The following is a 142447-nucleotide window of genomic DNA, read 5'->3' as shown; positions in this document are numbered from 1 at the left end:
AAACATGATTGCAGTCTGAATTATACCCGCAGGAGAACTCACTGCACAGGGACGGAGGTTTGGGTGGACGGTGGACAAAATATGGGACGTTCACAATTTAAATGTCTGGTGGGCGGGACTTGGGTCAAACTAAAACACTAAAATACACATCAAATAATTTTTTCAAGGATGGTTTCTGTCATTTTAGATGATTTTCCAGGCTAGGAGGCAGCTACAATAACATTTTTAGTGAATTAGCATTAACTTAGCAGCAACATTTAACGTATTGTTTTTAACTTTTCTTCCATATCACACTAATCCACTCACTGACTCTTGTCTATATACACATGGTTACAATGAGGAGATGCTAGATGCTAATTCATCTGCTTTTAATTGCACTAATGTGATACCATTCGTACGTTTCATGCTTGTAATATCTTGGGAACACCTGGAGCAACTTCCTTCAAATTTGGCAAGAATGTTGACTTGGACTTAAGGTTCAACTGATGAGAAACTGGGGGTGAAAGGTCATTGTGACCAAATAAATCTCACCAACAGATCATTTGAGTATTTACGTTTTTACACTCATACTCTTGTGGATCCGATATCTCAGGAAGGCCTTCAGCAAATTACTTAAGATTTGGCAGAAATGTTCATTTGGACTCGAGGATGAATTGATAAGAAATTGGAGGTCAAGGGTCACTGAATAAGCATCACACAAGTACGTGAACAAACTGGATGAAATGTTATGTCCAAATCTTTATTATAATCCTTTACTATTCACTACGGGGTTGAGTCTAGACAGACCTGGATGGAAACAAAACTTAGAAACCTTTAGAAATAATGATAATAATGAAACTAAAGGATAGATTCTGCATCTACGCCAGCACATTAACATCACATCATCAGCGAAGGAAGCCGTCAGTGTTGACTTTCAGAGCCACAGCTGGTCAGAGGAAGAATCAAGGATTAAGTTGTGGTGTAAAATATCATCAGACAATCTTATTTCATCTCTCGTCTCCTCTAACGAGCCATGATGTCAGCCACGATTAACCTTGTGATCAGCTTTAATCGGATTTTGGGGCTCGCAGGACATCTGGAGCAGATAATGAATGCTTGGAAACCAGAATAGACCAGGAGGACTGGAAACGCTTTAAACTACAGCAGTGGCAATGAGCTGCGTTTGTAATGACATTTCAAAAGCTGAAATGAAAATGAAATGGAAAGTCTTTGTTTATTGTTATTAAGGTGGTTTTATAGTCAAAATTCAAGTAAAGTTTGTTCTCTTCTTCACACCTTCCATTAACATCCATCCTGGTCAATCTGGTCTCACCTGTCCATCCACCTGGTCTTAATCTAAATGTGTCTCCACATGCGTCCCCAGCCAGCACTTGAGATCTGATCTCAGTTTGTGTGTCTGTAAATCAGCAGCGCCATCATGTGGTCAGTAGAATATTGTAGCAGCTGCTGTCTCTAATGGATCTCTACCTACCGCTGGATCAGAACCATCAACAGCTGCTGGTTGACTTGGAGACATGATCCAGATGTTGGAACAAGATGGAAAGACTCTCACATGTTAAGATCTGATTTATTTATGATGGTAGTTATTTTAGAGAAGGAAAGAAGGAAGGAAGGAAGGAAGGAAGGAAGGAAGGTGTTATGTACGTCTGCATTAACTGCTTATATTGAAGTAAACTCTACATATCTACCATATATACATCTACTATATACTTGTATATATATATCTACCATGACCTGTATAACTGTTCACAGACGTAGTTGACTCTGAATGTTTTACCTCATCCTAAAGGAGGACAGATTATTATCCACTGGCGCCAGACTCTCATCATTACAACAAATCATTTTATTTTATTATTATTATTTCAGATTGAATTCACCCACAGTGTTTTCTCCTCAGTAACGCTGGAATAGACCAGCTGGTGGAACAGCTGCCCTCCGTCACTGAGATGTGCGACAACATTTTCATCAGCCCGTCGGTGTTAATCACCTTCATGAAATAAAAAATAAAAAAACACACAAAGATGATTTTTAACCGTTACACGACGGGAGCTGTTGACTCACAAACAATGGAGCGTCCTCCCACTCTCCATCTCTGCAGACCCATCTGCTCACTTTAAGGCATCTTTGAGGAAGACGAGGAAGACGCTCTTCATCCCCTCACAGATGATTCTCCAGGGCTGGATGTTGTGTAAGGACATGAGTCACTTTCCTGATAATACCGTGGAGGACACTTTATGTCTCTGTACGACAGGAAGCAGGAAGCTGGTGGTGACGTGTTGGACAGGTGAGTTCAGAGGTGTACTTTAAACCGTTGTGTAATGTCTCCAATGAGTCTGGAGCAGAACTTTAATGTCTTCACCAACTGGCGCCTTCAAATAGAAGACGTTTTTCGTTAAATCAGAATTCTTGATGAATTAAGCTGCATTTATATGATATTAACGTGTTTTCTAAGTCAAAACTTCACATTTTAGAAGGAAGGAAGGAAGAAAGAACAAAAAAGTAAATAAAGATGAAAGGAAGGAAAGATCCTCCTTCCATCTTTAAGTAAGATAAGACAAAGAGTAAGAGATGGAAGGAAAGAATGAGAGGAGGAAGGCAGGAAGGAAGGAACCAGTTCTGGTCTCAAGAGATAATTTCTCTGCTCATGATGAATGTTTCTAGAACTCACCTGATTAAATCAGATCAAGGATTAAAGATCGGATGAGTTAAAGAGGCGTGGCCTCCTTGATTGACAGGTGGGTGTCCTCTCAGGTAGCAAGCTGTCTTTAGCTCCACCTCTTTGACCAGTGTTGAATCAGCTGGGAGTTAGGAGGAGTTAGACAAGGATGGAGACGGACAGAGACGCCACGCTGAGCTTCAGACTATGACCAGCACCACCTTAGCAACTATGCTAAGTGTTGCTAGCAGTGGATTATAACACATCTGGATATGAATATTGCATCAAAGCGACTTCTGGAAGTTCAGACGCACAAATAATGTTCTCCATCTCTTTAACCAGCGTTGAATTAGCTGGTAGCTAGGTGGAGTTAAGATGGAGAGGACTGGAGACGCCACGCTGAGCCTCAGAACCACTCTTCATATGAAGGGTTCAGACATTATTATAACAGTATTAGACGGTAGATCTCCACCCAGGATACTCTCTGAGTTTGAGGGTTTTGTTTGACTTCCTGAAAGTAGAATCACTAGAGACACAATAGACACATTAACTGGAGACACCACAGGTTAAAACGAACTGGACTGATCCTTTAAAGCAGGGACGATGTTCTCAGGAATGGTTTGAGCAGAACTGGTTGAACTTAGTCGCGGTCTAAGCCTTGATATCTTTATCTGATAGCCTCCAAGTAGCTCCTGTAGAATCTAAGGCCTCCACATATTACAGTCATTTAGCAGTGAGATGAACCAGACATCATTAATTCATGGTTCTGTGGGACAGGAGCTTCACTGTTCCCCTCCTGAGAATAAGTGCAGGAGGATTTTTCATCGTATTAAACGCTGATATGACACAAACACACATGAATTCAGACGAGCGCTCACATTCTGTCACTTGAAGTCCCATTAGCAGCTAATTAAGACGTGAATGATGTCCTTGGGGAGGAGGGGGGGTGTTCTACTTAACAGCTCCTTGTCTCACATTAGTCTCTCTGTCTCTGGGGGGACATGGACATCGATCTGCCTCCACCATGACATCAGCCTCACTTAGAAGAGATTAACGAGATTAAAGAGCTGAGCGTCATACCCAGGAGGAGAGGTGATGGTGAAGTTCAAAATGAAAACAGACTTTTCATTTCTCATTGTATAATTCAAACAGAAGCAGAAGCTCTAACTCTGACAGAGGGACGCTTGCACCTTTGACCCACGGTCCTGGGAACTGTCCTGGGACATATCAGGTAATGATGTGACTCTGATTGCAGTTCATTCCCCGTTCATCTTTACCGTACGCATTAAACTCTGCTCAGACCGAACTGAAATGGATCGTATTGGTGTTTGCTCATTTGTCACGCAAACAGAGCCCCGTGCTTTTAGTCGGCCCTGATAAGAGGCGCATGTTAACGTCCAGGGCAACAAACAGCTCCGCCGTAGAACACTGGAACAGAGCGTCCCGACTGTGTGTGGGCGTCACAGAGCAGAGACATCAATATTAAACAGAGATTATTAAATTCTGCTGCAACGTCTCAGAGGCAGAATTTCTCCATCTCGACACTCTCGTTGTCCTCTTGTCTTGTTCCAGGTCTTCATGAGATGAGGTCAACGAGGGGAAGAGATGTTTAAAGAGATTTAAAGCTCAACAAAAGCTCTGCCACAGTTTAAACTCATGATGGGGGGCACTTAGGGAGGTCTTTTGTTGTCACTGAAACTATGCCACTGCTGTAGTTTGAAGTTTATTATGTGAGGTGGGGGCCCCTACCGTAATTGAAAACTTCACACTTTAAAAAGTTTGTCAGGTGGAGGCCCCTAAGGAGCTCCCCTATGGTTATTGAAAACCTAGCACATTGCCACTGCTCTAGTTGAAAGTTTGTCAGGTGGAGGCCAGTTAAGGAGGCCCCCCTACTTTAATTGAAAACTATACCACTATCCCACTGCGGTAGTTTAAAGTTTGTTATGTGAGGTGGGGGTCCCCTACTGTCATTGAAAACTTAGCACATTGCCACTACTGTAGTTTAAAGTCATGTCATATGGGGGGCCACTTAGGGAGGTCTCTTGTTGTCATTGAAACTATGCCGCTGCTGTAGTTTAAAGTTTGTTGCATGAGATGGGGGCCCATACTGTAACTGAAAACTTAACACTTTAAAAAGTTTGTCAGGTGCAGGCCCCTTAAGGAGCTCCCCTACGGTTATTGAAAACCTAGCACATTGCCACTGCTCTAGTTGAAAGTCATGTCATATGGGGGGCCACTTAGGCAGGTCTCTTGTTGTAATTGAAAGTATGCCACTGCTGTAGTTTAAAGTTTGTCAGGTGGAGGCCCCTTAGGTGTCATTGAAAATTTAACACATTGCCGCTGCTGTAGTTTAAGGTTTGTTATGTGAGGTGGGGGGCCCCTGCTGTCATTATAAACTTAGAACATTGCCACTGCTGTAGTGCAATGTTTGTTGCGTCAGGTGGGGGCCCCTAAGGAGGTCTCTTACTGTTACTGCAAACTTAGCACATTGCCACTGCTGTACGGTGTAACTGTCTGTGCTGAGGATGCTTTGTTTTCTTTGTACAGATGTAGATTTTCCCGTAGATGAATCCTAATGTGAATAAATGAGGACATGTACATACAGTATTTAAAAGGTTCAGCGACTGCAGTCACACTAGAGGGAACTTGTCGCTTCAAACTCCAACTGCACCTCAGCATTAATGATTCAGGTCACCGGGGGCGGGGGGCTGGGGATGTGATCTGTATTCTATCTGCTGCACCTTAAAACCTCTGCAACGAGATGTTAATGGGAAATATTTAATGATGAACTTTTTGTTCCTCCCTCCAGGGGCAGTTTGGTTCACTCAGGACGTTTAATGCAGTGATGGTGGTAATCAGCAGGGTGCAGGGGCCGGCAGAGTGGCCCCCGAGCCTCCGAGCTATGGTGGGACGGGGGAGTCCAGCATATTCATCAGTAACTAATCTACTGACCTCAGACTCAGAGGGTTTTAAACGCTGAAGTCTTTCAGGTTCATTTACACTTCTGTCAGTTGGTTTGAAGTCCTCTGCAAAGATTTTAGATCCACCAACATATTAGAACATTACCACTGCTGTAGTTTAAAGTCCTTTGTGTCAAGTAGAGGCCCCTATTGTAACCGAAAAGTCACCACATTGTTGTATCAAGTAGAAGAACCATAAGGAGGGCTCCTACTGTTACTGGAAACTAGAGCACATTGCCACTTCTGTAGTTTAGACATTGTTGTGTGAGGTGGGGCTCCTACTGTAATAGAAACTTAGCGCAATGCCACTGCTCTAGTTGAAAATCTGTCAGGTGGGGGCCACTTAAGGGGTCCCTACTGTCATTGAAATCTATAGCATATTGCCACTGTAGTTCAAAGTTGTGTCAGCTGGGGGCCACTTAAGGAGGCCTCCTACTGTTACTGGAAACTTCACCACCTTGCCACTATTGTAGTTCAAAGTTGGTTTGAAGTCCTCTGCAAAGATTTTAGCCTCTTTAGATCCACCAACACATTGGCACATTGCCACTGCTGTAGTTTAAAGTTTGTCGTTTCAGATCTTTGAGCAGAATCAGTTCTCAGCAACTCCACAACAACTTTCCACCATAAATCATAAATTGTGGCCTTCGGGGCCCCCACCCTGTGACCCTCTCCTCTCCTCTGTTCCTTCATCATCTCCAGCCTTTACATCTTATTCTACTACAAGACATCTGCCACAAGTTTACGACACATCTGACCCCAAAACGTCCCACCCCTGTTTACATCTGGAGCCTCTGGACATTCATGATTCGTTAGAGAACCATTGGTCATCAACAGAGTCTGGTCATGTGACCTTCAGGTGATAAAAACCTAAAGTCGTTTAGAGTCGTCTTTGTTTCCGCTTGTTCTCTAATTTAAACCAGGACCTGAACGACAAAAAGAAATGTTTGGCAAAATGAATGTGGATGTTGTGTTTTATTAGAATAAAATAAGAATAATACGATGGACAGTGTTGAACACCCACCAACGCTCTGTCTTTGTAAACATCTCGAGGGGAGGACACATGTGTCCTATTTCTATTTCCAGTTTCTGGAGCACAACAATGATTCTGTGTTGATGTAAAACGAGGCTTGACACGCCGTTGTGTCTGGGGTCCAAAGAGAAGTCATGAATAAATGGAGGAGGTGTATAATGTATGTGTTCCAGCAGGAAAAAATAAATAAGTGATGGTCGCCACGATTCCCCCGGACAACATCTGTAATGTGTTTGATGGCGTGACAGGTTTGCCTTTTCACTGGTTTCCATCGTTTACAGACGATGATAATAGTCAGGACTCGTGCAAACAGGAAGCGGCTGCAGAATATAAAACATATAAGTCCTTCCTGTTTTGTTTTTTCCCACAGCTTTGTCTGTCAGGCACCGATCAGATGTTTGTTCCTGAGCAGATCTTTGTAAAAACCTTTTCACGGCCTGCACTCAGTCTGCATTAAATAACCTCTTTCACTCCAATTCAATCGCTGCAACGAAAATAATGGAATGATTTATTTGACAAGGTGAGAACAATGAGGAGGAGGAGGAGGGGGAGGAGGAGGAGGAGGTATGGGAGGAGTGGTTTGGCCTCGTCGGTTTAAGAGGTAGTTAGGGCTGATGGAGTGAGCAGGAGGAGATCAGGATCGATGTGATGGCTGATGAGCTCAGTGAAAGGACCTGTGGAGGAAAGTCGCATTTATCTGAACCGATAGAAACTGTGATCGACTCAGAGACGGAGGTGGTGGGAAATCTGGTTGATTGGTAATAAATAATAAAAACCTTCCTTTGGTAGTTTGAACACTGATCTGGTCTCTAGTGTCCAGGTTAAACAGGTCCAGGTGTGAACACTGATCTGGTCTCTAGTGTCCAGGTTAAACAGGTCCAGGTGTGAACACTAATCTGGTCTCTAGAGTCCAGGTTAAACAGGTCCAGGTGTGAACACTGATCTGGTCTCTAGTGTCCAGGTTAAACAGGTCCAGGTGTGAACACTGATCTGGTCTCTAGAGTCCAGGTTAAACAGGTCCAGGTGTGAACACTGATCTGGTCTCTAGTGTCCAGGTTAAACAGGTCCAGGTGTGAACACTGATCTGGTCTCTAGAGTCCAGGTTAAACAGGTCCAGGTGTGAACACTGATCTGGTCTCTAGTGTCCAGGTTAAACAGGTCCAGGTGTGAACACTGATCTGGTCTCTAGAGTCCAGGTTAAACAGGTCCAGGTGTGAACACTGATCTGGTCTCTAGTGTCCAGGTTAAACAGGTCCAGGTGTGAACACTGATCTGGTCTCTAGAGTCCAGGTTAAACAGGTCCAGGTGTGAACACTGATCTGGTCTCTAGTGTCCAGGTTAAACAGGTCCAGGTGTGAACACTGATCTGGTCTCTAGAGTCCAGGTTAAACAGGTCCAGGAGTGAACACTGATCTGGTCTCTAGTGTCCAGGTTAAACAGGTCCAGGTGTGAACACTGATCTGGTCTCTAGAGTCCAGGTTAAACAGGTCCAGGTGTGAACACTGATCTGGTCTCTAGAGTCCAGGTTAAACAGGTCCAGGTGTGAACACTGATCTGGTCTCTAGAGTCCAGGTTAAACAGGTCCAGGTGTGAACACTGATCTGGTCTCTAGTGTCCAGGTTAAACAGGTCCAGGTGTGAACACTGATCTGGTCTCTGGAGTCCAGGTTAAACAGGTCCAGGTGTGAACACTGATCTGGTCTCTAGAGTCCAGGTTAAACAGGTCCAGGTGTGAACACTGATCTGGTCTCTAGAGTCCAGGTTAAACAGGTCCAGGTGTGAACACTGATCTGGTCTCTAGAGTCCAGGTTAAACAGGTCCAGGTGTGAACACTGATCTGGTCTCTAGAGTCCAAGTCAGAGTCCAGGTGTGAACACTGATCTGGTGTCAGTCCACATGTGGAGGTGGTCTGGGACACATGTGACCTCCTTCCTTTGGTAGTGTGAACGCACAATGAGTCCTGGGTCACATTAAAGACCACCTACTCTACAGGGCTGATCTGAGGAAGAGGAGTTTAACTCATTCATTCAACCACTAGTAGAGATGATCACATGAATAAGACCAAAGCAGTGGAAATTATGGCTTCTTTCTCAAGTGCTGGCTGGGGACGCATGTGGAGACACATTTATATTAAGACCAGGTGTGAACAGAGCTACTTAAAGCTGGATGGATGTTTAATGGAAGGTCTGATCGAGGCCTTCGTTGACAGAACCACCAGCTCCTCACAGTGATGAGTGTTCACACTGACCCACAGCACCGGTAAACATTTGTCGGACTTCACACACAGCGGTCGGCGGCCCTGGCGACGACGGCGGGTCGGTGGAAACCTCTCATCAGTCTCACCTTTTGGACACAGAAAAGCCGGCGCACAATGAAAGGTGTCATTATGAATGCAGCGTCGCGGCTCTCCAGTCTGCTCACTGTGCTCTTTGAAAGTCGCTGAAATGCCAGCGTGTACCCTTCACTCAAAAGCCAAAGCAATTAAATGGAAATCATCAACAATGCATCACGTCTCCCACCATCTTCCTGCACACATCCCTGATGGAGCAGAGGCAAACAGAAAGGCTTCATGTTGGACATAAATAAAAGAAATTGGGGGATTTAGAACTGATTATTAAAAACCATAAAATCCTGCAGAGCTAAATCATAAAGTACAGCTCAGTGACGCCGTGATGAGAGTTGATTAGCCCGTCTGGGGAGAAACAGTGGAGCTCTAAGCTGAGGGGAAACATTATATTACAATACCTTATCAATGACTCATGACAGAATGATCGCTGTGATGAGAGAGAGGGTAACGGAAGCAGTGGGAGAGGAATAGATGAGAAAAGATAAAGTCAGAGGGCTGAGGACAGATAAAGAGAGATTGAATCTATTCCTCAGTGATTTTCTTCGCTGTGTGCCTCCTCTAGCTGGGTCAGCAGTCCCGGTAATGAATGAGTGTTTCTGATCATTTTTCTCGTCGCTTCCTTTTGCACATTTCACCCGCTATCGGCTGCAGGAGGAATATTAGCCTCAGCTCTGGATGGTGTAAGTGGTGATGTGGTTTATTGTTCGGCGTATTCAACCTTTGACCGAGTGGCTGAGACACGGCTCCATAAAGAGTCTGTGTACAGCTGAACTTTAACCCTCGTCATCATTCAGAGGCTCCTCAAGGCTCCTACTAGTCTCTGAGACGGCGGCAGGTTTGGTGGCGCCTCTGTTATACACTACCTGGTCAAAAATAAAAGGTCACACACTCTAATATTTAGTTGGACCTCCTTTATCTTTGATTCCAGCTCATTCTCCGTATCATTGTTTCTATAATCTTCTCCAATGTCACCAGATTTATCTCCATCCAGTGTTTCATTCATTTTCCACCAAGATCTTGTATTGATGATGGAGAGTCTGACCACTGCACAAAGCCTTCTCCAGCACATCCCAAAGATTCTCAATGGGGTTCAGGTCTGGACTCTGTGGTGGCCAATCCATGTGTGAACATGATGTCTCATGCTCCCTGAACCACTCTTTCACAATCTGAGCCCCATGAATCCTGGCATTGTCATCTTGGAATATGATCCATTGATGGAATAACCTGGTCATTCAGTATATTCAGGTAGTCAGCTGACCTCATTCTTTGGACACATAATGTTGCTGAACATAGACCTGAGCAACTGCAGCAACCCCAGATCATAGCACTGCCCTCACAGCAGGGCCGGAGTGGGACTAATTTTCAGCCCTGGAGTTTCATGCCTCAGACCGGCCCACTTTAGATCACCACCTATTACATTAAAATAATGTAATTGGTTCAGTCAAAACTTTTGACTGAACCAATTACGATGTTGTTCAATGGCACAATGGCAGGCTTATTCCGTATTACTTTACTATTACTAATGATAAAATAATATTAACTAACGGGCCACTACTATCATTTGGGCATAGAAAGTGGTTTTATTGGAACTGATGCTTGCTTGTTCACACACTAGCTTACCTGTTTCTGGCTCTGCCTCTGACACTAAATCATAAAAATGGTCATAAATCTCAACACAAATCTCCTCTTTTTCAAGTTAAAATTCAAGTCAGTTTCATTATTGTAGTTCTGAATCATCTATCATCAATTATCTCAGGGCATTTATCATATAGAGCAGGTCTTACATCATACTCTTCATTATATTAATTCTAATAATATTCACTTAATGAGCAATCCTACCTGCACACTCTGGACCTGTGGGCTCATGGCTGGTGCTTGGTGATGCATCTTGCATCTAAGGGGCTACAAGACAACGTTTGTGGCCAGTTATGTGGCGTCGCATCATACTATTATTTAGCCTAAATTATGTAACGTTAGGTTAGAAAGGCTATATGTTACAACACCACGCAAACTTGATAGGCTAATTAATAAACTTGAACGGTGCAGGTAAAGTTGCATTTTGTTCAACATCTTGTCTTACCCGTTTCATCATCTTCATTGGTCGTTTCAGACCGCGAGCACGTTTTATTGAAAAAGCTGCCGATTTTTGCACATTTGGCTGCATCTGTCTCCAGAGCTTTTCTCTTTTTAATTCTCGCTTTTTCTGCGCCACCCTTGCTATTTTATTTTCCATTTTGCAAACACCCTTGCATTTCTGGGGCTGGAGCCAGGCTCCAAACACCACTGACAGTGTGCGGTGTGCACGGACGTGTTACGTCAGGCTGCATCTGCAAAAAAAGAAAAAGAAAAGAGCTGCAAGTGGAGACGGCCCAGCGACAGCGGTAACAGCATACACGTGATACCCACTCAGTGCCATGACTGAACACCAGCCCAAAATAAATAAACAAATAATTGAACACCGGCCCTCGCGGCCCGAAAGTCAGACCGGCCCACCGGGAATTGTCCCGGTCCTCCCGATTAGCCACTCCGGGCCTGCCCCACAGGCTTGTACAGTAGACACTAGGCATGATGGGTGCATCACTTCATCTGCCTCTCTTCTTACCCTGATGCTTCTCCACTATCCTTCCAGTTTTTAATAATGCGTTGGACAGTTCTTAACCCAGTTTTAGTAGTTTCTACAATCTCCTTAGATGTTTTCTCTGCTTGATGCATGCCAATGATTTGACCCTTCTCAAACAGACGACCACAGGATGTGTCTTTAGACATGGTTGTTGAAGAAATGAGAAGCTACTCATTGCATCGGTTGGGCTTAAATAACTTGTTGTCAGCTGAAAGATAATCACCCATGCAGAAAGTGTGGCTCAATAAGATGAGATGAAGAAGGTGCAGAGCATGAGCATTTATGGAAGAAAACATGAACATGCAAGCTAATAATTTGGTAGCTACGCTTCTAATCGATGGCGGTAGGAAAAGCGGCAGGACAGCCCGGAGGCGAGACACTGTTTGAGGGGGTTAGGTGGTTCCTCGTTACAGGAACCTAGTCTTCTGTCCTGGGTTCCTCCATCTGAAGACCATCTCCAGTCTTTGCATCTCAAGTTTGTAGGCAGGTTAAGTTCATCTAGGTTCTTCTATAGTTAGCGACAAACTGATATTTCTGCTTTGAGAGCACTTTTTCTTTCACTCTCTTTCACTGACACGTTTATGTTTAAGGATGTAGACGGTAAACGGAGGCGACACGTCACCTTGGAGCATTTCAGCTGATTTCCCTCTTCACACGACGTTGTTTAATGAACCACAGATGAACGAATGTGCTGCTCTGGTGTTACACTTACACAACTCTCTTTCTCTCTTTCTCCCACTCTCATGATTTGCCGGCTGCACTTTAGAGCCTTTCTGGAACTAAATAAATAAATAAATAAAAACACAGCAATCACAGGTCAAAGGAAACAATTCACGCCTGACGTTTCTTCCCTCTGTGAAGTGTGAGTGCTTTTAACCAGAAAAAACTTCTCTCTAACCACTATCATCTGTTCTTTAGTGTCCCTGCCTTCACACCGACCCGTATGTTAATGCAGCAGCAGCAGAAGCTAAACACTTTATATTTACTTATACAGATATATGTATGACCGCATCTAATGTTAATCAGTGGTGTAGCTTTTTGTTTTAAAGACACAACCAGTGATATATTTAAACAATACACAAGCTTTTTCATTCACAGCTCCGGCGACACATACAGCACTCTATCTGAAAGCTTGATATCGATGTTTCCTCCACAAAATAATGGAAAATTAGTGTTAGATGCAGAGCCAGCATGTCGTTTAGCTCCTCGTGTGAGTCAGCACAGCCTCGAGTTAAATCCACACATTATATTTATATTTCTATCCAATCTGCAGATCCAAACACAAAGAGCGGCTCATGCATGAAATGTAACTTTAATGAAGCCTCCAGCTCTCGTGAACGGGCCGAGAGAATCACCGAGCCGATTCTAACGTTTTATAAATAAGTGAGAACGAATCGAAGTCACGAATAAATAAATTAGTAAACAAGCTGCAGGATTGGCAGTTTAACGCTCGGTCTTGTCTGCAGCGGCAGCATCGGACCAATTTATTGGATCATGGTCCTGATGTAGATGTTTACACGGATCACTGCAAACGGTCAAAAATATGCAGAAGTGAAGTTGATACACGTCTGTTTGTGAAACGAGTGCAGCTGTTAAGGCTGTGACACTCAGCGAGAAGCAAGAAATTTGTTCTCGATCCTCGGGCTGCAAGAACAAAACGACATCATTTTGTTGTCGCAGCTTGTTCTCCACTGGGCAGAACTTTTTTCTCGCATGGTGTCTGGCAACTGGTGACTGTTCAGAAATTATGGGTGTGGTAAATGCAGAAAAGCGTAAAAGCTGCTAATACAAATTAACGGCATGATCCGATGGACACAGCCGTCACAACGACGGGTCGACATCCAAAAATAATAAGCAAAGTGTCTCTCATCGTCCGTCTCCCGTATCTCCCACAATGCTTAGCGAGTGTGATGTATGCTGCAGTGGGAGGGGCCTATGAGGACTTGCCCGTAGTTTGGCATTTGAGTTTCTCGTGAAGGATAAATGACCTGGCCAGAACAAACTTTTCTCTTGTTCTTGCAGCCCTGGGAGCGAGAACAAATTTCTCACTTCTTGCAGAGTACGTAACAAGCTTTAGTCTGAGTTTATGATGCCAACAAAGAGCCTCTGGATTCAACAGTTTGGTTTTTTGTTGGTTCAGGCAGAACGCAGCCAAAAACTCACCCATCACCTCATAAAGCTCCGCCCACATGATCTGATTGAATCAGTTCCCAACGGAGAGACTCCTGGACCCCAGTTCTGTGGGCGAGGAAGTTGGTCTGGCTTCAAGGTAAGAAAAGATATAAAACAACCTCAAAGAAACACAAGAGAACCAGCTTTAAATAATGCAGCGACACCCAGCTGGAAAAAGATGTGAACTAGTTCAAATCCCCCTACGTCCATGGTCGAGCTACACTGAGATCAGGAAGAGGGGCAGGGGGTTGGCCTGGAAGACCAACCAGCTTCCGGATACTTTTTTGTAGCAGTAAAGTTTGGTCTGGAGTCTCTCCGTTGGGAACTGACTATGCTCATGCAGAGATCTACTGGGCCAATCAGATCAGTAACAGGAGTCATACACATCATCTGATTAGTTTACAGCTACATGTCTGGTAGCATCACTGTTATCCAGCTGACGTACAGGTATTTTCTTCTCTGCATCATAATGAAATCCAGATGTTACCAGACTATGATTCTGATAAGAGCTGAGTCTTGCTACGTCAGGCTAATGTTAATGTAGACAGTAGCTTTACATCAAGTCATTGCACCACCTCCTTTACTCCATTCCTCATTAGATCCTGTGCGGTGGTGTGTAAAATAATATCCAGGTTGTTTCTCTTGTCCTAATCCTGATCCAGTTGAACCTCCTCCTGACCCCAACCTGTCATCTCTGCCACATCAAGACTGTGACCTCCTGAACTCAGTCACAGAAGTAGAACAACAACACAAACAGTCACTGCAGGCGGGAAAAAGAAAGTGACACAAAGATAATAATTAATTCAGAAACGTCCTGTTGTCTCCCAGAGTCTCCAGCTCGTTCAGGAGACTCTTTCTTGCTCGTGCAAACACATGTGGATGAACTGGGATGTTTAACCCTTTAACACCTCAGCCTCCGTCACCAGAAATAAGATAGGAAGTTCTGCCAAGTGAGAAAAAAGACTAAATCTGTCCCCATTAACCCCGACTGTCTTTGAGTCACATTCTCTACGCTGGCTAGACGTCCAGGTACATGAATGGATGAATGGACGGCAGCCAGAAGTGACAGCAGCACAAAGGTTTTCCACAGTGAAGCAGCAGTAATAGCGCCCACGCAGGGTCTATCAGGGGGAGGCGCTCTCCAGAGGGCAGCGGTGGGCAGCGCTCCTAATGGAGGCGTATTAAAACCGTTAAGTGTTGAACGGTGACGGAGGACCCAAAACGTAGGACACGAGGGGAGGTAGGGAACAAAAGAACTTCAATAAGAACTTAGTAATCAGGAACAAAGAGCGCTGCAGGGTAAGGAGAAACCAAACTATCAAATGGGGGTTGTTTGAGGTTGTTTTGTCTCTATTTGTGGCAGGTCATTGTATTTTTGTGGTGGTTTTGAATCTTGTTCAGTGGATTTACATTTACTTTACTTGTTGTGATTGTCTTTGTTGGGTTTTTCCATTGTTGTAGTTGTTTTGTGTCTTTTTCTGGTTGTTTTTTGTGTTTTTGCTGGTGGACTTCCAGAAATGTTTGTTTGTTTTGGGTCTTTTCTGCGGTGCATTTCCAAAACTTTGGGGTTGTTTTGTTTCTTTTTGGCATTTCTGCATTTCTTTGGGGTTGTTGTGTCTATTTTATGGTGTTTTTGCATCTTTTTCTGACATTTTGTGGCAGTTTTCCTGTTTTTTACTGGTGGTTTTACATTTTTTGTGGCAGCTTTATGTCTTTCTGGGGTTCTCTTGAGTTTGTTGGTGGTTTTGTGCCTCTTTTAGGTTGTCTTGTGTATTTTTGCGTTTCTTTGTGGCAGGTTAATGTCTTCTTGGTTTTTTTTCCATAACTTTGCGATTGTGTTGTGTCTTTTTTGCATTTCTCTGGTGTTGTGTGTCTCTTTATTGTGTTTTTTGTGCATTGTTTGTATCTTATTGTGGAAGTTTTACATTTCTTTGAGACTGTTTTGTCTTTTCCACTGGTGTTTTTGTGTGTGTGTGTCTTTTCTGTGGTACATTGCCATAACTGTGTGGTTGTTTTGTGTCTTTTTGGTGAAACAGAGGAAAGGGAACAGTCAAAAGCAAGAAACAAAACACCAAGGAAGAAACTTCCAAAACAGAAACATAAAGAAAACCCAAACAGGATTACAAATGAGGCAATAAAACACAATCTCATGACACGCGCCCACCTTCCAAGTGAGTGAATCATTTGTCTGACGGTGGATTCACCGTGTCAGAAACAACAGAGAGAGGAAAGAAAAGGTGATAAAAAGGCTCTAGATGATACATAATTCATGCATCTGTTAAAAGGGAAACAGACGGCCGACTATTCCGAACTCTCAGGAGACAGATGACACAGCTAACTGTTTGATGCTAACATTATGTGAGCAGTGCTGGTGTACTTTGGCTGGAGTGGTTTGTTTGGTTCAACTTTCACGACTTCATTTAAATTTCAAATGTTCACAGTTGAAGCCAAAACTCCACTCATGGACTTGAGTCAGATGATGAAGTGTGACTGAAGAGGATTACCCTCCACCCACACGGCCTCTGAACACCGTGGATGAGACGCTGCTCCTCGTTTTAGTCTTGATGAAAATCTAAAAACGCCGCAGCTAAGCTTATTAACGTCAAGGCCGCTTTAAAAATGAACATTTGAATTTGGGAGGAGCAACAACAGAGTATTCTGAGTCATATCAAGTGTTTTTGTTGCTGTTGTCTGTCTGTATTTGGTGATTGTAAATCTGTTTGTGGTTGGTTTGCAATCCTTTAAGGTTGTTTAGTGTTTGTCGGGGGGATAACATCTCTCTCTGTCGTATAATGTTTTTTTGTTGGCTATTTATTGTGGCTGTTTGTGTCTCTGTGTCAGATTAGTGTGCAGGACACAAAGGAGAGGCAGCAGCTGGAAACAAAATGACTTTAACAGAAACTCACCAGCTTGGGAACAAAAGGTGCTGCAGGGATGGAACCCAAAAACAAGACGAGAACTCAGGAACACGAGGAACACGAGGAACACGAGGAATGGAACGGTGAGACAAACAGGAGTAACATCACAGATGACGTGAAAGAGGACAAAGGGAAAGACAGGGCTATATGTACACCTGGGTAGAGGAGTTAACGAGACACAGGTGAGACTAATGAGGGCGGAGCCACAAGGAGAAACCAATCAACCAATCAGAGGAGGGGAAAACACAGAGGAAAACTTTATAAAATAAGACATTCAAACATTCAAAATTCAGTTTACAATTAGTGCCTTTATGTAGTGATTTTGTTTATCTTTGTGTGCATGTCTTGACGTTGTGAATGTGTTTGAGGTTGTTTTGTTTCTCTTAGTGGTGGATTTATTTTTGCATCTCTTTAAAGTTGTCTTGTGCTCCTTTGTGATTATTTTGTGTTTTCTGTGCTGGTATTATATCAGTTTTCGGTTGTTTTATTTCTCATTTTACTTGTTTCTATGGTTGTTTTGTGTTTTTCTTTTACCGTCTTGGTTTTAAAGCGTTTCACGCGTTGCTTTACGGCTGCTTTGTGATTGAGATCTGTGACTTTGGTCCAGTTCAGGCCGACCGGTCACTGAACCTTTCATTAAAGGAGAATTATCGTTTTTTACAACCTGGACCTTATTTCTGGCATAAAATACGATCGTTTACTCACCCATACAACTTTGGCGTCATTTGGAGTCGTACGGACGATATTTAGATTAGCGTATATCCATATAGTGGGAGTGACTGGGGCACCGAAATGCAGCCTCTAAATAACACATTATCTGCCGTGAAACTCCTGATACTCTAGTGCTATTCCCCGTTGAGTCCAGAGTTACCTGTTATCATCATCCAGGGTCTGTAGATATACCTACTAACCTCTGACCTGGATGATGTCATCTCTGAGCGACGGTCGGCTTGTTTACCTGTAATTTGCTACTGCTAGTTTTTTGCAAAATGGCTGCACGTCCGCGAATAGATAACAGGTAACTCTGGACTCAACGGGGATTAGCACTAGCGTATCATAACAAAATATTGGTGAAATGAACGAGTTTCACGGCAGATAATGTGTTATTTAGAGGCTGCATTTCGGTGCCCCATTCACTCCCACTATATGGATATACACTGATCTAAATATCATCCAAGAAACACCAAATGACGCCAAACACGTTATATGGGTGAGTAAACGATCGTATTTAATGCCAGAAATAAGGTCCAGGTTGTAAAAAACAGTAGTTCCCCTTTAACCTGCAGAGCTTCACATTTTTACTCAGCACTTCAGTAAAAACATAAATGTTCTGAACATTCAGGACAAATCAGAAGAAGTGTTTCCCATTAATTCTTCTGTTTCCTACTCTTCATTCCACACCGTCAGGGCATCTTATTGAATCCATACCACACCTCCTACCTTTCATCCTCTTATTTTAGGTCCAGTTTTCAGTGGTTTTTCACGGCTGACTCCCCCATGCTTCACCTCTCTTTTCCCTTCCTCCTCCTCCTCCTCCTCCTCCTCCTGCTCAGACTGGTTCACCTCCTCCTCCTCATCTAACGGAGTGGACTGAGGATTCTTCTTTCTGATGCATTATGATTTGTTTCCAGAGAAGCTTCGTGGTAAAAGGCTTCAGTAGACGGAGGGAAGGCGTTTTGATGTATGGAATAATTACGACCCTCAGGCTAAAATAAAATTAGATAATTAAATCGTTGGTTCGGGAGAAATCTCTTCTGTATTCATCTGTTTGTCTTTCATCTTTATCTGCAGTCCTCGGTTCAGTCCTGAACACAGATGAATTGTGTTTGCTGGTGATGTGAGCTGGCATTTTCAGCTGCTTTCTCTTTCATGATAGATCTCAGTGTGGTTAATAGTGTTGCAAACCGCTTTCATTTCCGTCCCGATGTTGGCTGACCTTAATGGATGACTTTTATGTGCTCTGTACAGTAATCTGAAATTAATGGCTATCATTATTTAATGTTTTCGAGCTTGCTTTTAGTTTGCTGGTGCATCTCTGCTGGCGGGTGGGCGGGTCATATGTCTGTCTGTGTGTGTGTGTGTGTGTGTGTGTGTGTTGTTAAAATGGCTTTTCTGGGTTTGCAGTGTTGCCGTTCGAGGACAATTATCTAAAGTCATGAGGCTGTATCGCAGCTGCACTTTGTGTGTTTACCTCAGAACAAGCAGAGATGATCTGAGACGTGGAGCGGTGCGTCAATGATAAATAAATCACCTGCATCTGGATTAAAATAAATCGTGTTAAATGATAAAAACAAAATCCTGGTTCACTCCTCCACTCGTCACCAGATCGTCTGCTTACCTTTGTGGTACAGAGCTGTAACTCTAGTCTTTAGTTGTGAGTACCTCTGTCGCATTTACTTATTGTTGTCTTCAGCTCCTTGAATCCTGCTCCGTCATGCTCTCTCTGGAAGCCTCCCCCCAGCTCTACCAGTCCACCAGCCTCCCTCTCAGCATACCTACCCCAGCTACCCCGGATCCCCACCAACCTGGTTCTACCCATTTCTGTCGTCTCACAGATCTGTTCCCACCTGCTCCCATCTCTGTCTAGACAATAAACTGGTATAATCACCACAACCTCTGGATTCTTGATCGGTTTCTGAGTCTTTGTGTCCAGTTCCAACCGACAGCCTTGACAAACACAAAGATGCTGCAATAGGAGAAAAAAACTGACTTGAAAACTGTCCAGATAGAAGACCAGAGAAGTCTTCTGGTTGAAAATTAGACACAGTGAAAAACACAAGCAAAATACAGGCAGGAGGTAAAATAAGACACGAAACATGAGGGAAGAAACTATCAAAATAAAAACAGGAAACTCAACGAGAACCAAATAGGATTATAGAAAATGATCAAAAGGTTCAATCACAATATTGTGACATTACCCCCCTTTAAGGGACGTCTCTCAGATGTCCCAACTGAGCCAGGTGGGAGTTCAGGAGGCTGACCTGCATGCAGACCATGCTGACATGGTTTGTGATTAGTTTTCCAGGGTTTATTGTATTTTGTTAAGTTCTTGTTTTTTTTACAGTCAAGGATTAGTTTTACTGTTTTCTGTTTTATTTTGTTAAGTTCTTGATTTCCTGTTTTGTGTTACTCCCTGTGTTTTCCCTTCTGATTAGGTCATTCGTTTCTCCTTGTGTTCTGTCTTGCTTTGTCTCACCTGTGTCTCGTCACCTCTCTGTCCCCTCTGTTCTCTGTCAGGTCATACTTGTCTCCAGCCTTGTTTTCATGTCATGATTCTTGTTCCTTGTAGTTCATGTCTCGTGGTAGTTTTTGTCTCGTCTTGTGTAGCTCACTTTCTCAATGGACTATGTTTCACTGAGGCTTTTGTTTCTTCACATTTTGAATACCTGCCGTCTCAGCAGCGCTTGCTGTTTTGGTCTTATTTTGTTTAATTCTCCAACTCCTGCCTCAGCCTTCATGGTCCTGCATTTGGGTCCTAACCCCCTTTACCTCACAACCCTGCTTGACACACGCAGGACATTTAGGACGTTGACCCGGAGGCAAAGGGTGTAAGAGAACTCAAGAGAACCACAAACCACAGCTTATAAACACGATTTACTGCAGAACTTTTATATTAGAATACATTCATTAATGTACAAGAGGCAACTGAGTGGAAAAAATGTACTCTGTGTCTAAAATATGTGATAAACTGAGTCAGCCTTAAAATCTTCCTGGCAGGAGACAACAGAAAAATAATATCAAAACAGATTTATAGGTCTTCAGTGTTTGGAGTCTTTTACAGGTCAAGGTAGTAGATCATCTGAACGTGGATGTGAGCAAATATATTGCACAGACCCATTGATTTAGATCCTCTGATTGCAATTCTGTGAGTTATTGACTTAAACATAACACAAACCAGTGGCTCAGGTATCACTTGGCAGCTTGAAGCAAAAAGACTGATCCTAATTGGAAACAGAAAACATCTGGCAGACTTTTACAGATGTTGGTTGATGGGACCAGTTGTTACTTCCTACTTCCTGCAGAGAAAGTGACAACAGAGTGAAGTCATGAAGCCACGATGCTGCAAACACAAACCAGGAGCAGCCTTCCTGAAGCTGCTACTGACGGACAAGGAGGAGGTGGAGATGAAGCATTTTTTGGGTGAGTTGTAATGTCTCAACACTCTGTCCTGTTTCCGGGGACGGTAACAGATTGGAAGTGAGTATGTCCTGGATAAAGCCGAGTTTGTCTTGAAGACTTATTAGTTTAACAGGACGCTGAGGGTCAAGTCGTAGCTCCTGTGTGACAGCTTGAGTTCTGCAATCACAGATTCACAGAGAAGAAACAGACGCTCGGCGTGACCCGCCATAAAATCGGAAGTAAATTACATGAGCACAGACCAAATCAAAGGTTTGAGAATCACACTGGAAGCTCTGAAGTGATAAAAACACTGAAGAATAAAACACATTCATCAAACGGGGCGCTCGCTCTGACAGCAGCGTGTAGGAGGAATCTTTAGGAGCAACTTATCACATGATTGATTGTGTCTGCTGCTCTGAGCAGAAAAACCAGAGACAAGCAGTTAAATCACATTCCTTTAAAGCATCCAAACATTTTACTCACTGATACGTTTTGTAGAAACTTCACTTGATGGAACTTTGAGTTTCTAACAAACTGTCGGAACAAACTGTTTAACAAAAGTCCTGAAAGGTGCTGAGAGGTGAGGCTCAGATATAAACACCAAATAAATCAGGACTAGCTCCAGAACTATCAGGTCCATGTTCATGAACCTGGTCTCTATGGACCCTGGTCTCTGTGGACCCTGGTGTCCATGGACCCTGGTCTCTATGACACTTGTCTCTATGGACCCTGGTCTCTATGACCCTGGTGTCCATGACCTGGTCTCTATGGACCCTGGTCTCTATGGACCATGGTCTCTGTGACCCTGGTCTCTATGACCCTTGTCTCCATGACCCTGGTCTCTATGACCCTGGAACCCCTTGACTAGAACTGGACCAAGAGTTTAGAGAAATACCACAAAGGTTCTAGTAAAAATAGAACCAGGCCCACTCTCCATTTGGACATGTGGAGAACCAAAGAACCCAAAGTGTTCCACGTTGGGTTTTTACCTCTTGAAAGGGAATCTGGCTACAAAATCCTACTGATTCCACTACATGAGGCAATGTACACACAATTCAACCTTTGGACATTTTATTTAGCCTGGACATCATCACATTCTACCATTGTGATCATTATACAATCCAGAAGAACATTGAGATTTCCTCCATGTTGTTTTAATGAAATATTTAAACATTTTAGAAATTCTGACAGTGAAATTCAAAGTTTAGCTGCATGTTTCCTCTGTTAGCTGAGGCTAACTGGTTAGCTCCAGCTATTCACTGCTTGGTATCAACTGAAAGAGTAGCTTCTCTAGCTTCATCTAGCCAAATGAGCCCAAAGTGACATAAAATGACAAGAAAATAGAAACCAAATTAATACAAGCAGATGGAAATTGATTAAACCGCTGCAAAGTCACATTTGAGCAACAGAACAACTACAAAGACACAGATGGAGGCAAAGACTGACTACATAATCATGGCTGCTTGGTTTATGGTGGTTTTGTGTCTATTTCAGTGTCAGGGCCATTTTCACACTGTGGCGCACATAATCAATCACTGTTTGATGTTTAAATTATGACAAACCAGAGGTTCCAGTGTCCGAGTATCATCATCCACAACAGCTCCTTCAGAGGATTTATTCTGCATGGCTTCACCCAGCTAACTTCATTAATTCTGCCTCTTTGGACAGATGGCTGAACGAAGCAGCAGATGACAACCACTTCAGCTGAAAGATCTCCAGAGAAATGTGTAAGCAAAGCGTGACTCCGTGACCCCAAAGAACTGCGGCGTCAGCAGAATGTGTTTTCATAAAGATTGCTCGACTCAACCGGCAGCATAAATGCATGACTAACAGCCGTAACCCCGGGCTCTCTGCGAGCTGCCGCTGATGTAAATGTCCACGCCGAGCCTCCTCCTTAAATCAATTATCTGCCACTCGTGCCGGTGAACAGCCCTCCAGCTCATCCCGAAGGTGCACACTCCAGCAAACACTCCAGCCACTCATCAGGGTTTCTACAAGCTGAACTAAAAATATTCCCACAGTGGTGCTACGCTGATGTCAGGCACTAAATTCCCTGAAGCTGAGGAGATAAATGAGCACTTAATAAATATGAAGGTGTCTCTCAGATGAAGCGTCGACACCCTCTTGTCTTTAAAATCCCTCGGGGAACATTCACATCACAGCCACTAAGAAATGCTCCTCCTGAATGAAATCTGCTGTAAATCCATTCAACTTTATTCAGCTTTTCATGTTAATTATCAAAGATCGCAAAACTTTTAAACAAATTTCAGTTCTCTTCAGAGACAGTCTTGAGATCTTGTGCCAGAAAATGCTAATGAGTGGACAAAAGGTTTGAGATTCAGTTAATTTCTTGCTAAAAGTGTCCTCATAAGTTCTTAAAACTTTAAATCACAAGAATATATCAAAGTACATCTCAGACACTTTGGTACTAATTACTAAACAAGCAGTGGCTCCAGCTAGTTAAAGCTAGCCAATGAATTAACCTTGGGTGAAGAGAAGCTCTACAATCAGATATAAATATTGACCCATTATCACCTAATAATGCAGAAATTATAAAAACAACTTCTTTCCACTTTAAGCAGATACGAAGCAACATAAGTCGACTATTTGTTCTCTTTTAGCTCTGTTTTTGGTCTCCTCCAGCTGCTGCAGATGGAAACATCTGGATCTGCAGCTGCTAAATGCTCCACAACGTTCTGGTCCTTTTGAAACTGAACCGTTGGCCGTTGACTCGGGTTCAGTGAAATTTTTATTCGACCACAGCGCTGTGAAAGCAGCTAGAGTCAATCGGAGCAATAAATCTGTTGTAAAACCAAAACAAAGATCTAATGAAGCAAAAAGAAAAAAGAAAAGAAAAAACAGCTGCAGTTAGTGACAATTGTTCCATCAATATGGAGGAAATGTCAGTATTTGTATGGATTCTATAATGTGCACAATAGTAGAATTGAATTACAGATAGATAGATGGATAGATAGTGGATAAATTCCACTATTGTGCACATTATAGAATATATATTTCCTCCATAATGACAGAACAATATTTTACAATCATTTCATCTATTTGTTAAAATAAATATGTGACTGCAGCTTTAAGTATCTGTGGTCTGTGTAAGTGTTCTTGTTTGACTATCTTTATGAGGACCAGTATTAGTTTTAGACCATCGTGGTGAGGACATTTTCCGGTCCTTACTTCATCAAGATCCTGTTTGAAGGTTAAGACTTGGTTTTAGGTTTAGCTTCAGGCTCTTGGTTGAATTGTTTGGGGTTAATGCAAGGAGCTAGGGAATGTATTTTATCAACGCGTGTCCCCACAAAGATAGCCACACAGACGCGTGTGTGTGTGTGTGGTAATTTAATTGTGTTCGACTCAAACAAATCAGGACGTTATCCTGTTAGAAAGTAGCTGTTGTGCTTCGGGGGGGTTTCTGTGACAGGGTTAAATGTCAGACTCCATCCTTCCACAGACTAATAGGATGAGAGCGCAAACACACATACTGCAACTTCTATCCTTGTGAGGGCCCTCCATTGACATAATGCATTCCCTAGCCGCTAACCCTAAACCTAACCTTTAGTCTGAACAGGTGTTAACCCTCAGTGGCTCCACAACGTTAGTGTTGAGCTCTGACGCTAGCCAACCGCCACTAAAACAGTAGAAGAAGAAGATTTGGCGCTGATTTTGAACATATTGCACATAATGTGGACGTATTTGAGGACATATGGAGGGACGCTCAGAGTAGAGCCCCCCCCCCCCCTTATGTAGGTTTTACTTGACACAGCCGGCTGGGAGGTTACCCTGGAGGGGTCTAAATATCTCATCTGGCCTGGGAACCCCTGGGATCCCCCAAGAAGAACTGGAATGATTTGCTGAGGAGACGAACATCTGTAATTCTCTGCTTAGCCTGGAGGAAAATGGAATGGATGGATGATGGAGGGATGGATGGATGATGGATGGATGGATGGAGGGACGGAGGGATGGATGAATGATGGATGGAGGGATGGAGGGATGGAGGGATGGAGGGATGGATGAATGGATGGATGGATGGTCATTGTAGTGTATATTATTCCTTCTGCAGCAAACGTGTCACTAAATCAGACTGAGTCAGCTCTTCCTCTCATCTTATCTATCCTCCATAGAGCCGTGGCCCGAGGCGGAGGCAGCCACTGAAGCACTGAGGGCAAAGAAGGAGCAGAAAAATCATAAATGAATAAAATAAACTTTTCTTTTTGCAGTTTTTTTTTCTTCTGTCCCAACATGCCTTATGAAAACAAGTTAAGATGTCGCTGATGATTTAGTGAATCTGACGTTATGCAGCTCTAAAATCCATCCTCTTTAAGTGTTTTAACGATGATTAATGAATAGTTAATGTCTGAGGCTGAGTTATAGATGGAGAGAAGTTATATTAATGAACCATTAGATATTGATTGAATCATTTCCTTATAATTTTATGGCGTCATGCTTTTATTACTTTTACAACTTTATTACATTTGCATTTGTTGATTGATTGATTTTCTTTACATTTTATGAATTTACATCGTTATATTTTTAACCTTTGTGTGTATTAGAGCCGTGTTTGTCAGTTAATTAAATGTTAGTTTCAGTGGATTAAATGTGATATTTAAATAAAGTTTGATGGACTCAACCGTGAACATAGGGAGCTGTTTTTAAACTCTACTCATTATTTTTGATTAAATGGACCAAAATGTTGCTGCATTTCATTTTATATTTTCTTAACGATTTTAATTATCCTTTTAAATGTGTCTTTCCATCTGTTTCACTCTTTTCATTGCACAAATATATGTCTCAAATATCAACATATTATCTATAATTAAAGTTCAGATAATGACAAAACAACTTATTCTCACATTTGGTAACAATACAACACAATCCTTCAACCATTTGCAGTACCGTGTTTCTTGTAGCTCTAGCTTTGGTCTCCTCCAGCTCTATAAAAAAGTTTCTGGTTCTTTAGCTCCACTGAGTCAAGCAGATCATTAATTTAACTGTTTGCAACTGACCACTAAACATTCAGTCCAATTTTATCTTTTGTTCATTAGAAAATATAGCGGTAGTTCCTCTAACGTCCACTAGAGGCTCCACCAGCGTCCTCCAGGTTAAATCATGATGTTTCTGGTTCTAAACCAGTTCTGGTCTCTAGAGATAATGTCTCTGTTCATGATGAATGTTTGTAGAACTCTGGAGTTAAGGGGGTGTGACGGTTTATCATCTTTATAGACAGTAAACAGCACCACCATGCTAACTGTTGCTAGCAGTAGATTGTAACACGTGAAGCCACTTTCTTATTGAGTTGCTCTAGAAATTCAGACGCACAAGTAAGCTAATTAGCTCCATCTCTTTAACCACTGTTGAATTAGCATGGAGCATGGTGAAGTTAGCCAAGATGGAAACGGCCTTTGGGCCTTAATGGACTTAATGTTTCTTGATAAAAGTCATCAGTGGACTTTGAAATGCTGCTGCTCACTCATCAAGTTCCTTCAGGCGTCAAACGTTCTCCTGGTTTCTGTAAATCTACGACGGCAGCTCGGATGGCACTCCACTGTTAATGTCTTTTTTACGATGCCATATTAAACTTCTGCCATGTCGCATCTTTTGTTTCCGTCTGTCACGACGTACACGTACATCGGCGATGCTTCATAAAGCTGCTGCACTGGAAAACAGGAAGAAACGTCACATGTTTAGAGTTTAAAGACTAAAAACCTGCAGAGAATTCTGCAAAAGCCTGAAATTTGATGAAATGATTCTTATTGTTTTTCTTCAAAATCTGAACACGTTCAAACTGCTTTGCAGAGACTGTCCAGCTCTACTTTACCTTTTTCATTCTGTCTCTGTCTTCTCATAGGAATGTTTGTTGACAGAAATGCAGTCACACCTGAGAACAGCATGGACAAAGCTGACTCCATGTCTCATTAACTATTAAAATTAACTTTATTTTCTAACTCGTGTCATTTGTCTCTATTTTATCTTGTGTCAGATCATAAATTAAATGGGGGCTCCACATTGTTTGGATTTCTTTTTGTGTAAAGACCTTTTTTTAGGATGACATTAGGGCGTCTCCAGTAGGAGTTGGTTTTTGACGCCCTATACTTTTACAGTTCAAGCTTAAGTTTCCAGGGTTGTGTTTTTCATTGACTGGGAAAGCCGGCTATTTGAGGTTTAGTTAGACGAGGGCTGTCAAACATACGGCCTGAGGGTCCAATCTGCCCCGTAGGATGAATTTGCAAAAATAGAGACATTAACTGTGATGTTCGCAATGAATTAACCACTAATCCATGTTTCTCCGCTAGGGGGCGCTGTGACCCAGAACTAAACAGCAGGTGGCAGCGATGAGCAGAAATTGCACCTATTTTTCTTGCGCAAACATTTCAGGTTGATCACAAAATGTTTAGTAAAAGCTTAGTTGATTAAATGTAAACACTTCCATAATGTACTTAATTTGCACTAAAACGTTATTTAGAGGTTATTATTTTATCACTGGTCCGGCCCCCTTCACATTAAGTTGCTCTGCATGTGGAACCCTGAACTAAAATGAGTTTGACCATCCTTCAGACTCTTAGCAAGAAGAAGAAACCAGGTGTATTTTTAGAGCAGGTTGGTTCAACACCTAATTGAGCCGGCAGCTCCTTTACCTCTGATGGAGGTGAGGACTGTTTTTTTTTTTTCTTTAGAAGTGCTCTGCTGCCCTGGAAACCTCCTCTGACTGGGCTTTTATTGCAGTTATATATCTGCAATGAATTGGCACATCTGAGCAGAGATGGGCAGTGAAGGGCATTATGGGTAACCGTATGAGCACACCAACGTCAACACGTGGACTGGAGCTGCAGCAAAGCATCCACCTCACCTGCACGTCCACTACTGAAGGTGACAGGAGATGTGATGGAGCAGCAAATTTATGTTTTCATTTATTTTCTCAACATACACGAGTACTCTTTCTTCACGTAGAGATATTTCACCTGAAATGAGTAGATTTCACTGATTAAATGAGTAAATGATAACTTGGAGTTGGTTTAGTCAATGCAGGGTTTGCAGAATAAAAACCAGAGTTGGTGGAGACCAAACACGGAGCTAAAAGAGCTAAAAATACACAAACATGACTCTGAATGATCGTTCAGATGCAAAAAACAACAGCGTGCTAACAAGTTCATCATTTAAAACATTAAAAACTCAATGATTGTTTTAAAATCTTTAATTTTTTAATCAGGTGCTGATGAGAATTAAACCAAAATGAAATCAGGCTTTGACACATTTCAATAAATAATCTGCTTTAAAACAGAAAAAGCTAATATTTACCAGTTAATGTTGCAGCAGTTATTTATTTCTAGTACCTTTTTTTCTGCACATCCATATATGTCAGTGTATTGTCTCATACGTTGTGGTCAGACACAGATAATTATCATAAAACCTTCAGACAGAAAGCAGCGACGGTAGAATTGTCTGATTCCATTATTCTTCGTTGTGTAAGTGCTCCCAATCAGAAACAATCATCCTCCACTGGAGCTCCTCCTTTATTCAACCCCTCCACAATGAGGCGGTTTTCAAAATAAAAGCAGAACAACACAGGATCAGAGATAGAAGAAGAAGAAGATACAAGGCAATACTGAGAGTTACTTGGTTCACTAAACTTAAAGTCCAACTGAAATCACAAAAATATTTTTAATCAAAGGTTTTATTTGATTATTTTATGCATAAAAACACAAAATAAATCTAATACATTTGCAGCAAATTGGCAGAATTGCCTTAACAGTGTGTTTAATTTATAGGTGTTGTGGTTGTCACAGTGCAGCGCCCCCTAGTGTGTGGAGGCCAGCGTCTACAATTACTTTACAAGTGAAGCTAGTTGATTTAAATGTCTGTCAAACAAACTCACTGCTGTTTTGTAATGAAAAAAAAAAACATAAAGAAAACATATTTCAACTGCCTTTGATGTTTTTTGAGGAGAAGTAAAAACTTATTTAATTTATTTTATTTTATAATTAACTTTTCAATTTCTAAGAAACATGAAAAAATGCATCTTTGACTGTTTTGTGAGGATTAATAAAAACTTACTTTATTTATTTCAGTTCTTTTTTTCAGTTTTTGATTTTTTTTGAGGAATAATATATATAAATATTTTATTATTTATTTTTCAATAATTTTTTTAGGGCAAGGTAGGACATCAGAAAGTCAGAACTTTCTTCGGATAAACTTTTTTTTTTGCTGAAATTTTCAGTTGGACTTTAAAAGAGCAAGCAAGAATACTGGTTTATGTTTAAGCTAATACTGTACAAAAGTCTTACACATCTTACACATTAATACAGAACTGGAGGCTTCAGACCAGCAAACTTCTGTCGGCTTTAGATAGATAAGAAATTCATCTGTGAAAAAATGTGCAACTGCAAAGTCAAACACACTCAGTCTTTTTATCCTGAACGAGGAGGAGAGAGGAGGAGAGACGAGGAGGGAGGAGTCGGTCTGTATTGCTGTGGCAAGGATATGAAGCTCACTGCACATTATGATCATTAAAACAAAGGTTTCAAAAATGTCAGATTCCAAGTTAATTATTATTATTATTTTATTTTATTTCATCCAGTTTCATCCTCAAGTGTCTGAGTCCAGTCATTTATTTATTTATTATAAAACCACTGATTAGGAAAAATGTTTATGGTCATTTTGAATCTATTTCTAGTGGTTTTGTGTCTTTCTGTGATTGTTTTCCATTTCTATGTGGTTATTTTTTTGCCTCTTCATGGCGGCCGTGAGTCTTTCTGTCTTTCTGTTGCTGTTTTGGGTCTATTGTTTGTCGTTTTACACGTCTTTATGGTGGTCTTGAGATTTTAAGTCCTTGTAGTGGTTTTGTGTCTCTCTGTATTTAATTTTTTGACTCTTTATGGTGGTTTTCAGTCTTTTGTTTGGTTGTTTTGATTCTTGTTGTAGTTTTTAATCTCTTTGTGCCCCCCTATGCTGGTTTTGAGTATTTTTTGTGGTGGTTTTGTGTCTCTTTGGGTCTCTTGGGGTGGTTCTGATGCTCTGTACTGGCTATGTAGATGCAGTTCCCTGTTGGCCTAGAAGGAAATACTGCTGTATGCAAATACTGACAAAAACGTGAATTATAAACCTTGTGTACACTGATGTGATAAATAGTTGTTTTCCCATCCGCTGACCCTTGAAAGGTTTTAATCTGAATCGTGTTTTAAAGGTTCTTAAAAGGTTCGTATTTAATTGAACGCCGCGGTGAAAACACGTCTAGAGCTGAAACCTTAACACGAGCTCCGACTCATTTTTTGTTTAGAGCAGAAAGAAACAACATTAAAGGGAAGGAAAGATTAAAGGCAGAGAGGGGGAAGTGAACGTCTCAGCTCGTCCACACATTCACACGTAGAGTTTCTTTCATGCAACCGTTGCTGATTTCGAGCGTTGCTGTTCTAGTTTCTCCCCGTTAAAGCCCCTGGCTATCACCTTAATGAGCTACTCCCAGGGAGAGGTGGAACATCCTGCGGTCCACGGAGACCAGGGAATACACAGAGGAACAAAAAAACCCAACATTATCCATCACAACGCTGCCGTCCTACGCCTCAGCTTCAGACGGAGCAAATAAATAAATAAAGGGAAGAGGCTCAGAGACGAGGACGCTCACATCTACCCCGACCTCGTGTTCCTTCAGTGTCCATTTTATCTCCAATAAAGGACACTTAGTGATATTTGTCCTCTTCCAGTTAAGACCCTTAGGCGACTCCTCTATTCTTGTGCATTCACGCCAACACACAAACATACACCATCCCAGTCCTGTCTCTACTGCAGATTACTGAACACAGACCCTGTATCGTCCCGACTTCCGCCTCCAAACGCAATCATTCTTCCTCAGAGTCAGCGACTATACGATTACAGTGTATTCCTAAAACCACATTAAAGATAATTGATTCGGCCACTTGACTGCGGCTTTCTGAAAAACCTCCCTCTCTGACTCGGCCGACGGCGTCCACTCAGAAGCACCGGGAGGACAGAAGATAGACGCAATTTCCTCCCTTCAAATGTTCAAGTGTTCGGAAGCAAAGTCAAACACAGACAGTACATTAAGACGGTGATCATAGGAGGTCTTTTCGTCCGGAACAAAATCACAGCCCGCTCCCTAGAAGAACGTACCCTTTGTGTCTCTGTACAGTATCCTCTTGAAGGCCTTCCGGAAGTCCTTGTTGAAGATGGTGTATATGACCGGGTTGAGGCAGGAGTTGCAGTAGCCGATCCAGAAGAAGAACTTGAACAAGGGTTTGGGGACGGTGCAAGTCTCGGGGCACACCGCCCGGAGGGAGTACGAGAAGAAGAACGGGAACCAGCAGACCACAAACACTCCCATCACCACCGCCAACACGAAGGTGAACCTCTTTTCCCGGTTCGCCAGAGCCTTGCGGCGGGATATGGGCGTCCCCTGAGTCTTGGGCACCTCCTCGGGTACCAGCTTGGTGCCGGACGACGTTGCCATTGTGTTTTTGTATCTGCCGGCCAGATTCAGCGCCTGAACCTTGAACCCTTTGCTTTGGGACAGTCCCAACGTGTGCTCGTTTGGCTTCTTCCTTTTTTCGCCGCCGCCCTCTGCCCACACCTTCTCCTCGCCAATTTCCAGGTCATCGTCGGAGCCGAAGCTGGAGGTGTTGTCAGGAAGCACGTCCCCTCCGTCATCGGGATGTTTCTGGGGAACAGCTGAGAGGCTTTGGCCGCCACACTCTGGCATCGAAGGGGATTTATTCAACTGAGTGGGACAGGGCTGTTTTTGAAGCGATGCCTCGGTGGATTTTGATCCTGACATCGTGTTGAGGACTTTTTCCTGTTGGCTAGAAGTTGCGCCTTCTTGTCCTCCTTGTTGCGACTGCTCAGATTGACAGATGGTGGCGTGTTCGCCAGTCGTCACGCTGGCGTTTCCTTCTCCTGCTGCTGCGGCGGCTTTGTTCTTCTGTCCCGGAGGACAGCGGGTGTGCTGCTTAGCGATCTGATAAATCCTCATGTACACCAGGATCATTATCACACAGGGGGCGAAGAAGGAGCCGATGGTGGAGTAGAGGATGTACCAGCGCTCATCGTTCAGTTCGCACTCCTCTTCGCGTCCTACGCTCTTGTCCAGGGTGAGAAGAGGAGGGAACGAGATGACCGCTGAGATCAACCAGACTACGATAATGGCCGCCTTGATGCGCAGGGGCGTACGCTTCGCCCCGTAGGACACGGGCCGAGAGATCGACAGGTACCGGTCCAGAGCTATGGCGCACAGGTGCACGATGGAGGAGGTGCAGAAGAGAACGTCCAGCGCCAGGTAGATCTCACACCAGATTAAGCTGAACGCCCAGTAGCCCTGCAGCTCGTTCGCCAGAGAGAAGGGAATGATGAGCGTGGCAACCAAAATGTCCGCGGCAGCCAGCGACACCAAGAACAGGTTCTGGGCTCCTCTCAGCGACCGGGAAGTCAGGACGGCAATGATGACCAGGATGTTCCCGACGATGGTGACGATCATCATGAAGGTGATGCCGATGGCCAAGGCGGCGGTGGCTTGAGGCGGGTACGGCGGGGTCCGGGCGGTGCTTCGGTTGCATGGTCGAGCGCCGGAGACGAGGCTGATGCTCCTGTTGGGGAGTCCGCCAAGCTCCATGAGGCAGGGGGCGGAGAGGGGAATGTTATATTAAAGAACGACAGAAGGTACAACTGTGATTCTCTGGCAGAGCATCGAGAAACTGGACGCCGTCTGGAGACTGAGGATGGTTTCAGTCAAGTCGACGCCATGTTTACCTCTGAAAGAAAAAGACACAGTTGAAGACGCTGTTAGAATATTTTAGAAACATTTACTCATGGCACTACAAACTGAGAATATCACATCCTCCCTTTGCTTTTAATTAAAACTTTGCCCTTGGCTCCTAATTTTTTTTTTTTTTTTTTAAATCTCTTTGTTGTTGTTTTTAGTCAATTTATAGTCATTTGGAGTGGAGCAGTCTAGCATGTCGTTAGGATGGTTTTCAGTCATTTCTTCGGTTGTTTTGCATCTTTTATTTTTTTATTTTTTTAGCTCCTCAATTGATGTTTTTGTGTCTCTGGTTGTTGTGACGCTCCTTTGCTTCCCGGTTCATTTAAAACAGATAAAATCGTGCGATTAATCGCGATTAACTATTTTAATCTATTCGATTTGAGAGAATATTAACAACTAAACGTGTTCAGAGCTTCAGCTCACACTTCGAGGCTGATGGCTCTGGTTTGGTGACGTCCTCAGCAGGTCAAGTCTTGACGCTGTTTGTACGCTGAAAGGTCTCTTTGTGTCCATTTATGGTTGTTGTGGGTCTATTGCTAGTGGTTTTGCATGTCTTTTGAGATTTTAAGTCATTGTAGTTTTATTTTTTTGACTCTTTCTGGTGGTTTTCAGTCTTTTCTTTGTGCCCTCAGTGCTGGTTTTGAGTTTTTTTTTGTTGGTGGATTTGTGTCTCTTTGGGTCTCTTGTGGCTATGCAGGTGCTGTTCACTGTCAGCCTAGAAGGAAATACTATTGTACGCATGAACAAGAACTGGCGACGGCTCCGTAGTGAAACTGGCTTTCACTCCGGTCTGTTCTGCAGCAGCACAACGTTAGACTTTAATGTGACACTTAAAGACTTTACTGACTTAGATGTGCATCATTCTGGGTCTATATTTATAAACAACAACAACAACAACAAAAAAACACTCATTTAAATTTAACTAAGCTTATGTATTTATTTATTTATTTTGGATAAAGGTGCCTTGTAAAAGAACAACTGAGCATATTGAGGGTATGACTGTAAAGCTCCTTCAGATCATTTTTGGTTTATAATTCTGGTTTTATACAATTTACAGAATGATTTATGTTCTGTGTCGACTCAGTGGTCGTAGGAGGAAGAAGAGAAACAGATGAAACTGAAGATCTCTTCAGATTAAAACCAGTCCGTGCAGGAATCATAGATTCATTTTTAAAAAGTAAAAGGAGGTTTGTGTTTTTCTGGACCAGATGTCCTCAGCATCCTTCCTCATGGATCTAATCAGATGATGTTTCTGCAGATCTCTTCTTATTTCAGAGCTCAGTGATATTCTTTAAATATTATAAATTCTATTTTCTGTGTTATTTCATTAAAGCTGCAGCAGAAATACAAATCATCTATCAGTCACCAGAAGCAGATCTCTGATAAATGTGGATTCTCCTTCAACTCTGTACTCACGTTCACATCAGCAGCGTGGCTCCATAACAGCAACTTTTTCTTCTTCTTTTTCTTCTTTTATTAAGTCTATTTTCTTCTAGAAGCGTGAGGCTGATTTTAAAAGATAGGGTCCGGCACTGAGCCACAGGATGTCCGGCAGACGGAGGCAGAAAGTCCGCTCTGGAGGCTCAGATCTCCACCGAGAAGGTTTTTAAATAAAGAGACGAAGATCCTCAAACATCTGACAGATGGTTTACAGCAACAAGCACGACAGAAAATAAAATAAAAGGCTCGATGGTCCAGGACTGATCAGGTCTAAATAAGTGGCCTGGAGCCCTGAAGACGCTCCGCTCGCTGAGGGAGACGCGGAGGAACTGACGCGGATGAGACCGACGCGCTTTTTTACGCGCAGGACTCGGAGGTGTCCACATGACGCTGCGCGCTTCGCTTCCACTCAGAGAACCAGGATTCAAGGAGCAGAAGACTTTTACATCTTCATTTAAGTGTCTGAGACAATTTAAAGTGAAAGATGCTCCTGAACCGTTTGGACTTTTACAGACACGGTTCATGGTTCTACATTAAAAAACTAACATCAGAAGATTTTCACTCAAGTCCTGACAGTAGAGAGGACAGGACTGAAACACTGGACTAAAATGAGCCAATATTACATATCAGACAGGTGCTTAATGTTGACTTTTCTCGTGTCTGTCCCAATCTTAGTTTAGATGTTGACTTTTGAACTTCACCCTGGAGTCCTGTCTTGTTCTGTCTCGTGTCTCTTTTCTCATCTCGTCTCAGGTCTTGTTTTGTTTAGTATTGTTTCATGTCTCATCTTGAGTCTTGTGTCTTCTCTTGTCTCGTTTTCTGTCTTGTGTCTCATGTCTCATGTATTGTGCCTGGTCTTTCGTGTCTTGTCTCATTTACTTTTATAGTTTTTCTTGTCCTGTCTCATGTCTTGTCTTTTGTCTTATTTCTCGTCTCACATTTCTTGTCTTGCATCATCATGTTCTCGCCTCTCGTCTCTCATCTTGTCTCTTGTCTTTCTTTGGTCTTTCGTATTCTTGCGTTTTGTATCTCGTCTCTCGTCTCTTTCAGTTTCGTAGTTTTTCTTCGTAGTTTGTCTCAGGTATCGTGGCTTGTCTGGTGTCCCTTATCTCATGTCTCATGTCTTGTCTCTGGTCTCTGAACTCTGGTCTTATGTCTTCTCTTGTCTCTCGTCTTGTCTTGTTTTGTGTCCTGTCTTGGGGAGGGGGGGCATTGGAAGCCAGTGAAGACAGGCCCAGGTCTAGTCAGCTGGAGGCTCAGAGGTCTAGACCGGTTCCTAGTCCAGACTGAAATGAGATCGTCTGGATTTAATGTGATCTGAAATGTTTGACTGAATGTGACCTCGTTATTATTTCTTGCTTTAATTAGTCTCCAAACGTCTTCCTCAGTAATTAAGAGACTGTTTGGTTTTCATTAGAATCACAGGATCTATTTTTAACGTTTTAAAAGAAGAAAACAAAGCGAGCGGCGTCCTGGATCTATAATGACATGGAAATGAATTCACACGGACGGACAGAGGGACGGACGGACAGACTGGTCCTGGGTCTTGTCTCTTGTGTTATCTTATGTCTTATCTTGTGTGTTTTGTCTCTTGTCTTGTCTGGCCTTGTCTTGTGCCCTGTCCCTTGTCTCTAATATCAAGAGACAAAAGACGATGCATGAGACACGAGACAAAACAAGAGACAAGAGAAAGGACACGAAACAAGACAAGATGAGACAAGAGACAAGGGAAGACATGATACCCGAGGCAAACTACAAGAAACAAGACGAGATGAGACAGAAGACAAAAGACAAGACAGGAGACAAGACAAGATGAAAGAAGAGCGACGAGACACAAGTTGGGACACAAGCTAAGAACAAGCTGAAACGAGACACGAGACAAGACATGATACATGAGACGAGACAAGAGACTAAACAAGACACAATACGAGACATTTTTCATCATTTTGTCTGTTCGTGCATGTGGCACAATTTTTTTCTAACAAAGTTTGAAATTCAAAAAATGTATTCTAACAGGTCGACAGAACACTGAAAAAAATGTTTTGTGCTGCTGATATTGAGCGTATCCGTCTATTTAAAGGTGTGTGTCTTGTTTAAATTCTCGTAATACTTTAACATTAACTGCATCGATAAACAAACACCTGCTACATCTATGAGAAAACAAAGACTTTAATCATCAGTTAAATCAGGACGGTTTTGTTTTCCACTTCCACGCTTTTTAATTCTGAAACTTTTCTTCTTTTTATGTTAAGCTCATTAAAAGCTGTGCGGCTCTTTAATATATTTATTTATTTATTTTTTAAATTACGCTGCATGTTTACATCCGTTAATTAAACTGCATGAACGTCCTCTGCTAATTAATAGAACTTCCCCAGAGACGATAAAGTAAACCGCTTCATTCCAGTTAATGAGGAACTGTATTTATTTATGTCAAGAAGAAGAAGAATCCATCAGATCTCGTCCTGTGGAGGTTTTATTGATGAGTAGATCTCCTGCTGCTGCTGCTGTCTGCTGGTGATGGGGGGCCCTCTGGTGGTGCGTTCAGGTGCTACGACTGAGCAACGTGTTTCTGGTCTGATGTGGGGTCATGGGCTTTCATGATGTGGACGTTTGCATCCTCGACTATTTCCTTCTCAGACGGATGGCAGAGGGAATCTAGAAGGTTTAGAGCAGGAATGTTTTCACTGGTGTACCTAATAAACTGGCAAGTGGGTGTATATCGAAATACAACGAAGCAAACATGTCAAGTGGCTCTGCAGCTAAAAGCCTCTCAATCTGGACAAACACTAGAGTTCTGTCAGAGTGAAGCTGTGTTTCTACGGGTATGAAGAGTTTGGAAATGTTTTTAAAAGTCTACTGGACAGAAATTAGAGACGTTTGCAGTTGTACCTGATGGTGGCACTGTTGCCTCCAATCCTATATCTCTGTATCACAGTCTCTAGCTGCCCCTAGCTTCCTAGCCTCCCAGCTAACAGTAGCTGTCCCTAGCCACCCAGCTAACAGTAGCTGTCCCTAGCCACCCAGCTAACAGCAGCTGTCCCTAGCCTCCTAGCCAATAATGGCTCTCCCTAGCCACCCAGCTAACAGTAGTTTTCCCTAGCCACCCAGCTAACAGTAGCTGTCCCTAGCCACCCAGCTAACAGTAGTTTTCCCTAGCCACCCAGCTAACAGTAGCTGTCCCTAGCCACCCAGCTAACAGTAGCTGTCCCTGACCTTTGTTGCACTTTACCATAAATATTAATAACATGATGGTGAACTCATCGTTGTTATTGTACAGGTGTGTACCGAGCGCCGTCGTCCCCGTTAGCGAATCAAGAGCCTGAACGTACCACACTTGTAGAGATGTCGAACTCTCTCTACGTCCGTCTTTGTCATCTTAACCCTCTGACCCATGTCCTGCACATGTTTGTTTGCGACGATGGTGGGCAGGCCGTTAGTGGAGAAAAACCCACTGACACAGGAATTTAAAAAAAGAACAAAAGAACCTTAATGGATCAAGAAAACAAACATATTAACGTGCATTTTGTTGTGACGCGCTTTACCTTCCATAGTGCATGATGGAAGTGATGTCGTATGGAAGTTCAAACGTTAGGCCTTCATGCTTCTTGAAGTTCTTCTCCATCCCTGAAACAAAATATGCAGAGACACTAAATGTGCACCTCTTATTACCATGTTTCAAGTCTTCTAGATGTCAAAGTGATGCCACTAAAAGAAGCTGAATTAGCTGTTAGCAGCTGATGTTTATAATGAATCCATGTGTGTACAGATAACATTCAGAGATTACAAAAATACTCAAGAAAACCTAAAAATGTGACAATTCTCAAGCAGGTTCTGAACATGGTTTCTTTGAGTCTCCTTCGACTTTTAAAACAGATTTAAAATGTTATTTTTCTAGAGGTAGAATTTGGATATTTAAAGAATTTCTAACCATTATTGTTCCAAACATTAACATCAACACTTTAGTCTCAGAAACGTTACCCGACATGATGTTACTTTGTAGAACAGTGATGTACTGTTCGCGGTCCATCCTTGTGTGTTCGTGGTGGAAGCCCAGGGCGTGAAGAATCTCGTGGACGATGTTACCCATGGTGCACTGGGCTGCAACTAACACAGGCTGCTCGTCACCCATGAAGCCCACGTACGACGCACAGCTAGAACACGACAGCTGGTTCAGACGTCAGGTTATTGAGTGTTGACATGTATTTAAGGTTCCTGGTTCAGATTTGATCACACCTGTCCACCTTTAAGAGACCAGATCAGTGTTCACACCTGGACTCTAACGTGGACACTAGAGACCAGATCAGTGTTCACACCTGGACACTAGAGACCAGATCAACCAGGACAGATGTTAAGTTCAGGTTTTCTGTAGATAATAATACAAACCCTTTGCTGGTCATAAACACCAGGTAGTCCTTCTCCGTGGTTCGCTTGTGGAAAGTCACACAGGTTTGTTTGGACACCATCGCCATGGCAGAGAGGATGTCGTCTGTCCGACTGGCTGATTAGGAAAAAAAAATAAAAATAAAATACAAAACCGCACACAGCTGACAGTGAAATAAAAACAGGAAGTGAACTGGAGATTTTATTTTACTCAGTTTTCTCACCTAATTCGGGGCCGATGACGTACGGTATGTCCAGCGTCGGCCAAACTTGGCCGACCGCATTCCTGTCGGTCTGCAGAGCAAAGAACTTCAAAAACACTCCAACTCCTCTGTTCAGATCAAGTCTTGGCTCCACACGGTGAGGTCTTAATCACTTCATCAGTGGTTGTTTTGATTTTATTTAGCCTGGACATCATCACATTCTACCATTGTGATCATTATACAGTCCAGAAGAAGATGGAGATTTCCTCCATGTTGTTCACACATGGAACTCCCCAGGGAAACCAGTCACATATCAATGCTAAGCTTACGTTCAGTACAAGATGGCTGTGTTGTGCAAAGGTATGAAAATGAGGCACTTTTACAGTTGTTTTTATAGTTGAGACGTTTGCAAATCTCCACACACTTTGCTGTTTGACAAATGAATGAAACACTTAAAGGACCAGTGTGAAGGATTTAGTGCCATCTAGTGGTGAAGCTGCAGAACACTCTTTATCACTTCATCTTGGTTTTTCTCTACCTATCCGTACAGTTTTAATATTTAAAAATAGTTTCACTCACCCCCAGCATCATGTCTCCCTCCATCACGTCATGGTTCTTGTTCAACAGCTCTGTCAGAACGAGACTAAATAAAATTTAATGGTCTAAGCTGGATCTTAGACCACATGAGGATAACTGTAGAGGCTGAGGGGACACTCTCTTGTCTCTTATTAATAATAATCATTTATTTTTAAACTTTCTGCTGCACATATGTTCATGTGAACTCAAACTTTGCTCATGTGTTTTATTTTATTGCCTCCTACAGATTATAGCATCATCTTTGCTTTTTGTTATTTTTTAAATTGTGCAAATTAACATTGAATTTAACCGACAGATGTATTGATAATGAAAATAGCTGTTGGTTGCAGCTGGGCCAGCACTCTAAAGCTAATGAGAACCTTCCTGCTGTGGCAGTGAAGTGAAATGTTCTCCTCCATTTATTTCTCTGTGTTCATGTTCCCGTTTCTGCAGCTCTTGTCCTGGCCTCAGGTTTGGAGAACACCTCAACGATCAAACACACTTTACAACAGATCTGTTCTTTGCACGTCACACATCGTCTCCGGCCTCATGACCGTTGGGTGAAGACGTGGACTCACCTACTAACGTCTCTGGGTTGGACTCCATGTAATGTACGACCTTGAGGAGCCAGTCATCCCTCAGCGCTTTAAAACAAAAACACGTGAATCTGGTTAAAAATGTTCATGACTCTCATCTGACTGATGGATCCAGGATGAAATCACAACAAAGCTGCACCTCGCTTGGCTTCACGCAGAGGACCAGAGCTCACTGAAACACAAGAACAAGTTTACTTTATTTATCTGGAGAGATAAAAGAAAAAGTTTGAGTTAGTTTTAAATTGTGTTTAGATTCTTACCAACTTTGAGGTGCTCGAACACAAACACGAGCGCCACAAAGAGCAGGTTCATGATCTCCTCTGCACTCAGGACACAGACTGAGGCCTCCAGCGTCTTCATTAGTAGAAGTCAGATCAGCTGTGAGCTTCAGAGGAGGCGTCTCCTCCTGCAACAATGAACGTCTGAATTTTAACTGATAAAAGTAAAAAAAAAGTTCATATTTGCTGTTTTTCCTTTCATTGTTGTTTTATTTTATTTTATTTTATTTTATTTTATTATTTATTTTTAAATTTTTTATCTTAAGTGATTGATTAGTTCGTATTGGATTTTCAGGCACTTTCTTTTAATTTAATTTAATTTAATTTAATTTAATTTAATTTAATGTTTTGTCTGCTTTTCCTCCGGCAGCCTGCAGGAGTCGTCTGAGTGCGGCAGGGGGCGCAACGCGCGGAAACTCAAAGACGAAGAAGAAACAACTACGCGTGTCCGTAGAAGAAGACGGAACAACTTCCTGTCAAAACACAAACACATGGGATAAAAAGCCGTGAAGGTAAAGTCGCTTAAGTTTATTAAGACACGCTTTAAATTATATTTTATCATAAAGTATTTTTTTAATCTCTTCTTTATGTTCCATTAACAAACAATTATCTGCTTCATTTATAGAAAACAGCAGCGCTGTGGTTGAACTAGCAGCTAGCTAGCTACAAACTGCTAACAGCTAATGATGTGTTATAATTTAACAGCTCTGGTTTTAATGTGTCTCTTAGCGTCTATTTAATGTGAAAGTATATATATTATATTAATGATGTTTAAAACCTTTATTTAAATTTACAAAAGCAGAATTAATACAGATTCACCGTAAATAAACAATTTAACTTCTACAAACCTGGAATAAATAAAATGAATCGATGTCTTTTTCAGCTTTTTAAACGTTGACACACGTGAAAACTGACTGAAAATGAAGATTATTGGGTATTTTATCTACTTATCTGATTTCTAAAGTATCTGCTTTAAAAAATATATACTTAAATTATGAACTAAAACTAAACAAATCAGCAGGTTAAGAAAACATGTCCTCTAACAAATGTTTGTGCTATATACGAAGTAGGGTTTAATCTAGTTCTTGTGGAGAAGACGTGTCACTCTGTGGTTGGAGAGTAACAGAGTGATGCATCTCTACTTTGTAAACTATCTTTGGCCACGGTGGTTTTGATTTGTGAATTCAATTCTTCTAGAACGTTTCCGTCTTATTTCGTTCTTTCTTCCTCTTCAGGCGTTTGTCTGCAGTCATGACGCGCTGGGCGAGAGCCAACAACGTCCACAAACACAAACCAGCAGAGGCCACTCCCTGGAGTCAGCTGAGAGGAGGAACATCAAGAGGAGGAAGAGGAAGAGGAGGAGGTGGAGGAGCTCAGAGCGACCATCTGAGGAGGACTCAGCCCAGCGCCTCAGATGTGAAGAAACCGAACCGTAAGAAGAAGGAGTACATTGACGAGGATGTGAACGGCTTCATGGAGTATCTGCAGCAGAGTGGACATCGGCTGCCCTCAAGAGACGGAGGAGGGGGAAGAGGAGGAGGAGGGAGGAGGGAGGGAGAGCGGGAGCTCAGGGAGGAGGTGGAGGTGGCCCTGAAGAAAGACCAGAGGAGGGAGGACCGGAGGATAAAGAGGCAGACAAACAAGAAGAGCCAGATGGTGAGTGGGTTCAGAGCAGAAACAAGACGATGACAGGAGGAAAAATGTTTCACCAACGTGTTCAATTAAAGATCTTTGTAGCTTAAATAAGGGACGTCCCGGTTGACACTGAGTCCTGATCTGATGTTTGATCCCCTGGAGATTCCTGGATTCAGCTCGTCTCTAACAGAACTTCACATTTTTAAAAACTAAATTCATACCTGAAGCACAGTTTCATCAGCAACTAAGATGATCTGTAGAAAGTCTGAAGAGTCTTAAATCTGATTCACATTCTGTTAATTAAAGGAAAATGCTTTACACACATTTTATTCCAAACATCTGATGAATGTTTTCTGGACGTCTTATTCATCCTTCTCTCTCTCCTCAGTTGTGCTTTAACTGCAGGAAGCCTGGTCACGGTTTGGCCGACTGTCCCGAGGCCGACAGAGACGAGGAGATGGGTCGAGGCATCTGTTACCGCTGTGGCTCCACCGAACACGAGATCCACAAGTGTAGGGCCAAAGTGGATCCTGCTCTGGGTGAGACTCACCGCCTTCTGGACCTGGCATTCATTGGTGTGGATGTTACTTAGACATGTAGCACCCACCTAGACCAGACCAGGCACCCCCACCCCATAGCAATGACACTCCTTGATGGCAGTAAAATCTGTGTCTGTGTCGTTACCGCTGCTGTAACCATGTCGTCTCTCTCAGGTGATTACCCGTATGCCAAGTGCTTCATCTGTGGTCAGACTGGACACCTTTCACGGTCCTGTCCTGATAATCCTAAAGGACTTTACGCTCAAGGTACAAACACTTTAATGAATCTTTTCTGGGAAAATGTTACACGACTAATGTGAGTTTGTCAGACAACAGGGTGTGTGGTGTTTTATAGCTAATCTCAATCTTCTTCTGGATTGTATAATGATCACAATGGTAGAATGTGATGATGTCCAGGATAAATAAAATGTCCAAAGGTTGAATTGTGTGTACGTTGCCTGATTTCTTTGGTCTTTGCAGGAGGCTGCTGTCGAGTTTGTGGCTCAGTGGAACATTTCCAGAAGGACTGTCCAGAGCATCAGGCTGCTAGTGAGTCTCTTTGTGTTCTCTACTTATTATTATTATTTTTAACTCTTCCTCTGACCAGTAACCCTCCTCCTCTCGTCTCTTCCTTCCAGCTAACTCCATCACTGTGGGCTGGTTGTCCAACAACATGAGTGCAGACCATGAGGAGGTTCACGTTCCGGTGAAGAAAGCTAAACCTAAGCAGACTAAAGTGGTGACGTTCTGATCTGAAGAGAGGATCGTCCTCCCTGACTGAACTCTGATCAGTGGACTCATAATGATTATTAACCTTCACAGGCAGAGACCTGCTTCTTTCAGACTCTTTGAGTGTTTTGATAAAATAAACATTTAGATGATGCTCATTTTGTTTTTCTGGAAGAGACATAAACTCCTAGACTAGTGTCTAGACTATATGTTCTATATGTTCTTTATAAATTAAAACATGAGAAAAAATCAAAGTGCAGCTTAAAAGTTTTTGTATCCTTGAGAATTTCCTACATTTCTGAAAAAAAACCCCATCAACAAACGACTTAAAACATCAGATGATCAGTCGACAAAGAGAACCAGAAATATTACACTTGTTTATTTGTGTATTCATGAAAGTGAGCCAATATTACATATCAGAGAGGTGCTCCTCTAGGATTAAATCAGAGTCCATGTGTTCAGAAGTGTTTCTATCAATGTAATGAGACTCAGGTGTGGTTCAGTTCCTGGTTTAGTTTAATGAGAGTTCACTTTAACACCTCGCTGATATGTAATATTGGCTCACTTTCTAGATTAAACAAGTAAAATAACGAGACACAAGATGAGACAAAACACAACAATAGGACACGCCAAAGAGAGACAAAAGACGAGACAGATGAGACGAGAGGAAAAAAGACAGGACAAGAGACAAGACACGAAAAACTACAGAACTAGACACGAGATGAAAGACTCAGAGACACAAGAGACAGTACAAGACACGACTCCAATGTGAAGTTAAAAAGTCTTGGGGAATAAAAATCAGCGTCCTCTACAAACTAAGTTTCTCACACTATGAAGAAAGAAAAGTCAACATTGATTAAAACCCTGGTAACATTTAGTTGATATTATTGTGGACGTCACAGCAGACGCTGAAAACAAAGCTCCACTTACTTTAACACAGCACTGATATGTAATATTGGCTCACTTTCTCGATAAAAACAAGTATAATATCTCAGTTTCATGCGTTCGATTGAGTTCTACTTTCAGGCCTCGTCTGATTATCTGCTGATGTTTTGTATATTTTGTTTTTCAGTTGTTGTTTTTTTAACCAAACATGGACAGCATCAGATTAATGAATAAGTCATGGGTGCATGTAGTGTCCTTTCTGATACATTAAGGAAAGAAGAAAAACAAAAGATATATGCACACATATATATGTCTGTGCGCCATGGGGTTGTGAGTAGGTTGCTACTGATTACAGCACTATGGTCCTTGTTTCTCTAAACCAAAATATATATATATATAAAGCTTTAAGACATGTTATCACCTGTAATATTGCACCTATATGTCCCTTTGTGATCTGAGACTAAAAGTCAGTCATTCCATAGTTTAGATGTCTTTAGTTATGTCTTCCTACTCATTAACTGTGGGACATTGAGCCGTCTTCTTGTTATGGCATGCTGGCTGCCATGAAGATTTTTAGGAGGTATCTGCCTTTTTTGGCAAATCTGTGTCCATATTACCCAGGTAGAATGACAAATTAAAATTATACTGTGATAAGACTTCACTGATAATACTTTGAACTCTTTCCCAGAAGGATTTAAGAGTGGAACAACTGCGCTCATGTTTTGAGTCATTTTTTATTCAGAAAAACTTTGAAGGCTTTAAAAAGTTTTTCTGTAATGTGGAGACGCGACCACTTGGAGTCAGCGCTGGATCAATCTGAGGTCTGAGCTGCAGCAGAGCAGATGTTTGTAGCTGCTAAAGATGATGTGAAGGTCAGGACACTCCCTCAAAGACACTGATGAGCTGCAGCAGGACTAAAGACAAGAGAAGTGACCTAACGTGGAGAAAATGTTAGCAACACAAGACTAGACGTTACAGTCACAGGTCTGGTTCTGGTCTCTCTCTGTTTCTCTGTTTGTCATTTATTGTTTCTTTCATTCTTTCTCTGCATTAATCCTCAAACCTTTAATCAGATGAAGTGAAGCTGTAGAGGTCTGTTTATAGTTTTCATGAACCGTTCATCAGCGCCTTCATCATGAACTAAAGAGCAGCAGCAGCCTCGTAAACACCTCGTCTCTCTTTCAGACGCTCCAGATTTCTTGTTTTTATGAGGATAAAACTTGGTCTTTTACAGCCCCCCCCACCAGACCTCCACCAGCCCCCCCACCACCCCCACACCCCACCCCTGGAGAGCACGATAAAAGCTCTGTCGTCACTGATGATGCACAAGGTTTCCCGTCCAGTCCACAGAGGAGAAAACACATTTTCTCAGAGTCCTCAATGTGACGTCCAGACGACCTCCTGCTTTTACAAGTTGTGTTCGGTCTGACTCCAGGAAACAGACCTGTCCACTGATGCAAATATATTTAATCAGCCAATCACGGGGCAGCAGCAACTCTGTGCATTTAAGAGTTTAGAGCGTTCAAGATGATCTGCAGAAGCTCAAACCAAGAATCAAGAACGAGGAAGACGATGGTAAGACGGTAGAGCGCTTCACGTCAGACTAAGACTAAAATCCTCTCAGACTGGTTTCTCCATCAACGAGTTCTCAGGTCTCAGTCCAACAGAAAACCTTCCTACCTGGTCAAATGGGGGAAGGGTTCTTAAATCTGCAGCAACTCCTTGATGCGTCATGTCAACATGAAACAAACTCCCTAAGGAATGTCTCCGGCACCTTGTTGAATCTACGCCACAAAGATTTAAAGTAGTTCAGAAGAAATTAGCCACCAGCTAATGGTAGCTCTTCCTAGCTAATAGCTAACTCTCTGTGTTTCATTGCTTGGAGGCTAATAGTAGCTCTTCCTAGCTTCTTAGCTTTTCTAACTAACAGTAGCTCATCCTAGCTTATTAGCCTCCCAGCTCCCAGCTAATGGCAGCTCTTCATCTTTCCTAGCTTGGAGGCTAATTGTAGCTCATCCTAGCTTCCTAGTTGCCAGCTAATGGCAGCTCTTCGTGTTTCCTAGCTAGGAGACTAGTATTAGCTCATCCTAGCTTCCTAGCTGCTAATAGTAGCTCTTCCTACTATTTATCAAACCATGGAGCAGTGCCAGGCGTCCAGCTAGTAGTTGGGTGTTTTGGCTACTTGTCAAGGAACCTCAGTCCTGGACATAGAGGGGATTGAACCAGTCCACAGCACTACGCTAACAAGGTGTATACATGATGTGTAACTAATGCTAATTTTGTGTTTTTTGTGTCTGGAGTTTATGCTGCTAATGAAATAAATCCCCTGCAGAGAAAACACTGAAGCTTTTGTTTCCTGTTTGTGGCTATCGTTAAACGACCCATCGCTCCTCGGCTCGTGTTCGTCAGGGGTTCGTTTGAAGGACACTCTTCTGAAAGCTCCCTGGTTTAAAGTAAAACGCTCCGTTTTCCTCGTAGCCTGAGAAGTTCTCATGGAGGCAAAGTGAAACTGCAGCCAGACGGCCGCTGCTCTCTGCCAGCTCACGGTCCTCTGAGGCCGATTGCACAATTTACCCCTAAGTTTCACGGACTAAGCGCCGAGTGTGTCTCATAACAAAAAGCACAGAGGCTTCATTCACTCACGTCTCCTGGTTCCAATTTGAGAGAAGCTGAGAGGAGGCTGTTTCTCCAGCTATTGTCTTTCTGCCGCCGCATTGCCCAACATCCATCCATCGTCAGAGGTCACCATCCTCGCCAACGACTGCGATGAAACATAGTCATCGGCAGCATTTAGCAACAAAGGGCCCCTGAGCAGTGACGTGAGTCGGCCCCTAAGAGGATATTTAAATCTCTTTATAGCTGATTTGTCTCTTTGGAGTTGTTTTCATCACTTTCTGGGCTTGTTGCGTCACTTTGTTGTCGATTTTAAACTCATGATTGTGTAGAGGTGTTGCGTCTGTATCCCAAAAAAAAACAAAACACACAGCTGAAACCACGGCAACTAGACTTGTTTAAGTTTTGTTTTTTCAAGCAGCTTCTTTAGTTCAAAGGTCGCACAGAACACTCATCCTTCATCTTGGAAACATACAATCGACAAATAAACCAGCTAACAGTAGCTCTCCTTAGCTTCCTAGCCTCCCAGCTAATAGTAGGTGTTCTTAGTGCCTTAGCCTTCCAGTAGCCATTCCTAGCTTGTGCTATTACCAAGCCAATGGTTGGCCGCTGACCGTTGGCGCTAGTCAGAGTTCAGTTCTTAATGATCAGGAACTTTTTTGGACAGTGTCCACCTGAAGAGTCTGTTAATGTTGTGTTCTGTAGACGCCCTGCATCACTTCCTATCCTCCTGTAGTTGTCTCTTTCTGTCTCTCCTGAAGGTTTGTCTCTATCAAGTCATTTTGTTTGGCGTCTTCTTGTGTTAAGGTCCCCTCATCCATTGGTCCCATGCCTGGTTCAGGCCTGTTCACTAATCCATCCATCTAGCGTCCCATCACTCAGTCCAACGCTAAGGTCCATGCTAAGCCCTCCATTCAGGACTGCCGCTAGAGTTTCTAGGCTCAATGACGACCGCTCATCGAGATCGCTGCGATAGTAAATATCTATAATCCCTGCTAAAGTTCCCAAGAACCCCGGAGACACAAATTCAGGCTCTCCTGCCCCTTTCCGGTGCCCCTGCCTCTAAAAGAACTAGGCCAGCCCTAATGAACTCCGCTGCCTGGATTTATAGACTGTGGTTAAACGGCCTCCCTGTGAGAGATGCTGAGAGAGGAGAGGGAAGAAGTCCAGTTTTCTGTTTCTTCTACTAATGTAGCACAACTTAACAGCAACATCACAGGTTAACTGTCCTCACCATCCAAACCTACTGCATGGGGCTGTAATGGAAACCTCATTTCTCTTTGCTGGCTGGTGGCAGGGAGGTTTGTTTAAAATGTAAAATCACCAAAGTCTTAGTGGATTTTACGGGAAGGCAGCAAACCAATAAAACACCGAACACTCTGCTGATGCTGAGGAACTGTTTGACTGGACGAATCAGAAAATGTGACAAAGAGCAGAGAGTAAACGTTGTTTTACATCTCCACCTGAATGTTCAAACCCACAAATATTTCAAAAACAACATAATGGTCTAGAATAAAGTGTAGAACAATCGATCAGCTGATTCAGGAGAGGACAGCTCTGTGTGATGGTTTGTAGCTCTTCCCAGCTTCCTAGCATCCCAGCTTATAGCAGGTCTCCCTAGTTCCTCTTCTGAATGATGAATCCAGTCTACTGCCACCTGCTGAAATTAACATGTAATTGCCTCAGGTGTTTTTAAGTCTGACCTGTCTCACTCTTACAACTCTTCTAAGGTCTTGTGCAGGTCTGCAGTATTCATGAAACTTCAAACCGATTTGTTTTCAGGCTGCACTAGACTGAACTTCACCAAGGCCACTGTGAGTTGTTAGGGAGTCGTCTTGAAGCAACCACCAGGAAACGCTTGTTACCAACAGATTGAGCTGGAAGTCATTACTGCACATGTCAGCTCAAGGCTATTAGGTGCAGGCGATGCTAAAGACGAGCGGAAGGAAGGATCCCTGAGTAGTAGAGAGGAGGAGGGAGAGATGAAAGTAAGTTCCTGTTAATGATGCTGGAGAGGAGATCAGAAACCAAAGGCCCCGTGTGGATCTGTTAGGAGTCTATTGGAGCTAATAAGGCCGAGCTGTCTGGTCGGAAACGTGTTTCTGTTTATCTGATCAGCGTCTTATTGTGTACGACTGTGGAGTGAATCAGTTTGATCCATGATGTCCCTTCTGCTAATTTTTTTTTGAGGCCATTGTTTCTGCTATCATCCCAGATAATGATAAATAATACTGAACAGACTAAATGTCTAAACCCGTCTCCTAAATACAAACACATGTAAACTCAGACAAGAACAACATCAACAATGAAACATCGTGTTGCCAGAGATTTAAATAAATGATCCTGTGAGTTACGACTTCATCCCCATTTATCATCTTATGTTAGTTTAGATTTTATACAGTTAAATAACTGAATTCACTATTAACGGTTCCTGGGTGTACTGAAACCTATCGCTGAAGAAGAGCAACTATTAGCCGCTAAGCTAGGAAACATGTGGAGCTGCTATTAGCTGGGAGGCTAGTTTTTCCTATGATCAGATCTGACTCATTTAGGCTAGCGCTAAGGCTTTTACAGAAGCCAAACGTGTAATAGTAACTCCTCCTAGCTTCATAGTCTATAAAGGATTATCTTTTCTTATTTTAGCTTGTCTTAGCCTCCCAGCCTAGCCGCTTATAGTAGTTTTCCATGTTTCAGAGCTTGGCAGTAGCTCCCCCTAGCTTCCTAGCCTCCCATCTTATAGCAGCTCTTCGTGTTTCCTAGCTTGAAGGCTAATAGTAACTCCTCCTAGCCTCCCCGCTAAAAGCAGCTCTACATGTTTTCTAGCTAAGCGGCTAATAGTAGCTCTTCTTAGCTTCTAGCCTCCCAGCTAATAGCAGCTCTACGTGTTTCCTAGCTTGGGGGATAATATTAGCTCTTCCTAGCTTCCTAGGGTACAGATACCATTTGTATTCATCATTGGAGGCTTCAGCTCATTGTTTTTATATTTTACTGGGCATCGTCTCCATTCGGTTTGTTCTTTAGAACAAACCGAATGAGTGATAATCATTCAGCACAGGAAACCACAGACGTTGTGAAGGACGTTGAGTAACGACGGTTCCCCAGAGAGCCGGCGTAAAGACCAACAAATCCATCGACTGATTAAAACAACATACATCTCATCTCACACATCCACAGTTTAATAATAACAATAACAGCAGAGAAAAGCAGCACAGATGTGTTTACATGGACGTCTGGAGGCCGCTCACTGACGGAGGCTGGATTGTGATCAGGACAGGACGGAGGAGGACGTGTCAAATCAAACACAGACACTGGAGGACACTGGACTGTTTGAATACACAATTTAAATATGACTGAAAACATCAAACATGGAAATCTGAATAAAATTCTGTGCGTTTACTGAGTGTCTGGCCACAAGGGGGCAGCACCACGAGACGTCAACACAACACCAACAAGTTACTACAAACACTTTATTTTAGCTTTACAGGGAACAAGTAATCATTACATTTTCATCTAATAGTTGTTCTAGTACGCTGAAACAGTGTGAATGTATTATCAAAATAAACATTATTTCTTTCACTTCTTTCCAACTGTTTTATTAATTAACTGCTTACCTCCACATCCAGATCTCCGTTGTCGTGTTTTTGGTCTCCTCCACCTTACTGTTTTCATATATCTGGTTATTTCTAACTAAAATATGGCATCGTATCTAATTATTACTCCCGACTTTATCCTTATTGGTAAATAGTATTTGCACACGTTGCTGCTTTGCACACACACAGTACAGTTTGTTGGTTCTGGCTAATGTCAACTCTACAAACTGTATCGAATTAAACTGGGATTTGTTTTATTTTTTTTTTGTGCATATTAAAAAGGTACTTGAAGAGAAATGCAAACAGACAAACAGGAAGGAATTACTGTTATCCCAGCAGCTTCCACTACTCCAGGCTAGGACGCACAGCCAAGTAAGAGAGGAAGAGTCCCACCAGAAGAAGGGATCAGAGGACGTAGGTCAGGCTGTGGACGGCTGATGTCTTTGTGTCTGTTTTGGAGACACAAATCCATCTGATTAATCGATTGAAACACCAAATATTCAGTGTTTAACTTTTGGGCTTATGAGTAAATGTCAAGCAGCTTGTTTTGGAACAACTGTCCTCTTCTTTTAGACGTTAATGATATTCAACCCGCTTGTGCAATGAATTCTGGATTCTACCAGTGAACTCTAAAAGAAAATGTCAGGACATCTGTCCATGAGCTGAATGTGAAGAGAAACTGGGTCATGAGGCAAGACAACGAGAACCAAGAACACAAGTGGTTCTACAAAAGAACGGTTAAAGAAGAACAAGATGAATGTTTAGGAACGGCCAAGTCAAAGTCCTGACCTTAATCCAATAGAAATGTTGTGGAAGGACCTGAAGCAAGCAGCTGATGTGAGGAAACCCACCAACATCTCAGAACTGAAGTGGTTCTGTTCTGAGGAATGGGCTAAAATTCCTCCAAGCTGCTGTAGACCACTGATCAGCAGTTACCAGAAACATTTAGTTACAAGGAGGTCACAGCAGATACTGGAAACAAGGAGGAAATTATATGTAATATTGGCTCATTTTCCTGAACAAGCAAATCCATCAGTATAACATATCTGTTTCATGTGTTCTGGTATCGACTTTCAGGATTTGTGTGTTTTTATGCAGAAATGTGTAAAACTGTGAAGAATGTGGACACGTTTAAGCAGCACTCTTCATACTCTGTAATGTGTTTATTGATCTTTAAGGTAAAACTAATGAAGATTGTTTTTTAGCCAGAAATGAAACTTAATATGTCAACACATATGTGCTGTTGAAGGCCACCTAGGAGGGCTGCACAGGTCCCTCCACAGATTTTTCTAATTATGCAGCGCTGAGCTACTACCACATCCCCTGAAAGAAGATCAGCTGATGCCTCAGTGTGTGTTTTAACTCTGCACAAAGTACACTGTAATACCTCTTCAAGCAATTACTCCTGGAATGAGTGTCTGTTTGCAGAACTCAGATCACGGTCCAGAGGAAATCCCTTCATTTCCCCCTCGACAACATGTGGCACTGGGCTTGTTGCTTTAGCCTCATACAGTGATCCCCAAACAACTCTCATCAGATGAGAACGGACTTTGCTGATTTCCTGATTACATGGATAAGCTGCTGCCATGTTTTTTTTTTTGTGGAAGCTGGAGATGAGGATATAAAATGAGCATGTCCCTAGAAAAGGAGTGTATTCCCTCCTGTGCCTGGGCTCAAAGAGACATTAATTCATCCAGGAAACAGGTGAAAGAGTATAAAGACAGGTTGGTGTGTACTTCATTCTCCAGGAGGACGGAGGATCTTTCTCCCTGATCATTTAGACTTTAAATGAGACAAATAAAGAGATTTTTTCTGTAAATACGAAACCAGAATCAGTCACAGAAGTCCACCCCTGGTGTCACATGCTGACTTCCCACTAAAATAAATGTTTAAATAATTATACAAGTAGATAATTCACTGGAAATGTGACGAACAACACTCACCAGTGAGTCTGCAGAATTAAAATACACAAAACATAACTGATTGTATGCACAATACTGTAAAATAAAATAAGAACATTAATATTTTCAATCAAACTGCAATTAATTGTCTTCCTTTTAATGTTCAATATTCATATTTGGTTCATCTGATGCATTTTATATATTAACAATTGATAAAATGAACTAAATGGGCTGAAATAGAGTGCTTACTTTACTTTTATTTACTGAAATAAATAATGTTGGGTGCAGTAATTTGTAATGGAGGATTTTTAATTACTACCTTTTACTTTTCCAGCTTATATTGTCATGTTTTTGACTGTGTCAATAATAATGTGACAGCTCTGAGGGGATCAGCTGTTCGGCTGTGTCGCCTGATGATGACGTAGCATCCAGCGTCTCTTCCCGGCGCAGCTTCCAGCCGTTGATTCAAACTCCAAACTTCGGAGTTTCGTCCAGAAACTTCAGCCTCTGGAGGGTCGAGGTGCGTCTGCAGGTAAGACAGAAGCTATCGCGATGTTCCCGGAGGTGAGAACGAGAGTTTGTTCGCTCCTCTCGTCACGTGTTTTAGCTCCAGACTCTTGTGTTTACCAACAACACGGTGAGGTTAGCTAAGCTAGCAGCTAACAGTTTGGTAGCATCGGTTTGTCTTGAAATAATAATAAAAATAATATTAATATGTCTTTAAATGGGGCTGCTTATGGGATCGTTTAATAAAATACATTTAAAAGTACAACCACATCCAGACATGATCCTTATTTTATATCATATTTGATAATTCGGTCATTTATTCATTTTATTTTAGAACAAAAAAACTAAACTATACAGAAAACCCACACAGGTGATTTTCAGTCCACATATTTGGATTTTATTTAGTTTTATAGATAAATAGATTATTAATCTCAAATCCTATAAAGATAGAAAAACCTAAAAATATTTACAAGAAAAATAAAATTATTGAATATTAAAAATGAACAAGAAATGTACAATTACAATGAAATTACACACAAAAAAAAAAACTGTTTCTATCCTTGCTCAGGCAAATATCAACTGAAAACAAATATATATATAGTATAGGTTCTGATAGTCATGTAATTGTATTATTGTGAAAAGTGAGGAAGACTAAAGAATAATTAGTTAGTGAATCTCTGCAACTTGAGGTTGGATAGAAAAACTTACACATAAATATCTAAAAATTCAACATATGGAATAAATTAATGCATGTTTTAAGATTACATTTTAATCTAATAATAAATCAGCTTAATAAGATTTTTAAAAATGTAAAAAAATAAATAATAATTGTCATTCTGGCAGGAATAATGCAGAAATCATTGTGAAATACGTTACAGGAACGACTGAGGTACATGACCACACATAGCTGCTGTATCATCTGATTTTACTCTAACATAATGTATAGAAATATGTAATTATGGGTTGATTCAACAAAGTAAATAACTGAAGTATTGTATAGTATTGTAGTATTGAAGTATCAGTAACATTATAAATTATATTCTTATAACGTAATATTTTCAAAACTGGCAAAAAACGATGAAAAGCTGAATCAACATCTCTCAGTAATTTGAAACTAAAGCTTCAAAAGGAACTGAAAACTGAATATCTTAGTATTTCTGGCTGTCGATGGGATAAAATGAGACATTTTTGTTTCTTTTAAAGAACCTCTGAGTCCAAAAATAAACCTAAAAGCCAACAGAAATAAAGCATTCGTCATCTGTTCTCTGAAAATATGCGCAGACCTCCGGAGGAATGGAGTTATGTAATTGTTAAACACCGGTTTTCCTTTCGTGCCATTTAGCGGCGTAATGGACCAAAGCGAGCAGGGAAATGATGAGTCGAGCTTCATGCAGCCGTGTCATCACCGCTCTGTAAGTACAGCGGCGCTCTGGTCCGCGGCCTCTCATTAGGATCTAAGTACAGGCCGAGCAGAGTGCAGCCGCTCAGTTAGCCGCACGCTAATCAACGACCACATGCTTCACATTTAACTACATCCTTCCAACACCTGCTTCACCGAACGCTAAATTTGAGCACAGGACGCAGAAACCCGTGGAAATGAAGTCTCTGGTCTTTGTGGTAAGAGCTTCTGCTGCGATACTTTCCATAAAATCTCATCTCCATGAAGGTTCTGGTATTCAACATTAGGTTCTAATAACAGAGAGATGTTGAGCAACTCCTGCTTTCTAATAAAATAAAATGTTCACATTCACTTCTTCTGAATCTGAAACCTAAAACAAATTAACCTTAAAATGTTTGCAGGTTAGAAAAATTCAAAACTTTTGGAGTTCCACAAGGCTCTATTTGAGATCCTCTTACTTTTACCTTTAAAGGAAAAGTATGTAAGAAATGTATTTCAATTAATCATAAAATGGCCCTGATATGTCACTAGACATGAAGAAATCATGTTCATTTCAAATACTTATATCACTGACAGCAGTGGTCCGGCCAGGATATTGTCATTTAAAAGTGAAAGTTGCAGCCCTCAACTGATGTTGATGTTGTCATGTTGTGTTTTGGTCTGAGGCGCCACCCTCCACCTATCTACTAATCACCAAGTCAGTAGAGTTTCGTCATCCGGGTTGCCAGCTCTGCTCTAGTTACCGCAGCTGCAGCTACGAACGTGTCGGATAAAACATGTATAATGTTACTAAACCTAAAAGACCTCGTTAAGAATCCGAAATACGTCGTGACAAAGTCCGGAATGGCGTGGAATTGACCCTCGACTTCTGGATGCTATATTCTACCATGTTTGTTGGTACAGGCTAAAAGCCCCGTGCTTCCGTACATATAGACGGTGGATTTTCCATGGTCGCCCGTGCTAAATGCGTTCATAAAAAGCTTTATATCGCACTACTAGCAGGGTATGAAAACAATCTATGTTCCGACTGAAATGTGGTATTACAGTGCATCTTTACGAAATATTTGGCTAATCGCCATTAGTAAATTTTTGCGATACATAATTACTTCGCAAAACATCTCATGAAGCATAAACTTTATTAACAGAAAAAAAAACTTACTGTGTAGGACTCGTCACTTATTGGAAGCTCCTTGTAGCAGCCTACGTTCCTGTTGGATCCTGCAGCTTAGCTGGCAACCTGGAGTCAGGGGGGGGGGGGGGATACACCGTTCTACGGTATTTTGAAAGTGATTGCAGTACCAGTTTTGGGCACAATCCTACATACGGTTCCTTTAAGATTATGTAGAGGGATTTTTCTGTTACTTCGTTTAACTTAAACTTAATCTTTTTGTGTTATTTACACGTTCTAAGACAAATCGTCAACACATACACTCACTGGCCACTTCATTAGGTACACTAGTGGAACCAATCCTGCTCTAAATCTTGTAGAACACTGAGAACAAAAACATTATTTTTTTGTTTTTGGATTTACAAACAACAATCAAATAACTGTTGTTTTTCCAGTTTCAATTCTGGTTTTAAAAGCAAACTCAAAATACCAACGCAGCCTTAATTTAAACCTAAATAAATTCATAGGAGGTTACTTAATTATATTAATCTACATATGTGAAACATTAATAAACAGCTCCTAAGGTCCTGAGTGGTTTAATAATTTAGTGTCCTCCTCGTTCTGGACTCCTTTAAATCCACGGTTGAGGTTTTTATGTTTGGCCGAGCCTTGAGGGGGAATCTGAAGGTTTATACATTCACTTTCTCTTCTCTGTAAAACTGAATATGTTGAAATCCACCCGGATGAATTCACGCTGTGTCAAAGTGGATCCACGTCCAGTTCTGATGGAACAGAATCAACCTGTGACAGACGCCAGGAAAACGACGTCATCGCGGCTGCAGGAGTCACGACAGGCCTGGTTCAGAGTTCTGGAGTTAGAGACGGAGAAAATGAGATCATCACACACACTGACTTATAATTTTTAATTTCTGAATTTAGTCGAATTGTGACACAGTCCAGACGGGACGTGTTTGGGCTTTTGAATCAGGAGTAGAGGTTACCATGGTAACCATGGCCACCTTTCCTAATCACCTCCTAATAAATGAACAGGTGAGGGACAGAAACATGGAGGTAGAAAAACAAGATGAACCAAGATGGAATCAATGTGGACAGAGACGATGGAGACGTGGAGACATCTTGGTCGTCTTCTAAGACTCTACACATTTCCTCCTCCTCCTCCTCCTCCTCCTCCTCCTCCTCCTCTTCTTCTTCCTCCTCCTATTTCTCCCCTTCTTCTTCTCATCTTCTTCCTCATCCTCATCCTTCTCCTTCTATTCTTTGTTCTTTCTCCACCTTCTCCTTCTTCTCATCTTCCGCCTCCTCCTCCTTTTCCTCTCCTCCTCTTACTCTTACTCCTCCTCCTCCTCTTCTTTCTCTGCTTCTTCAAATCTTCCTCCTCCTCATCTCTTCCTCCTCCTCTTCTTTCTCCTCCTTCTTCTCATCTTCCTCCTCCTCCTTCTCCTTCTATTCTTTCTTCTTTCTCCACCTCCTCCTGTTCCCCCCTTCTTCTTCTTCCTACTTCTTCTTACCTTCCTACTCCTACTCTTTCTTCTCCTGCTCTTCTTCTTCCTCCTCGTGCTCCTCCTCCTTTCTTCTTCCTCCTTCTTCTTCTCTTCCTCATCCCTCTCTTCCTCCTCCTCCTCTTCTTTCTCCTCCTTCGCATCTTCCTCCTCCTTCCTCCTCCTCCTCCTTCTTCTTCGCTTCCTCCTCCTCCTCTTCTTTCTCCTCCTTTTTCTCATCTTCCTCCTCCTTCTTCTTCTCCTCCTTCTTCAAATCTTCCTCCTCCTCCTCTTCTTTCTCCTCCTTTTTCTCATCTTCCTCCTTCTTCAAATCTTCCTCCTCCTTCCTCTTCTTCCTCTTCTTCTTACCTTCCTCCTCCTACTCTTTCTTCTCCTGCTCTTCTTCTTCTCCTCGTGCTCCTCCTCTTTCCTCTTCTTCCTACTTTTTCTTCTCTTCATCCTCCTCATCTTCCTCCTCCTCCTTTCTCTTCCTCCTCTTTTTCTTCCTCCTCATGCTCCTCATCCTCAGTAAAGATGTGTTGATGTAATCACGTGTATCTGGTCGTCTCCATGGTAACAGATTGATCAGGATGGAGAGGTGAAGTTTAAAGTTGTTGTTCAGTAACTAACCGTTCCGTGGTTTGTGTGTTTTTCTGCAGGGATGCACACGACGGTGCGTGAACTCCACGTCTCCTCCGAGCCTGACTCCGCCTACTTCCTGCGCGTGGACTGGGAGGGGCGGAGCTTGGCTTCAGGCTTCCAGCTGCTGCTGACTGACGGACGGGACGCGTGGAGGGGAAAAGGTGAACGCCAAGTTTAATGTGACAGGTTTACATTCGCCTCACCTGTCCGACCACACAACGCCTCTCACCTGTGGAGGCTCTGGAGATTTATGAGGGTCTGCTCTGAGGTCACGACCCGACCTGAGAAGATCAGCCTGGTTTTTATGGCTCAGGTCAAAGGTCAATAAAGTAGATAAAAATTCTTGAAGGAACTAAAAGAGCAAACACAGAATAAGAGAAAGAGAAGGAGAAGAAGATAGAGGAGGAAGAGGAGGAGGAGAAGAAGAAGATACAGCAGGGAAAAGGTGGAGGAGGAGGTCAAGAAGAAAGAGAAGAAGAAAATGGAGGAGGAGGAGGAAGAGGAAGACGAGCACAAGGAGAAGAGGGAGGAGGAATGAATAAGACGAATTAAAACAGAAACAATCATCAGTGGTTAAATGTTTACAGACAGTCCACGTCTCTGTCCGTCCTCCAGCCTTTGCTGGTCTCACCGTCCTCTTTGTCTCCATGCAGTGACCCAGAAGGAGGTGCGTGATGAGGCCGAGGAGCTGGAGATGGAGACGGACCGGTACGTCCAGGACCTCCTTCAGGCTCTGACGACGACGGAGGACTCGTCCTCCTACAGCTTCACCCTGACGCCACGTCCACCCGACCACAGCTCCACCATGACACTGGAGTACGACAAGATGCAGAATGACATCTCAGTGAGTGTCCTATACTGTCCCTGTTGTGTCCCGTAGTGTCCCTAATGTGTGTCTGAAGTGTCTTTGTAGTGTCCCTAATGTGTGTCTGAAGTGTCTTTGTAGTGTCCCTGAACAGAAAAGTAAGGAGAAGGACAAGATGAACAAAAGACAAAGTAGGATGGACAAGAAAAATCTGAAGTGGAAGATGAGAAGGAGAAGGAGGAGGACAAGAAGAAGAAAGTGAAGAAGACTGTGGAGGATGAGAAGGGGGACAAGAAGAAGAAGAAAGGACAGAAAAGGAGGAGAGGAGGAGAAGAAGAAAGACAAGATGGAGGATGAGGAGGACAGGAAGATGGAGGAGGACAAGAACGAGGAGAATGAGAAGGGGAGGTCAAGAAGAAGAAAGTGAAGAAGACTGTGGAGGATGAGAAGGAGGGCAAGAAGAAGAAAGGACAGAAAAGGAGGAGAGGAGAAGAAAATCTGAGGTCTAAGATGAGAAGGAGGAGGAGAATAAGAAGAAAGTGAAGAAGACTGGAAGATGAGGAGGAGAACAACGAAGGAGGAGGACAAGAAGAACGAGGAGAAGAACGTGGAAGATGAGGACAAGAGGAAAGTGAAGAAGACCGTGGAGGACGATAAGGAGGACAAGAAGAAGAAGAAGACTGTGGAGGATGAGGAGGAGGACAAGAAAAAAGAGGACAATGAGAAAAAGAACAATGAAGGAGGAAGACAAGAAGAAGAAAGGACAGAAAAGTAGAAGAAGAAGAAGGACAAGATGAAGGATGAGGAGGAGGAAGAGGACAAGAAAAAGAATAAGGAAAAGGAGAAGAAATAGAAGAAGAAAGAGTGTGGAGGAAGATGAAAAAGAGAAGAAGAAGTTATTTCTTGTCTTTACATGTGAGAGTTAAATCACAACGGAAACATTTCTCAACTTTTTTGACGTTTATTACGGAAGAGAAGTAAAAAGACTTCGTGACTGGTATGAATCATTTCAGCTGTTTGCCATCGATCCAAGGAGACAAATAAGGTTTTAATGTGAGAACACAGATCAGAAGGAGCTGGACGTCCTGCTGCTGTTTCATAACGGACCAAGTGATTCAGAGGAAACGAATGGGTGCCACACGAGACGAGTCATCCCAGGTTTCTATTCCTCAAAACAAAAAAACAAAAGTTATGAGTCGTAATGAAAGGGAAAATAAGTCGGCTCGTTCCTCCTCTAATCTCAGCTTCAGTCCAGAGCCCAGGACGGTGCAGGTGTTACCTGAGGTGGTTAGCATACCGACCATCAACGTGTCCTCTGTCTCCATGAAAACACTTTAAGAAGCTTCTCTGGTTCAGATTTAACTCAACATGTCTGTGGAGGTTCTGGTGTAAATTAAAGAACAAGCTGAAAACAAAGAGATTTCTAGAAGACGTTTCATCCAAGTCTTCAGCTCTAGGTTTTTATCAGGAACATCTGTGTTAATGACCTTTTAGAGCTGATTACACTGATCAGCCACAACATTATGACCACCTTCCTAGCCCTAAAGAAAACATGAAGAACACCTTGTGCTGTTCTTCATGTTTTGTTTTTTTTAGTTGTTCCTAAAGTGTTTTTGTGTGTGTGTGTGTGTCAGGCTGCATCCTGCTGGGGATGGCTGCTGCCATCAAGGAGTGTCATTGCTATGGGGTGGGGGTGCCTGGTCTGGTCTAGGTGGGTGCTACATGTCTAAGTAACATCCACACTAATGAATGCCAGGTCCAGAAGTTTCCCAGCAGAACACTGAACTGTCACAAGATGGTTTAAATGATGGTCCATATCAGATGTAGCTCCAATGAGTCTTCAAATGTTTTTTTTGCCAAAAACTACATCATGTAGCATTGATATTAACCACTGAACCAATAAATTAGATGATAATTTGTCTGCAAAGCATACGAAACTATGAGTCTGTTCCTTTTAAAAACAGTCTGGTGACGGGAACGAGATTCAAATCCAGAGCAAATGTTTAGAGAAGAAATCAGCATTCATAAGAAAACCACGCTATCTGGAAAATGTTAACCACCCGTCTGCTGAGTCAGGCTGCTGGGGATGGCTGCTGCCATTGAGGAGTGTCATTGCTATGGGGGGGGGGGGGACTTGTTTTGTTTCTAGAAGAACATTGAGACTGAACTGGACTCTGGACATTGAAGGTTAATTAGAGGATCATTCTTTGGGAAAGCCGACCTAAGAAAACAAACGTTTACTTCGATTAAATATCAAGAACTGTAAAAACTCAGACTTTAGATGTATTGGCTAAGGTTTTTATAAACTTCTGCTATTGAGCTCGTGTAGAGGAAACTGTCCCGAGTCCTTGTTCGTCAACAGGAACTTTCAGGTTTTTAGTTCTGTAGGTGTTGCCGGTCATTTGTATGAGTTCATGTTGAACCTGGAGAAAAAACCCCCCAAAACATTTCAACGCCTCCAAATAAAAATGTCCAGCAGTAAATTAAAGAATCAGAACAGGGCTCTAGAAACGGGCCCACGTCTCCATGACAACACGAGAAACCTTTGCCCAAATCAACACGTCGTCAACGTCCAGGCCGACCACGAGCGCTCAGGTGACAGGAGTCGGAGTTACGGCCGCTGATGAGGCAACAACTGGGAGTGTTTGCCAGTATTTCAGTCTGAGGCTATTTACTTAACATTTCTGAGAGCTGGTGAAGTAATGGCTGGCAAATATGAGACGCTGAAGAAGAAGAAAGACAGGGTAGGGAACACCAGAGAGTAGGAAAGAACTGTAAAAAGAAAGACAGCGTTGACCACTTAGAACTTTTTAGAAGATAACGTTTGGACTTCTGGACCACGTCCGTCTCCACATCTTTATCTGTGTCAAACCAGTGTGCAGGTACACAGCTGTGCCTCCCCCTCGGTTATTTAGGGAGCTTCTGGTCACATAAGGTCAACGGTGATAATGTCCTTATCTGTGTGCAAACATGTTTGAGAGAAAACTTGGTTTCCCCAGAGATGGTCGGTGGTTCAGCTGGATTTACTGTTAACCTGCTGAGCTCATCAATCAGGGCATCAGCAGGTCAATTATTTTATGACGTCCACTGAGGAGACAAGGATCTCAGAGCTCTGGTTGGTTTATATCCCTCAATGAGATCATATAGTTAAATGATTTGTAAACCAGCAGCTGTGTAAAACATTTAAGTGACTGGTTTTGTTAGATATAATTTGTGCTGTAATCAGAATCAGTTCTCGTCAGAATCTGAGGTAACAACTCTCCTTCTGGATTTCAACTGGTACAGAGGAAATAAATACCTCTACAGTCCTTCAACCAATCAGAGACATTTAAACTAACTCAACTCTACGTCTTCTCAGATGACGTGTATGACTACTGTTACTCTTCTGTCCACGTTAAGCCCTGCTCTCTAACGATTTGATTGGCCCGGCAGATCTTTGCTGGAGCAGAATCAGTTCCCAAACATAAAACTCCAGAACAACTTTACGTTTTGTGTCGTACTGTATAATGCTGTATCGTATAGTGTCGCGTATCGTATCATATTGTATCGGTAGTGTATAATGTCATATCGTATAATGTTGTGTTGTGTTGTGTCGTCTCGTATCGTCTAATCTTGACGTTTTGTATGGATCATCATCTTATAGTATATTATCTTGTATCGTATCGTACCTTCTCGTTTCTTATCGTCGTTAGCTGCAGCACTAAACACAACAACATAGAACACGTCTGGTTCAGAAGGCGGTGGTGTTGACGGTGTTTCATCTCTTTCTCCCTCCAGTTCAGACTGGGCTCCGTCAGACTGGAGGCCGTCACTGAGCCGACGGAGGTGGTGAGGGAGTTACTGACCCACAGTCTACAGAGAGGAACCGTTCTACGGCAGAACAACCAGGAACTAGAGGGGGAGAACCAGAGGCTGAGAGGAGAACATCAACGCATCGCTGCAGAGTAAACCACCACTAAACATATGAATGAGTCCATAGAACATAGAACATGTGATTTATGGAGGTTTATAAAGCGTTCAGTGCTCGGCTCTGGTTGTGTAACGTTCATGACTGTGAACTCTGAAACACTAGAAAGGTTAACATCACAAGATCTAGTTCCTCTAATCATGGGGTTCCCTCTGAGTCACGTAACGCTGGGCAGGACGGGTGGCTTCCTGCAGCTGTACGTCACAGCTGTGGGGTAATGTCCTCCACGTCCCCCACGTCCCCCACCTCCTCCACATCCACCGTGTCCATCTTCATTCATCTAGAAGAAGAACAGTGTCAAAACCCTTTGAGGCTGATGGAGCTGGTTTAGTCCTGGATTTATTCTTCTTCTTCTTCCTCCTCCTCCTCCTTCTCTTCTTCTTCCTTCTCCCCTCCTCCTCCTTGTTCTTCTCTTCCTCCTCCTCCTCCTCCTCCTCCTCTTGTCTTTTAACCTTTCTCTGGTTTTAGTTGTAAATAAATAAATCAGTTAATCTTTATTATTAATCACGTTGTGACATAATTTATTTACAGATCCTCTAGGGATTAGTAACATCAGTAACATGTGGTGTTTGATGACAGAAGAGAAATAATAAACCTGGCGCTGCTCCCGTTGTGTGATTCATGGTCGTCAGCCTCCAGACGCCTCCATCCATCACTGGAGGTGTCATGTTTCCATGAGTCCGTTAGTTTGATGATGAGGAGCGTTTGTTTTCTACATGTGTTAGTCTGATGATGAAGAGCGTTTGTTTTGTGTGTCAGGCTGGAGCGATACGTTGGAGGTAAGGAGGCGCTGGAGGCGGAGCTGTACTCTCGCTTTGTCGTGGTCCTCAATGAGAAGAAGACGAAGATCAGAAGTCTGCAGGAGACCGTCACCAGCCTGCAGGAGACCAGGTCTGGACTCCTCCTCCTCCTCTTTTTCTTCTTCTCCTTCTTCTACCTCTTCTTCCTCTTCTTCCACTTCTTTTTCTTTATCTTCTTTTTCCTTTTCTTACTCCTCCTCCTCCTGTTCCTTTTCCTCTTCCTCCCCTTCTTCTTAATTCTCTTTAACCCCTCTTCATCCTCCTCCTATTCCTCCTCTTCTTCTTCCTTCCTCTCCTCTTCCTTTCTCTTTATCCCTCTGCCTCCTCCTCCTCTTCTTACGCCAACTCCTTTTTTCTTCCTCTTCCTCCTTCTTCTCATTCCTCCTCTTTCTCCGTCTCATCCCTCCTTCATCTTCCTCCTCCTCGTCTTGCGCCACCTCCTCTTCTTCATCCACCTTCTCCTTCTCCTCCTCTTCCTCCTTTTCTTTTAGAAACTCTCTCCTGTTTCTGAGGAGTTCCTCTTGAATGAATGAATCATCTGTCTTGAATGAATCATGTGACCTTTGCTGCAGGAGCCCCGACAAAGAAGAGAAGAAGAAGAAGAAGAAGAGTGCCGTGAAGTCAGCTGACGATGAAGAGGCTGAGGATGATGAATATGGAGGGAGCACTGATGAAGAGGCACCAGAGGAGGAGGAACCTCCTCCTGCCTTCAGCTTACCGTCCCGGGGTAAGACCTCAGTCGTCTGACAGATCAGTATTTATTACTACTTCTTCTTCTTTTGTTATATTTCTGTTGCTGTTGCCATGGGAGACGTCCCTGTTTAGAGACTTAAAGGTGCGTCACTGAGGAAGTATGTGAAGAGGACGTCCCGTTAAACACCTTTAAAACATGAGCAGCTCCCAGTGTTGACATTACATTACTCCATCGACCCCTGCTCTCCCAGACGGCCTGGTTATGATTAATGTCCCGTCAGTGGGAGGGGGGCACATGTATGTACGTATGGGAGTGTCAGGTTATACTTTAAGGGAGGGGGCTGGGGGGGAGGGGGGGGGGGGGGTCTACTGTTTACATCACAGGCTTTTTCCACTTTCTAATGACCTGAGTCGTTGTGATTTCTTTTTATTCTGTAGGTGTTGGGCTTTCCCCTCCAGCCTGATGAGGGGAAAGTTGCAGGATTTGTGTTGTTTCTGTTGCCACGACGATGACTCAGACCGCGGGCGAGATAGAGGAAGGGAGGGAGGGGTGTAAAGTTGAGTTTTGGGGGAAATGGTAGTTTTGTTATGAGCGTGCGTGGCTCTGTTTTAGAATTATTAGACGTTTAAAAACGGCTCGTGTTTTCCCGTAGAGCGCTCTACTCCGAGCCCATTGGACGACAGCCTCAGTGACATCACGGACGTGGCGCCCTGTCGGAAGCGGCGCTTTCGTCATCTCGGGGCGGCCCCGGAGCCCACGGCGGTGAGGGGGCAGAACCAGCAGGCCTCTCATCAGAGGAAGAAGAGGTAACGGTTCTGTTTGTTTCTGACGGTGTGAGTTCAGCGTCTTCGTTTTATGGCGTCTTTTCTTTTACAGCGTCTGCAGCTTGTAAACGGTTCATACGGTTGTTTTCCTCTTATTGTAGTCCGGGTGTGACATCTTCCAAACTAAAATAGCACATGGCCCATTTAAATGTAGTTTTACTGTTAGAAGTTAAACACACCTCCCTGCTTTACTGTGGAACGAAGAAAACACAAAACACTAACACTCAACATGGAGAAATCCTCTCTGATGTAACTCTGAGTTAACATCCATACTAGAAGACCAGGTGTGAACACTGATCTGGTCTCTAGAGTCCAGGTTAAACAGGTCCAGGTGTGAACACTGATCTGGTCTCTGGAGTCCAGGTTAAACAGGTCCAGGTGTGAACGCTGATCTGGTCTCTAGAGTCCAGGTTAAACAGGTCCAGGTGTGAACACTGATCTGGTGTCAGTCCACATGTGGAGGTGGTCTGGGATACATGTGACCTCCTTCCTTTGGTAGTGTGAACACACAATGAGTCCTGGGTCACATTAAAGACCACCTACTCAACAGGGCTGATCTGAGGAAGAGGAGTTTAACTCATTCATTCAACCACTAGTAGAAATGATCACATGAATCAGACCTGTATGGAAGCTTCTCTCTTTCCATCCTTCCTTCTCTCCTTAACTTTTCTTCCTTCCTTACATTGTCCTTCCTTCCTTCGTTACTTCTCTCCTTCACTTTCGTTTCTTCATTCCTTACATCATCCCTTTCTTTCCTTCCTTTCCTGCCTTTTCTTTCCATCCCTTCTTTTCTTTCTTCCTTCCTCTCATCACTTTCCTTTCTTCCTTCCTTTCTCCCTTCAGTCTTCCTTCCTTCCTAAAATAACTAACGTCAGGATGGAGATTAAGAAATAAAGATGGCGGATGTACTTTGTCAAACCCTCTGAGCCTTTACAGCTTGTTCTATAATATGTGTCATGTCCCCAAGTGAGACTCTGTAGGACGGGGGTTGATGGTCTGAACGAAGCCTAATCTTTACTTTACCTTCACCTCACCCATGTGTCCCCCCACCCCCCCACCCCAGCCCCCACCCTCGGGATCCTCCTGAATGGGAAAATCAAACATCATAAAAGTTCCCTGTCAGAGGATCTTCTTTATGCCGACTAATCACCCCCCCCCCCCATCTTAACGATCCGAAGCTCTGGACCTGAGTGTGAACGGCACTGAGCTCTACGAGAAGAACACACAAAGAGAAGCAACACAATCAGCAACGTAAATATGTGGAGGAATGTGAGGAGCTAGATAACAAAGAGTCTGTTAACACAAACACCTCCTGATGATAACTAGAGCCACAATTAAAGAATCCTTCAACTGTTTAGTGATCAGAAATAACACAAAAAGGTTTCTCTTGTTGTATCTAACATTTCAGCGTGTGTTTTAATTTATTAATCGCGACAATCAAATGATTTCCACCGTAAACTCACGATTAATCGCATTTCTAAGGTCCCTTAAAGAGTTTAAGGGACATTTCGAAACATGGGAGTGGACACAGATGATTGCTTCATGCAAATAATCATTTTTATTATTGCACCAGTCCGGAGTATTGTTCAAGCGTCTCTGTTGCAATTTCTCCATCTGCAATCAAGCCACTTCAAAATCAGCTGTGTGCTTTTATGCACCACACTCTTCTTCTTCTTCTTCTTCTTCTGGGATTTTTGGCAGCTTTGATGCTAGCCAACCGCCATTAAAACAGAAGAAGAAGAACTAGTTTTGGTTTATGGCAGACCTGAAATAAATAACTACAAAATCCGATCCGATCATTTTAGGAATGCCTGGATCTGCCCTGATACCGATCGGGACATCCCTATTTCTAAATGCTCATTTAAGGTACAGAGGGACATAGACGCCGTAACCTACGTACGTAGCCTACGCCGGTGCGAGTCATTTATACATGTGCGCTCGTCAGTCTGGCTCGCTCTGTAACAACGCCACCAAAACGTTGCTGTTGGTGCCGTGTCCTTAATTTCTGTTTCTACTTCTTGCTTCACTTACACCGACATTTTGATGAAGACATACAAATGTTTGATCTCCAAACCTCCTCAGTTAACCTTTCCTCCACGTGTTCCAGCTTTATTGATCAAAAATTCGAAAATTGCGGAGATGGAGAAGCAGCCGGAGCTACTAAAGAGGAAACGCGCTACTACCAAGTGGACCAATCACAGCTCTTGTGGTCTTACGTTTCTGGGGAGGTGCACGCCAGGCTACAGCATTGAGGTCTGCGTAGGGACTCAAATTGATTCAGAAGCCTAAACTGCCTGTTACTCTCATCTGTGGTCAATAAACTTTGGGTAGTGACCGATGGTAGGGTGGCTGGACGTTCACGTACGATAACATACGCTACAACTCGTTGCCGTTGCTAGTGAAATTGTCGCCACTGGAATGTGCATTGACTGTATGAATATATAACATGACAGAGGGGGAAGCAGACGTATATGACTGGTTGATGCGTCAGAGGAGACGTCAAACATTCATTCATCATCAGATGCTGACGTGTTGAAAGAAGAAGCAGCAGTAGTTTGACCTCGTTCCAGTCTCTGAACTCTGGAAGCAGCAGTTTCCATCCCCGTCCTCTCTGTTATGTCCAGCTGGAGACCTTTAGGGCGTTATCACATTTACAGCCTTCTTCTGGGAAGGAATATCAAATTCAGCTCTTGGGAGTTTATAGGTGATAAAGGACCACCGTCGTCCTGCAGGTTTATGATTTGTCAGTTTTATCTGTCTTAAGGAGACAAACACATGCTGCCTTGGCTTCAGGCTGGACAGCTGGTGATGAGCAGACTGGTAGCGTTTAGCCTCGGGAGAGAAGACCTTTCCACTCTGGGCTTTATGTGAACACACAGCTCCACTAATGAGGGTGTGGAAGACATCAGTGTTTGTCCATCTGACCTCTAGTGTCCATACTATGTTCCGCTGGAGACCATTTGCTGGACGCTCTGTTCAGCATGTGTCCACACCGGGTCCAACCTTTTCACCGATCGATGGTCTCAACGTGGAGTCAGCGTAAAGATGTCTTGCAAAAATCAATGCTAAAGTCTTTAAGTTAGTTTGTTAGCTTGTTAGAGTTTTAGCAAAAGATGAATCATGTAGGACATTCGTTTTTTTTCCTAGAAATTAGTTTATAAAAAGTGTTTGGTCATATATTTGAGAACAATTGTATTTTCAGAAGATCCAGTAATCTTTCTGAATGGAGACAGTACCGGGGGTTTGTTTGTAGCCTTGTTGTTGCTAAGCTAGCGGCTAAGTCAGCGATTTCCTTTGAACATTTGCATTTGAATATGTGTTTTAAAGATCATTGGCTGATTATAAAGATGGATGAACCCTCCATATGTTTCCTGAAGAGCTGTTTTGAAGCTCACTGTGGCGTTTTCCATCGATCTCCATCTTGGCATTGTGTGGCTCCTGTCAATCAAAGAGGCCACGCCCCCCCTTTAATTCTGCAGAACCTTAATGCATGATCTCATTTAAACAGGTGAGTTCTAGAAACATTCGTTACGAAAGGAGAAATTAGCTCTAGAGACCAGAACTGGTTTAGTAGCAGTTGATATAACATGGAGGATGCTGCTGGAGCCTCTAGTGGATGTGAGAGGAAGGTGGTTTGAGTTTAGTTTTTAAGCTCTGGAAGAAAAGTCTGTTAAAATGATCTCACAGAATAGGCTAAACTATGAAACTCTCTATTAGCATCCCATAAATCTGCAGTAGCATTTTGTTGGAGCCTCCGGTGGACGTTAGAGGAGCTGCAGCCTTTTGGCACGTCGGCGTTCAGACTTCATGTTTTCAGCCTCAGACTTTGCTGCTTGGTGAAGTCAATAGAGGTGGTCTAGATATACGTGAGTTTAAAACGTGTTATTTTATTCTTTATTTTTTTTAAGCAGCCCTTTACTTTCTTGGGTGTCACTGAAAGCCATTATTCACGGGGCCACAGTGCAGCAGGGAGATTTCTAAGGACGTGAACTGAGGAGCCAAAGTCGATCACTGGACTCAAAGAAACAATTATGCAACTTTCTTCTTTTGTCCTCTAAGACAGACCATCACACAACTCTGAAACCCCCTCACAATGCTCCCGCTCTTGTGCCCGTGTCTCTTATTCGCCAACTATTTGGGCATTTAGAAAATATTCCAAAGACGTGTCTCAATCTGACGTTGTTTCTCTAGCGATCCTCCAACAGGGGGGCGAGTATACCGCGTCCAAGCTTCTCCCTCCGAGTGCCAGCGACTGTAAACTGTGCCACATGCAGATGGCCCTGAGTGCTGCCATCCATCCTCGGCTGCTCTCGGTTGCTGCTGGTTGTTGCCATTAGCCGGGGCTTATTAGCTCCAGCTCCAACAAGAAGCAGCAGTGAAACCGATGAGCAGCTGGAAGGACGTTTGATCGCTGCTGAAGCCGCCCCCCCTCGGAGCTGGCAAACAGAAAAGAGGCTGTTAACGTGGCTGTTGGCAGCCCCACACCCAGCTATTGTTTTTCACGTCTCCATCACCACTCAACCCGTTCACCTTCCTCTGTTTCCTCCATGTTTTTGTTTTTTGTGCATGCAGGTCTTCCATAGGGAGGACTGAGAGGAGGAGGAGGAGGACTAAATGAAGGCCACATGAACAGAGGAAGAATGATGGCTAGTTAAAGGCATTGCTCAATGATCTGAGAAATAGTTGCGTTACTTTGTCTTGCAAATGGTTTAATGTTGGAAACGTCTTCTACTTTGATTAAAAAACACGTTGTGGACATAAAAACATGAGTGGAGAACCTCATCCAGTCACAGGTTAAATACTGTGAGGTGTGTTAAAGATGTCCCGTTCATAGAGTCCAAATATGGAGTCCATTCTTGAATAAAGTTGGTCTCCTGTAGCTTCCTAAAGTCTGTCCTTGTCCTCCTTGTCTTCTCCTAGAGTTGGTCTCCTGTGTCTTCTTAAAGTCTGTCCTTGTCTTCCTTGTCTTCTCCTAGAGTTGGTCTCCTGTAGCTTCCTAAAGTCTGTCCTTGTCTTCCTTGTCTTCTCCTAGAGTTGGTCTCCTGTAGCGTCCTAAAGTCTGTCCTTGTCTTCTCCTAGAGTTGGTCTCCTGTGTCTTCCTAAAGTCTGTCCTTGTCTTCCTTGTCTTCTCCTAGAGTTGGTCTCCTGTGTCTTCTTAAAGTCTGTCCTTGTCTTCCTTGTCTTCTCCTAGAGTTGGACCCCTGTAGCTTCCTAAAGTCTGTCCTTGTCTTCCTTGTCTTCTCCTAGAGTTGGTCTCCTGTGTCTTCCTAAAGTCTGTCCTTGTCTTCCTTGTCTTCTCCTAGAGTTGGTCTCCTGTAGCTTCCTAAAGTCTGTCCTTGTCTTCCTTGTCTTCTCCTAGAGTTGGTCTCCTGTGTCTTCCTAAAGTCTGTCCTTGTCTTCCTTGTCTTCTCCTAGAGTTGGTCTCCTGTAGCTTCCTAAAGTCTGTCCTTATCTTCCTTGTCTTCTCCTAGAGTTGGTCTCCTGTGTCTTCCTAAAGTCTGTCCTTGTCTTCCTTGTCTTCTCCTAGAGTTGGTCTCCTGTGTCTTCCTAAAGTCTGTCCTTGTCTTCCTTGTCTTCTCCTAGAGTGGACTGGATTCAGCTACTACGTCTTCTTCTTCTAGTTCTTCTTCTTCTAGTTCTTCTTCTTCTCTTCACCACCTCACCAAACATCCACAAATTTCTGTCTGATGTTTTTTTGGCAGCTTTGACGCTACACAACCTCCATTAAAACAGTAGAAGAAGAAGCTTTGACGCTACAAGGACGTGGTTTTGGTTTACGTCACACCTAAAATAAACAACTAGAAGCCTGATTCTGATCCAATCATTTTAAAAATGCTTCAGTCAAAACATCTCAACTAAATATTTATTGATTTTTATGGATTGTTGGATACATCCAAAACAATCTTAAGTGAGAAAACTAGTTTGTGGTTTTTAACGCTTTGATGATAGAGTTCTGTCGTCATGGTACGCTAAGCTAACAACATCCTCCTTAAAGATTTACTTCTGTCCCAAACTGTTTCTGTAACGAGGGTTTAACACTTCCTCAGACCACTGCCATAAACTGCTGATCTTCAGATTCTCCTTTCTGACTCATTTTGGTTCCTGTTAAGCGTTTGTGTACTCTCAGGACAGTTTTCCCATGAAATGAAAGTTCTCCTTCACACACACACACAGAGAGAGAGAGAGAGAAACTGCTGCTGTAAACCATCAAACATCGCTGCTAGCTATCACAGATAATCACTACAAGACCGCTGAAGCCCCTCCTGTGGGTTTGCATTGTGCTCCATACTGAGATCTGTTGAGTGTTTATACTCTGTAGCATAAGAGATTTCCTTCAGCGCAGCAGTACGACAGCAGCAGACCTTCACCATCAACGTCGAGAATGACCAACCAGGATGGTTTCCATTCATATGTTGCTCAAATTTTAACGAGTTATAGAGAAGATTCGCCAAAATTAGTTTTTCTTTAAGCTCCCTTGCCTGAAACTGAACTCAGTAATATGGTTCTGTGTCAGCTCAATGTCCTAGCCTGATGTCCACCTTCCTATAAACGTTACTACACATGGTGGCGAAACAGAAGAGCTGTGATTGGTCTGAAATTATTTAAGAAGATTCTTTTTCCAACATTTAGCAACAGAACAAATCCTGTCATGAATGAAGTTACAGATGAGATTTAAGGTTTTCTAGGCCCTAGCATTTACGCAAAAGACACCCAACTGGACTCTGTTGGTGCGTAACTTTGGCGACACATTAATTCATCAGAGAAGAAGTGTCATTAACAGAAGCTCAAACTGTGAAAAGAATAAAAGCCTGATAGAAATATCTGAGGAGAAGATGTCAATAGAGTCCTAGGTCTTCGTGTACGTTCACCTAAGGCGTGACCTAGACGCCATAACCTACGTACGTAGCATAATTGTTGTTTCTACTTCCTGCTTCACTTTCAACAATAGCGACTAAAATTTCGAGTCGTACAAATGTTTGTATCTCTGAACCTCCTCAGTTAACCTTTCCTCCATGTGTTCCATCTTTATTGATCCAAAACAATCAATTAGAAAGTTGAGGAGATTGAGAAGCAGCCGGAAATACTAAAGCAGAAACATGCTACTACCAAACGGACCAATCACAGCTCTTGCGCTCTGCGTCGCGTAGTTACATTTCTACGACGTCAAATTGACACAGAAGCATAAACCGCCTGTTATCAGCTAGTTAGTGAAACACTAGTCTGTCCTTTTTATCCTCCAGTATTTCCCCTTTTCTTTGTCTCTGTTTTTATTGTTTTTTTTGGACATATCTTCTTTTTATTGTTTTTACGTGCTTCCTCTCCATCTCGTTGTCTTTTTTTTTTTTATCTCCACGTATCTGGAACAACCTCCCAGAAAACTTAAGGGCTCATCCGTCTCTGATCTTTTAAATCATGACTTTTTTTGTTTAATTTTTACGTCTTCCCTACGTTCAGTGGAAGTAGCTGCAATAAACGATTAACTACTATAATATAAAAACAGCCTTTCTCTTATAAATGTTATTCAAACACAACAATGGCATATTTAAAACTGAACTCTATATATGAAGACCCCATTCATCAAATTATACTATTTAACAAAAATTCAGATTTATTGGGTATTTTTATGTTGTTTCAATGTGTTTCCATCGTTTCCTGTCTCGTTTTCAGAGCATCGTTTAGAGCGATTTTAATTTACCAGTCTGAACACACCTTATAAGGGATGAGATAACATATTGATTTATTAGTGTCGGGACCTAAAACCGAACCTAAAACCAACGTTTTCTGCACAAACGTCCCGTCAGAATCGGGCTCTGCTTTCCTTCATGCAGTCAGATCTGATCCTGCTGCCCGGCCCGGTCCAAACTGAACCAAACCTGTTTAGTTTCTTCAGATACAAACTAGCACATAATAGCTGTTATGTGTTTTTCGGCTCTGGCACGTCACCAGACCAGCTCTGTGAGGGGCCCCTGGAGCGCCCTCCACCACCACCACCCCGAGCTTAACCTCACCTCTTGGGATTTTGAAATCGCTCTTGTCACGTCCCCCTCCGACGAGTCTCTGGTGGTCCTCCATGGCTCTGAAACATGCCTCTTGTTCTCTCTTAACTGGTTCCAGCAGCGCAGCACTGTTTGTCATCCAGTTGGTAATGATTTCAACAAAGCTAGAGGGCCTCCCTTCTCCTCTGCTCGCTCACACCGGGCTTTTCCTCTGGGGTCCCGTGCAGCTAATCGTTATCACATCGGGGCCAGACCTGAGGGAGAAAGTCATCTTAGTCTTCTGTTTAATTTAAGTCTGATTATTCTTCAAAAAGCAGCTTGTGACGTAAAGGTGCTTCTTTGGATTCTGCACCTAATTCAATGCTAAAGGAACATGATGACGGAACATTGTCAGCTTAGAAAAATCTAAAAAGACATGTAAAACACTTCCTCAGACACTAAACTACTACTACTATTAGCGTGAGGCTAGGATGCTAGGAAGAGCTACTATTAGCTGACAGGCTAGGATGCTAGGAAGAGCTACTATTAGCTGACAGGCTAGGAAAAGATACTGTTAGCTAGGTGGCAAGGAAGATCTACTATTACCTAGAAGGCTAGGAAGCTACGAAGAGCTACTATTAGCTGGGAGACTGGAAAACAGGAGGATCTACTGTTAGCTGGTATCTAATCTATTAAGAGCTACTATTAGCTGGGAGGCTAGAATGAGCTACTGTTTGGGATAGGCTAGGATGAGCTGCCCTTAGCTTAGAGGGTAGGAAGAGCTACTGTTGGCGGGAAGGCTAGGAAGAGCTACTATTAGTGGGGAGGCTAGGAAGAGCTACTATTAGCGGGAAGGCTAGGAAGAAATGCCGTTAGCTTAGAGGGTAGGAAGAGCTACTATTAGCAGGGAGGCTAGGAAGCAAGGAAGAGCTGCTATCAGCGGGGTGGCTAGGAAGCTAGGAGGAGCTACTGTTAGCAGGAGGCTGGGAAGCTAGGAAGAGCTAGTTTTATGCCCAGATAAGCTGCAGTAAACTAAACTGGATGAATAAAGTTTGTTTTAGCTGAGTTCAGGCAGAATAAAGGACGCTGAGCAGAGTGTGAACACACAGGTCGTCTAGTATTTGATGTGGAGCTGCTGCTGCACCATAATGAGACACAAACACACTCCTGGCGTTGTACACAGCGGTGTAAAAGCTGACCATGTGTTTCTTGTCTGGCTCCTGATGGGCCAGGGGTCGACTTCCCGTCTCTGTGAGCTGTAAACGGCCTCGTTAGCCCACTGACCCGGTGTGTTTGTTACAGGATCGACTCTCCTGCAGGATCCAGGACGACGCTGACGACCCCCCAGCGCTCTGACGACGCTGCTGCAGCCGAGGATCTGTTCGACGACTTCTGACACAGAAACGACAAAAATAACACATTGTTTTTAATCCTGGATGAAATGATTGATGGTTGTAGACTGATATAAATGTATTTAAACTAAAGGATGTGACTGACAGATATGTCTGAAGCAGGAAATCATCTATTTTAAAAGCAGGTTGAATGAAATACTGGATGTAACGAGCAGCTTTTTATAGAAATCTGTGACACAATTAATGAATAAAAATGTAAAATGTGTTTTAATTTTACATCATGAACTCATTGTGATGAATTTATTACGTTGTCATTTTAATATTTTTGCCAATAAAGAGCTTAAATTATGACAAGATTTTGTTTTATTATTATTAAAAAGTGAAAAGTTGGATTGACAGTCTGTAAAAACAGAAGTTATATGTCTTCTCCTCCTTTTTCTCCTTCATCTTCTTTTTCTCCTCCTCCCTCCTCTGCTTCCTTCTTCCTCTTTCTTCTTTTCCTACTTCCTTCTCCGTCATCTTCTCCTTCCTCTTTTCTTCCTCCTTCTCTTCCTTCTTCTTCTTCTTCTTCTTCTCCTCCTCCTCCTCACCGGGTCCCAGATATACCATAGTACGCCTCCATCTCTGATCACTGTTTCCATGGAGACCAAATAAAATGATGTGATCAGATGCCTGTGTTCACATCAAAATATCTTTATTGATGAAGAGGAGCATCACATCTGCTGGAAACAGAACAGACGAAGAAAAAGGTGGAGATTGGACGTTGTAGGAACTGCAGCTGTAGGTGAACGTAGCTTCATGTTTCAGATCCATTTAGTTAATGTCTACGTTCATGTTCCCCAGAGGATTAGACAAAGTTCAATGATTATAACAAAACCAGAGATCTACCCATCAGCCTCTGCTGTACTTTCATGTAATGCTAGTTATTAGCATGCTAACACGCTTTTAACTGCAGAACAAAGATCCCTTTAACACCTGAACCACTGTTGGACTTGTTTGGACCACCTGAAAGGAAATAATTATACATGTAATGCTACACCTGTGGATTAACTGTACAGGTAACTGTTTTAGAACCAGCCTGGAGACATGTTGGTTTCTGCAGGTGGCGCCTCTAGTGGACATCACAGAAACTGCAGCTTTAAGAGCTTCAAATTCCAGTTTAATTAAAAAATTAATAAATAAAATTACATCATGGGAAATGTAGGCTCCAGTGAAAGTCAGTCTCAACTTTATAGCAGATTAATATAGCTCTCTTTTAATGTCAAATGTTTCTCATCCACTTTTTCCTCACTTCCTCCATCTGCACCTCCCACCCCCTCTCTCTCTCCCTCTCTCTCTCCCTCTCTCTCCCTCTCCCCCCTGTCCCCCTCCCCTCTCTGGGCGGTGTGCGCTCCTCCTCTCCCTGGTGTCTGGATAATAGCGGGTGTAAAGTGGATTTGAACTTGCAGCCAGTGCTGAGAGCTGGAAAAGAGGACATCTGTTGGAGAGAGGAGCCGCGCTGCGTTTGGGAACCTCCGGGAGGTTTAGGGAAAAGTTTGAACTATTAACAAAAAATAATTAATAATATTAATAACAACAGCCCCTCAAACCAACTGGATCTGTGGACTCCTTCTTCTTTTTTTCATTCATTAAAAGGTAGGATGATTATATTCCTTGCATTTTAACTTAAATTTCTAAATGTTCTGTTTGCTTCTTCTGTTACTTTCCTTTTTATATTTTATTTCTGGGTGGTCAGGAATGTTCCCACCCTGATAAAGTCTACTGATAAGAACCCCTCATTGATAAAAAACTGACCCTGGGGAGCAATTAATTACCTGCTCAGCTGATAATTAGCCTTATCGCTGCAGATGTGCTCAGCTGTGGAACATCTGGATCGTTTTAAGTCGTTGGTGCAAAGTTAAGATCATCACAACAGCCTGTAAAGCAAAGTATATTGACTAATAGCTTATTTACACTTTAAATTCTTAGAAGAAGTTGTTTTGATTTAAGGTTTTTATTTTGGCATGTATTTGTGACAGAATTTATTTTATCTGTGATATATTCTGGTAAAACAGACTTGATTTATGTACAGACACTAAATAGGCAGCATGCACTTATAACAGAAGCTCAGTGATCTGATGCAGATGTACCTTTTACTCATTTTTATGTACTGATGTACTTATATTAACTGTATTTTTATATTATCATTATTATTATTAGCATTGTGTTCCCTATGACAGAAAATTAAACAAAAAATATTAAATATCTCGTCTTATTTTTCAAAATTTTCATAGTTTTCGACGTTTGTGAAAACCCGTGGATTTTCAAGTTATTTAAATATAAATTAACTTATTTAAATACAATTATTTTAGAGACTACATCAAGACGAAGCTGCTAGCTGCTGCGGCTAGCCTTAGCTAAAACTAAAGTTTATTTATTTATTTTTCCGCATGCTTGTTATTTCTTGGTGAAATATATAAATGTTGTCAGTTTGTTCTAACATATAATAAACTAAAGCACCAGCTGAATAAATCAAAAGAAGAAAAAGACGAAGCTAACCTCAGCTAACGCTAGCTAGCTTAGCTGGTCTCATTCGCTACCTACATGATTTGTTGGTTACGTTTCATTTAAAACGTGGATTTAACTAATTAAACAGTTTTTAATACATAAAATCGGTTTAAGTGTAAATACCAACAATGCCAGACCTCATAGAGACACTTAAATTCACATTTTTACGTTTCTTTTTTAGCTTTCTATTGAGGCTATAAGAGAACGCTGCTAGCGGCTAACCTTAGCTAGAACTATAGCTAACTATAGCTGTTGTTTAGTTTTTTGGGTTGTTATATGCGAGTGAAAATATTTGTTTTAATGTCGTCAGCTTGTTAATAAAATTGGGCAACAAGAGAATGAGTTTATTATTAAAAAGAAAAAGAAGAAGCTAAACCCCTGGTAACGCTAGCTAGCTTAGCTGGTCTCATTAGCCACCATTAGCTACATGATAGGGTTGGTTGAGTTCCTGAGCTAATTCAGTGCATTAAATTGATTTATTTTACTAAGTGAATATTCTTTAATTAATCAATGAAAAAATGGTGAAAACGCTGCAGGTTGTTTGGTCCATTATAATCTGCAGATTGTGCATATTTATCACTCTCACCCTTACTCTTGTAATTTTAATTTTAATTTTTACAGATTGAGTCGAGATGATTGGACGCGTCCTCACACACCTGCTGTGTCTCGTGTGTCTGTGTTCAGCTCGTCCTCCAGGTGAGTCCAGCGGGAAAACCACTGAATTCATTCACCTCCTAAATCGAGATGATCCCACGTTTCCTCCAGTTCTGGCTCCAAACAGCTAGAGATGGTTTATGTTTCCCATCTGTGGCGGCTGATGCTGGATAACGGTTGTTTACAGTGTGAAGACTTTCTTGAATTTAAGTTTTGGCAGCGTTAGGGAACTTAAGAGGTTTGTTTCGGTTCTTATCCGTCGTGATTAGGGAGTTGTCCAGGATTCATTTATGACAATGAACCCAACATCCAGCTGGAGGGATGAAAGAGTCTGGACCGGGACTTAGCGGCTGGATGTTGTTGGAACGAGAACTGAAACAACTAAAGGGATCAGGAAACGTTTCAGATGATCTGCAACATCGTGAAAACAACAAAGTCCCAGTATTTTGTTTCAGTGCGATGAAAGATAAGAGTCAAATGTCTATCTATCTATCTATGGAGTCATGATGTCAGGTGGTGTTCCAGATAAACGACCCAGCCTCAGTCTTTATGTTCCTGTTTTTCCTGTTTTCTTGTTTTCCAGCTGCTCCACAGATGCCTCCTCGGGTGGAGAAGGTCTCCTCAGCAGTGGGCTCTCTGTCGGGGAGGGTGGTGCTACCGTGTCAGTTCTCCATCACCTCTCATTTTCCCAGCGCCTCCGCTCCCACTGATCCCACCACTCCGCCTCCTCTCGGCCTCACGAGTCCCGTTGAGCACATCCGTATCAAGTGGACCAAGCTGGACGGGACCCAGGAGAAGGTGGTGCTGGTGGCCCACGAAGGGATGGTGAAGATAGGGCAGGAGTTCCAGGGCAGGGTGTCGGTGCCCAGCCGCCCGCTGTCGGTAGGGGACGCCTCCCTGACGATAGTGGAGCTCCGGGCCAGTGATGCCGGCCTGTACCGCTGTGAGGTGATGCACGGTATGGAGGACACCCAGGACACCGTCAGCCTCCAGGTCAATGGTGAGAGCATCGGTTGCTGTCAGTTCTCTAACTTAAAATAGAGTCGTTTATCCAAAACACGCTGAGACAAAGACATCTGGACTTGTTGTGTTTGTAGAAGACGTTTCCTCCAAGTGTGCAGCTCTAAATGATGGTGGGGAGTTAAGGTTTCTATCAGGAACATCTGTGGGTGGAGTCCACCTGGAGGTCATTTAGAACCAAAGAATTCACCTCCTCTGAGGATCTTTACAGACGTACAAGTATTGAAGGCGAAACTTTAGAGAAAACTACAGATTTTAAACAGATGAACATTAAACGTAATGAGGATTATATGAGATTTAAAAACAGTAAACTTTATTTTAACTCCCTTGACTAGAGTAGATACTCACCGAATCTGTTTTGACCCTTTAAATATATTTATTTTATTTATTTATTGTTTATTTACTTAACATTAACTGCTCTGTGTTTCTTTTCTGACATTTTATTATTTTATTAATTTGATTATTTGAAAATATTTTCATAGTCTTTCCTCAAAATACGATTTTTTATTTTTTTAGAATATTTTATTTCTATTTTTCAAACATTTTTTCATTTATTAGATTTCATTAACCTTTATCTAATAACTTTATCTAAACAGATTCCTGCAGTTCTCTTCGTTAACGGTCTAAGTCGGAAACTCTGTAGATTTAAAACATAAAACTGAAAGATATGAATGGAAAACTGAGGAAGATGCAGATTTAATAAAGGAAAACTAAATTTGAACTCCCATGACTAGTCTGTTAACGAGCAGATGCTCAGCTGGAATGTGAGGAATCTGTAGAGATCCTTTAAACACATATTGAAGTGAATTTTTCTTACAGTTTCTTAATTTCTTTTGCATGTTTTTTTTTTTTTTTTTTTGGACATCAGTATAGTTTTTTTAGTCAGTATTTGTTAGACACTTTAAATAATTATTTGAGATATTTGAATGATTTTTGAAAATATTTCTACAATATTTATTTCAGACATAATTAAATGTTTGTTTTTTTAGATTCACTAATTAAAAAAAAAAACATTTTTCTTTCACTAATCTATTTACAGATATTTTAATCAGTATTTCTCAGACATTTTGAAGATTTTCTATCTGTCTACATCATAGACTGAATAAAGATGGACAGAGGAACTGCTCCTTTAAAGTGAAGCCAAAGCAAGTAGAGCTCCCCCTGGTGGCTGGCTGCAGTATAGGTCATAATTCATGTTAGTGGGTCAAACTAAAACACTAAAATACACGTCAAATATTTATTTTCAAGGATGGTTTCTGTCATTTTAGGTACTTAATATAATGTTGATGAATGTTCAAGTGTCAATTTGTTGGATAAGTTTCGTTTTAGTTATTCGACGCTATAGAAACAGGATGTGACATAATAACGACTACCAGTTGCCATGCCAACCGCTCTGTAAAGCGGTCCAGTAGGACTGTGAGAGCTGTGAAAACAATTTTTAAAAAACAAGTCCAGTGTATAATCCATCATGTCCTTGTAACAGGTGGAGGTAGAGCAGAGCGTAGTATTAATTAAACTAAAACATGAGTGAGTCTGGAGGAAATGTGGGCGGGGCATCAATATCACGGCTCCACGTGGCTCCGCCCTTGGTCCATTGCGAAGTCGCGAGATGGAGCCGCCCGTATCCCCGGGAAACCAGTGTCAGTTCGGCCAATGAGAGGAAGTGGAGACGGCCCGGCAGATCTTTGCTGGAGCAGAATGAGTTCCCAACGGAGAGATTCCAGAAGAACTTCCCGACTAACAGGAAAGAGAAAACTGGAAACAGGAAACAGGAAGCAGGAAGTAGGAAGCAGGAAACAGCTGAGAGTTTGTCTGAGGACAGCAGGAGCTAAAACAGATTAAATATTGAACTTTAACCTTTAGACCTTCATGTTGTTGACATCCTGTCAGAAATAAACCTGTTACCAGGCGTCGTCAGTTCATCCAGTGGAAACGGTTCATCCCAGACCAGACCAGACCAGACCAGAGCCAAGTCTCTGGGACATCGTTTCCACAGATTCCACATTAACTCTGAACAGGACTCTTTGTTGAGCAGCTCCATCACAAAGACTCAACAACAAGTCTCCATTTACCAGCTGAGACGTCCTTTCACATCGTCCCTCTGCTCTGACAGGACGTCCTCACAGATGAGCAGCGGCCCGGCTGAAAATAACCGACCTAATGACACGGGACAACAGCGACCTATAGTCAGAGGATGACAGCTCCAATGGCCGACTGGCTCCAGTTTCATCTAGTTCCTGTCACTTCTAATGGTTTAAATCACTGCATGAACCAGAGAGATGAACAGACACCTTTGTTTCTTCTTCTGCCTCTTAAAAGTCATTTCTCAGTATTTCTGAGAACCGGAGAAACTATTTACAGACATTTTAGTGTTATATTCAGACAGATTTCACACATTTAATTTAATAATAAATTGCTTTAATAATAGTTTTCTGACTTTAGTTTTCTGACATTTTATTCTTAACTTGGATTTTAATTAGATTTTTTTATTTTTTTAATTCATACATTTATAATCTTTTTAATTTCCCTGCATTTTATTTAATTTAATATTTTTTAATATTTTTTGTTAATATGTACTTTTTTCTGACATATTACTAAAATATATATCTGTATTTATTTTTATATATTTCCCAACCGTTTTATTTATGTTTAGGGGGATGTTTTAAAGAAAATTTATTGATAAATTAGTTTATATTTTCCATTTATTTATATATATTTTTTGAGTCATTTTCTTCTTGCATATAATAATATTCTTCATACATTTTATTCATATGTTTTTAGATATTTGTTAGACATATTATTCACATTTCTTAATTCTTTAAGCCATGTTATAAATATCCATGTCATTAATTCATTTGCTGCGTCTCTCTGTTCAGGCGTGGTGTTCCACTACAGATCCAGCAGCAGCCGTTACAGTCTGGACTTCCCTGCAGCCGTGGAGGAGTGTCACGGCGTCAACGCCACCATCGCCACACCTGAACAGCTGGCCGCTGCTTTCGAGGACGGATTAGACCAATGTGACGCCGGCTGGCTCGCCGACAAGTCCGTCAGGTACAGCCACGCTTCAGCTCAGTCAACTTAAAATAAGAAAACAGTTTCAAATGATTTGATTTCTGTTGGAATCAGGTTGAAATCTAATTTTTACTTGTTTAAATACAAGTAAGACAACAAATGATATCTGTTATGATCAGTCTGTTTTTATTTGCTGCCCACTGTGGAACACTATAAATTTTATTTATTTATTTATTTATTTATGTATGTATTGGTTTATTTCTCAGGTATCCAATCAATGAGCCCCGTCCCGGCTGTTTTGGTGATCTGCTGAACCGTCCAGGAGTGAGGACGTACGGCGCTCGCGAGCCCACAGAGAAATACGACGTGTACTGCTACGTAGACGAACTCCACGGTAACCATGTGACCTACGGGACGTTAGCTTAGCTTAGCATAAAGACTGGATGCAAGGGGAGACTGGATGCTGGAGATCAACAATGCACCTACAAACATGTTTAAACAGCTGATGTTAGTTAAAAATATTTTATATAGATGTTATTCACCTTCATCTTTTGTTAATATTTTTAAACGTTTCTTTTCTTTATTCATATTTTTCAGACATTTTATTATTTTTTTTCTCAGGAGGATTTTATTAATTCATATTTTTTGGACATTGTTTATACATTTTATTAATTGGCATTTTAATATTAGTTTCTAAGATATTTTTCTTGGAATTTATTTATATTTTTCAGACATTTTATTTATGTTTTTTTTGGACATATTTCAAACATTTTCTGAATATTTTTGAGACCTCTTTTTGTGAATTTTTATTTCATTTTATTTAAATTTGTGGATTATTTTTTTGTTAGTATTTTTTGGACATTTCTGTTCATATTTCTAAAGCTCTTTTCTGGCATTTTATCATTATTTTACATTTTTCATGCATTTTATTTGAAATGTTTCGGTCTCCTCCATCTCCAGGCGACGTCTTCTACCCCCCCTCCCTCGTCGATAAGCTCACCTGGCAGCAGGCGAGGGACGAGTGCGAGAAGCACGATGCCGTGTTGGCGTCGCCCGGTCAGCTGTTTGCGGCGTGGAGGGCGGGGCTGAACCGCTGCGACTACGGCTGGCTGTCCGACGGCAGCGCCCGGTACCCCATCACCGTGCCCCGGCCTCAGTGTGGAGGGGGCCTGCTGGGGGTCCGCACGCTTTACAAGTACCAGAACCAAACCGGATTCCCAGACCCCACCGACAGACACGGGGCGTTCTGCTTCAAGGGTAAGAATCAAACGCACCTCCTCATCCTCATCCTGCTTCCTCTCCTGGTTAATTTCTTCTTCTGGGTTTATGTTTATTATAAATGACGACCCAAAGCTAATTAAAGGACAGTTCCTGCTAATTTTTCAGCTCTCAAAGCTGGAGCTCCCTGCAGCTTTACTTAAATACAGAACGTTTAATGCTAAAGAACTTCAGTGGAAGCATCAAAGTAAAGTCAAACAGTCACAGACGTTCACTTTGAGTTGCTTTTTTACAAATGTAATTTAACACGTGGATCCATTCAGACGAAAACAGAGTGAATCGTTTTAAACGTTACCAAATCTTGTGGCGAACCAAGTTCAGTGGAAATGGACGAAGAAACAAAACAACGTTGTTGTTGTTGTTTCTTTTAAGTTTCTTTTTGCACAGTTTGAGCTTTGACTTTGTGAATTAAAGCTGTTTGTCAAATTTTACCAAATTTGGATCCATTCAGGTGGAAACTGAACAAATAATTTTGCAAAATTTGTGCAAAATAAACTTCAGTGGAAACAGCAAAACACTTTTAAAAGAAGATGTCATGATGCCTTTGACAATGTGTTCAGGAACAGATCTGGTCTGGTTGCCACCTGTCATTCACACGCTGACCATCCTCCAAACGTCCCGTTACGGCTCATTTGATAAACTTTAAAGACTTTAAACAAACCACAATCTAAAGAAGCGCTAACAGAGAGAGAACAAACCCAAACAGGAGAAGAACAAACTCCCACCGCTCTGTTTGTGGCGGGGGCGTATTATTTTACGAGGGGAAAACCCAACATGTGCGCTCTGACAGCTGGACCCGTCCCAAACGCAGACAGACGGGCTGACCCACGGAGGAAGTGGGGGGAGGTGGGGGGGGCTCTCCCATAAGAGACATCACCATTAAAAACCTAAACAGAGAAGTCGGCAACATCCACATGTCTGGCAGCGCTACGGTGATTTCTGGCGAGCGATAGGTACGGTGGCCTGGAGAGGTCCAGAAAGAGTGAATGTTTAAATTAATGCCGTCAGATTGTTGGCGTCCTCCGGAGACATTTATGTTGTCCTTGGCTTTCTGTGTCCTCTGGTGTTATTTGAATATTTAAATGATCCTGGAAGACAGACCAGCTGTCTTGTGGGGTGAAACTGGTCTGGAGTCTCTCTGTTGGGAACCGATTCTGCTCCTGCAAAGATCTGCCGGGCCAATCAGATCGTTTGGGGGCGGGGCTTAATGTGGTGATGGTAACCGTAGTCATGGACGTTTATCTGAGAAGATGTAGAGTTAAGTTAGTTTCCAAGAAAACGTCTCTGATTGGTTGGAGGACCTTATCCAGTGGATGCAGAGGTTTATTTTATGCTATGCTAGGCTAGGCTAGGCTAACAGTTGGTGGGAAAGAACAAAAGAGAGGTAGCTTTAGTCAAGTCAAGCTAAAAGGGGTTTGTTGGTTGATTTTGTAGTTGATCATGACCAATGTGATTTTTAATTAATGATTTTACACCGATCAGCCACAACATTATGACCACTGACAGGAGAAGTGAATAACATTTAAACCATCTTGTGACAGTTCAGTGTTCTGCTGGGAAACTTCTGGACCTGGCATTCATTGGTGTGGATGTTACTTAGACATGTAGCACCCACCTAGACCAGACCAGGCACCCCCACCCCATAGCAATGACACTCCTTGATGGCAGCAGCCATCCCCAGCAGGATGCAGCCTGACACAGACACACACACAACAACACTTTAGGAACAACTAAAAAAAAAAAAAACATGAAGAACGGCACAAGCTGTTGACCTGGCCTCCAAATTCACTAGATCCCAAACTGATCAAGTATCTGTGGGATGATCCACAGAGGCCCCTCCCCTTTAACCCAGAGGACCCAACCCAGACGTTTAAAAGTGAAATAACAATTAACAACGATTCAAATCCAGTTACCAGATTCATATTCTGCTAACTTCAGTCATCTCAGGTGGTGTCAGACTGTTGAAGACTTTGCTCGTGTATTTTCTCAGAGCTGCATGTGCGTTTCTTTAAACACGGTGGCCCGAGCTGCAGGAGAGACTACAGTAAAGTGACGGCATGAGGACGGGCCGCAGCCAAACACATGAGCTCATACCTGGGCAGGACTGAACATGCAGTCAGGGTCTGCTGCTGCTGCTGCTGCTGCTGCTGCTGCTGCACGGAGCTAAAGACCTTCAGAGTCAACACCTTCAGCGTGTGCAGCTGTGGAAGAAGGAAAAATCAGTAAAAATGTAAAGTCACTCGCTCGCAGCGTTTGTTGACTTTGAACTGATTTATGCTGCAGAAACACGGGAAAACATGTCAGTAGATGAATCTGTGACAGGTTACGAGGAGAGAGACTAATCCTTCCATGCATCCGTATGTTCCTCTGACAGCAGCAGGGAGGGATGCAGGAGTCGGTTTTATTAAAGCATTATGTCAGTGACGTTCTAGGCCATATACCAACCCAGACAAAGGAGAGCATTGTGAGCATGTTAAGAAGTTTCCCGTCTTTCCTCATATGGAACGTGTTCCTTCGTAACCAGATAGAAATCTTTGCTTCAGCATCACAGGCTGTTTGGAGGAACGACCCGTTCAGAGTGATTGTTAAATGTTGTGTTTAGAGGAGAAATACAAAGATACCCACCAAAACCCTATTCTTCACATTTAAAGCTGTTTTATTCCTAACGTCGAGGTGACTTCATGTCTCAAAAATCAACCTTTCCTTTTATAGCCCGGTGTGAACTAACGCCAGTGAAACATGTCAAAAGAAAAAAGAGAAATATGCAGGAAAATGCCCAAGACAATGACTCAAAAATAATATTAGAATGCAAAAGAAGTATGTCTAAACTGCTGACCATCCAGCTTCCAGGTTTTGTTAATATCCTTTACACATTTTTTTTCTTCTATTTGAATCAGATTTTTGTTGAGTTAGATTTTTTTAGACGTTAATATTGTTTGTACTTTTCCCTGAATAACGGACAAGCTTCCAAAACGTCTCTGACTTTTCCCTTCAGCTCTGGCTGTTATCCTTCTGACCCGGGACAGATTTATTCCTGACATGTGACTTCATGTCTCAAAAATCAACGCTTGCTACGTCTCCTTTTATAGCTGCAAGCTAACGGCAGACTGGCAGACGGGCGGTTAGCATTTTCCAGATAGCGTGGTTTTCTTATGAATGCTGATTTCTTCTCTAAACATTTGCTCTGGATTTGACTCTCGTTCGCATCACCAGACTGTTTTTAAAAGGAACAGACTCATAGTTTCTTATGTTTTGCAGAGAAATTATCATCTAATTTAGTTGTTCAGTGGTTAATATTAACGCTACATGATGTAGTTTTTGGCAAAAAACCATTTGACGACTCATTGGAGCTACATCTGATATGGACCTGTAGCTGTGTCTCGTACGTTAGACAAGCATTCAAGAAACTTCTTACAGCATGAATAATGATCCGCTCATTAGCAGTGCAGTTTACTGCTAACTTTAGCGTGCTAACTTTAGCGTGCTAACTTTAGCGTGCTAACTTTAGCATATGTTCGACAGGACAAAAGCAAAATTCTAAAACAGTTAGCAAGCAAACAAGCAATTTAATGTAGAAAATGTTTGCTAACCTTAGCATAATTCTAGCATGCTAACAACAAAGTTAAAGTAAGATGTTTAAAAATGGTTAGCATGTGCTTCGTTGTAAACCACCAGTTTCATTTAAAGGCATCATCGTACACAGCATCGTGTTGAGCTAAATGCTAACACAAACACGCTATTTACATTTGCCAGCAGCCAAAGAACAACTTCTAGACTTCCTGTCAACACGTGTCTCTGCGACCAGTTATCATTTAGGGACATTTGTTTTGCTCAGATAAAGTTTTTATTGGTCATTTGGGTCATTAGATTGATTGCAGTACCAGTCATTACCACCAGAGCAAAATCATCTCACAGCTCACAGTTGTTTCCAGATAGCAGCAGTAAAACTTTAAACCGTCTGTGTTCCCCTCCCTTACAGCTAAGCTACCAGAGCCGACCACCATGAGTTCTGAGACATCCTCACAACCACAAAGAGCTGAAGTTCAAAGAGGACCAGAGCCCGTCACCTATTCACCAACATACACCCCACACCTCACCTCGCCAAATCCAGCAGCCTCGGGCTCGCTGCCCTCCACCACCTTAGGAGACTACGACGTTCAACATTTTGAAACCAAGTTGGAGTCGGTTCCAGTTAGAGGAGACACTATGCAGATTCCTCCTTTACCCACACTACCTGGATCGCAACCCGAACACCTCGACATCTCCCACAGGGAAGAGGAGGGAGGCCAGTCGGGCTCGGGCCGGGGTGATGGAGGAAGCAGCGATGACGGCGACGGCAGCTCTAGCGGGGTTGGGCTGCCGGAAACGACATCAAGACCAAGTTGGCCTCAACAGATGACGACAGGGATCAAAGGTTCACCTCTGGACGCGACGCCGAGCCCATCACAGCTTCTAGGCGTCACCCCAGACCACGTTACTCCAAAGGGTCTCACGCCGGAACCAGGCCTCCCAGCCGGGACCGCCGACGACAGTCAACAACCTGCCGTGGTTTTCAAAGAGGAAGTCACTCCACTGGTGTTCGACCCCGTGCACAGTCTGGACCTGTCAGCAGGTGGAGAGTCATCGGCTAAACCACCTTTGCACGTCATCATCGTCAATGTGCTCGACCATAACCAGTCAGGTGAGTTAATGGGTCAGTAACGACCGATACGACCTGATAATAATTCTCCATCTGGATTTCATTATGTGGCGTTTTTCAGCCGGTGCAGAGAAAAAAAATACCTCTGCATCAACCGAAAAGTCCTCCAGACAAAAGCCTCTGTCACTGAGGCGTTGGTCCTTTATAGTCCTTTTCTGTCAGTATCTTGTAGAACAGACTCCATAACGGACTCTAGACATCTTCCTTCTCCAACAGCAGCCATTTTGTTGTAAACAAATTAAACTCCACGTCGCTCAGATGTCGTTAACGATGCTGTTACTCTTCTGTCCCAACTGATTTGATTGGCTTGACGGATCTTTGCGACTTCAGAACAACTTTCAACCAGTTGATGGGAACTGATTCTGCTCCAGCAAAGATCTGCTGGGCCAATCAGATCATTTGGGGGTGGGGCTTAATGAGGTGAAGTATGCAAACTTTTGAAAAGTTTGATTCTGAGGTCATTTTCTAATTAGAACAGTGGAGTACTTGATGACGCCGGTGAAATGCATTCTGGGATACCTGATTGCATTCAGACATATTTTCTTTTTTTGTTGAAACCTGCGGCCAGAGCGTTACCAGACTCTTGCGTCTTTCTCAAACCTTTGTATTTTAACTAATGGACGTTCAAGCGAGGACATTTATCTTTCAGAACCACGTCCTGTTTATGTTGTGCTGTCGAGCACTTTGCAGCGATCTGCTAGCAGTTGGTTTAGTGTTTTAGGAAACAGCCCATGGTTGTGTTACCTTTGTGTTTTTGGACGCTGACAGATTCTCATATTTCTGCTGAGCCAGATGTGGAAATTATGAAGTCAGTCGCCTCTGAGCGGACAGTTTTGTAGCTTAACACGTCCCAGAGTCTCTCTGCTGGGACATCAGCGCAGCCTTAATATAAAAGCACAGCAAATGACTCTTTCCCTTCAACATCCTTCCCCTCTTTTTTTTTTTCTCTGGTACACAAAGACCCACTGGTGGTGGTCCGATGGAGTGATTAGCCGTGGTTGTGTTTAGCGGGCATGTCTACTGAGCCTGGTATTCAACTGTCACATCTTAACGTCTGCAGAAAGAGTCAATAGCAGCCGGCCAGACTGTTGACTTTAATTGTCTTCTCTCCAGAGAGAATCCTTCAGAGACTAACAACTTGTCAAACAGTCTCTACGCTGTGTTTTCCCACATTCATCTGTATTAGCTGGTCAACCACAGACGATGGATTACTCTGTGAAAGGCTCTCCAAGAAAAGTCCAGAGACTCATTCAAGCTCTTGACTCTTTAATATCTTCTGACCATGTTTGGACTATGAGACAATGGGCCCCTGTAGAGACACAGAGGAGGCCCCACAACCTCTGCAGTCAGGACCAGACTTTAGCAAAATGGATCTTCTGCATCTCCTTGTATTCATTGTGCATTTCAGTCATTTTGTCTGTCTTGTTTAGTTGGTCTCTTCCTCTTTGTGTTTTCTTTCAGTCTCTTTGTGGTGTTTAATTGTGTCTCGTTTGGTGTTAGAGCCTTGCATCCTTGTTTTTTATCCCTTTGTTGTCTTTTGTGTCTCTTTGTAGTTGTTTTGTGTCTCTTTGTGGTCTTTTTGTGTCTCTTTGTGGTGGTTTTGTCTCTTTGTGGTTGTTATGTGTCTCTTTGTGGTCTTTTTTTGTCTTTGTGGTCGTTATGTGTCTCTTTGTGGTCTTTTTGTGTCTCTTTGTGGTGATTTTGTCTCTTTGTGGTTGTTATGTGTCTCTTTGTGGTTGTTATGTGTCTCTTTGTGGTCTTTTTGTGTCTTTGTCGTCGTTATGTGTCTCTTTGTGGTCTTTTTGTGTCTCTTTGTGGTGATTTTGTCTCTTTGTGGTTGTTATGTGTCTCTTTGTGGTTGTTATGTGTCTCTTTGTGTCTCTTTGTGGTGGTTATGTGTCTCTTTGTGTTTTTTTGTGTCTCTTTGTGGTGGTTTTTGTCTCTTTGTGGTTGTTATGTGTCTCTGTGGTTGTTTTTGTCTCTTTGTGGTTGTTATGTGTCTCTTTGTGGTTGTTATGTGTCTCTTTGTGGTCTTTTTGTGTCTCTTTGTGGTTGTTTTGTGTCTCTTTGTGTCTCTTTGTGGTGCTTTTGTCTCTTTGTGGTTGTTATGTGTCTCTTTGTGGTTTTTATGTGTCTCTTTGTGGTTGTTTTTGTGTCTTTTTGTGGTTGTTTTTGGTCTATTTGTGTCTCTATGGTTGTTTTGTGTCTCTTTGTGTCTCTTTGTGGTTGTTTTGTGTCTCTTTGTATCTCTTTGTGGTTGTTTTGTGTCTCTTTGTGTCTCTTTGTGTCTCTTTGTGGTCTTTTTGTGTCTCTTTACGGGTGTTTCATGTCCTTATTGGGCTTTTCTGTGCATCTTTGTGTCTCTTTGTAGTTTTATGTCCCAGCATCTTTGTGTTGTATGTTTTTGTGGTTGGGTTGTGTCTCTTGTTGGCTGTTCCGTGTCTTTTTGTAGTTTTATGCCACACCATCTTTGTTTTTTAACCTCTTTGTGGTTTGGAAACAGACCACCAACATTAACCGTCACTAAAAACAGAAAGTTTGGTCAGAGTTTTTGAAGTGGCAGCAGTTGAGAATAACAACATGAAATGGGAACACAGTTACAAATTAAGATAAAAATCAGTCTGATAGTTGACGAGTGTTGAGAAGTAATTATAAATGTAATAAAGAAGGGGCCCAGCACTTACATTTTTGCCCCGGGCTTCTTGTCAGGTTAATCCAGCCACATGTACACATGAGGAAGCTGAGGAAAAAAAAGGATGTTTATATAAACCATACGAGCAAAAAGGGTTAACAGCAACTGACAAAAATAAGAAAGAGGCCCCATGTGTGGATTGGGCCCCAAAATCACCCACACTTCCGTACACTCACTCAGATTACATCGTTTGTTAACTCCTGTGCCGAGCGGTGCCATCTTCCAGGAGTGGTGTTTATTATTGAAATGTTGAGAGCGTATCCCGTTGCCGATATATATATATATATATACATATATGTATATCATCACGAGGCAGGCGCCGCTTCAAATGGGGCCCACCAACTCAACGCTTCCACGGCTTGAGGAAATTTACCAAACTCGGGTCTCGCATTGTGTCACGTTCTCACTCCGTTCTCCCCACAAACCAGCTTCCATATGCACCGTAAAGCCTTAATGAAGAGACACAAGCATGTATTGTTTGAGAGCCGCCGCTGGCACCGACGAACCTTAATCATAAGCAACACAGGCCCCCCGACTGTTAACCATCCAGATATGCTCTTTGGCTCGTTTTAATCAATGTCAGAAAGGGGCTGCTGTGGGATCCTGGCAGTGCAACGAGGTCCCAGATCCTTCACTTATGGACAATAACACCACACTTCCAAAAACCTGCTAATGTAGAAGTAGAGAAATATTATCAAAGCAGGTCAAAAACTAATGCCCCTTCATCTCAGTGTAAGTGTGTTCCCCATAATGAAGTGAATGAAGTAAAGTTGCTTCATGTTTTCTTACTCAATCCTCTTTGTCTTTCAATGGCGCAATTTCTTGTGTCCTTTTCTTTTCACCACACTCCACTCTGCTACTCTCTGCTCTGCTGGATGTCATCTGAAACTAGAGAAGCTGCTCTTTCCATTGATACCAAGCATCACATAGCTGAATTTCTTCTTATGTCTCAATTTATGGTCCTTTTGAGTCCATCCACACGATTCTCAATCAACTATGCACCACATGGTGACCGGCCTGACAGAATCTGAGCCCTGTTCCTCAATGTCATAAATGGTCCTTTGCCTCCATCTAGTGGGCTAATCGTGGTTTTACAGGTAACAAATATATTACTGCCATTACTGTAGTGAAAGTTAGCTTAGCATTGATATGTAGCATGCCTTGGTGACTGGTTTCCCTGGGGAGTTACATGTATGAACAACATGGAGGAAATCTCAATCTTCTTCTGGATTGTATAATGTGCACAATGGTAGAATGTGATGATGTCCAGGCTAAATAAAATGTCCAGAGGTTGAATTGTGTGTACGTTGCCTCCTGTAGTGGAATCAGTAGGATTTTGTAGCCAGATTCCCTTTCAAGAGGTAAAAACCCAATGTGGAACACTTTGGGTTCTTTGGTTCTCCAGATGTCCAAATGGAGAGTGGGCCTGGTTCTATTGTTACTAGAACCTTTGTGGTATTTCTCTAAACTCTTGGTCCAGTTCTAGTCAAGGGGTTGCTGAATGAGTTCAGAATGATATCATTGCTATCAGGGTGTTTTCTAATATCTAATCTAGAAGACATTTTAGTTTATCACTAATTAATCAGACACAATGTTACTGACACTGAAGTCTGACCTATCCATAGAGACCAGGGTCATAGAGACCAGGGTCCATGGAGACCAGGGTCCATAGAGACCAGGGTCCATGGAGAGACCAGGGTCATAGAGACCAGGGTCCATAGAGAGACCAGGGTCCATAGAGACCAGGGTCCATAGAGACCAGGGTCATAGAGACCAGGGTCCATAGAGATCAGGGTCCATAGAGACCAGGGTCCATAGAGAGACCAGGGTCCATAGAGACCAGGGTCCATAGAGATCAGGGTCATGGAGACCATAGTCCTGGTTTATTTTGTGTAGGTCTTTTTCTAACATTTGTTTCTCATCTGTCTCTAGTTGATCAGGTCCTGGACATCTTGAACCAGCCCCTGAATGGACTGCAGCCTCACTTCCCTCAAATCACTGACCTCACCCATATTGGCAGCGGTGACATCGACCCCCCCGAGTCCTCCCCCATCCACATGCCTCCGACGATCAGCTTTGTCAATGGAAAACACGAGGTATTGTCTATACACTGTTTAAAAAGCGGATAATTCCAGTTTACTCCAGTATGAGTTTTATTTTTCGTTTTTAATAGTTCAGGAACACACAGACAAATACAAATAAAGACTGAAGGTAACCACAATTCAAGACCACAGAGGTGGAGGATCAATTAGTGTGATGCATGAAACTATTTTCACACAAATAGATATGTACTAAACCTGGGGCTCCTGGGTGTTTCTCAGCTTTGTTTAGTTGGTATCATCCATGCTTTGTTTGGACTGTTTGGACTGTCTAATCTGTTTTCCTTTTATAGACTGGTAGTGGTAGCTCGGGCCTAGCTTTATGAACCAGTTTGTTGAGAAAACAAATGATTATTTGTTGATGAAAGAAGGCCACATCTGCTGAGAAAATACAGATTAGACTGAATCAACTGACACGTTGTTGCTCTTTTCTTTTCTGTCCAGGTGACATTCGAACCGGAACGGCCAGAGGAAGCCAGAGGAGACCAGTTTGAGACAGCCACCCCTGTCCGAGTGGAGGACATGTCTACCTTTGACTACAGCGCCATCGAAATCCCCACAGAGGTCACCTCTGAGATCGTCCCTCATTCCACCACAGATGGAGTTCTGGATTCAGGTCTGAGTTCCAGCACGACCCCTGATGACTTTGAGGGATTCAAAACTGAAGATGTGAACACCATCGTTTATGCACCTGCTGCCTCTTCACCACCACCTACCACACAATCAGGTGCAGTCCTTGTTGGCGTCTCCCAGCCTGTCCCTGAAGGCGTCCCAACCCTCGATGACATGGAGGGATCTGCAAACCACACCACAGATGACGAGACCAGCACTCCTCAGGAGGGCTCTGCAGAAGGAGCTCCGCCCACCCTGGCTGCAGACCGCCAGTCCAGTGTGAGGACTGATGAGACTGAAATCGGAGGAACTGAGCTTCCTGCTTTTACCACAGAAACCAAGCCACAAGAGACCTCCACACAGGCCTCGACGGAGATGTCGGACGCGTCTGGGTCTGGAGAGGACGATGCCTCGGGGCAAGATGTTTACCCCATGGAGGCCCAGCCCAGGCTGACCAGCACGCTTCCACCAATTTACTCCACACTCCCCACCCAGCAGCCTCCACCGGTTTCCACGCCTGCTCATGCAGATACCGAAGCAGGCTCAGGTGCAGAGCAGCTGTCCGGGGATGGGGAAGTTTCTGGGCAGGAGGGTGGTCTGGTTGACCTTCCTACAGAGGTCGCCGTTACTGTTTTGCCACCTGTGGCAGCTGTGACGTCTGAAGGCCAAACCACCACAGAAGAATTTTACACAACCACAGGAACCACATCGAAACCTTCACCTCATCCCTTCTTCGCTGTCACGGATGAGAAACACCCTGCTGTCACCGCCGAGCGTCCAACCGCAACCTCTGACCATCCCATCAAACATCCAATCTCTGACCATCCCACTGAGCGTCCAACCGCAACCTCTGACCATCCCATCAAACATCCAATCTCTGACCATCCCACTGAGCGTCCAACCACAACCTCTGACCATCCCACTGAGCATCCAGCCTCTGACCATCCTACCGAGCCGCCCACCACAACCTCTGACCATCCCACTGAGCATCCAACATCTGACCATCCCATCAAGCATCCAGCCTCTGACCATCCTACCGAGTCGCCCACCACAAGCTCCACAAAGAGTGTAATCCAGACCACTCTTTCCACTACAACCTCACCTCTTTACACTTTCGACCAAAGCGCCCACTCCGTCCCCCAGTGGGCTCTGATCCCCGACCCGGCCGCCACCTCCCTTCCACCGGACACATTTGAAGACTATGACAAAGAGATCGCCCCAGTGCTGGTGGCATCTCAACCTCAGAGACCCGAAGAGTCGGTGACCACAGAGCAGCCAGACTCCGGCACCGACTCAGCTCCTTCAGTGGAGGCCATCACTGTGGATGTCAGAGGTACAAGAAGTTTGTTTATTTTACTTCTCCCTCAGCTTCAGTCAACAGCTGCTGATGTTTAGGTTGTACAGAGTTCTTGAGATAGATGCATGAAAAGCAACAAAAAACTAAACTCTACTTCCACTGTGATGATTGATCGTGTATCATTGTCCTGTCAGCGTACAGACCAGATTCGGGACAAGATTTGTAGCTTCCTCTCTTTTTGAGGAATTACAAACACAAAACTGCTGCTAACTGCATTCCCACATGTTCCCATTTGTCCCCTTAGACTCCTCCCTCCCTCAGTTTTATACATGTTTTTTTTAATGTCTCATTGGAAGTCTCATCTGAGTACTATGAAGTTAAAGAAGTTAAAGAAGCAGTTGTTGGTGTGAATTTTGATGGTTTTGTGTTCTCATTGTGTCGTTTGTGCAGATCTCCTGCCATGCTCAGACAATTTGTGTCAGAACGGAGGCTCCTGCTACGAGAAAGGAGACGAAAACATCTGCGCCTGTGCACCTGGATTCACCGGACGGCACTGTGAGACAGGTAAACCCCCCACAGAGCCACGGCTTTAACCACCCCACACATTGACAGACGGAGCATGTGCAGTAACGTCAGCTGTGCGTTGAATGTCTGTAGACGTTGACGAGTGCCAGTCGAACCCGTGTCTGAACGGAGCTACCTGTCTGGACGGGGTCAACACCTTCACCTGCCTCTGCCTGCCCAGCTACACCGGAGAGCTCTGTGAACAAGGTCAGGAAACAGAGATAATGACGTCAACGACTATTTTTATGCTAACAATCTAAAACTGATGATAAAAACGATGACGAGACCAGAATGTTACTTCATATGATCAAAAACTATGATCTGCTCAAAGCCCTGTGGCTACAAAGGAGGTGGGAGGAGTATCACTATGATATTTCTACAGCCTCCATCACAGTCAGTAAGCTAACTACGAAGTTAATGAAGTCTCATCTTAGTACTACAAAGTTAAAGAAGTCTCATCTAAGTACAATGACATTAAAGAGGTCTATCTTAGTACTACAAAGTTAAAGAAGTCTCATCTAAGTACAATGACATTAAAGAAGTCTCATCTTAGTACTACAAAGTTAAAGAAGTCTCATCTAAGTACTATGAAGTTAAAGAAGTCTCATCTAAGTACTATGAAGTTAAAGAAGTCTCATCTAAGTACTATGAAGTTAAAGAAGTCTCATCTTAGTACTACAAAGTTAAAGAAGTCTCATCTAAGTACAATGATATTAAAGAAGTCTCACCTTAGTACTACAAAGTTAAAGAAGTCTCATCTTGGTACTACAAAGTTAAAGAAGTCTCATCTAAGTACTATGAAGTTAAAGAAGTCTAATCTAAGTACAATGACATTAAAGAAGTCTCATCTTAGTACTACAAAGTTAAAGAAGTCTCATCTAAGTACTATGAAGTTAAAGAAGTCTCATTTAAGTACTACGAAGTTAAAGAAGTCTCATCTAAGTACTATGAAGTTAAAGAAGTCTAATCTAAGTACGATGACATTAAAGAAGTCTCATCTTAGTACTACAAAGTTAAAGAAGTCTCATCTTGGTACTACAAAGTTAAAGAAGTCTCATCTAAGTACTATGAAGTTAAAGAAGTCTAATCTAAGTACGATGACATTAAAGAAGTCTCATCTTAGTACTACAAAGTTAAAGAAGTCTCATCTAAGTACAATGACATTAAAGAAGTCTCATCTAAGTACTACAAATTTAAAGAAGTCTCATCTAAGTACAATGACATTAAAGAAGTCTCATCTAAGTACAATGACATTAAAGAAGTCTCATCTTAGTACTACAAAGTTAAAGAAGTCTCATCTAAGTACAGTGACATTAAAGAAGTCTCATCTTAGTACTACAAAGTTAAAGAAGTCTCATCTAAGTACAATGATATTAAAGAAGTCTCACCTTAGTACTACAAAGTTAAAGAAGTCTCATCTTAGTACTACAAAGTTAAAGAAGTCTCATCTAAGTACTATGAAGTTAAAGAAGTCTAAGTACAATGACATTAAAGAAGTCTCATCTTAGTACTACGAAGTTAAAGAAGTCTCATCTAAGTACTATGAAGTTAAAGAAGTCTCATTTAAGTACTACGAAGTTAAAGAAGTCTCATCTAAGTACTATGAAGTTAAAGAAGTCTCATTTAAGTACTACGAAGTTAAAGAAGTCTCATCTAAGTACAATGACATTAAAGAAGTCTCACCTAAGTACTGCGAAGTTAAAGAAGTCTCATCTTAGTACTTTACTAGTTTCTGTTTTCCACTACATGAAGTTTCTAACTTTTTACTGACACATATCTAAACAGTGGACAGTAGAGTTGATGATGGATTAGCATTTAGCATTTAGCTAAAATGGTCCATAAATATAGTTCCTGGAATGAATCCTTCCTCTTTTATTTATCTGTAACGTCTGATCCAACCTCATAAATGAACAAGGACAGTACAGCAGGCTGAATCCAACTGAGTGGACCTGTCCATCACCACATAAAGCCCCGCCCCAAATGCTTTGATTGGCTCTGCAGATCTTCTTAGCTAATTGTTTCAACTGTTGCACCACAGAAACAAGATCAGTTTTATCTGGAGGCCACGTTTAAAGAGTCAAGGCTTTTTAAGAACAAAACTACGAAGATAAGAGCTCACTAAGCTGGACTGTGCTTTAAATATGTATAACATAAGTGGCAGCTCCTCGTGTTCCCCCTGACACACATACATACAGGTAGATATAGATTGTATAAACTGAGTATTTGCTCCTCATCTGTCCTCGAGCGCTGGGCGTTGGCTCTTCTGCGGATTAGTTCCAACCTCTGGTCCAATATTTCTGTCATTACTCAGCAGCTCATCGAGCTCCAGGCACCAGACGACTCAAAGGATTAATATTTTCCGTGAGAAAACTCCAGTTTACAGCGACCAGAGTTTAAGTTTGCTGCTTTTCTTTTAAGGAACTGATAAGGCCTCGTTGTTTCCTGAGTAGTGCAGTCGTAACATCAGTGGGGAACGTGCACCAGATTTATTAGTCAGTAGTAAAAACTTTCTTCTTAAAGGTTTGTTGCATTTTTTTTAAACTGAACTTCGTCCAGCTTCCTGTCTGCAATCATTTCTTAAACGTCAGGTCATTAAATATTGATAAAAACAGGAGATTCAGCTCTGTTTCCAGGTCTTCAATCAAACTGATTTCTAGCTCAGATTTCTAGGAAGCAGCGTTCAGGCTCATTTGTCTAAGAGGGCCGAGCGTTGAGCTTTAAAACAGTTGGATCAGTTGAATCCAGATCAGAGGATCAATACATCGATCTTTGGTCACTGACGGATCCAGACCCAGGATAAAGATCAGCAGAAGAAGAATGTCTAGTCCCAGAGGAGCAAGAGTCCATGAAAAGTGATGCAGCAGCTGGATGAGGTTGTTTTATGGACCGAGTAGCAGTGTGTTTAAATTCTCCATTTTAGCTTTTTTTTTTTTTTAAAAAAGCAAGAACTGAAGCACAAAGTGGCTCAGGATCAAATTTCTGTTGAGTCACTGCAGAATAACAGCTGTGCAACTTTAAATTGTTGATGTGAACGACAAGAAAACAGATCAGAAACAAGGAAATCAGTGGTTTAGAGTAAAAACATACAATGAGTTTTTTTTTTTTTTTTATTGTTTCTACTTTAATTTGTCAGTACTAGAGAAGCTGGGTTCATGCTCCTGCAACACATCTGCAGAATGCACAGGTTACGTTCTTGCAGGCATTTCTTCGTCTGTGCTGAGTTTTTTCAGTGTTTGCAGCTCACGTTGCACAACAGAATAGAAAGAAGGCGTCTGAGCAGATGGGATAGTGGGAGGAAGAAGGAGGGAGAATTTTCTGAGAAACAAAGACGAGGAAATGATTTAAGACCAAACAAAGTTGTTGAGGTCTGAAACTCTGCAATGTTGGATCAGCCCTGTTGAGTAGGTGGTCTTTAATGTGGCCCAGGACTCATTGTGTGTTCACACTACCAAAGGAAGGAGGTCACATGTGTCCCAGACCACCTCCACATGTGGACTGACACCAGATCAGTGTTCACACCTGGACCTGTTTAACCTGGACTCTAGAGACCAGATCAGTGTTCACACCTGGACCCGGCTAACCTGGACACTAGAGACCAGATCAGTGTTCACACCTGGACCCGTCTAACCTGGACACTAGAGACCAGATCAGTGTTCACACCTGGACCCGTCTAACCTGGACACTAGAGACCAGATCAGTGTTCACACCTGGACCCGTTTAACCTGGACACTAGAGACCAGATCAGTGTTCACACCTGGACCCGTTTAACCTGGACTCTAGAGACCAGATCAGTGTTCACACCTGGACCCGTTTAATCTGGACACTAGAGACCAGATCAGTGTTCACACCTGGACCTGTTTAACCTGGACTCTAGAGACCAGATCAGTGTTCACACCTGGACCTGTTTAACCTGGACTCTAGAGACCAGATCAGTGTTCACACCTGGACATTTTTGATCTATCACCGAGGACAGATTTTAACGTTGAGGTTCTGAACGAGGCTTTACATGTGCAACCTTCCCCTGAGGAGGTGAAAATGAAGCTACGACGTAGATCTGGTTTTAGAATTCACACAGTTTGCTCGTTCATGCCTCAAAGTCTGAAGTTGGATGAAGGCAGCGTCTGCGACATGACGCAGGACCTTAGACGTAAAAGCTGGAGAGTTCACTCGGTAGTTTTCCTGACTCATGCAGAGGTTAGCAGAGGCACAGCTGTCCTCTGCTAGACTCCTGCCAGTGGAAAGAAGAAACCAAAAAAAAGAAAAGAAAAGATAATTGCTCTCTTATTTTGCCAGAAAGCTTTTGCAGCTGTGTGGATGTGAATCAGTCGACTTCTCCCTTCATCTCCTACAAGGAGCTCTGCATTTAGACCTCACCTGACCCTCCAGGTGGCCCAACGGGTTATTAAGATGAGACGAGACGTCGACGGCTGATCGGCCCCGAGACCTCGACAGAAACCTTCCATAATGACTTTACTCTGAAGCCACGGACACAGAACAGCCATTGTTTGCCGAGCAGAGAGCTGATTATGAGACGTACAGTCATTGTGTATGAGACTAAATGTGTGTGTGTCTGACCTGAAGACAACTGGATATTTGTGAGGGCTAATGAACTCCAACTGTGTCTTACTGAGCTCATTCATCCAGGGGCCTTATATTCCCCAGCTGGACCTGATGAGAAACACGAATCAATGCTGCAGCTTCATCCGTGGAATCACGTTAGAAATATCAGAACTGAAACATGAAGCGTCTCCAACGACCGCGACAACGTGGAAACAAAGAAGATTAGATCTGTAATGCAAGAAAAAAAATAAAACAGTCGAAAGACAAAAGTACTGGGTGAATAAAAACATTCATTCATAAAAAGGAAACTGATTCTACATCTGTGCCGTGTTACACTCAGAGAGAACTTTATTAGGAACAGCAGGAAAAAAATATACAACCACAACAACAACGCTTACAGCTTGTTCCATAATATAGATCATCTCCCCAAAGAAATCTAAACTAGAGTCAACTTCCTTCCTTCTTTTCCTTCTTTCCCTCCTTTACTTCCTTCTATCCCTCCCTATTACGTTCCCACTTTCCTCTTTTAATCTTTCCTTCCTTCCTTCCTTCCTTCCTTCCTTCCTTCCTTCCTTCCTTCTCTTTCTTCCTTCCTTCCTTCCTTCCTTCCTTCCTTCCTTCCTTCCTTCCTTCCCTCCCTCCTTCCTTAAATAAATCAGATCTTAACATGTGAGAGTCTTTCCATCTGGTTCCAACATCTGGATCATGTCTCCAAGTCACCAATCAGCTGTTGATGGTTCTGATCCAGCGGTAGGTAGAGATCCATTAGAGACAGCAGCTGGTACAATATTCTACTGACCACATGATGGCGCTGCTGATTTACAGACACACAAACTGAGATCAGATCTCAAGCGCTGGCTGGGGACACATGTGGAGACACATTTATATTAAGACCAGGTGGATGGACAGGTGAGACCATGAAAGAACAGTTGGTAATATCAACATTTTCCTCAGACACAATGTAAAATTAAATCTCTATAGGACTAAATTATAATATATTAACTTACCATCATGTTTAAAAACATCATCAAACACATCATAATTCATGAACATCTTCTTTACCAGCAGTCAGGTTGCTTCTCTAACATTTAACACGTTTCCCTCTCTGCAGACATCGAGGTGTGCGGGTTTGGATGGCAGAAGTTTCAGTCTCACTGCTACAAATACTTCACGCACCGTCGTACCTGGGACGCCGCCGAGAGGGAGTGTCGTCTGCACGGAGCCCACCTGGCCAGCATCCTGTCTCATGAGGAGCAACTCTACGTCAACCGTGAGTTGTTACAGGGCTCTGTGAGGAGCTGATGGTCTGATGTTTGCTGAAGTCAAATATTAGTTTACTGCTAGCAACATATAGCATGATCGCTAAAGTGAAGAAATGTTTGTTATCTGACGGAGAGCTTTGTGTTTCTGCTGCAGGTCTGGGCAGCGACTACCAGTGGATCGGCCTGAATGACAAGATGTTTGAGAGAGACTTCAGATGGACCGACGGCCGACCGCTGGTACGTTAGTCAGCTCTGTTCATGTAACATTAGCCGAGCTAAGCTAACGAGATGTTCACTGCTTGATTTGTTTACCGCGGCTCTTCTTTAATATTGACTTTAATCTTGATTTAAAATCTAAAATTTCAATCTGACCAAGATGAGACCTGAGATTCTTATGAAGACTGATGTATGTACATAAGGAGAGATGAGATATGAAATGAGATGAGATGAGATGATATATGAGATGAGATGAGACAAGATAAGAACAGATGAGATGAGATATGCTATATGAGATATGCAATGAGATATATGAGATATATGAGATGAAATGAGATATGAAATGAGATGAGAAATGAGATGAGATGTGTTATGCGATACACAATGAGATATATGAGATGAGATAAGATAAGAATAGATGAGATATGAGATGAGATTAGATGGGATAAGGAGAGATAAGAAGAGATGAGATGAGATATGCGATATGAGATATGCAATGAGATATATGAGATGAGACGAGATGAAATGAGATATGAAATGAGATGAGAAATGAGATGAGATGTGATAGAGATGTGATATGAGATATATGAGATAAGACAAGATAAGAATAGATGAGATGAGATATGAGATGAGATTAGATGGGATAAGGAGAGATGAGATGAGAAGAGATGAGATCAAATGAGATTAGATGTGATATGTGATGTGCAATGAGATATATGAGATAAGACAAGATAAGAATAGATGAGATGAGGTGAAATGAGAGATGAAATGAGATATGATGAGGTGAGATGAGATGTGATATGCGATATTCAATGAGATATATGAGATGAGACAAGAAGAGGTGAGAAGATGAAGCAAAATGAGATGATAGGAAGATGAGATAGTAAATGTAGGCGTGACAGGAGAGAAATGGTTAAAGATGAGATAAACAGAGTAAGCAACAACATCTAATAAATATTCTGAAAGAACTTGATAAACACTGAACATGATAAATATCATCTGAGATGATCGTTTCATGACCTCAGCTCAGACTGTGATGATGTTTGAGCCGTGAGCGTCTGCAGCTGTTGATGCAGCTGAACTATCCAGGACATCTGATACTGAAGGGGGGGCGGGTCGGGAGGGGGGGTCCTGATGATGATGTAAGGTTAACACAGACACACCCTGACCAAGAGGTGAAGCCCAGAGATGTTGAGTCCTGTTAAAGAAAATAAAGAAACTTGTGAGCTCCTCTTCATCATGAGCTCTGAGGTGTTGTTTGTCTCAGCAGCTCCCCCCTCTGGCTCCTCTCTGAATTACACCCAATAATACTGAGAGATGAACCGCTACCATGGAAACCATATAAATACTTGTGTTCACATCCAAACTTTAATGATAAAGAGGAGCATCACATCTACTGGGACATAGAGCAGAAGAAGGAGGAGGAGGAGGAGGAGGAGGAGGAGGAGGATGGTAGAGGAGGAGAAGAAGAAGAAGGATGGTGGAGGAGGAGAAGAAGGAGGAAGATGAGGAAGAGGTGGAGGAGGAGGAGGAAGAAGAGGGAGGAGGAGAAGAAGAAGAAGGAGGAGAAGAAGGAGAAAGGAGGGGGAGGAAGAAGAGGGAGGAAGAGGTGGAGAAGAGGTGGAGAAGAGGAGGAGGAGAAGAAGAAGAAGCAGAAGGAGGAGAAAGGAAGAGGAGGAGGAGGAAGATGGAGGTGGAGGAAGAGGAGAAGGAGGAGAAGAAGAAGAAGGAGAAGGAGAAAGGGGTTGAGAAGAAGGAAAAACAGGGACTAAAGGAGGAGTAGGAGACAAAAGTCCTCCTCCATGTCCTCCTCCATGTCCTCCTTCATGTCCTAAATGTCTTAGAAGACTAAGATGTCTCCACGTCTCCATCGTCTCTGTCCACATGTAGTGACGTCCAGGTTCAGTTTAATGATGATGGACGTTTGTTTTTCTCCGACAGCAATACGACCACTGGAGACCCAACCAGCCGGACAGCTTCTTCCAGTCAGGAGAGGACTGTGTGGTGATGATCTGGCACGAGGGAGGACAGTGGAACGACGTGCCCTGCAACTATCACCTGACCTTCACCTGCAAAAAGGGAACAGGTAAGAACATTCTGTAGGTTCCTTTAAGGATGAGGTGGAGACCAAAACAGAGACAAACGACAGTGAATCCAGTGGTTGTGGTTGTGCTGCCCCCTGGTGGTTAAACCTCAGTGATACAGAGTGTCTCCTGTCATTCAGTGGCGTGTGGTCAACCTCCTGCGGTGAAGGAAGCTCGAGTGTTTGGGGCCATGAAGCCTCGCTACGAGATCAACTCCCTGCTCCGCTACCACTGCAAACAGGGCTTCATCCAGAGACACGCCCCCACCATCCGTTGCCGGGCCAACGGGCAGTGGGACATGCCCAAAGTCACCTGCACGAGCCGTGAGTGTCCTCATCCGACCTTGAACGTTTGAACGACCCCGCCTTAGAATGTGATTTTATTAAACTAACCCTCGTTTCCGTCCGTCTTCTCAGCCGCCACCTACCACACGTCCCTCAGTCTCCGGCGCCGCAACAACCAGAACGAGCAGCAGAACCGACACACTCACCACCACGTCCGTCACGACAAGACTCACGAGAAACACGAGCGGGACCAGGAGCAGCAGAGCAACAGCTACGCCCTCCTGCAGAGCCTCTGGAACGACCAGAGCCGAGTCCAGCAGCTCAGGGAGAAGAGGCAGCTACAGGATCAGATGGGAGGACACTGAACGTGCTTTGATTTTGTTTTTTTGTGGTTTTATGAATCAGATTTACAGCGGCAGGACCGGGACGGGCCGCTCCGGTCCAGAGGCATTGATAGACAGTGTAGATACTGAGCTGTCTATCAATGGCTCTCAGAAGAACAAGAGAGATGTTTCTCAAACGCTCCAGGATTTGAACCAACCAGAATTTTCAGTTTCATTTGTAAAGTCGACTCCTTGATTAACTTAGTCCACCTCTGACTGACCTGCTTTACCCACGAAGCAGGTGCAGAACGCCGTGATAGTGTTCATATGCTAGCATCCTCTGCTAACGTTCATCCACCAGGAGGCAGGTTCTGTCCCAGTCCGGTCTGACCAGTTAAATCTTAGCTGAGGTTTTATGACCCTTAAACCCTGATGATGCTCCAGGATGCTCACGATTCTATGCAAACTCCAATTAAGACACTAATTAGAAAGTATAACGGCAGCACAAGGACGTCAAGAAGTAGAGCTGCTCTTATCATCTTGGTTTTAAGGGGTCGAAATTAAGAGGATCTGTCGTAGCTCGTGTGTTTTATTTCAGCTACAGTAACTTGTTCTTTACCCCGAGCATAGTCTGTATATAAATATGTACAATACATCTCCTCTTCCTCTCATTGGTCAAACTGACTCTATGTTCCCGGGGATACGGGCGGCGCCATCTTGTGAGTTTGGATCCAGAGTTTGATCAGTACGTGAGGGCGGAGCCACGTGGAGCCGTGATATTGATGCCCCGCCCACACTTCCTCCAGACTCACTCATGTTTTAGTTTAATTAATACTACGCTCTGCTCTACCTCCACCTGTTACATGGACATGATGGATTATACACTACAACCTAAAAATTATTTGACGTGTATTTTAGTGTTTTAGTTTGGCCCAAGTCCCGCCCACTAACATGGAGGGGGTGGAGCTTATGACCTATACTGCAGCCAGCCACCAGGGGGAGCTCTACTTGCTTTGGCTTCACTTCAGATGAGCAGTTCCTCCATCCATATTTATATACAGTCTATGACCCAGATAGAATCAGCACTGTTGTTCTTTTGGTTTTTATTCTTTTTTTTGGGAGGGGCGGGGTGGGGGGGTCAGTCTTGACTCTTTCTTTCAAACTCAGCTTTGACCCGGACGTCTCAGTCCGGTTTCTGCTCGTTAGGACTCGTTTCTACCGGTCGACTTCCCGTGAAGATGTCTTTGTTTTTTGTACAAACTGTTTTCAGCCGGTTAAAGGGAGGCGTGAAGCACACAGAGGAGGCGTCAGATTGTTGTGAATGTGTGGTCGTGTGCTGAGACTATTAATCATAGGAGATATAATATAGAAACTATATGAAGCCATATGAATTTAACTTATTGTATCATCAAAACTATGAATGGACTGTGATATTAAATAAAGTGAATCTGTTTAATGATGACGTCCTCGCTGTTTGCAGGTTCTTGTCATGTCGTTGGTTCTTCTTTTCTTTTTTTTTTACGATGTAATGGCGTCATGTTTAGCAGCGTTAGCTCGTGGCTGAGAGCTCAACAAACTTCAGGATTAAAAACTTAAGAAAATGTCTTCAACTATTTGAGAACATGTTGGAGTTGGAAGATTAACCAATCGATGTTAGGAGGACGCTAGAACAACTTCCTCGTCCACAAATTTGTTATTTTGTTTGTTATGACCTGTTCTGCAACCAGCCACTAGGGCGTGATTGAGCTAATTTAAAGAAACGTGAAGTTCTGGCTAGCTAGGAGAACTTTGATCTGGAGTCTCTCCTTTGGGAACTGATTCTGCTCCAGCAAAGATCTGCCACTCCAATCAGATCTATTTGGAGGCGGGGCTTAATGTGGCAATGGACAGACGTTTTAGTTTTCAAGTTGTCTTATACAGACAGTTGATTATTTCCACGTCCTTCAACATCAAAATTCATTTAGAGTAATATTTGTCCAATATTTATGCTAAATGCTAACATGCTAACATGCTAATCGTGTCAGATGATTAAGAGCAGATGAAGAGGAGGAGGACATTGCGTTGGAATTAAACAAAGACAGTCAACCCGCAAGTTGAGCAATTCCCCGTGAAACCTTAAAATCTGATGAAGTCGGCAAATAGTCGTACAAACGGGAAACGCTGATTAGTTTGGCGCCAAAAAGTGATAAAAAGTCTCAGAATAATCATTTAAATGTCATTAACGGCGTCAATCTGCAAGTTAATCGTGTATTTCATCAGATTATTTGAACCGTTCATCCTCTAGAGCTATGACTGGGTGGAAGGTGGAGTTATTTGAATCTTTGAGCTAAAACCCAACAGGTTGGTGACTCGTTGGAAACATTCGGCTCAGATGAAGACGTTTTCTTACCTTGTGTTGATCTCTCGGCCATCGTATTATTTTCCTGCGATTCAGAATCAGCTGTTCCTGATTATTATCACGTTGTCGGTTCGTGTTTTAGCTGCAGATCTGGAATCTGTGTTTCCATCCGTGGACCGAGGAAATGTGAAACGAGAACACAGCTTCAACTCACTTTAAAAGATTATTTTTATTTTACTGCCTTTTACCTTCTTGTCATGTTACATTGTGGATGTATATGTGAACGTTGTTCATGTTTTTTATGGGGTTTACTGTATCTGTGGCACATGAGTGTATTTTTCCTGTAACCACCTTGAGTTACTGTAAAACTGTTCACTTTTCCTAATAAACTCTGTTCAAACACAACGACGACAGATTTAAATATGAGCTCTATGAATGAAAAACACATTTTAAACTTTTACCAAATGACACCATCCAACAAAAGTTCAGATTTATCCAGCGTAATGAGGAAAGATGTTTTTTAATTAGCAATCATGGAGTATAATTTAACTAAGCGGGTCAACATTCATACTGACACTAACCCTACAGGACAGGTCATCAGGTTAGAACCCACAACCTTCTGTGATGCTAACCACTGCTAACGGTTGCTAACACCCACTTAGAGCGGCGCATTAATGGAGCTCTACCTGGTTGAATCATGGTTTAGAGTTCTGAATATTTTCTGTTTGGTTTCCTGCTTTTATTTTGCAAAGTTCTTCCTCCGCGTTTCTTGTCTTGTTTTACTTCCTGTGTTTCCCCTCCTCTGATTGGTTGATTGGTTTCCCCTTGTGTGCTCCGCCCTCATTAGTCTCACCTGTGTCTTGTTAACCTCTCTGTCCAGGTGTATATATATATAACCCTGCATTGTCCTCCACTTCTGCTTCCTTGTCTTGGTTTTGGTTCCTAGCTTATGAGTTTTTATTAAAGTCATTGTTTCGTAGCTGTGCCTCCTCTATCACCAGATACTTGACAGGTTTAGTTTTAGAGGAAAGCCATGCTGCTATGTTAGCCATTAGCATCTCCACTAGCATCCCCATCAGCGTCTGCTCTTGAGAGTTTTCCAGTTTTGATCCACTTGTTTTAATCTGCTAGACAAAATTACCAACAAGAGCCTGGTTTAATTAAGGTTCTCACTTTTGACGCCAACATATTTACTTACTGCAGCCCTAACTCATGCTGTGATGCTAACCACTGCTAAAGGTCGCTAACACCCACTTAAAGTTTAACATTACTGGAAATCTACCTAGTTTAGTTTTAGGGGTCTGTATTTCGGTCTGCTGGGAAGCAGTGTTGCTATGCTAGCCATTAGCATCACCATTAGCATCACCATTAGCTTCTGCTCTTGAGTCTCTTGAGTTCTTTTCTCAAAAGCACCAACCAGAAATAGTTCAGACACTCAGCTACAGTGGAGAACACATGTTTTGTGGAGTAAAGTTGTTCAGCAAAGATCTGCCAATCAGAGCTGCCAATCAGATCGTTAGGGGCGGGGCTTAATGTGGTGATGGGCAGAAGAGTAGTATCTGAGTTAGTTTAAACTTCTCTAATGGGTTGGAGAACTGTCCAGTCGATGCAGAGGTTTTGTTTTTTCTCTCTATCAGTTGAAACGCCTCATAATGAAATCCAGATGTTACCAAACACTGACTCTGATAAAAGTGGCATCGCCAGGCTACCTTGATAAACTGAGGCCTGTCCAGCTGTGTTATCCTGCCTCCAGCTTCTCAGAGAAAACAAGCGGACCTGAAAACGTCACCACCATGCCGTCACTGGCTTCACAGAGCACTCCTTTACTTTGGCAACAGGTCATGTTTCTGCTCCAGAACCAACTGAAAGCAGCACCATGAATGGCCTCGGTGTTTCTGCTGGGAAAACATGTCTGTTGAAGCAGCGCCCCGCCCTTTGGAAACACGTCGAACACATTACCACATCACCAGGGAACTACACCTCTGCAAACAACCTCCACCGTCTTCTCCTGAGCAGCTGAACTCAGTGACGCTCAGACAAAGAGACGGAGGCGGTCGTGGTTTTGTCTACTGTTTTATTGTCCTTTTGTCTTGGGTCCCCGAAGGTTTCCTTGAACGCTGCAGTTATTAACAAGGCAGTCAGACAATACAGAAAATAAAAAGCTAACACATTTCTTTAAATCTTTTCTCTATTTTTGGAAAATACAGTTGTTTTATTTTCTTTCCCAGAGTGAGACGAGAAGATTGGTTCCACTTAACAGGCACAGGAAAGTTAGCGTAGCATAGCATAGCATAGCATAGCATAGCATAGCATAAAGGAAATTCAGGTTGTTCAGGTTGATCTGATTCCTCGTGTCGTCTTATTTCCTGATCTACGTTAATCAGACGGTGGCCTCGGTATGAATCTGCAGCTCTACATCTTTCTAACAGGTTTTAATTCGTATAATCTGCTTTTTTTTTTAAGGTGTTATGAGTCGGGTACTTTTGTGAAGTTCAACTCTACGAAAATGTGAACATATCAGTGAAACTGCTGAAAATAATGCAGGGATACAAAAGGAACGAGTTCAGTTTTGCAGAGGACTCTTCTGTCAGAGTTTGTTTTGTTTTGTCTGATCATAATCAGCTGGTCTGTGATAGGTCTAGCCAGACGGATCGTTCTGAAGCCGATGGTGCGTTCACGCTAGCAGTGGGGGAGCAACAAGCTACGACACATGAACCGATGTCAGACACTCGTAGCTACGTGATGGGTGCAACAATAAGGCTGTAAAAAAAGTGGACGCCATGACAGCTCCTTTAAAAGTGAAGCCCAAAGCATGTGGAGCTCTCCCTGGTGGCTGGCTGCAATATAGGTTGTATAAGCACCGCCCCTTCCATGTTGGTGGGTGGGGCTTGGGCCAAACTCAAATGATGGTTTGTATGTATGGATGTTCATTCTGCCAGGATACCAGCGTCAGTTTAACCAACAGGAGGAAATGAAGACATGGCGTCCATTTTTTTTTTACACTCTATGGCGTCAACCAGTCATATGTGTCTTGCTCGTTGCAAGCAACCCGTTGATGTCACTTGAGAAACTTTATAGTGTGAAGCACCATGACCCTACACCAGGTCTTGGTCCAAATGTGCACCGTTGACATCTCACAGAGAAGAAGCCCTGAGCACGTCCAGGCAGGAATCTCTGCTATTGTGCACGTATTGTATTTCTGTTTCATTCAGCAGGCTGCTGGTGCAGGTAACAGATGTTAAAACACAACGTCCATGCATCAATCTAGAGTCCTGTTGGTTTGGCAGCCGACTAAACAGATGTCCCTAGCATTGCCCTGGCCAGATGGGTTATATGATCTCTGCAGCGTGTTCTGGGTGCAGCCAGGTCTTGTTCAAGATGTATATACTTGTAAAACCTCAAGTAAAAAGGTACCTAGGAGGATCCTGATCTGTGCAGTGAGCTCACACTAGACCGATGTTAACGCCTTACATGGAAGAGGCCGTCGGCGCTTGCATGCAGGAATGGCCGGTGTTGTGCGTGTATTGTATTTCTGTCTCAATCAGCAGGCTGGTGCAGGCTGGCTGGAGGCCTGCCGGGTCCGATCGGTGAGCTCAGTCCCTGCAGAGCTTAGATGGCAATCAGGGAGCCGGACGCTGCCAGGAACACCAAGCTCAGTCAGGGTCTGGCTTCACGCCGACTGTGACTTCAGCTCAGGGATTCGGTCACAAATCTAGTAAAGCCTCAACTTATCTTGGGAACACACGGGAAGATACAAGCCACAGCTGAACGACGGGTACGGGACTCATTTAAGGTCGGCTAGGTGGAGATGGAAAGGAAACTAGAGGGTTGAGATGTAGATGGTCTCATTCCCTTTAAGAAACTACAGTATTTGTATCAAAAATAGTAGTTTATCAAGCTAGATAGATAGATAGATAGATAGATAAATAGAAAGGGAGGCTAGGTCTACTGTGTACTTGCCAAAGCTACGTCATGCTCTGAAGTTCAAGCCAAACAAGAGATCCAGCCACAAATGTTCCACCGAACGCTACTCTAGTACTGAGTCTACTCGTGCCAGGCATCTTGTGTTGCTGCTAAGGGTCTTCTCTTCTTCTTCTCAAGCTTCTAAATGTTCAGTGCAAAACGTGTTATTGTTTCATGTAAACCGAAGAGATTTGGATCGTTTGGCCAGAAAGTCGAAAATTACAACGTAAATAATTCTACAGTATATCCAAAAAATAATAATCATAATAATAAATTCAGTAACAGAAGTACATTTCTTTTTTTTAGATTATCACATTCTACGTAGAAAACATAAACAACACTTTTAACACTTCTTGAATGTTCCTAATTCATTTTTAGACGATGAGACGTTTGTATAAAAACGTAAAATACCGGAACGTTGGGATGAAGTACAAAGTACCAGTCGTAGCACCTTGTTAGGACGTGGACAGCAGAGATCGGTTTAGTTGTGCTCGGCTTGTCCTCGATGAGTGATGAAGATGAGCTCTCTTTGTCTTCATCTTCGTCTTGTTGTCTCGTGGCGTTGCTCCAGGTCTTCACCAAAAACAAGTTAAGTGCCCAAAGTGTCGGTCCAACCGTGAGGCGTGTTGCTGTTAAACCGATTTGCCTTGTCCATTCTTAAATGACGGTATGACTGTAGCTGTGATATCCTCCCACCCTCACCCCTTACCTCCCCCACAATACCCCCCCACCCCACCCCATCCCATCCCTCTCAAAGGCATTGATTAAATAATATGAACCTTAAATATGTGTAAACTATCTCTCAACATTAAGGTTTCCCATCAAATAAAGCGTCACAGTTTGATTGTGTGTCTTCATACCCCCGTGTCTTTTAGTGTGTGTCGGTGTGTACGCTTCATGTTTGTGTGTTTGCATCTCAGTTGTCGCTGCCCTTGAAGCAGTACACGCCGTACAGCTTGTGCTTCCTGTCGGGGAAGCCGCTGAACCGGACGGCGGCCTCCGTGGGGCTGCAGCGTCGCCGGGGGCGGGAGATGGGGTAACGGACGCTGCCGTCCGCCAACCAGCCGGCGTCGCAGCGGTCGTAGCCCAGGAGCTTCCAGGCGGCGTACATCTGGCCGACCTTGGCGATCTGGGCTCCGTCTTTTTGGCACGCCCTGACCGCCTCGTCGTAGGTCAACTTGGAGCGGTGGATCAGGTAGTAGAACCGACCTGGGAAGACAAAGAAGATGTTGGGATGCATCAGATTTTGATGCCTGAAATAAAATTGCCTCATTTTGACGCAAAGGTGCAGCAGCTCTACCCTCTGAGCTCCAGTCCAACCATATTTCTCCTAACACTTAGGTCCCCTAGGTGAGCCTTGTTGGCGTCCAATCTAGATTTGACTTTGCTACGTTCTCTTAAAAAGTCAAATCAATGAAAACATCTCATGGTATCTCAAAGGTAACACCCACAGGTAGAACCGTTTACCTTTGTAGTGGGAGGTGAAGCAGAACACGTCGTAGTGGTTCTTGTCCTTGTCTCTCAGGCCGTAGTTTCGAATGCCCGGCACCGTGTTCTTGCCGCCGCAGGGTTCCCTGGGCGTGGTGATGGGATACTGGACCGAGCCGTCGTCCAGCCAGCCGGCGTTGCACCAGTCCATCCCTCCTCGCCATGCGTCGTACAACTGCTCAAATGACGCCACGATGGCGTCCTGGTCGCGGCACGCCCGCTCTGCATCGTAGAAATTGAGGTTGTAGCGTCCCAGACGGGGGAAGTAGGGGTAGACGACGCCTGCACGGAGAGAAAAAGAGGAAAGACAGATGAGATATATGAGCAGGAGTTAGAAGACTAAACGACCGTCCCTCCTCTGGGCTTTGAGTTTGATCCCTTTATTTGACCTAATGACTGAAAGTGTGCCTCGCTGTGTAAGCTTGTCAGAACGGTGCCAGCGTTTCTGGCTGGTGTCTCTGGCTTTTCTCAAACATAATGAAGCTGATGCACACTCTCCTCCTGACATTCCCCCAAGCAGTCTCTGCTCCGGGAGCTAAATTTAGTCCAACTGCAGCCCGTCACCCTGAAATGACATTTTATAGACTTTCTTTTGTGTTTATGCCTCATTCCTTCTCCATTTTAAGGAGTCGGTTCACCCAAATATTATACCTTCAAGGTCAAGGGACACCACCACGGTTCCATCCTCCAGCCCATCAATCACTTCGCATTTATATCTCCCATAATCCTCAAGGGTGATTTCTGTGATGACCAGGGAGGCGTCCATGGGAGAGGATCCTTGTAGGTAAACACGTCCGTGGAAACTGCCGTAACTCCTTTTGTGGTAGTCCATGGCAACAAACACATCCACCTAAAGCAAAAAAATTGTAAATTCATTTTGAAATAGTCCAGCGCATTTTACAACAGATTAAACTAATTACCTAGTGTTAAATAGTTTGGGATACTGGTTGGTAGACCAGGATGGAGGCCTGGACTAGATGCTGGCTGAGGCCCAGAGAGAAATACACCAGTATTTTAAGTTTACCAGCATTTAAATCACCAAAACATGGACTGCTTGTTGTGTGAAGCTCACAATAATACAAAAGGGTGTCATCAGCGTAAAGTGAAATCCTTAACGTCCCATAACTAGACAGAGGAGCATGTACATCCAGGAATATGATCAGTCTGATGAGCTTTAAGGATTCAGAAATCATTCAGAAATCCAGTGGAGCACGAAAACCCACTAGTGACCAGTTTTAAAGTCGACTGTTATGTGATGAAAGTCAAGTCTCTGACTACGTCACTGACAAAAACACAGTAGAAAGTAATGAAATCTATATTGCTGACCTGAATACATGTGCTACAGACTGTGAGCTGCAGATATGTATAGAATGTATAAAAACAGGCAGCACCTCAGCACCATCAGTAGCATTTAATAGTACTCAACAGCGTGTTGTTAGATGGGATAGTGTAGCAGCTAAAGGTCTAATAACTTTATCAGATAGTTGATGTGCAGCCTCCTTCTCTCTGTCACCACAGGACGTTTGGTGAAGTTGTTAACTGACTGCTGTTCCTCCGCTGGGCTCCTCACCTGTCTTCTAGGAGGCGTCCATGTTGTTATTGTCACATGATCTAGTCGACTAGTCTGTACAACTGCTAGTAGTGACACAGATTATAATAAAGATAAAGGTTGAACCTCTTTCAGGTAGTCTGACGTCAGCTTGGTCCATTTGATCCTCATCTTGCGGTTGGGCGTCAGTGATTGGTCCCTTTGGATCTTGCATGGTAGAGTCGCGTTGCCCCCTCGCCTCGACACCACCTTGGTTTGCTCTGCCGCCACCGACAGTCTCGGACCGTTTTCTGCAAAACAGCAACGTCATTAAAACCCAAGAACCCGGGTTAGGTTTAGACCCTGTGGTGGGCTGGTTCTGGTCGTACGTTTGACGCCCCTGGTCTAGTCTGAGACTTGTGAGCTGGGACTGTCTCCACCACCACAGCATGGACATGTTGTTTGTCAGTTAAACTGGCTCATTGATCCCATGTCCCGTACCGAGGGGGCCGAGGGGCCGAGGGGCCGAGGGGCCGTTACATGGATGGTTTGCATTTCTTTGAACTGCTTCTTCAGCTTCATCACATCGCTGACGGTCTGAAAGCTCAACAGGAAACACGACTCAGTTTGTCCTTCAGACTCTTTTCTATCAACGTTTACAACCATTAAAACAACTTCTTTAGTGACTAAGTAGATATTTGATAGTTTTAGTTTGACATTTGGTCATTTTTTCTATTTTTTTTCTTAAATTAGTTGCGTTAAATGTTTTCAATTAATTTCATATATTTCTTTGTCATTACTTGTTTTTTATTGTGTTAATAGTTATTTTATGTTTTTATTTACTGTGTTTTTGTTCTTTAGTGACAGGTTAGCCCATATATTAGTGCTTTACTTGTTAGATTTTTATATTTATTTCGTAGTTAGTGCAGATTTTAAACATGAAATAAATACTTTTTTACTGTGTTCATAGTTATATAATTTTATTAATATTTTTCTTCATTAGTTACTGGTTAGCTCATGTACTGATTGTTTAGTTTTCTTAGATTTTTACATTTATTTAGTTGGTTTAGTTTTAATTCTTGGTGTGTTTCAGTTCTTTTTTATTTATTAGTTCTTATTAGTTGTATTTGGTTCATAAAGTGTTGGAAGATAATAATTGTAAGTTATAATGTTTGATGGTTTTTATGGTTTTATTATGATTTGTTTTTAACCAGACGGTTGTCGGTTCATTACTTTAGTTTCAGTTTGTTATTTATTGGTTAATTAATAGTTATTCTTCATTTTTAGGATCAATATTATATCTGTTAATATAATGCTTAATATAAAAGTTTTATGTCCGTCTGGATAAAAAACAGACTCCAGGATAAATCTAAATAATTAGTTGACTGGAAATAAATCTCATACCAGAGAACTCAAACATGTCCTCTCGTCTTCTTCCAGGTCATTGTCCATTGTCAAACTTTATCTCTCTAAATAAAAACAGCTGTTGTTTATTCCATAAATAAAATGACAAACAGTCTCTGCTGAGCTCAGCGTTTTTTTTCTCCCGTTGTTTTGACAAAGTTTTCATCTGTGAGTCTAATAAGGTAACTCTACCTCCAGCAGCAGCAGCCTCTATCAGCCACAGAGCTGCTGAATCAAAGAGCTGATGAAGAGGAAACGAGCGACGCTGCAGAACGAGTGTCAAAAAACAAGACACAGAAAAACTCACCTGTGACATAGATGGTCCTGGAGTGCTCCAGTTCAGGATACAGGACGTCCAGGTCGGTCTCTGCCACGCTCAGTGAGATCAGAGCCCAGATCAGAACAGGAATCATCTTCACCAGACTGGGTGTCCGATCACTGCAGAGACACACAGGGAGGGGGGGTAAAGGAAGAAGTTTCCCTCTAGACATCTGCAGGACGTGTATTCAGCTCGTATGGAAGCATCTGCAGTGCTGCTTCTAGCGCTCAGAGCTCTGTGATGAGCTCAGGACACTCTGACTGATTCTGACTGTGACTGAGCTTCAGACCAACCCGTTAGAAATCCCAAAGCTCGTCCAAAGACGGGGACAGAAACGGTCTTGAAGCTGCAGAGGACGACACGCCGACGCACTCTGAATGAATCCAGCTGTACATACTGTGCAAGGGAAGACCGTGTCTTCCAGCAGCACGTCCCGAGGACATCCACAGTCCACAACTTCTGACGGAGACTGCCACACTGCAGCGTCACCCCCCCGCACACAACAAAACAACCTTTGTGAGGACAGTCCTTGACATAATGCAGACCCCCTTATCTGAGCCTTGATCTGAGCCTGGACCGTCCAGCAGCAGCAGCAGCAGCTCTGTCCTGAAGTAAAGACGAGACTAAAATGTCCTCAGGCTCTAAAAGTCCCAACTGGTCCTCACAAAGACAGACTCTCACAAACTGCAGCCCATCCTCTACACACTTGCCTCCACGTTACAGGATGCTACGGAAGCTCGAGGATGCCAATATTATAATTTGGATTTTTTTTTACATTTACAAATTCTAATAATAATATAGCTAGCATATGGACCGAGCTAGCGTATAGCATTTATCGTTTTATATATCAATATAATATAGTGCAACTTTTTCCATTCATTTAGCGTCTCTCTGTTAGATCCGTGTTTGGCCTCCACCAGCTAGTGAGCTAATATCCCGTTAGCCCTTTAGCTGCTGAATACTCCACTACACCACTGTTGGAGTTTTTTATTTTTTGCTGCTTTTGCTGCTGTTCCGGAGGCAGTGGATCTCTGTGTTCCAGTCACGTGTCAATCAACTGGACCGGACGCTCCCGTTGGTAAAAATTAGTTAAACTTGGTCCCGTCCACTTTGTGTGTGCAGAGTTGATTTTTTCCCTCTCATTTCAACTTTCTAAATTTCATTCCACAGTCTGTCGTTGCCACATTCCTGCTTCTCTCCTCCTTTATATTTCATATTTAATACTGGCACATGTGGGCTTCCATATCCTATTTGACTTGTGTGTATGTGTGTGTGTATGTGTATGTGTGTGTGTGTTTAGGAGTGGTAGTCTTTCTGATTGATCCACCTCCACCCCACCCTTCACCCCCACTTATCTTCATTCACTCCAGCCTAAATGTGCTGATGCTCGGGGCCCCTCTGCCAGGTGCAGCTCCTGCAGTCAGCAGAATAACTGCAGCACACACATACACATCACTTCTTACCCCCCTCCCTGCCTGAAAACAGTCATTACAGGGAACAGGATGACTTGGGGGGGCGGGTGGGTGGTGGGGTGGTAGATTATGCGTTTTGTCCTTTTTGAGAAGGGTAAAAACTTCAGAGTCAGACCGTTCTCTGCACGACACGAGGAGGAGAAGCAGGTGATGTGTGAAATGAGATGAAGACGATGAGATACAGAAGGAAGGAGGCTGGGGGGAGGAGGAGGAGGAGGAGGAGGAGGAGGAGAGGAACTCTGCTGCAGCAACAGTGATGCAGGGGAAGGAGGTTTAATGCTTCATTGGTTTCATTAGCAGATGTTAACTACAGGACACTCTGCTCTGCTAGCTGAGGTAGCTAATGCTAACACGCTAACAAATGAGATGATGTGGTGGTTAAGGAATGTGTCTCCCCCAGCGTTAAGACTAAACTATCAGCATTTAGATAATTATATACTATTTTTATAGCAGGTGGGGGCCCCTTAGGGAGGTATCCTACAGCCATAGAAAATAAGCACATTGCCACTGCTGTAGTTTAAGATTTGTCACATAGGTGCCCCTTAGGGAGGTCCCCTACTGTTATTGAAAATTCATCATATTACCACTGCTGAATTTGAAAATGTATCTGGTAAGGTGGGGGCACTTAGAGAGGGCTCCTTATATCACTGATCACTTAGCACATTGCTGCTGCTATAGTTAACTTTTGTTACGTCAAGAAGGGGCCCTTTAGGAGGTCCCTTACTGTTAAAATTAAAACTTGGAATATTGCCACTGCTGTAGTTTAATGGTTGTCAAGTGGGGGGCCCTCAAAGAGGTCTCCTACAGTCATTGTAAATAAACCCATTGCCACTGCTGTAGTTCAAAATTTGTCAGGTGGTGCACCCTTAGGGAGGTTTCCTACTCTTGCTGAAAACACATTGCCACTGCTGTAGTTTAGCATTTTCTATGTCAAGTAGGGGCCCCGTAGGGAGGTCTCCTACTGTCATTGAAAGCTTGAAATATTGCTGCTGCCTTAGTTTAAAGTTTTTCGTGTCAGGTGGGGGCCCTTAATGTCGCTGAAAACACAGACGACACATGGCGGACACATCACCAGTGTGTGTGATCTGTGTCTGACTCTCAGCAGGTCGTCATGGTGACGGCAGCATTCCTCAGCGTCCATCTGTGTGGAGGGTAAACAAGGCCGAGGCTTTACAGGCCAGGTGTGTGTCAGTGTGTTCATCACCTCTTTGTCCTCAAGCTGCAAGTTGACGGTTGACAGTTGACGGTTGACGGTTGACGGTTGATGGTTGACGACGCTATGTTCCGGCTTTACCATCTACACTCACCGGCCAATTCATTAGGTACACTAGTGAAAATGCATTCTAATATAAAAGACCTTTTTCTTTGCTCTGATTTTACAGCTTGTTCTAAAATACGTATCATCTCCTCAAGTCACGACAACAGCCTCAAAAATAAAAACCTAAAACTGAACACCAGAACTTTCACAAAGATTAGATTTATAGCTGAGAATGTTTTCACTAGTGTACCTAATGAAGTGGCCAGTGACTGTACGAGGTATAAAAAGCAGATTAGAGCAGATGTGGTGGATGCAGCCGATACCCTGAAGGCTTTTTTAAAGGTTACACAATAAACTCGTAGCCACGGGTCAGGACAGAGAGTTGTTTGCAGTGTGAGCTGAAGTCTTTTCTCTAAATCTATTGTCCCGGAGAGAAAACTACGACTCCTCCCAACTCCCTGATATGTTATGACTCTGAGCAGAACGCCCAGTGAGTGATTGGACCTGTGAAGAGGCCAAAGCAAACACATGTAGTCAATACCGCGGTGGGATGGATTTGTTTTGGAAGGACGTGTGTGTGATTGTTGTAACGTGATAATTATCAGACACGTCAGTTAGCGGAGCGATGCTAAGCAGACGCACTGTTCTTTATTGATTTACAGTTGCTCAACGCTGTGGAAGTCCACTGTGGTCAATAAAAGATGTTATGAAATCAGATTATTGTGATGCAACTATTCAGGCTCATGGGATGAAAAGTCAAAATTCTGACGCAAATAATTAAGAAAAATTAACATCAAGCTTAAAGGAGAAGAAGGTTTTTATTTATAAAGCCAAGAGTGTCTGATTTTTAAATAGATTTCTCTAATAAAAACATCACTTTAGTAGGGATTAATGTGGATTCTTCTGTTTCAGTTTTCCTTTTTTATTTCATTCTCTTTCTGTTTGAGCTGAATTAAGAGCCTTAAAGCCACAAACATAGTGTGCCACGGTTTTTAAAACATATTTACTGAATATTCTTCTAAGATTTCTTCATTTCTTGTGCTTTAAAAACGTCTAATAAACAGTCTTACACCAGTTTAACTGGTTTAAATGTCCAACGATTTTGGCAGAACCCTCAGATATCATCGTCACTTTGGGACTGAAAACGTCCGAATGCGTTTTCTGAACAAACCCTCTGAGGTAAAACAAACAGCACCAGCAGATGTTGCCTTCGTGGAGTTCCTGCCACTTCAGACTCTTTCAGAGCTGCTTAATAAATCCTTGTTTAGCGTCTACAGTTACAGTGACACTGAGGTCAGATAAATGATCGTACAGCGTTTACAGGTCTGCATCTAAAGGATTTTGGCAAACTTGAAAACATTACAAGACTAAATCTCTTCAGTTAAACTATAACAAAATGTGCCTGGAGCCTACTCACTTAAAGTTTCCATTCCTTGTTTGGTCATGGACTTTTATTCAGGTTCTGAGGTGCTTATGTGACATTTAACCTCTTCTCTAATGGCGCATTTACCCTCTGGAGTTAAGAGCTCATATAAAACATTAAGCTCTGGATAAGGCTGCAAAGACGCTGTTGCATCATGGGAGTTGAAGGCGGGTGGAGGGTTGTGAAATACATGCAAAACTGATTCCCTTTGGCCTCGGCTGCACTTTGTTTTTTCTACTAATTAGCAAAAGTTAGCAGATGAATATACTAACTGTAGGCGCTAAACAAAGCCTCATGACCTTCAGCCATCTTCAATATTATGCTAATGCTAGTGCTATATTTACCCGTTACTTGGCCTTCAGCCTTCAACATATGAATATTTGGACCATCAGCAGCAGAATGAACGAGGATAAACAATGCGTAATCCCATGTTTGATAGTTTACATCATTATATTTTATATAAACTCTAAGCACATTGCCACTACTGTAGTTTAACCTCAAGCTGAGGCACTTTAGAGAGGTCCCTTACTGTTAAACTTAAAACTTGGGATATTGCCTATGCTGTAATTTACAGTTTGTCATGTGGGGGGCCCTCAAGGAGGTCTCCTGCTGTCATTGGATGTGTAGCACATTGCCACTACTGTAGCTTAAAGCCTATCAGATCGGGGCCACTTAGGGAGGTCTCCTACAGTCATTGAAAATTTAGCCCATTGCCACTGCTGTAGTTTAAAATTTGTCTGATGGGGGCCCCTTATCAGGTTTTCTACTCTTGTTGAAAACACATTGCCTCTGTTGTAGTTTAACATTTTCTATGTCAAGTAGGGGCCCTGTAGGAAGACTCCTACAGAATATTGCTGCTGCCGTAGTTTTTTGTGTCAGGTGGGGCCCCTCAGTGTCACTGAAAACACATTGCCACTGCTGTGATTTAAAGTTTCTACTCTCAGAGTAGTGAGGTCTCCTACTGTCATTGAACATTAATCTCCCTCCATCTACCACTGGACCCACTTCATTTGTTAGCTTAGCATTAGAGGTCTGCTGGATTTCTTGCCCAACCTCACACAGCTGCACCTCTTTCATCTACTATGTCTGTTGAAATCTGTCACGATTCCTGGAAATCATCTTTAACGTTCTTCCTGGTACGACTCATTATTCTCCTGGAGAATGTGTCACATGTTCCATCTGCTGTGATGGTCTGTTAGTATTAACCAGAACCATCCAGGATCCATGAACCCATCAACATTTAAAACAATCTGGACCTGGAGACTCTGTGCACCTCCTCGAAAACAGAAGCTAAATCCGTTGCTAAAACTAATTTATTGTCCTTTTCAGATCTGATTTCTGTAACTGAAGGAGTGTTTTGATGTTCTGATCACATTTCATAAGATGTACGACTATTGTTTGACCACCAGGTATTACTTCACAACCATAGGAGGATCAAACTCATGTTTCCCTTGAGACCTCTTAGTCTTTACGTCCCAGAAACCTGAGACGTTCCAGATTTGAGGTGGTTTAAATTTATGATGCAAGTCGCAAAAAAACGGGGTGACTTGACCCTCGCAAACCCTCCTTCAGAGGGAGGACTAAACGAGGTGTGAAACAGCAAAAGCCTTAAAGTGTGATGGCGAGGAGAGAAAGGTGGGTGTGTTTGTTTTCTTTCCTTTTTTTGTCTGTAAGAGGAAGGAATTCGCTCAAGCTCAATGTGATCAGATAACAGAAAACACTAAGCGTCTACGGTTTAGTGCTGCTTGAACGTTGAGGTCATAAATCAAGGTACGGGATCGGTAAACGTGTAAAACATGTCAGAGTCTCTAGTGTTGGAAGTAGAAAGTCATCAAGCTGTAAGCACTCAGGTCCATTCAAATCCACGCAGATAAACAGACGTAGTGTTCTGTGAGGATGTACTTTCAGCTAGATGCTAATGTCGGTACGTTAACACGTTGAGTAGCTATACTGTTCATCATTTAAATTTAGACCTTTAGCTCTTTAGGTTCATTATTTGGTCGTAAACCAAAATATTGATTCAGTTACAAAAGAACATGAAGGTGATGCATTGGTTTAGCTGGATTAGGGCCTTTAGCTAGATGCTAATGTCGGTATGCTAACATGTTTAGCAGGTATAATGTTCATCATTTAAGTTTAGATCTTTAGCTATTGAGTATTTTGTCATGAACCAAAATACTGGTCCAATTACGCAACTCTACTGGTGTTGTGGTGATTAATTCGTTAGATATCTTAATTAGGTGATGCATCGGTTTAGCTGGACTCTAAAAACCTTCGAGGGCCTCCGGTGTGACGTTAAAAGCTCTTGAGACCCAGCAGCCGGTGAGACAAACGTATGGCTTCCATTATAAGCATGTCAAAAGGCCGATTTATGTGTTTAAAAAAGAAAAAGAGGCAGAATACATGACGTCAGATGGTGTATTGTGTTTCTGTCTCAGTTATGTGTCAGAGAGGTTAGGCCTCAACCAATGTACCACTTATTGTATTTACTAAGTTATGTATTAATAACATTAAATGTCAGGTACATATGGTAGGGTCAAACATACAGTACTGGCCCCTAAAGTCTAGTGACGTAACATGTTAAGTAAAGAGTACAGCCCTTCAAGATTATACTATAAACACATCAGTCCTCCAGCAGGACCTTCCTTCAGATATATAGATAATATATTCATGATTTATGACGCTTCAAAGGTCTTCCTAGCTTCTTAGCTTTATGATGAATCCAGACTACTGCCACCTGGTGGTATAAATCCTCTCAGGTGTAGAACGTGTGAACCAGCTGGTCGTTGGCTGTAGTCTAGCAACATCACAATTGTCCTTTGTTGCTGGTATATCCAAAAAGAAAAACAAGCTGAAATGAGGACACTAGACTTGTAGAGTTTCTTCAAGATGTTTCACCACTAATCCAGATAATGTCTTTGGTTCAGGAAAGCTATAAGTACGGCCTCCCTTGATTCAGCTTTGTCTTTTGGAGATATCCTGACCTGGACGACTGAGAACCTTCACAAACGTTCGGTTGCTGGTAGATCTTTGATGTCGGTTTGATGTCAGTTTGACACAAACCTGACCACAAAAACCTAACAGACGACACAAAGACGTGATAACAAAGTTGTCGAGGTCAGGTAGACAGCTTTGTGGTGTCGATGGTGGCTTTTAATGTCCTGCTGCTATCTTAACCGCAGGCCGACAAACGTATAAGAGCTCTGGACAACATTTCAGATCACTCAGCAGACAGTGACACTCCTGATAAACGGATAAGAGTTCACCCCCGGTGTGACTCTATCCAAATAATCAACACCTTTTTTCTAATGACTCAGAAGTCTATAAAGAGCTATCTGCGAAAAGGAGGCTAGAAAACTAGGAAGACCACTATTAGCGGGGATGCTAGGAAGCTAGAAAGAGGTACAGTATGCTGGGAAGCTAGAAAGCTAGGAAGAGCTACTTAGCTGGGAGGCTAGGAAGACCTATGATTAGCTGGGAGGCTGGGAAGGTAGGGAGAGCTACTATTAGCTTGGAGGCTAGGAAGAGTTACTTAGCTGGGAGGCTGTTAACTGCTAAAATAATGGATAAATAGTTTAAGTAGCTAAAAGTATAAATAGCTGAAGTATTAAATGTTTCCGTAGGTAAAGCTATTTATTTAGCGTAAATAGTTTGGTCGTCTGTTAATGGTTAATATTGTAATGTATGAACTGTGATGGTAATAACCACACTGATGCTAAATGTTCCGCTAGGCTACTCCACTGAGACTTTCATTCATGTGAGTCTGGTTTCTAGTTTTCTGTAAGAACTGTATTTTTGCGACCGATTCGTTAAGAGGTCCCACATGAGGCTGATTGAAACAGCTGAATAGAGCAGTCAGTTCACAGGAAGTTGCTGCAGAAAACTGCATCCTACATGTTCCTTGGTAGTCCACACAGAGCGTCCTGATTGGACATGTTGGCCTCTAAACCTGGTCGCCACTCACCGGCCACCAAAACCGTCCATCACTGCCCCACTGTGCTCCGGACTGAGGACTCTTTGTGGCAGCGCCGGTGGACCGGTTTGAACCCAACACGTCAACCGCCAAGGAAAATATATGTGTGGTGAAGTGAGGAAACTGACTGAGATATTTATGAATACCCCAGGTTGTGTTTACACTAAATACCCCACCCATGGTTTTGTACTCCACCCATGCACTGAATATATACAAGCTCCTAACAAGTGTTGGCGAGGTCCGCAGGTTGTCCCACAGCTGACGGGAGGAAATACCTGGTCACGCTCTTTACTGTCAGGACGTTCTATTTTAAGGATGACGCATCATTTCTCTGTAATTTTAACATTTGTTTGCAGCTGACACCAGTCGGCCTTCTGTCCACGGCTCATTTTTATTTTATCTTAATGTTCAAATCTAGAATAAATAAAGTGTAGAACAACTGATCAGCTGATTCAGGAGAGGACAGCACTGTACGACGCTTTGTAGCTCTTCATAGCATCCTAGCTAATAGTAGCTCTTTCTAGCATCACAGCTAATAGTAGCTCTTCCTAGCCTCATAGCAAGTAGCAGCTCTTTCTAGCATTATAGCTAATAATAATAATAATAATACATTTTATTTAAAAGCGCTTTTCAAGATACTCAAAGACACTTTACATAAAAAGGACATCAAATTAGCAAAACAATGTGAAATATAACATTAAAAACACAATAAACTGAGCTAAACATTAAAAGCAATTTTAAAAAGGTGTGTTTTTGTCAGAGATTTGAAGGTAGGAAGGTCGGTACAGTCGCGGATGTGTTTGGGGAGAGAGTTCCAGAGGGAGGGGGCAGCTGCAGAGAAGGCTCTGTCGCCCCAGGTTCGATGCTTGGTCTTGAGTGGTGGAGTAAGGAGGTTTGCGTCACATGAACGGAGGCTGCGGGATGGATTGTGGCGATGGAGCAGGTCAGTGAGATAGGAAGGGGCCTGGTTATGGAGGGCTTTGTGTGTGAGGAGGAGGATTTTGAACTGAATACGCTGTGGAACTGGGAGCCAGTGGAGTTTCTGGAGGACAGGAGTGATGTGATCACGGGAGCGGGTGTGGGTGAGCAGACGTGCAGCAGAATTTTGGATGTACTGAAGTTTATTTAAAGTTTTGGATGGTGTGCCATAGAGGATGCTGTTGCAGTAGTCAATTCTGGAAGTGATGAAGGCGTGAATGAGGGTTTCAGCAGCAGAGAAGGAGAGTGATGGACGGAGTCGGGCAATGTTCTTGAGGTGGAAGAAGGCAGTTCTGGTGATTTGATTGATGTGATGATCAAAGGAGAGGTTACTGTCAAAGATGACTCCGAGGTTGCGGCTGTTGGGGGATGGAGACAAGGTGGAGTTGTCGATGGTGAGGCGGAAACTGTCTGTGGTGTTGTTGAGGGATTTGGGGCCGATAATGATTAGGTCTGATTTGTCACAATTTAGTTTGAGGAAGTTGATCTGCATCCAGGATTTGATGTCAGCGAGGCAATTGGAGAGAGTGGAAAGAGTGGCGGGAGTGATGGAGTTGGTGGAGATATAAAGCTGGACGTCATCAGCATAACAGTGGAAATGGAGACCGTGGTGGCGAATGATGTTGCCAAGGGGGAGCAGGTAAAGTATGAAGAGGAGAGGACCAAGCACCGATCCCTGGGGGACACCTTGGGACAGAGGAACAGTGGAGGAGGTGCAGTTGTTGATGTGGATGAATTGTTGTCGGTCTGAGAGGTATGATTTGAGCCAGGAGAGTGCAGTGCCAGTGATGCCGAGGGAGGACTCAAGGCGGGAGAGGAGAATGGTGTGATTTATGGTGTCGAAAGCTGCAGTGAGGTCCAGGAGGATGAGGATGGTGAGCTGGCCGGAGTCTGCGGAGAGGAGGATGTCATTGGTGACTTTCAGGAGGGCTGTTTCGGTGCTGTGTTGGGAACGGAAACCGGATTGAAATGGTTCGAACAGGTCATTTGAGCAGAGGTGGGCTTTGAGTTGTGTGGCGACAATACGCTCCAGTATTTTGGACAGAAAGGGGAGATTGGAGATGGGCCGGAAGTTCGACAAGATGTCAGGGTTGAGTCCAGGTTTTTTGAGGATGGGGGTGATAGCAGCCAGTTTGAGTGAACGGGGGACTGAGCCAGACCTGAGGGAGGAGTTGATGATTTCTGTGATGAGTGTGGAGATGGCTGGTAAAGAGTCCTTAATGAGGTGAGATGGGATGGGATCCAGAACACATGTAGAGGTTTTCATGCCTATCATAATTTTGGGCAGCTCCCCTGGTGACACGGGGGAGAACTGAGACAGAGGCTGAGAGGTGAGGAGGGGAGGAGCAGGTGAGGGAGTGGGAGTGCAGGCCGTGGGGGCAGGAGAGGAGGACAAGTTGTTGTAAATGGTGTCGATTTTTGTTTGGAAGAATGAGAGAAAGGAGTTGCATTTGTCAGTGGTGAATGAGTTGGAGGTATTGTCGCTGGGCTTGAGGAGTTTATTTACTGTAGAAAACAGAGCCTTGGGGTTGGTGGAGCCAGAGTGAATGAGGTGAGAGTAGTAGGTGGATCGGGCAGTACTGAGAGCATCCTTGTACTGCTGAAGGTAATCTGTATAGGCTTGTAGATGGACAGTTAAACCGGTTTTCTTGTGAAGTCTTTCAAGCTGTCGTTTTTGTGATTTCATTTTGTGTAGTTCAGGAGTGTACCAGGGGGCAGAGTGGGTGAAGGAGACAGTTTTAGTTTTGATGGGGGCTAGCTGGTTGAGACAGGAGGAGAGTGTTACGTTGTAGAATTTGGTGAGGTCAGAGGGATTGTCAGTTAACGGAGGGGGGGAAGCAGATATTTTACTAGCAAGAGAGGCAGAAAGGGCTGAAGGGGAGATGGATTTGAGGTTTCTGAAAGATATTGTCCGTTTGTCCTTAGCGGTGGGAATGGGGATGTTGATGTCCATGATAATTGCCAAGTGGTCAGAGATGTTGAGGTTGACGCTGGAGAGGTGATGTAAGGTGAGACCAGTGGAGCAGACCAGGTCCAGGATGTGACCACGGCTGTGGGTGGCAAAGTTGACGTGTTGAGTGAAGTCGAAGCAGTGTAGCAGTTCCAGGAATTCAGTGGCAGATTTGCAGTCAGTGTCAATGTGGATGTTGAAGTCCCCCAGAAGAAGAACGGAAGGTGAGATGGCCGATAACTGGGTGAGGAAGTCAGAAAAGTCAGAGAGGAAGGAGGGGTTTGGTTTGGGAGGGCGGTAGATGATGGCAGTGACCAGAGGAGTGGGACCAGAGAGTTTGAATGTGAGGTGTTCAAAGGAGCGAGCAGCAGGGATGGAGATGGTGGATGTTTTAATGTCCTTCCTGTAGAATGCTGCTACACCACCTCCCCGCCCCTCAGATCGGGGTTTGTCCATGTAGGTGTATCCGGTCGGTGTGGTCTGGTTGAGAGAAAAGTAGTCCAGAGGTTTGTGCCAAGTTTCAGTGATGCAGAGGAAATCCAGGTTATTGTCAGTTATGAATTCGTTCAGAATGAGACCTTTATTGTTAAGTGAGCGGGTGTTGAGCAGAGCCAGTTTCAGGTGACGTTGCTTCATGATAGGTTGTGAGGACTGAGGAAGGGGGCGGAGATTTGATAGGTGCACTTGTCGTTTGTTGTGATGACGTAATGAGGAAGTTGCAGTTCGTGAGCAGGACCAGATGGATGGGATAGAGTCAGGAGTTGAAAAGTTGTAGTTGAACATGCGACCAGAGCCTCTGTGTGGAGGACAGCGGAGTAGACCATGGTTAAAAGGTCGTCTAAATAAAGGCAGAACAGGCCTGCTGGAGGATATGATGGTACAGATAGGGAGTGTACTGCGACAGGATGGCCTACGGGGGGAGCTGGTGAGATCAGTGGCAACTGCTGACTCACACAAAGAGGAGGGTGAGGAAGAGTGTGGAGGATGAGTAGTTCTAACAACTTTCCGCGAGAGGGCATCAGCGCTGATTGAAAGTGCTAGATTGTATTGAGTGGGCTGGGCTGGGAGCGCTGAGAGGCCAGGTGATGATAATGATGTTAATGGTCACGCACGGAGGGGTCTAATAGTAGCTCTTTCTAGCATCATGGTTAATAGAAGCTCTTCCTATCTTACTAGCCTCCCAGATAATAGTAGCTCTTCCTAGCTCCCTAGCCTCCTGGCTAATACTAGCTCTTCCTGTCTTCCTAGCATTATAGCAAGTAGCAGCTCTTTCTAGCATTATAGCTAATAGTAGCTCTTCCTAACTACTATCTATTCAACTATCTATCTATTATGGTTGGCTAACAATTTAATAAAGTTAGCTAACCAGATTTTAACTTGCTACCTGTTGCAGGCTGTTTATCCATCCAACATTTAAATAACTAATACCCTTAAATAGATCGCTTTATGTTAGCATTACCTAACTAAATTATAGCTAACTAGCCTACTTATTACTTTACTTTTTGCTAAGAATGTAAACAAGGCGGCTAAAATGATTTGTTTACTAATGGAGACCAGTTCATTCATTCATTCATTCATTCATTCATATAAAAGCTCTCTCTACTTTCTCTCTCTGACTCCAGGAGCTCACAGTCTCAGCCGTTAACCCTTCTCCTACCTCCCACCTCTCTCCTCACCCCGAGGTCCCACTGGGAGACAATAATTTACCGTCTGCCGTGACCCAGAGGACAAACATTTAAAGGTTGCACAGATAGGACGACGTCTTCCCTTTATACCTGCTCTGTCTGTCTCTGTCTCTGTGTCAGAGGTCAAAGGTCACTACAAGTCTTCGTCAGTTTTAATTTATTTAAAATGTTCAACCAAGATGGAATCCATGTGGACAGAGGCGTTGGAGACAATGTAGAGACATCTTGGTCGTCTTCTCCCTTTTCTTCCTTCTCCTTCACATTCCTCCTCTTCTTCCTCATCCTCTCAAACCTCTTTTGTTTTCTTCCTCCACCTCCTCCTCTTTCTTCTTCTGCTCCTCCCTCTTGTTCTTCTTCTGCTTCTCCTCCTGCTCTTCCACCGTCTCTACCTCCTCCTTCACCTCATAAGCCTCAATCTCAACCTTTTTCTTCTCCCTTTCCTCCTTGTTGTTTTTCGTCCATCTCATTTTTGATCATTGTTGTCGTTCTCTTCTTCTTCACCTCCTCCTCTTCGTCTCCTCCTGTTCTTCTTTTTCATATATTTACCCTCCACCTTCTTCTTCTTCTCCTCCTGCTCTTCCACAGTTTCGCCTCATCTTCCTCCACCTCCTACGTCTCAATCTCAGCCTTTTTCTTTCCCTCTTCCTCCTTCTCCTCCTCCTCCTCCTTCTTCCTCTCTTCTATCTCCAGTAGGTGTGATGCTCCACTTCATCAGTAAAGATGTTCTGATGTAAACTCATGGATCTGATCACATCATTTTCTCCATGTCTCCATAGCAACAGCTCATCTCTCTGTCTCTCTCTCTCAAACTCATGTTAGCATGCTGCGGCTAATGCTGTGGCTAATGCTGACCCAACAAAAGCAGCTGATTGAGTTTGTGTTTATCCGGCGCCTGCAGCCTTGGCCTCAAATGTTTTTGCTTTCATTTATATTTCAGCTCAACAGAGAGGAGTTCAGAAAGTCCTTGTGAAGGTGCTACACAAATAACAGCGAGTACATGCAGACGCACAAACACAGCGTCTATTTAGGGGGGAACATTTTCCCTTTCAAGCTGCAGCCGGTCGACGGCAAACACGTTAGTCGACGCCACAGAAACTACCATTCATGAAGCAAAGCAACTCATTTAACCTGTTGTTTCCTGATCACCGCTGATTCACACTAATTGTGGCTGACGCTGTCTGTGTGCGAGTCCCTGCAGAGAATAACACCCCCTTTTCATTTGGGGGGTTGACGCGGGCCGCTGCAGGCCTCGGTCTGACTGTGTGTTGTGTGTTGGGTGGGTGCAGGGGTAATGGGTGGGGGTCAGGGTGGAGCCGCCGAGTCTAAGCCAGTGACACAGAGAGGGGTTGTTGGGCTCGGAGTCGCTCGCAGCCCCGACTCCTCTCGGCTCTAAATCACTTGGCCTCTTGCTGCACAACGTGGTCGACCACAACTATGACAAGTTTCACAAATATGATCGCCCGCGTCGGCGGCCGACGGGAAGACGAAGCCTCAGTTTACAGAGACTCTCCGGTTGAAGGCATTCCACTTGTGACGGACAAATGAGCCAATCAGTCAGATCTAAACACGTAAATGATTCTGAACAAATTCACAGTTAGTAGAAAATGCTGCCGTACAAAATGTGAATGAAGGAACAGCCTGGTTAGCCTAGCTTAGCATAAAGACTGGAATGGTGTGTAAAAAGCCAAACTCGCCCTTTTCAAAGTACAAACACAGTGCTGCTTAAACATTTCAGAATTTGAACTTGCATCTGGACCAGGACGGCTTGTCCTCATTGATGGACCAATGAATTCTGAATTCTACCAGTGAACTCTAAAAGAAAATGTCAGGACATCTGTCCATGAGCTGAATGTGAAGAGAAACTGGGTCATGCAGCAAGACAACGAGAACCAAGAACACAAGTGGTTCTACAGAAGAACGGTTAAAGAAGAACAAGATGAATGTTTAGGAACGGCCAAGTCAAAGTCCTGACCTTAATCCAATAGAAATGTTGTGGAAGGACCTGAAGCAAGCAGTTGATGTGAGGAAACCCACCAACATCTCAGAACTGAAGTGGTTCTGTTCTGAGGAATGGGCTAAGATTCCTCCAAGCTGCTGTAGACCACTGATCAGCAGTTTACCGTAAACCGGATAATGAAAACAAGTGTTCACTTTCTTTAGCACCTCTCTATTTGTCCCGCTACCCAAAACAATGGTCACAGATCTCAGAGACAGTGCAACCGTTGCTACGACCACTATCTACCAACACAACCGACCTTCCTCAGAACTTAATTTAGACCTTTGTTTCTCTGCTGTGTTTCCTGACTCCCTCCAGAGTTCAGTTCCTGCAGCGGAAACGCACCAATCTGAAACGTTCATCTGTTCTGTGACTCAGATAAAACCACCAGAGCAGGATCATATCAACCCATGGCAACAATTCAGTCACATTCTTCATCACATTCATTTTGTTTGTTGGGCCCCAGATCCTGGATCCGCCCCCCCCTTCCGAAAACTAAATGCCTAATGTAAACACATCAGCTGACTGTCCTGGTATATGCACCAAACCTGGAAATATACTGAAAACATCCCATTACAATCTGAAACGGTGATTAACTGTGTGAAACACTACATGGACGTCAATTTGGCAAAAACATTGTAGTGAATTTATTTGATATACTCTTTTAAATGAATGTTAATGTTCTCATAAAGGTTTCAGCTCCCCTTCCTTCTCTGTGTTGGTCAGTACTCTGGGTTTAACATGTTTATCTTTGTGGTGCCAATAAATCAATGAACTCTTTGTAAGGGAACTAAAATCAATATTCTATTTACTTTAGGAGAATTCTTTACAGATGTTTTTCTTCCTCTGGTAAAAAGTAAAACGTAATAAAGACTCTTTACCTCTCTCAGTGCGCTGCGTCGCGGTTGGAAGTCTGAACTCTCCAGCGGCCAAGACCCGGACTGAAGCGCTCAACGATCACGCGCGTCAAGGTAAGAGAGAGGTGGGCGGTGCGGGTGTGTCCCGTGTCCTCCGTGGGCACCAACTCCTCTCAAGCTCAGTGTGCGGCAGGAAAACGCGCGCTCCTCCTCGTGTGCGTCCGTCTTTACGCGCAGGGATGACAGGAGCGTGCGTCGCGGCCAGAGCCGTGCGCACTCAGGTGGAAAAGTAAAGAAAGAAAGAAACGTAGAGAGGAGAGTGTGAGACGCGGAGAGGATCTGCAGCCTCTGGCTTGTTGGTTTATTTTGAAACCTTTGACCAGATTCATCACACCCAGTTCAGTCTCCAACAAAGGAGGTACCCGGCCCCTGTTGCTCAACATGTCAAGATGATTTACAGAATTCTTCTCTTCTGCTCACTCTGCCTCCTCAGCTCCAGTTACAACTGATTTTACCCCAATAATTAAACATTTAAAATAAATACACCAGCTGTAAGAATCTAAATGTCAAGCGTGACTGAGAAAGAGAAGAAGTTTAGTTTGAAAATGGACAAAACGAAGGCAGAGATTTAGTCTAGAGTTGGTTCATTATTATTAAAAACGACCACATTAAAGACCAGAGGAGTTTAACTCATTCATTCAACCACTAGTAGAAATGATCACATGAATCAGTGATGTCTGTTCATTAGTAATGAGAGCCTTTTAAAAGATTCTGGCCTTGGAGCTGAGAACCAAACTAAACTAGAAATAGAGATGCACATAAAACAGGGCTGTTCTTGGTTCTGAAACAGCAGCAGGTAGAGATGCATTAGAGACAACAGTAACTACCATCAAGGTGGAGATCAATAAATAAATACTAAGCTTAGAGAGACTTTACAGCTTGTTCCAGTATATATATATTTCATCTCCCTAAGTTGTGACACACACAAAAACTACTGTTCTTGGTTCTGATCCAGTGGTAGGTAGAGATCCATTAGAGACAGCAGCTGCTACAATATTCTACTGACCACATGATGGCGCTGCTGATTTACAGACACACAAACTGAGATCAGATCTCAAGTGCTGGCTGGGGACGCATGTGGAGACACATTTATATTAAGACCAGGTAGATGGACAGGTGAGATCAGGTGTAGATCAAATGTCTGAAGGAGCCTCAGAGAGTACGAGCTGAATAGAAGGCGTCCCGGGCCCTTCCTCTGTTTACATGAGTCTTGTCTTTAGGATAATTAGGAACAGTTCCTGGGTGTCTCCTTTCAGATGAACCACATGCTGCGGAGAATGTTTCACAACATACTCACCAGAGAATTAATTACACTCATTATAACATTCTCTCCTCCATCCATCCATCCATCCATCCATCCATCCATCCATCCCTGTATGTCTTTATCTTTCAGACTCATGACATTAACAGACTTGAAGCCAAACGTCAAACAGTTTAGTCTGAAAATAAACAGCCAGCTGAGAGCAGGACATTACTGAGACGCTTCATAAAGGATTCAGTAAAATGAAAACGTTCATCTGGAGCGAGTGATGAATGAAGACCGTTTAGTTTTCCTCTGGAGACCGTTGAGCAATAAACTGAAACAAGCTTCACTCGTCTTAAATACACAAAATCTTTTTTATTAGACCACATTTTCAACTGTTTTCCAGAGCGAGGAGGGGACGCATGCACGAAACGAAAAAAAGCTCCGTGAGACAGAAAGAGACAATAATACTGGAAGACATGTTTGTTTTGGGGCGTCGTCTTATGTCTTCATCTCCTTCCTTCCTTGTCTCTTGTTGCAGCGCGGGACCGATTCCCAGACGGGACGCATGCATTACTGCTGCTCCCGCTGCTGAAGCTGCACCATTAACTGCACCGTTGCTGCTGCTGCTGCTGTTGTTGTTGCGGTCAGCGAGCTTTCAGAGCAAGAAGGTTAAAGTCATAAAAGGTTGTAAAGGTCAGCGATCGTCCCGTGAGCCGTGACGTCCCGGGCAGGACGTTTGTCAGAGAGCGTAAATCTCACTTTGAACTTAATGAGCTTTGGTTTAAATAAACTGCGGTCATGTGATAAAGCCTGTGAGGCCATAAAAACCAGCCAGGTTGCCTGAATTAGTCTAAACTACACGGTCAACTGAATGGATCATATGGACACAAGAATAATCCACCTGTTAAGGCTCATTTAAGACACTGCAGGACGTAGACGCTGTAGCCTACGTACGTAGCCTACGCTGGAGTCAGTCATTTATCCTTGTGTACTCGTCAGTCTGTGTTTATATGTCTTGCTGTTTGGATTCTTTGGGTTGTTAAGTTCATTTTTTATCAGATTCTTTGAGGATTTTTCTTGGCTGTTTAAAATTTAGACACATTTTTGAGTTAACAGTCACAGAATAGTGCAAATAGAGAAGTTATTGTCTTGATCGTGGGTGTTGTAAAGTGACTGGACATTATTAAGGGCTTAGATGCTGTAACCTACGTACATACGTAGCCTAAGTCGGTGCGATCCATTTATCCTTGTGCGCTCGTCAGTCTGGCCCGCTCTGTAAAAACACCACCCAAACACCTCTGAAGGCGACTGAAACTTTTGCAGAATTTTCACTGAAGACGAGTCGTAGTAGTGTTTGTATGTCCGAACATTTCTGTGGAGGTGCACGGCAGGCTACAGCGTTAGAGGCTACGTAGGCTCTAACGCTGTCGTCGTAGTTACGCAGAAACCTAAATCATAACGACATTGAGTTTTATGCTGCGTTCCAGAAAGCTGGGATGTTGGATTTATTCCATTTGGAGTGAACTAGATGCGACCTCAAAACGTTCCAGGAGAACCAAGTTGAACATAAACATGGCCGACCATGACAAGATAATATTTGTTTTGTTTCTGAAGTTAATGACACTGAGGTCTCCCAAAGTTTTTCCACCAGCAGTAGGTAATAAACTTCTCTCTGTGCTGAAAGCTAACGATGGTAGACGCTCAACAAACCTCCTCTCTGTTAGTCAGACTCATTAACGTTAGGCTACACTTCATCTAATAACTTTATGCAGAGAGATTATAGCGACATGTCCTCACGCTAAAGTCATGTTGTGTAATAGGACGAGATCTAGTATGAGCAAAACAAACAAACAGCTAATTCATTTTATAGTCTAGTAAATTATGTTTTAACATTCACGGTGTGCATCTCCATGCGCGCCGCCATCATTCTGTGACGTCAGGCTGCTGCATCTCATTAAAGTCGAGGTAGATTAATTTGCCCCGACTTCGCTAGTAGGACCTCCAGCTTCATGTGGCATCCAGAGCACGTCTTCTAGTCGGAGATCTGAAATGTCAGACCTCCCACTTTTCTGGAGCGTAGTCTACAAAAAGATGCAGTCCTTGGCGGAGGGCGGAGTTGCGCACCAACCTCGGACTTTACTCGATAATCATAAGAATGAGACAAATCTTCTTCACTAATAACTAATTTTTTTTAGGTGTGTGAGTTTAAAGTCACAGTTTGCTCAAAAAATGTTGCACAGGCAACTAAGACTCTGGAGTCTATGAAAGGGAATCCAGGACGCTCTAGTCTAAAGCCAACCAGACTCTATGCCAAAGATCAGCACAGAACAAGGACAAGAAAATGCTGCCTTTGAAAAATTAAAATTAAATATCAGACAAGAACTAATGTTGATGATTATCAGGAATGGTTTCAAAATGTACTTTTCAGTTTTGCAAAATAGAAATTAGTGGAATTAGCAAATATCTGGTTAATCTCCTTTAACAAAAACAACCATCAGACGATTATCTTAACTTTTTCTGCAAGTTTGAGATTTTGGACTTTCCTGATCGAGGCTCAACTTTGCTCAAAACTTTTTGTTGTGTTTGGAAAATTAAAAAAAAAAATCAACAATTTCATTCTCAACTGAGGAGAAAACTCAGCTCAACTTCTTTGTTGCACCATATTTATCTGGAGTCTCTCCATTGGGAACTGATTCTGCTCCTGCAACGATCTGATGGACCAATCAGATCATTTAGGGGCGGGGCTTTAAGTGGTGATGGACAGAAAAGCACAGGTAATGTTGACCAGCTTGTTAGCATGCTAATATTTGCTAATATCTGCAGCAGATCATCAGAGGCTGATGTGATTAGTTAGTTAATGTTCGGTGTGTTCACTCAGACTGGAGCATTTAAATCACTGAGTTTCCTAAAAACACCATCAATGCTGCTTGATATTGAACAATCAAATTAAATAAACACCTGTTTGTCCCGTCCTGCGTCTGAACTCCCGTCTGCCAGACCTCCACCTCCCAGACAGAGCTAGTGTTTCATACCTCCGCCCTCCGCCGGCCTTGACCCCAGGCTCTCGTCGCTGAGGGTCACGGCCGGCTCCTGTTTACCTTCTGCACAGAGGCGTCTTTCTGAGGACGTAAACAGCCCGTACATGTATGTGAACGCTGGCGTGGCCGTCCAGCTCCGTCTGGGTGCAGGAAGGTGGAGGCAGGAGCTCAGAAAGCAGCGTCTGTTCCTGCTCTCACAGAGTCTGATTCAGTCTGAGGAGGAACTTCACTGGAGGCCGTTGTTCTTTGAACGTAGATAACAGAGTTCAGCTTTAGTGGAAGGACGGCGTGTTACTGGAGCAGCAGCAGGTTGAAATTAAACTTTATTAAAGGAGCTGGATGCAAAGTTAAACTGCTTTAAAATGACGATAGCACGATCAAATGCAACCTGATAAAAGATAATGTGAAGAAAATATAATAATAGACTAGATTTAATAAATCTTATCTTAAAGGAATTCAGTAAAGTAGTGAAACTAAAACATCAGGTCGTTATAAAAGATGGAAACAATTAAAAATACAAAACTTCTTCCACACCATGAACAGTGAACAGAGACTAGGAGACATTAAGAGTCGTAGGGGAGGGGCGGCAGCATATTAACGTCTCTCTGTGTGTGTTCATAACATTAAACCAAATTCTCTTGAACCCCACCCTGGACCAGGACAAAGACCCCCTGTCCACACTCCCTGCAAATGTGGGCCACTGCTCCTGAGGCTGCAGCAGTCTGCGGTGAGTCTGAAGGATTTTAGAGCTGGAGGAAAATACGGCGACAGAGAAGACAGCTTTTATGAAGTTAATAGATATCTGTGGACATGTATGAGGTTCAAAACAGTCTAATCGGTCCAGGCGTCTAAACACGCTGGCGTAGGTAACAGCTGATCTGGATTTGATTATGAGGAATGTTTTCTCTGCATCACCTGGATCATCCTCGAGCCAATCAGAGCCATTTAATCAAAATTTACCTCCGCATCTTCTCAGATAAACATGTATGACCACATCACCACGAAGCCCCGCCCCCAAACGATCCGATTGGTGCCTGGAAAACTCTGATCACAAACATTTTTTGTGGTGGAAAGTTTATCAGGAGTCTCCTGCAAAGATCAGGACACCAGGACAAAGACCCCCTGTCCCACAAACGTCCTGCAAACGTGGACCGCTGCACCTAAACTCCACGTCCCTCAGATGACGTCTATGACGACTGTTAATCTTCTGTCCATCTCCACATTAAGCCCCGCCCCCAAATCCGATTGGACCAGTAGATCTTTGCAGGAGCAGAATCAGTTCCCAACAGAGAGACTCCAGAACAACTCTGTGCAACAAAGAATTTGTGGACGTTGGGCTGAGTTGGGCTAATTTCTCTTTTGCAAAACTCAAAAGTAAAGTCTAAAACTGTTCCTGATAATTATAAACATTAGTTCTTGTCCATTATTTAATTTGAACTTTTCAGATTCTTCATTTTCCAGGCTCAGATGTATTCCTATAATTCCTCCTTTAGTCTGGTTGCTGAATCCGTCAGACAGAATTAATCTTCCACCATGTGTCTCAGAGAGACAAACTGTCCTAGAACGATTGAAGTGACAAAACATGTCTTGGATGAACTCATCCTGTAACGTGTCTCTGCTTCATCTCACAATAAAAACACCCGACATATTTCTACATGAACCGTCCCACCCTGTTCTTCTTCAGGAACTTTAGGACACTTGAGGGAGCTCATCCTCTGCAGCTGGGTGTGGTCCACTGTTGTCCCTCTCTGAGCAGATACGGACCCTGTTTGTCATTACGGTCAAACTCTGAGGACTTGTCCCCCCGTCCTGGACGGAGATAGAGCATTCTCTCCCGGCCTCTATCTCAGCAGACACATGGGAAACAGGAGACGTACTCTGAGATAAGACAGAGACCCGGCGGCACCTTCTTCAACGGCGTCCGTCGCTGCCGGTGAGAACTCTCTGTGGGAAGAAGGTGATAGTGGCGACAAGGACGTCACGGGACAACAATGGACAGAAGTCTTTGAAGATGCTGAGCGGATGAGGACATGGTGGAAAGTGCTGGTCAGAGATGTCTGTTTGTAGAAGATTTATCAGTCAGATGTTTGGAAGAAACACAAAGGTCTTCAGCTGATGTTTGTCTGAAGATGATTCAGGACAAATGTCTGATGTTTGATGTGACCTTGAGTTTCTGGTCCCAGATAGATAAAAGAAGACAGAGCCCAGGGTCACATGAACAACATGCTCCAATTCAGGTGAGGGTTCTTAGTAGGGACGTCCCGATCAGTACCTGTGTTCACGCCTGACATCCCCTCCGCTGCTTTGGTCTTATTCATGTGATCATTTCTACTAGTGGTTGAATGAATGAGTTAAACTCCTCTTCCTCAGATCAGCCCTGTTGAGTAGGTGGTCTTTAATGTGACCCAGGACTCATTGTGTGTTCACACCACCACAGGAAGGAGGTCACATGTGTCCCAGACCACCTCCACATGTGTCCCAGACAAACTGAAGACAAACAGATTCCTGCAGCTGTCTTATCTTTATTAATTAACGCCTTGTTTTCAGTCTCAGCCTGAACACACAGGTTTTATGCCAGTACGCCCTCATGTTTTTAGAGGGAATGCAAAAAAATAAACAAAAAAGGGACTCAAGGGTCAATGTGCAGGCTTTAAATCATCAACTGAAACATGCAGCTGTGGCCTGAGGGCTGCTCCTCTAGTGTTTAGTGTAATGTGGTTAGAAACGGCCCATTACACAGCAAGAGATTAATTTAAGGAATAAACAAGAAGGATTGTTATAATATAATATAATATAATATAATATAATATAATATAATATAATATAATATAATATAATATAATAAATTATAATATCATAAATTATAATATAATATAATATAATATAATATAATATAATATAATATAATATAATATAATATAATATAATATAATATAAACTGTATCTTGATGTAATTCAGCACACATACAGCTGGGGGCGATAGTGTTCCACTTGAGGTTTTAATTGTAGTAGTAGAAGAAAAACTAAGGGAGCTCGCTCTAAGCCAATCAGAGAGCGCTTTACTGCTGCCTGGCGACCGGCGACCAATAGGAAACTTGAAATGTGAGCGCGGATAAACGGATTTGTTGTTGTTGTTGATGTCCGTCTCGTTTAGCGACAAAGAAACGTTTGGTTTAAAGATATTAAACTCCAGACAGAATGAGTCTGTCTCTGAGGTGAGTCCGTCCGTTTATTGGTTCGGTTCGGTCCATTTTAATACCGCGAAAAAAAGCTACGCTAGCTTATTGATGCTAGCGGCTGTTAGCAGCTCAACAGTGTGTGACAGCTGAACTCTGATTCCTTTGCTAGCTGACATGCTACCTTCACTTAAATGGGATGTTGCTAACTAGCTAGCTGCTTCTACTCTCATCTGATAGATTTTATTCATCTAATGAAAGATAATAAATATGCTGTGACCTCTAGATTTTAGCTGCTATACATTTTACTTACAATAATAAACCAGAGGTGGCACACCTGTGGTATTTAGGGTGTTTGTTGGTCGTTGTTTAGCTCATTTATTCCTTCATAAACTTCAAGATCAACAGCTGTTTCAGGTCGACAGAAACAAAAACACAACAAAGTCTTATTAAAGTCAGATATTGGCTTTTTCTTACTAATTGTGAGGATGTGCAGCTTTTCTTTGTCACACGTGATGATAAACTGAATATATTTGTATTTAGTTAATGGTAAACATTGGTCTAGAGGGGGGGTCCACCCTGGACAGGTCTCCAGTCTATCCCCGCTGTCATTGGTCTAGAGGGGGGGTCCACCCTGGACAGGTCTCCAGTCTATCCCAGCTGTCATTGGTCTAGAGGGGGGGTCCACCCTGGACAGGTCTCCAGTCTATCCCAGGGCTAACACAGAGAGACACTCACACCTACGGCCAATTTAGAATCACCAATGAACCTAACCAGCATGTCTTTGGACGGTGGGAGGAAGCTGGAGAACCTGGAGAGAACCCACGCAGACACAGGGAGAACATGCAGACTACACACAGAAAGGAACCAGTCGGCCTGGATGCTCTAACCTCATCCCGTCTGAGATATTCTGCCGTTAAAACATCTTTAAATTAAATGACACGTCTTTGATTTGTTGCGTCTCCTCAGAGCTGAGCTGCCCGTCGATAAAACCAAGCGTAAGAAGAGGAGGGAGCTCACTGAGGACCAGAAACATGAAATCAAAGAGGCCTTCGAGCTGTTTGACACCGACAAAGATAAAGAGATAGACTACCACGAGCTGAAGGTGAGGAATGGAGGACAACGTGTTTGTTCAGTGTTGTAACTTTTAATGAAGCTGATTTTATGCCTGAAGCGTTGATCCATCATCACATCGTACTAATACACAGAATTTACAACTTATGTGAAGGAATTCCTTCTTTATTAATGTCCATAAATTAATGTACTAGATAAATAACTGTGGCCTTACGATTCTTTAGCTGTGATTGAGAAACAGGAAGTCAGGATGGAAGGAAGTAGATCCTGACTGATCAGTATCACGGTCTCCTCCTGGCTCTAATAACAGTAGACATGTAGATTCAGGTTCCTCCATATGTGATGATAACGTCTGTTATGTTTTTCAAATAGTTGATTAATTTATTGATTATGTTTCCTGTTGGTTAATTAATCTATCATTTATATTTCCACGATGCTGATTCCTTCTCTTACTCACTAGATAATTAATAATCTTCTCCTTCTGACTGTTTTATTTAAATATGACCAGAACATAGTTTAACATTTATTTTCCACCACCACAGTTAAACCTCAACAGTTAGTGTTATTCATGTTATTTTATTAATCCTTCCTATGATTAAATAGATTTACTTCTGTCTCTATTTCTTGTACTTTTGTTGCTTAAACTATTTTATTTTATCTTATTTTACTAGATTTTTACTTTTATTGTTTCTCAGCTGTGTGGTGAATCAGTGTCTCTGTGTAATAGATCATAATCATAATCCAGGAGAATTGTGAGCAGTATAAACACAATATTCAGTGTGTCTCTAGTTTATTTCTAGATTCTGTAAATCACAGTTTACTTTTCCCTCCAGGTGGCGATGCGTGCACTCGGCTTCGAGGTGAAGAAAGTCGACGTCCTGAAGATCCTCAAGGATTACGACAGGGAGGGAAACGGAAAAATAACGTTTGAGGATTTCAACGAAGTCGGTGAGTGTTCATGAATGAACCCGACAGGACGGATGGAAGGTCTTCAGCAGCTCCATGAACGTTCTTGTTTGTTTTATTCTCCGCTCTGCAGTGACCGACCGCATCCTGGAGCGAGACCCCAAGGAGGAGATCATGAAGGCCTTCAAGCTGTTCGACGACGACGAGTCGGGAAAGATCAGCCTGAGGAACCTGAGACGAGTGGCTCGAGAGCTCGGGGAGAACATCAGCGACGAGGAGCTGCGCAGCATGATCGACGAGTTTGACGCCGACGGAGACGGTGAAAGTGAGTCGGAAAGAACGCGTTAAAGATTTAAGGAGGAAGGAAAGAAGGAACATCGTCACCTGAAAACATAAACAGAAGGCTGGGTGTTCCTCTGATTTACAGACTTTATCTCTGGTTCTGGTTTCTCTACTTCCTGCTTCTTCTCCTCTACGTGTCAGAGTTTATATTCTACCTTTTATGCCTCCACACCTTCTGACGGCTTTAGTTACAGATTCTGATTAATAATAAAAATAAAACCTGATGTGATGAGGATGGATTGATCCTGGTTTGTTTCTCCACAGTAAACCAGGAGGAGTTCATCTCCATCATGACCGGAGACTCCTGAGGAGGAGGAGGAGGAGGAGGAGGAGGAGGAGGAGGATCTTTCATCTGCTCCTGAGGACATTTCTTTTCTTTTTCTTGTTCTTCTCGTCTGAGCGGCAGAGCTTCCTGGTCTGGAGGTTTGTATCGATTCAGAACGTCGGCCACGTTCCTCGACTCATTCTGTCTCACCTGAAGACGAAGGCATCAAATAAACTGGAAGGTCGGGGGGGGGGGGGGGGGTCATGATTTAATGGATCATTATGAGTGGTTGTATTTACAGTTTTCATGTGACTGTGCTATTTATTTTGTTTTTTTACACATTAAATTGGTTCATCATGAAGTGGTTTTGTTTTGTGATGACACAACATTTCTTAGAGGAAATATTAATAATAAAAAAATTAGAGTAAACTTTATTTCTATATCACTAGACGCTTTACAGAGGCATGGAAATCAGCTTTTTTAGAAACAGTCACATAAAACAAAGTTTATAAAAATGTATTAAAACAATGAAACACTCAAATAAAAGTGTTTAAATTAGAAACCTGATCTGAAGGAACCATCTTAAATAGAAGACACGTCTGTCTCTTGTCCATCAGTCTTCCTGCTGTGTCTCCACTGACCACTAGGTGGAGCCACTTAGTCACTCTCTGCTCATTTACTAAAGTCATTCATGTCACAGTGAAGAGCAGCGCTGCATCAAATGAGCTCCAGTATATTTTATTATTTCATTTATTTCTGAGGCCAAAGTTCAGAATGACTCTGTGATAAAATGTCCCAAAATCCTCAAGAACCAAAAAATATCTCATATCAAGATTTATTCTATTAAACAATTAATACATTTTTCGTAACCAAACAAAAAATAATTGTCAGCCGCTCCTTTACTTTATAAAGAGAAATAAATAGCATTATATTAAGAACAGATTTTGTAGTCGTATCAAAAGGAAAGAATTACAAAACCAAAAAAAAAACAGTGTGATAGAAAGTCAAATTTATTCTGACAAACATTTGTAATTATTAAATCTCAAATTACAAACAATTTTCAAAGATGAGAAAGTCTGAATGTGACTCAATAAATCAAGATTTTGACATAAAGTAAGAAAGAAACTTATCTAATGCTTTAAAGAAGTTATTCTGACGGATGTGTGTCTAACTAATAAATAAATAGTAATTATAGGACCAACAATAAATGTGGAGCAGTGTCAGATAGTGAAAATACTGACACAAGATGAGGATATAAATAGTAAAATGAAAAAGTATCTTAAAAACAAAAGAAAAATCCTAGTCTAGTGTCAGTAAATCACATTTATTCTGACCAAGTTGAGGTAAAGGGTCAAATATTTGATTTTGTGAGTCAAGATTAAGACAAAAACAACCATTTTGAATCATTAAATCTCAAATTACAAACATTTTTCAAAGATAGTCTGAATGTGACTCAATAAATCAAGATTTCAACATAAAGTAAGAAACGTACTGACAGTAAGTCTCATTTCTTTTGTCCAAGTTGAGATAAAAGGTCAAACATTTGAGTCTATAAATCAAGATTAAATATTAAAAACTGAACTAAACTTTTCTCTGGAACAGTTTCCGTCCAAAACATCAGGACGTTGACGCTGCAGAGGACCGACCTCAAACCTCTCTGGGCGTATCCTGTCATTTTGTTCAGATGAAGGCCTCTGGTTGAGCCCCCCCCCCCCGCCCGTCCCTCCCGTCCTCCCGTCCTCCCGTCTCACATGATTAAGACGACTGTGGTTTGCAAACCCAATTTGCTTTGGTAATAACTTGAGCCAATCACCCAATGACAGAGTAGAGGTGGTTTTTCCTCCTTTGAAGTTTCTGGGACGGGGGGTGGTGGTGGTGTGGGAGGGGGGCATGAATGAAAGTGATGCAGTAGTAACGAGTCTGAGCCAACGCCGTCTTGTTTGTACTTTTGTGTGCTCACGCTCCGGCTGAAGGTCGACGCCGATGATCGCGGCTCGCCCTCTCTGGCTCTGGCACATGCTCAGCTGTCGGTCCAGAAATAACCGGTTCCTCCCCGGTTACAACCTCAAAGTCGCCCCCCTGTGGTTTCCACCGGTCCACACACACACACCCACACACACACAGAGTCTATTGTGTTGCTCGTAGTAATCTGTGTTGATGAGGCTGCTATAAATACTTCAGACCGGCGGCCCTCGCCACAGTCTGATTGCTCTTTGGTTTAGAGGGTAATGGCGTCGGTTAGTTAGCTCCACATTTAGAGAAAAGTTTCTACACCGGACGACTTTGAGTTCATAGTTCCTCTGGCTGCTGCAGTCAATACAGGGAACACTGTTAATGTATGTATGTGTATATAGAGGGACGCTTAAAGGCTTAAACTTCAGAAAGGTCCTGAAAGGAGATAGAACCCAAACAAACACATTAAAACAGGAATATTAGACTAAAGTGAGCCAATATTAGTTCTGAGATGTTGGTGGGTTTCCTCACATCAACTGCTTGCTTCAGGTCCTTCCACAACATTTCTATTGGATTAAGGTCAGGACTTTGACTTGGCCGTTCCTAAACATTCATCTTGTTCTTCTTTAACCGTTCTTTTGTAGAACCACTTGTGTTCTTGGTTCTCGTTGTCTTGCTGCATGACCCAGTTTCTCTTCACATTCAGCTCATGGACAGATGTCCTGACATTTTCTTTTAGAGTTCACTGGTAGAATTCAGAATTCATTGGTCCATCAATGAGGACAAGCCGTCCTGGTCCAGATGCAGCAGAACAGGCCTTTAAAGTTATTTACTGTCAGTTTTTTTCCTCAACAGACTCAATAGCGGACTCTAAACATCTTGTTTCATCTCGTGTATGACTACTGTTACTCTTCTGTCCGTCACCAAATTAAGCCCCGCCCCCGAGCGATGTGATTGGCGCGTCAGATCTTTGCAGGAGCAGAATCAGTTCCCAACAGAAGGACTCCAGACAAATA

General features: G+C 42.9%; 7 protein-coding genes across 9 annotated transcripts; 4 read left to right on the top strand and 3 right to left on the bottom strand.

The window, feature by feature from the left end:
* Positions 1–30470: 30470 nt before the first annotated feature.
* LOC311507912 (alpha-2B adrenergic receptor) lies at positions 30471–32471 on the bottom strand (the record flags this gene model as incomplete). Its single annotated transcript, XM_084572457.1, has 1 exon — positions 30471–32471. A coding segment is annotated over one exon (1530 nt), but the record flags the coding sequence as incomplete, so codon positions are not given.
* Positions 32472–36435: 3964 nt separating this feature from the next.
* Positions 36436–40140, bottom strand: LOC311508187 (zinc metalloproteinase nas-4). The gene is made up of 10 exons (XM_084572871.1): positions 40053–40140; positions 39932–39964; positions 39775–39840; positions 39200–39249; positions 38642–38711; positions 38421–38535; positions 38016–38188; positions 37580–37661; positions 37367–37488; positions 36436–36692 (listed from the first exon to the last, which is right to left on the bottom strand). The coding sequence occupies exons 1-10, from the start codon at positions 40102–40104 to the stop codon at positions 36586–36588; spliced, it is 870 nt and encodes a 289-aa protein (XP_084428997.1). The 5' UTR covers positions 40105–40140; the 3' UTR covers positions 36436–36585.
* A 392-nt stretch (positions 40141–40532) lies between these two features.
* zcchc9 (zinc finger, CCHC domain containing 9) lies at positions 40533–43227 on the top strand. Its single transcript, XM_084572003.1, has 6 exons — positions 40533–40582; positions 41306–41726; positions 42094–42244; positions 42419–42511; positions 42725–42793; positions 42883–43227. Exons 2-6 carry the CDS (start codon positions 41322–41324, stop codon positions 42993–42995), a joined length of 831 nt encoding a protein of 276 aa, XP_084428129.1. The 5' UTR covers positions 40533–40582; positions 41306–41321; the 3' UTR covers positions 42996–43227.
* A 9171-nt stretch (positions 43228–52398) lies between these two features.
* xrcc4 (X-ray repair complementing defective repair in Chinese hamster cells 4) lies at positions 52399–73866 on the top strand. 3 transcript variants are annotated; one of them, XM_084572112.1, is made up of 8 exons: positions 52399–52494; positions 57135–57278; positions 57771–57961; positions 61700–61866; positions 62649–62780; positions 63262–63416; positions 64036–64189; positions 73486–73866. In XM_084572112.1, the coding sequence occupies exons 2-8, from the start codon at positions 57137–57139 to the stop codon at positions 73577–73579; spliced, it is 1035 nt and encodes a 344-aa protein (XP_084428238.1). In that variant the 5' UTR covers positions 52399–52494; positions 57135–57136; the 3' UTR covers positions 73580–73866. The 3 variants fall into 3 exon arrangements, with proteins under 3 accessions (XP_084428238.1, XP_084428237.1, XP_084428239.1); XM_084572111.1 differs by lacking the exon at positions 73486–73866 and adding an exon at positions 69791–71373; XM_084572113.1 differs by lacking the exon at positions 73486–73866 and adding an exon at positions 68780–69871.
* Positions 73867–77233: 3367 nt separating this feature from the next.
* On the top strand, positions 77234–103805 carry vcanb (versican b). Its single transcript, XM_084572456.1, has 14 exons — positions 77234–77736; positions 80633–80807; positions 81035–81162; positions 81729–82025; positions 86026–86727; positions 91370–91533; positions 91981–93481; positions 93896–94009; positions 94103–94216; positions 99681–99839; positions 99986–100068; positions 101989–102133; positions 102272–102454; positions 102548–103805. The coding sequence occupies exons 1-14, from the start codon at positions 77286–77288 to the stop codon at positions 102778–102780; spliced, it is 4449 nt and encodes a 1482-aa protein (XP_084428582.1). The 5' UTR covers positions 77234–77285; the 3' UTR covers positions 102781–103805.
* A 5987-nt stretch (positions 103806–109792) lies between these two features.
* hapln1b (hyaluronan and proteoglycan link protein 1b) lies at positions 109793–129904 on the bottom strand. Its single transcript, XM_084571607.1, has 6 exons — positions 129396–129904; positions 113767–113897; positions 112203–112366; positions 111179–111377; positions 110507–110809; positions 109793–110248 (listed from the first exon to the last, which is right to left on the bottom strand). The coding sequence occupies exons 2-6, from the start codon at positions 113870–113872 to the stop codon at positions 109956–109958; spliced, it is 1065 nt and encodes a 354-aa protein (XP_084427733.1). The 5' UTR covers positions 113873–113897; positions 129396–129904; the 3' UTR covers positions 109793–109955.
* A 6900-nt stretch (positions 129905–136804) lies between these two features.
* On the top strand, positions 136805–139828 carry cetn3 (centrin 3). The gene is made up of 5 exons (XM_084571924.1): positions 136805–136930; positions 137861–137996; positions 138799–138913; positions 139005–139196; positions 139478–139828. The coding sequence occupies exons 1-5, from the start codon at positions 136914–136916 to the stop codon at positions 139519–139521; spliced, it is 504 nt and encodes a 167-aa protein (XP_084428050.1). The 5' UTR covers positions 136805–136913; the 3' UTR covers positions 139522–139828.
* The last annotated feature ends 2619 nt before the right edge of the window (positions 139829–142447 follow it).

The sequence above is a fragment of the Chelon labrosus genome, assembly GCF_963514085.1.
Source record: "Chelon labrosus genome assembly, chromosome: 22".
NCBI classification, from domain to species: Eukaryota; Metazoa; Chordata; class Actinopteri; order Mugiliformes; family Mugilidae; genus Chelon; species Chelon labrosus.
This window is presented reverse-complemented; position numbering and strand designations above follow the sequence as displayed.

What these genes read in the sequence shown, in the direction of transcription:
- LOC311508187 (XM_084572871.1), bottom strand. Translation starts at nt 40,104, where the DNA reads ATGAACCTGCTCTTTGTGGCGCTCGTGTTTGTGTTCGAGCACCTCAAA. An exon ending in TCTGCGTGAAGCCAAGCGAG is followed by an intron (nt 39,841 to 39,931) that starts GTGCAGCTTTGT and finishes TTTGTTTTAAAG; the next exon opens with CGCTGAGGGATGACTGGCTC. An exon ending in ACAAAGTAACATCATGTCGG is followed by an intron (nt 37,662 to 38,015) that starts GTAACGTTTCTG and finishes ATTTTGTTTCAG; the next exon opens with GGATGGAGAAGAACTTCAAG.
- zcchc9 (XM_084572003.1), top strand. Translation starts at nt 41,322, where the DNA reads ATGACGCGCTGGGCGAGAGCCAACAACGTCCACAAACACAAACCAGCA. An exon ending in CAAACAAGAAGAGCCAGATG is followed by an intron (nt 41,727 to 42,093) that starts GTGAGTGGGTTC and finishes CTCTCTCCTCAG; the next exon opens with TTGTGCTTTAACTGCAGGAA. An exon ending in CAAAGTGGATCCTGCTCTGG is followed by an intron (nt 42,245 to 42,418) that starts GTGAGACTCACC and finishes CGTCTCTCTCAG; the next exon opens with GTGATTACCCGTATGCCAAG.
- xrcc4 (XM_084572111.1), top strand. Translation starts at nt 57,137, where the DNA reads ATGCACACGACGGTGCGTGAACTCCACGTCTCCTCCGAGCCTGACTCC. An exon ending in AGATGCAGAATGACATCTCA is followed by an intron (nt 57,962 to 61,699) that starts GTGAGTGTCCTA and finishes TTCTCCCTCCAG; the next exon opens with TTCAGACTGGGCTCCGTCAG. An exon ending in CTTCAGCTTACCGTCCCGGG is followed by an intron (nt 63,417 to 64,035) that starts GTAAGACCTCAG and finishes GTTTTCCCGTAG; the next exon opens with AGCGCTCTACTCCGAGCCCA.
- vcanb (XM_084572456.1), top strand. Translation starts at nt 77,286, where the DNA reads ATGTTCCTGTTTTTCCTGTTTTCTTGTTTTCCAGCTGCTCCACAGATG. An exon ending in GCTCGACCATAACCAGTCAG is followed by an intron (nt 86,728 to 91,369) that starts GTGAGTTAATGG and finishes ATCTGTCTCTAG; the next exon opens with TTGATCAGGTCCTGGACATC. An exon ending in CGGACGGCACTGTGAGACAG is followed by an intron (nt 94,010 to 94,102) that starts GTAAACCCCCCA and finishes GAATGTCTGTAG; the next exon opens with ACGTTGACGAGTGCCAGTCG.
- hapln1b (XM_084571607.1), bottom strand. Translation starts at nt 113,872, where the DNA reads ATGATTCCTGTTCTGATCTGGGCTCTGATCTCACTGAGCGTGGCAGAG. An exon ending in CGTCAGACTACCTGAAAGAG is followed by an intron (nt 111,378 to 112,202) that starts GTTCAACCTTTA and finishes TTTTTGCTTTAG; the next exon opens with GTGGATGTGTTTGTTGCCAT. An exon ending in GGTGTCCCTTGACCTTGAAG is followed by an intron (nt 110,810 to 111,178) that starts GTATAATATTTG and finishes CTCTCCGTGCAG; the next exon opens with GCGTCGTCTACCCCTACTTC.
- cetn3 (XM_084571924.1), top strand. An exon ending in TAGACTACCACGAGCTGAAG is followed by an intron (nt 137,997 to 138,798) that starts GTGAGGAATGGA and finishes TTTTCCCTCCAG; the next exon opens with GTGGCGATGCGTGCACTCGG. An exon ending in TGAGGATTTCAACGAAGTCG is followed by an intron (nt 138,914 to 139,004) that starts GTGAGTGTTCAT and finishes TCCGCTCTGCAG; the next exon opens with TGACCGACCGCATCCTGGAG.